Below are 144,179 nucleotides of genomic sequence, written 5' to 3' on the forward strand. Positions count from 1 at the left end.
ACTAGTCTCAGTAACAATTCACAGGGAAAAAAGTAACATTCTGTTTATTTTATGGCCTGCCTTAGTGAAGTATACAAAAATACTCCACAAATGTATTGAAGAACATGAATAGTGATTTTTGCAAAACACCTACATATCTAGAAGTTGCTCCTTATATTTCTGAAAACAAACTCTGTAAAAACCTTCCACACAATTTAGAAACAAATACAACAATCCACTTATTTGTGTTTTCTTATTTATATTGGGATGGAGAAGGAGGATTGTCTATGTTATTTATAGGATGGTAAAAGGAGAATAAAGTATGCCAAAGGAATGGTTACAATTCACAGATTCCTATTAATTCAAATAGCAGTATTATTAGTAGGGAATCTTCCTGTTGTTCAGGGAAACTTTATCCTCAGTCAGGAAACCTTAGCTTTGCCTGAGTTGATGTGTTTGATTCTAGGTTTTTGACGTGCAACTGAGGAAACAATATATTGATATGCTATTTTATTTGTATATTTCTACTTCCCTCCAAACTAAGCCTAAGTCATACTCAAGCAATCTACTTTGCATTCAACATTCCCGGAAACAGTAAATTATCTTTCTATTAAACAACGAGAAATTTTGTAACTGTCCAAATTTCTAAATGAAAATCAGAATGGAAATAGCATTTCATCTTAACCACAGGCTGATGTGTGCTTATGTTTATCTTTAAAAGTCCCCAACATATAATTCTAATAGGTTTATTATCTTTCTTTTTGAATATCTAATAGAACAAAGTACTATTAACTTCTCTCTTCTCAAGGACTTAACCTAATGGACGAGAAAAGTACCTGACCTAGAGCACTATTTATTGGGCATATCCTTTCTCACTGAGGCTGCTGCTGAGCTCCCAAGGCCAAAACGAAAGACCCTTGTTGAGTTTTCATTTGCCCCTTTATGCAGACACAACTTTCATTTACTTTAATGGGAGTTTTGATTGATCTGATTCCCTGACACTTACATGATGTAGAGGAGTGGATTGCAGAGGAGGTGTTAGTAATGGCCTTTAAAACTGTCAAGAGCTGAAAGGACAGTGATGTTGTCTCAGGGAGAGCTTTTGTACAGTAGTCATTTTATTTAATGTTTTGTATATCTGTGAGTACATGAACTCTCTCCAGTCTGCACACATGAGAAACTCCTCAATGGGGTCTATATTTTCCTCCCTTCTGCTCTGCTGTATGCATCTGTTTTCCCACTTTGTGTTTTTGCTCATGATAGGAAACCAGTGATGTTTTCAGATGATTCAAAATGCCTCAGTACAGCAATGTTCTCAGTCCTTTAAGAGGGGACTATTTTCCTTGTGCAGTCCCATAATGCTGACCATATATTCAGATTACAGTTTAGTGGTAAATAATACTCAGAGACATTCAATGATTACAGTCCTTCTTGCCTTCAAGATCTAATTATAAAGTCAAATGGTAGGACAAGTATATACCACAGTGTAGAAAATGCAGCATAGCTCCAGAAAGACACAATTAACAAAGTTACTCATTACTTCTACAAAGAAGACAGACAAATATACTAGTTTTGACAGCATACACTTATTTGACAGCCCTCCCCTAATTATCTATTTTTCTCTTTATACATAGCCTGAAAGAAATAAAATTCATTGTTTGTTCTCCATCCAAACTTCAATTTAATGGTAAAGAAAATAATCAAAGTAGTGGAACAGGTACAGTATTTTATTATCAGTATTTAGCATAACATAAATGAAATATGAGAATGATGAAGAATACATAAAGGTAATTTCTGAAATTTGTTTGTTCAATGATAAGCTAAATGATGCCACACTGTTCTTTCTGGTACAGAAGAGAAGTTGTATGATCCTTTCACACATCTAGTATGCATGATTCTGTGATATTCTTGGACTTCAATACACAGGTACTCCTTGCCACCTAGTTTTTCTAGCACACCAGGAAAGTGGAAGAGAAAGAAGCCATGTGTGAAGTCTCATCCTTAACTTGAACCTTCCCAGCTTTTGCCATCTTCTGTCCTAAACCTCAGAATATTTTAAATTCACTATAAAGATTTGTATGTCAAATGATAGATAGACAGTGCTGCACTTCTAAATATGACTAATTTTATCATGGAGTTCTGGTGACAATGAAAAACCTTACAGGCATCACTTTTGAAGCTGATGCAGTCAGGAGAGCCCTGAGGTAACTTTTTTCCAGTATAAACTTCAGGCTTAAGTTTATCATAACAGATGAGGGGAACATTTCAAAGGAGGGGGAAACTCAGCAATCCATTTCGCTTTCCCTTTACCACACATCTTTTTAAAGAGACATTACTGAATCAAAATTGTGAAACTTTATTTTCTTAAAATATCTTCATTGTTTATTAGATAAAATTGATATGAAATCAAGGACCAACCATATATTAAAGAAGTTACTGAAAGCCTCAAACTTTGTCCTAATTACCTTCAGTAACCATGACTTTATTACATATTCAATATGTGGTGCAATTGCAGAATGATGCCAAAGGCTGAAGTTTTTGACTTGTTCACCATTGCATGGGAAATGTCTTAATATTTTGGACTACGTATAAGTAGCAATTCATGTTGAGAGGGATCTTTAAGGTTCCTAAGGTATTCTATAACTTTATAAACTGATTTTAAAATTATGTAGTTGGGAAAATTTAAAATGTACAAGTTATTAAAAATTCAGTTGTAGCAATAGATTTACCCTATATGGAATGGAAGAAGTCCTGTCAGAGATGGACTGGTGAAGGAAAAGAAGAAAACAGCTCAAATGTTATAGAAACAAAAGTTTTTAATGTTGTTTAAACAGATCTTAAGATGACTTTTCTGTATTTTGCAAAGTCACTCTGTCTCCTTCCCGACACCCCCCTGTAAAGGACTCTTATGCAGGAATGTCCTGGGAAGATATCCTGAGGTCTTCCCACTGGCCTCTGTTCACCTCTTTCTATTGGCTATTAACTCTTTACCTGATTGGGTTTTTCTGTAGTACCCTGTCTTTGTAATTGGTCCCTTTTCAATCCCCCTGAAAGCCATATAAAACCCCATCCCTAATAAACTTCCTCTTTCATCTGTCCCTCAGCCCTGATCTGTGTGTCCTTCTTAGGGGCTCATAGAGCCACATGCTCGAGGGGCAGTTTGGGAGAGCATTACACCTCCAGAGAATGGTTTAACACCCAAGACCTGAAGGTGCCCCCCTCCAAATCAGCCGTCGTATTCAGTAAGGAACTCAAACCCTTGGTTTTGTGTAGAATTTTGTCAGTCTTCGTACAAACACAGTCATATTTGACATCATAAGCAAATGCCAATAAAGTGTTATTCATTTGGCTTTCACTTGTCGTGCCAGAGAAGTCTTACAGTGTCAACAGAGCAGAATTTAAGCTGAAAAAGCTTCATGAATTTAGAACTGAATAAAATTTTAAAACAAAACAATCAACAACCTTGCAAAATATTTTTTTTCAATTTCAAAAACAGGAACTTGGGCTACAAAATGAGACATACTCTAACCATGAGCAGACTTTTTCATGACATGTAGAGCATTGTCTCACTACACTAGTGCCTTGTCAGAATCTGATTAACTCTGATGATTTACCCATTTCCTAGTTTTGGACAGTTGGAAATTAACATGTTTATAACACAGTAAATAGAACGTGATATTTGTAACCAAATAGAATTTGTTATTCCCATGAAGATCCTAACAGTCTAGTACTGACTGAGTACTAGTTAGTAATAATTTATATTTTATACTAGAAAAAAATCAAAAGGCAAGAACTGGTACAGAATATAGACCAGGACATGTACATGAATATAGATGAGCCAAAAGTCACAGAGTTATCAAGTAATTCTAACTAACCTGATACAGGGTAATCCAACAAAAATTAAGAAAAACCAACCATCCACCAAACAAACAAACAAAAAAATAACCATCCTTTCTTTATTATGCTCACAAGGAGAAAAGGAGAAACTATGGAGAAGATTGTGAATATTATCAACATCTATGTGTCAAGGAAAGGAAAACAGCTAATAACTGAGAGAAATAAATTATAAATATTGATGCTAATTATTAATTTAAAAAGGAAATTATACAATAGCTTTAAAAAAAGTAAAAACAACACAACCACCCCCGCCACCAAAACCCAGAAACTTCACAAACCAAAAAAAAACTAAGCATGGTTGAGATAGAATTCTTTCTTTGTAAACAATATATTCTCATACAAAGAAAAGCCTCTTTTGTTTAGAAGAGAAAAAGCAGTTAAGTACTCCAAGCAGTAGTCCATCAGTAGAGAAAGTATAACATGTTATGACATAAAAGGTCTTTCCTTGATCCTATCTCCTCTAAAAATACAGTAGATTCTTTCATCTGTCCTTGTTGTGTTCAAAGCACCTGTATGAATACTGAGAAACTGATGTCTTTTTGATTTTATCTATTTCTTTTTATTTTGTAGGGGGTTTGTTTATTTGTTTTTGTACAAGAACTTTATTAAATGCTTGTGAAAGGTTGTGGTAAAGTTGAGGTATAAGAGTGGGCTCAAATGGCATTGTAAATTACCTGAATTATTTTTGAGCAAATGGCTTAGCATATTTTGCCAACTGAAGTGCTTAAACCTTTTCCCCTTCAGCTTATATTTGTGTTTTCTTTTAAGCATTTTAACCTCTTCATTGTGGGCTGGGAAATCAGTGTTGTCATTGTTCTATCATTCTCCTTTGGACTAAAGCAAATCAAGGAAGTGTATGTAGATTTGCTAAAAGTTGTTTTCTGCAAATGCAAGAAACCTGTATAGCCTGTATGTAAAGCTTCTAGTAAAGTGCTGGAACTGACCATATTTCAAATTTTTAGTTGTTATAATAAAGCTTTAAATTAACAAGATGTAGAGAATTTGCTCTATTGGACTAATTTAATGGTGTTTCTTAAAAAAAAAAAAAAAAAAAAAAAAAAAGGATTATTTTATTATTTAGAAAAAAAAAGACCACATCATTCAAATGGAAATTATTTATATCTTTCAAGTATGATAGTGAAGGAGGCAACAGCATACTAGTAAAAGCAAGCTTTTTCAAAGCTCAGCATGACTGCAGGGATTTTATCTGCTCTGATGTCTGATAATTTGACAGCTGCCTTTAGTATTAGAAAAGGAGACAGTATAACATCTGTAAGTTAAAACTGTCTCTTGGATGAAAACTGAACAGAACATAATCTTATCATAGTTACACTGGAATGAAAAACCTGAAATTTTGTAATCTATTGGCACACTCCACAAGTATATCTGTTTCAATGGCTACTGAAGAGTTTTTTCCAAAATAGAAATTGATTAAAAAAAAAAAAAAAGCCATATTTCCCTTCTTTGATAAAATTAGCAGCCATAAATTACATGGTTTTGGGTACATTAGGCTCTGGATTTGGATTTTATGTTTCCTCCCCCTTGCTTTTGGTCAGGAGGTGATCAGATTGATCACAATTTTTGATTAAACAGCAATATTCATCATGGTACAACATGAGTGTCTTAGTATCTCAGCATTAGGATGTTATTGTGAACAACAAGAAGGGAGGGTGAAAAAGAAGCTTTACTTTGCTATATCTTAGTATGACTCATACAAGGACAACAGGGAACCCAGCATGCCTACTGTGGCTATGAATTCAAGATAATTTTTTGCTTATGTCAAGAATTTGGCACTCCAAATGAAGACTTATAACAAAATCATGGTAGAACTCAGTTTTTAAGGATTGCAGCAAGTATTTATCTCATCAGATCTGTTTTCTCCTAAAATGTAGTTCAGATGAAATTAAAGAATTTTGAAACTTTCTGTGATTCTTGGACTAGTGACATCCTAATTCTTTAATTAATAAATAATTTAGTTATTATTATTTAATTATTTCATTACTATTATTTAATTAATAAATACTTTTCTATGTGCATTGCCAGAGTTCTGAAAGCCTGAAGAAGGAGTATCATTTCCTCAATAAATACATGTTAAACTCATGTTTCCTATAAGTGTCAATCTAACTTGCAGACACAAGGAAAAACACAGCCATATAATATTTTCCAAGAAATTCCAAACAGTGAGAATATATCAGAGCTATGACTGTCCATGTGGATTATCGGCAGAGACCACATGGTAGAAGTCTAGGCAGTTATTGCAGGATTCCACAGAGGAATTTTTAGGTGACCAGGAAAGTGTTACGTACATTAATTAAAATTGTAAGAATATACAATGTCCTTCTTACTTAGTCAAACCAGCAACCCATCCAGCCTACTGTCCTAGTGCCATCAACACTGGCAGCAGGAGGTGTTTAGGGAGAGAACATGAATATGGTTGCTTTTTGCAGTTCAACTCTGCCAATAGCCACAGCTGTCGTTAAATGGAGCTCTGTTGATGAAGCATTTTAGTAAATTAACATCTAATCCTTTTTGAACTTACCGACTCCATCTTCAAAATCCTTGGGCAGAAAGCTCTGTAAATTTATTGCCTACTGTTCTAAGAAGGACTCTCTTTTATCGGTTTGAAAATAACCTCCTTCTAGTTTGAAGAACATTTACTTCTAATATTGCAGTTTGCTAAACAACAGCTTCATATTATTATCCAGGATTACTAATATTCCCACTCAGTGTTCTTCACCCCAAAAGAGATTATTAGCAGACACAGATTTGCAGATTCATTGTCAACTGCTTCTCCAGGTCTCTAAAATGATGAAAAGAAGTGGTTCCAGCTCCTACCCTAGGTACCCATTGAATATTCTTAGCCATTCTACAAAGCAACTGTTAAATCCAGTCCTAGCCTAGCTTAGCCTAGCCTAGCCTAGCCTATCTGTCATTTAACCAACTTTCAGTGCTTAAAGGAAACTTTTTACAAGCCTATAATAATTACTTTTCATTAACAGCTGTTGGTGAACCTTTTTGAAAATCCAAATCCATTGGGTCAACTGTGTCTTGTTTATACTGATGTTTATTGTCATTCTTCCAGAACTGCAGCAGGTCACTGAGGAAGGCTTTTCCTTTACAAGAAGGGATGCTGACTCTTTCCCAAAATCCTCTGTATACTGATATGTTAATAATCTTAGTTTTGTATTGTAGACTCAGCCATCTTACCAGGAATGGAAGTCAGAATTCTTGCTCTTGTAATTCACACAAACCTAGCTAGATGTCTTTTCACAGATAAACAAACTTTACAATCTTCCTGTCCTGTATATGTGGTGGATTCACAAAGAGACATTACACACCACAGTGAATATCATCTTGTCCTGTTGACTTATGAACATCTAGTTTATCTATTTTGTCTAGTATATCCTGTATATTTTTAGAAGTGATTGAATCCACTTGACCTATATGCTACAAAAAGGCTTCAGATGTGGGAATCTATCCACTACCTTCCACAGTAAGGTAGAGTCAAAGAATTCATTGTGCTTACAGTGATAGCCTTATCACACCTGAGTTTTCTTTCAGAATTTTGTCACAGTATGGTCTTACCAATTCCCTATCAGATTTGCTTTTGATGTTAATAATTCCTTATGGTAATTTCCAGGCTCCCATCACAGGTAAGGAAGCACTAATAAGTTTTGCCCCCATTTCACTGATTAATGTTGCATATCTGCATATAAAGTGGTATGCTTACCTTATTCGTTTCCTTCCTCTCTTTAGAGGGGTACACTTAGTATTTGTTTTGATATCACTTCTGCAGACTGTGTCAGCCAAAGGACCTGCTCTACTGCAACAATTGGCTTTCTTTTAACTTCTGATTTAAATAATCTTTTAGGGTATTTTGGTTTGGGGTAACTTTTTTACCATTATGAGTAAGTTGCAGCTGGTTTCTTTCTACTCTGGTCCCTTCCACAGTTCCTAAATAAACCTACTGTTTTTTCAGTCCTCCTGTTGACTGTTCCACCTATCAAAACTCTAGTCTTCTATCTGTATGTAGAATTAAATAGAATTTCAAAGCCAAAGAAGAACTCTCCATCTAAAAACTAAGGGAAAAAGAATGAAGGCAATTGAGGTTGAAAGTGGGCAAAGCAAAAGATTGTCATCTTAGCAAAAATGGAAGTTTCTTGAGGCATTGAACTTCCATAGTGACCTTCAGTGCAGTAAGTATGAGTTAGAGAAATACCCATGACAAACTGATATTATACATAACATGGCAGACCTAATTAGATTATTATAAACCCAAGTTTTAAGAATATCCAGTATGTGAACAATGGTTGTGTATCTTTTCAATAGACAACATTTTTTAGCTTGTTTGTGTTTTTTTTTTATAAATCATTCCTTTGAAGTCCATGTTTACAATCTTTGTTTAGCAATGCCCTCAATTCCCAAACCACGTGATGTGGAAAACATTTTTATGGAAATGCCAAAAAATTATTCTACCAACTTCCCACTTTTTACAGTCACCAGTACATTTTCTTTTCCAACCCTTAAGGGATATAATTTTATGAAACAAGTTTACTTCAAGCCATTCACTGTTTCAAAACTCATTTTTAAAAGGTAATATTAAGTAGAAGATTATAAAAATAAAATAAAATTAAAAAAAATATGAAAACCATAATGAGTTCTTGTTTGTTCTGTGGAAAGATAAAAAGGCAACTGACTTCTCAATATTGCATGGGCGAAGGTAGGAAGGGGAGAAAAAATATATTTTTAGACTTGGGAATGATTTTACTTGATTGACATGTAAAATACAGTCTAAGCACTGAGGAACTTAATAAGCTACAAGTACAAGGAATTGAAGTGATTTCTGTGTTCTGACACATCTCTAGCAAAAATTATATGTTCCTTCTTATATAAGCAGAAATCTGAAGATTTCTTGTCTAAGGAAACTGGAAAAATCCAGTTACTTTATTGCTGTTGTTGGTGATGATGGTTTTATTACCATTTGCAAGTAGAAAGAGAATTCATCATCACACTGTCCCCTTATCAAAGTATACTTAGCAGTTGTTCTTGAGACAGTCAGTATAAATATTGCAGTTGTTTATCATTCCCTCCAAAACTGGGTCAATGCACTGTCTTTTTTTCAGTTACCATCAGTTGCAAATTTGCGATTTGTTTCTTCTCTTTCAAGACAAAAAACATTTACTTTAGTGTACTATAAATTTTATCTTTCACAGGACCACATATTTTGCTAAGTATTTTGTATGTCTATATTAACCCTTGAAACTCTTTTTCCTTGACTCTTTTGAGCCATCTCAGTCTGACTTGTTGCAGAGGAAATAGTAGGTTCCTAAGAAGTTAAGTTCCTAAGAAGTAAAGTAGAATGTGATTATTTAGTAAATAATGCTTTTTATGAAATCGGTTTAGTCCTGGAGCAATCATCACTGCCTTCCTCAAAAATGCTCAAGTAAAAAGGTTCCAGTTAGAACACAGCCCTGCAACAGAAAAGCAAATTTTTGTGGGTGAATATTTACAATTTTTAGTGCAAGTAGTGAATTCTGTATACTTGAACGAACCACCAGGTGCCATCAGGTATGTTCACCACACTCATCCAAAGTACATGTGTCTGACATTCATAGTGATGGAAACTAAGCTTTCAAATGTATTAATATGAAGATGATGGTATTTTATTTTTATTACAAAGGCTTTTTCTGATCTGAGAAAATGGTTTCAAACCATGAAACAAACCGAACTTGAAATCTTATGTGAAGATTGAACTGTTCAGAAAAGATTTCTGTTGCTTTCAAGACAGTACCACAGTGGAATACATATCAGATTGAAAGCCAATGCAGTCCTATCTAAGGAAGAGATATTTAAACACTGGTTTTCTGGCTAGGTTTGAGAGTGTTAAAAAAAGTATAACAGGCTATATGCCATAATTTCATGCGAATATGAATATGAATGATGTCCCAGACAAGGTTTTCAGTCACTGATACTAATCTTTTACTTCTGTAGGCACTTTTGGACTGTCTGCCCACACAAGGAAAACTGCCATGTAAGCTATATCCCCTAACACAGACATTTTCGAACTTTATTGATTTTTTAAAGAAGCAAATAAGTGAGGATGCACCAAAAGTTAATGTGGTTTTCTTTAGCATTTTAAATATGGATTTAGCTTCGGGTAATGCTCATTACACTACCATGTTGTCATCCTGGAGTGTGAAGGGTGCAGAATGGGGCTGACAACTACACTCAAAGGTCTAAGTATGATCCATCAGCCCAACTGAGACAGGAGTTGCAACACACTTTCCTGAATCACAGATAAGAAATCTAGATTTATGAATAAAATAAGAATCACAGATAAGAAATTTGATTTATGAAATCTACATTTAATGGAGTTACCTTTTTGAAAAATACTGGCCCCCAAAATCAAGACATGTAACATCTAGGTGTGATGATCCACCCTTAAGGGGAAGGAAAGAAATTTGGATTTCATTGTTAGTTTTTAAAACTGAGTTTTTCGTGACAACATAAGATGCTTCACAGCCTTGCTCCACTGGGTTCTTTCCTTGACAAAAATAGTATCTCCTCCCAGTCTTCCAGGAGGTTGAGAAAGAACAAAAATGAGATATGTACAGTGATCCACTGATGAAACTCCCATTCAATATTGTCAGTGTTTTCAGTCTAATTCCTTGTCAGACAGAAGAGATGCTAAGAAGTTTTGAGTGTTCCCCTGATAATGACCGCAGATTCTCCCATCCTTATTCAATATTTTACCATAAGCAATATAAGTGACTGTTATTTAACAGGGTAATTCACAGCCAGTGACAGATTATAGCTTTTTTTATTACTTTTCTCATCTCTTACTTGCATAGATTAGTTTCTAGTTCTGACAGATTACAAGCTGACGGGGACCAGTGTGTCTACATGTCACTCAGGTGCAAAGACAGCAAATCAAAGTGCCATTATTACTGCTGTGGTTGTTATTTTATTATTGTTGTGTTTAATTTAAGTCAAAAAAACCACTTGTCATCGCACAGATTCCAATCAACCCATCATTGATTGCTCCCACCATTCATTCTTCTTCAACCAATAAAGGTAAAGAAGCTTTGATTTCATGGTGTCCTTATTTTCACAGGTTGGTATATCCAAATTCTTCAATTTGTTTATTCAGATGCTGTTTCCTTGGAAACAGAAGCCCACATATTTCACACAGTTTCATGTCTGTTCTACAAAATGAGAAAAAAAAATGCAAACAAGCACTATTTAATGATTGGTTGATATTTAGATATATATAATTACTTGAGTAGTTATTTTCTTATTTATGTCCCATCATCTGCATTTTTAAGAACCATTTAAAAGACAAGTATTAAAGAAGAGATATAGTCATCAATCAGGCCAGCTAGGTTTGTTTGCTGAAAATTTATCCCTGAAATCAATATTGTAAGATTCAAATTTACTGCTGAGATCCTGAAGATAGCTTAACACCGAGCGAGTGTGTGGGAGTGCAGGGAACATGAGATGAAGTTTCAGAGCTGTTATCCTTTATTTTGCTCCCAGAAGAGAATTTTTGTCTCAGAAATAATGTTTATATTTAATTTAACTATTAGGTAACATACAGGGTGCCCTAGATGTTGATTCATGTTATAAATTAGGTACAAATACTAGGAGTACCAAACTGCCATGTACACTTTATCTTTTAAGGCTGAGTAAACATCAACTATGCTGTTGGATATTTTTTTGTGCACAAGAAATTTTAAAAAGACATGAACATTAAAAATAACAAGCTCTATTATTTATTCTTCCATGTTTCTATTGTGGTGAGGAGATTGAACTGTTTCTTTCTCATTAGTCTGCTACAAAATAATTTCAATCAGTTTATATGTTATTTTAACTGAATGAGAAAGGTCTTACACTTAATCTATAGTATTTTATTTTAGGATCATTCTCCTATGTCTTTTTGGTTTGGATTATGTGGTCATCCCTCTCCCCTCAAGTACACTTTTTGGTTTTACCCAGAAAAGGTTTTATGAATAAAAATACATATTTCTCCTTTCCCAAAGCTGATTTCCCAAACAATATAGCTGCAAAACAAGGACAACACCGTAGCTCATGATTAGAAATCTGAATCTAGATGTAGGGGAGTAATTCTATGTCACATGTATAATGTGTCTGGACTAAGCAAACAAAAGATAGATTTGCTTTATATGTATAAAGGGTGCTTGCTCAATAAACATGATTTCTTACTATAATATCAAACTTTTTCCTAATGTTTATAAAATCCTTCCTTCCATGTCTTGTCCTACGTGCCTTGAATACTTCCTCTAGAATTTGAAACAGAAGTAACTTCCCCACCAAAAGAAACCTGGTAAAAAACCACTCATCAATTAAAACATCCTCTGCCATATCCTCGACTTGAAACACAGAAAGACAACACAAATCCAATATTTAAGTTCTATTTCTTTCTTTTTTTTTCTTTTTTTCTTTTTTTTTTTTTCCTGGGGTTTTGTTGGCTTTTTGTTGGGGTTTTTTTTCCCCCTTCAGAATAAAGGCTATCTTTTATCTTTCCTCTTAACACTAGAAGGTGTTAATGCAGCAGTAAACCAGACTTTCAGGATCCATGCTGTAAATTTTAGAAATTTGATGACAGCTAAAAGAGAAGGTTGGACTAAAGATAAAAGTAACTCACCCTAGTAATAATGGAATATAGAGCATTTTATTACCCATCATAGGTCACTGTTTCACTTTCAGTCCATGGTAGGAGTGAGTGTCCCCAGACTGTTACTTTGTGAGAGTTGTTTTATGATCTACATAAAATGAGTTGCTAAGCTTACTGCAGTTTCCTGTTGCCAAATATGTGAATACACATTTTGATATAATCTAGCACTACTTTGACAAGTCTTACCTGAGAGTCTAAGAAAAGAATGTAAAATATTGTCCTGTTTTCAGCTGGGATAGAGCTAATTTTCTTCCTAGTAGCTAGTACAAGGCTGTGTTTTGGATTTTGTGTGAGATGTTTTAGTTGTTGCTGTTCAGTGCTTACCTTATGTCAGGGATTTTTTAGTTTTCCCAGCTCTGACAGTGAGCAGGTTCACAAAAAGCCGGGAGGGAGCACATCCAGGACAGCTGACCCAAACTGGGCAGAGAGATATTCCATCCCATAGGGCATCATGCTCAGCACACAAACTAGGGCAGTGGCCAGGAGGGGCCAATCACTGCTGGGGATTGGCTGGGCATCAGTCAGCAAGTGGTGAGCAATGGTATTTTGCATCACTTGATTTCTTTCTTGAGTTTTTCCTTGGGTGAAGAAGAATGTATCTTCCAGGTAAGAGCTGAAGTAAAAAGGTGAAAAGCTGGAATGAGGGGACCTTACACTGATTTTGTTCAGTGATGACTTTACTCTCTAGAACTCTCTAGAAGTCTTGATAGCAAATTTCTCACTGAATTTAATTTAGTTTTACAGTAATTTCAAGAAATTAATTTTTTTTTTCTCAGTAAGTGATTTTATTTTATTGTTTGGGAAGCGGGCAAGTTGGGGTGGGAGATATTGTTAGTCAAATTTTAAACAGATATTTCTCTCCAAGTGAGAAGTCAAGCACCCAGATGATACCCATTTTCTCAGGGTGAAAATTAAGTAGAAGCAGGAAGCAAAATGCTGAATATTTTGCACCTTCAATACTCAAAAGTGAACATCCATTCTTAAGTACATATTGTGCCTGAAATACTCAACAGGGTAATTGAATTCTTAACAATTAATTAAGCATTATTTGTATAATCATACGTGTGGTAATGATGCCAATCTAGGATGATTTCAGAGACAGACAAACTCAAAGCTTTACAGCTGGATCATAATTGTCATAATTATTTTTAACGTTACAGCAATCTTAGGGTTAGTTTTCCAAGCAATATGTAAAGAAAATAAAATCTTGCCCATGAAGAACCTGCATCATTTTTCCTCATTTGAAAGCACATGTGTATAATATTTGAAACAAAAATCCCTGTTAGCACAATTAAATCTAGGCTTGTGTTGAGAAACAGCTCTGCGTTTGCAAACCTGGAAAAGATGCGTATTTTATCACTCAGTTGTGTACTGTTGAGTTGTATTGTGACATGGCAAAAAGAGAAGATTCAACCACACAGAACTATTTTATTTGCTTTGTGGCTGAAAAATAACTGCAGAGAGGCCAAATCCTGAAATATTGTGAAACTCACACAACAGTAAACAACAGTTTAGCTGCACAAGGCTAAAATTACTTAAAATAAAATAAATATGTGACAAAAGAGGAAATATTTGATCCTGTAAATCTCTATATTTTTTAAATTATGGCAGACTCTACATCTAAAATATTTGAGGCTGCAGACAAGGGCCTGAAGCAGCCCCAATATGAAGCAAGGCTGAGAGAACCGGAATTGTTCAGCTTTATAAAAAATATTTTTCTGCTATTTAAACCTTTTTGTTTGGTTGGGGTTTTTTTCTGCAAGGGTCAAACACTGGAACAAGTCAACCTGAGAGGTTATGGAATCTCTGCCCTTGGAGATATTAAAAAATCAACTTGTCATGGCCCTGAATAACGTTCTGTAGCTGACACTGTTTTGAGTAAGAGGAGTTGACTAGGCAACCTCCAGAGACCTCTTCCAACCTCAGTCATTTTGTGGTTCTGTAAATTTTTGTGTGGTAGCTCTAAACACTGCACTAATATACCAAAACAATAAGAGAAGGAAATGGAAAGCATTATCTTTTTTTTTTTTTTCCAGTAGTGATAGATGGAATAATGTAGAAATTGATGTCCTGTGAATTACTTAGCCTTGCTCTACCCTTGCCTCATGTGGCAAAACACATAATCTGACTATACTGAGGTCTGAGTTTAGAGAGCAACCTAGTCTTGTTCTGGAAGAGTACTTGCTCATAAAAACAGAAATAGTGCTTTAGACAACTGGATATTTTCTAGTGAAAGGCAGACATCCATAGTTAGTGTGTATATATGAGTGGAATTCAGAACCTTGCCAAATCCAGGACCTATGCTGTTAAGGCATAGGCACTAAAATTCTGTCTAGATGCTAATTTTCAGTTCTTTTAGGAATCTGATCTTAAGGTACTTGAATGCAGGTTACTTTCAATGTTCCAACTTTTAGGTGTCTCTCATGTACATACTTGCTGCTCTCCTGAGTAACCTAACTGAAGGGCTCTGCCTCTGTTTTTGTGTCCTACTAAATGGGTAGTTCCTACACAGAAGTAAAAGGCAAGTCCTAACTCCCATTATCCTGTTCAAACCCATAAGCAAAAGTTCATAACCTTGCTCTAACTATTACACACACGTGTGACATCAAATATGTGCGTGAACATACACATATATACATGTGCACAGCGTGAATTTAAAATAGCTATAGTAGATAAAAGACAAAAAAAACTTGTGTAGGTGAGTGTGCATGCAAATGTAATTTCTCAGTCACACTTGATAGCAACTTTATATCCCCAGGAAAAAAAAAAATTAAAAAGGGAAAAATGTCCCCCAAATCCTCATTTGTTTACCAAATTTTGTGAAATGCCAGGCTCCTTTAATGAATACTGAATGCCATACTGGGGCAGAAGTGTCAGCTAGCCAGTATAAATGGAAAACAAAATTACACTATTTCATCGTAGGTCTGCCAAGGTCTAACACTGCAAGAATACTTTTATATTTTATGAACACTGGTTCTGCAATGTTTAAGTGTGACAAGTCTAAGTGCATGGTCTAACTTAAATGCAAACATTCTCCCTTTCCATTCCCAGTCCTTTTTCAGCACCCATACCTCTGAATAGTCTGAGAAGGCAAATGAATAGTAACCTGTTAATGGACTGTCCATTCTTTCGGTTTAGGTTTTGGATTTTATGGTTTATTTTTGAAAGACAAAAAAAAATTTTTCGGGAAACTGAAGAAAACCAAAGAGATTGAATGAACACAGGTAGAAGTTTCCTGATATTACCACTTCTAACCCAATGGTAATTGAAAGAAAGTTGCAGAATTTCTGTTTGAAATTGCCAGCTGCAATTTTCTGAACATAAAGCAAGCTGTCCAGACTCACAGGAAAGAGACACGTTGATTTGCCACTTGGAAACAAAACAAACAAACATAAGGGATATTGCTTTAGTATTTTGCCCTTCAAAAGAAAAAAGAGAATATGAATGTTTCAACACAATGATATGGCTGTCACAAATGTAATATCATCAACCTCTTTCGGTAATAGGATCATGAAAAGTACTGGAAAGGCAGAAGAAGGAATAGTAGAAATAAGCCATGCCTTTACTATGAAATATTTTGATCTATGATCAGTTGGGCAGCGTGTTTTCAAAAGGTTGGGGGTTTTGTTTGTTTGTATGCTTTTGTTTTTGTTTTTGTTTCTTTTCTGCTGTCTCTGAATACTCAGAAACTTGCATGACAACCAGATGGCAAGTACAAACTGCAGAGGTAGCTCAAGAAAAGACCAGTGCTAAGCTTACAGGAATGGTGCAGTTTCAATTTGGTTTCAGATTCTGCCAATCCATCTGTTAGAAGATGAAGGAAATAGTAAAAACATCTGTTACTAAACTATCTAAACAGGTCAAAGAAAGAGAGTTATAAATAGCCTAATGCAGGTGAAGATCTGGTGACACTAACTCCAGGTCTGCTAATAGTCCTTTATACTTCATATCTTATTTTGCTCCTCCTCTTCATATTTGATTGCTGTGGTAAACTCATGAAATCATTTTGAATCCAGGGTTTGTAATTTGAAATCTAGTTTTCATCATACTTAAGGATTCCAATGTATATTGTTCAAACATGCAGATTATATTAAGACTAGGTCAGTCTGTGTATCCATCAGAAACAATGAACATTACTACTGCTATTCATTCTCTTATTTTGATGTAATTTGAAGTGTCTGCCTCTGGTTCTAGACTTTTTTAGAGTAATTAAAATGTGCAATCATGAACATGGAAATTCACACAAAATATAGAGACAGTCAAAGATGTCTAGTTAAAAAAAAACCTGACTATTTCTGCATAGTGATACTTCCCATCTGAATATTTGAGATGCTCAATGCCACATTATGTCTAATACTTCTGTGAAATTAAGAAAAGAATCCAACTGATTTCATAAGACTTTGAATTGTATTCCACAAGTGTGTGTAAAAAAATTATTTTTATGTCCCCTGCAATATAACGTAAATAGGCTAGGCTGAATCATACCAACAAGAGAACAGAAAACACTAGTTAAAATATACACCATCAAAAACCCCTTAGTTTCAAACTATTTTTTATTTGAAACATTTCCAGTGATCATATCTTCCCTTGTCTTGCACAGAAGTGTTGATTTACAAAACCGTGTCCTAAGATTTTAGTACTTTATAAATTAAGTCAATTACAATTATAGCTGTGTGATGCACCTTTCCAAACAAAAAATATCTGTTAAGTTTTTCGAAAGTTTCTATATTGCTCCTATGTTGCAACCTATTGTGTAAACACAAACGTGCATTTGTTATCATGAAAGTGACATCTCAGATGCCCCAGTATCTTTGAGATGTCCATGCAAACTGAGTGATATTGTTTAACCAAGGCTTTTTCTTGTGGCTTCTGGGGCTCTGGCTAGATACTCCTCAATTTATTTCCAATAAACCTCAACCACTGGGTGTCCAGGAAACTGAATCAAGCCCATAATATGAATGGAGAGTTTATCTTGGCTGAATTTATACTAGTAATTTAAGTGTGACATGGTCTTTCTCCAGGATGAGATACAAAGTGTCTGTGCTAAGCTAGTATTTTATTTTGCAGTCTCCCACCTTATAAAAAGGTGGAAGAAACACCCAAACTCTGCAGGGAATGGCTAATATCCAGTCTATGTTTGGGACAGAACTACCTACCTTGAGCCAAAATTTTGATAAGAAACACCTTAACGATTCATGGGTACAACAAATTGACTTCCATGTTTGAGTTTACTGTCTGCCCCTCAGTTGAGAGATTCAGGGCACTGCCAATATCAGCAGCTCTCCATGGGCCTCCTAAAGGATTCTTTCCAAGGTAGCAGGGCAGGGACCAACAGCCAGGGCCCATGCCATGACTCCAGCCAGGAACAGGGCAGCCGGTACAGCCCAATCCCAGGCATTGGGCACCTTCCTGGAGGCACAAATGGACCAGGGACAGTATGGATTCTGGGTCCATGGGCTTGGCCGGGCTTGGCAGGGCTCGTGGCTGGGCAGGGTAGGGATATGGGGAGCTACAGATTGGCCCTGCTGTGTGTTGCTGGGGCTGGGACTGATGGCCCTGGGGAGCTGACACTGAGTCCTGAGCTGGAGGCAGGATTGGGAAGTCCCAGGAGAGGTCAGGCAGGGGCAGCCAGGCCTGTCGGGGTCTGACAGCAGCCTCCTTTACAGACTATAGAGGTTCTAGAAGAGTCTCCTGTAGGGTCTGTGACTTCACAGGAACAGTACCAGCTCTCAGTAGTGGGAGATTGCTGAGCAGCTACTTAATAAGGAGGAGAAATAAGTTTACCAAGGCCAAACATGAGTACACAAAATCAAGTCTTTAATGTATATAGGTCTGTTAGAGGGCCTGTACGAGGTATTATACAAGCACTTAAACAGTGTATAGTGTTGAAAGTTGAGAATTCAGCTGATCTGACTTCACAGTGAAGTCTGAATTCAGGACAAGACAGTCCTGGAGGTGAGGACTGATGGCAATCAGCAGAGCTCTTTTAATGTCCCCAAGCTTGCACACAACCCTGCCTTTATACAGTCAGCACTAATTTGCTGTCACTGTCAGAGCCAAAAATATTTGATATACTAATATTAAAAAGAACATTCCACCACACCAGAAAACTATTTGCTTTCAGGGCTAACGCTGATAAATTTACTGTGAAATGTCCCTAACATACTGCTCAGTACAGTATGCTGCTTGGTTTCCAAAGGCCTGCCTAGTGGGGACACGTGCCCCATCTTGCTTTTTACTTTCAACACCCAGCTGTATAGAGGCAGAAATTTAAAATTAAAAATAACCTTTCAGCTGATTCCTTGCATAATTGCTATCCTGTTTTGTTAATACTGTAGCTGAATTATAACTTGCACAAGCCCTGGAGATTTGTGTGCTGGTTTATCAGCCTGAATTTGCATTGACATGCTCTTCAGTCAAGTGAGTAACTGAATCCTGTGGCCTTGAGTGAGCCTGGCAGTATTTGCATAGGAAATTAGAGGGATATTAGGGAGAATGAATATATGCTGTCTCCATAAATAGATGCAATGATGAAAATTTTGTGCATCTCAAAATACTACTGAATTTTATTGAATGACTGTGGCTGACATACCAGCAATGCTTTGAGAAAGCAATTTAATAAAAGTAGGTTCAAGACAGCCAAACCTCTGCTGCAATACCAAGCAGCCTTCCACTGTGGTTATTGGAAGTGCACGTCTCTCTGGGCTATCATTCATGCATGAACACAAGCAGACTAAAGCAGGCATTTCAGCTGAAGAAGTTGCTCATCATTTCCCATTCACAACCTGGCGAAATTAGAACTTTACATTTCTGTGGAATAATACATCTGTATACAGAGTAAACCTCTCCATTTCCCCAGCCTATGTGGTATTTACTAATTTTTTTTTTCCCCTTAAAAAGGAGTAGTTAATTTTTTAATATTTTCATCCAGGTTATCACAAATGCTGCTGATGCCAGAATGCCCTGTTAGTTTTTTTTTTTTTTCTCCTGTTTATTATGAAAGACTAGGAAAAAAACCCTTAAGGTTAAGGATGTATTTATTAATTTCATTGTTAATAATCTTCTGAATGAGGCTTGTCATCACCAGACAGAAATGGATGTGTTCCATATGGTTTCAGCCAATATTCAGTGCTTTACAAGAAACTGCAAGAAGCCTCATAAAGAAGAACTACTGAATTAATTCCCCTTAAGTTAAGTATCTGGTGACAGTTTTAAGCTTTTTTTCCCTCTCATGCTCCAATACGTTAGGTTTTATTGAATCCCTAATTTTGCTTAATGTAACAGAATATTTTGAAGTCTGAGAATCAGTTAAGCAAGTTATATCCATAAATCTGGAACTCCACAATGAATAGGAGCATTGTCCTCAGAGCCCTTGAGTGCTTTTACAATAATATTTCTGTTTAAGTTCTGATTAACCCAACTCTTCATGTTCCTTGAGCTTCTGAGAGCTTCTCTCACTTGAGGAGCAGATGGCTTTGATTAGATCACCCAAGACTTTATCCTTTAATCACCTGCCTCACCCAGTTTGAGGAGGGGTAGGGGGGAAAGGGCAGACATATGAGAAATCTCCTCCTTTCTGCTTCTCTGTCTTTCCAGTTCTCTGCAAGGCATCTGCTAAGACCTCATTCATCACTGTGAAAGCTGCGAACGGATAGCTGTGTAATACCCCAAGGTCTCGTCTGCTGTGGTGGTGTAGTGCCTAACCTCTCCCCTGTAAAAGGAAAGGCTACATGTACTTTTGTCAACCTGTCAGCAACCACTTCTCTCTCAATGCTGTTTGCTGAAACCTCTTCCCCCAACCCGACAATGTCAGCTTTCTGAAAATGTTTCATCATGAAGAAAACCCCAGATGTAGTTCTCATGAGCATGTATCCTTTATTTCATTCTTCAGTGCACAGCCACATGTGAAAGATGTATTTGTCTGCATATGTGTTTGTGTATATATACATATCTGTGTATCTCAAAATGTGAAAAAGGAGTGGATATTGTGGGTCTTTTGGGAATAAAAAATATCAGTGCTGGCCACTAAATTTAATTTTTTTTACCACAGTTTTAAGTGAGCCTGTCAAAAAATCACAACCTTCCCTCTCTGTTTTTACTTCAATGAAAAGTAGTCCACAGAATCCTCCAGAACTAAGATATAATATTCTCCTTGGGCTGCTGAAGAGTGGCAAGTTAATTCTTTCCAGGAGAGTTTTCCAATATTCTACTACTGTTTCCTTCTGGATGTAAATTTAGAATTCTCATACTAACTCACATTCAACATTATCACAGTTTTCCAGGGAAAAAACCCCAAGACTGATGGTTGATTAAAATAGATGTTTGAAAGTTTCTTTAATTTGAGGTCAAATTATGACTCACTTACTTTTTAGCTGTTTTTTATTCAGACAAGTTTCTGTTTAAGCCATGGGATTTCTTTAATTCTGTCAAAACCAGCATTAGTATCATCAGAATTTAGATCAACTGTGAAAGAATCAAATCTGCAAAATTTCAATACTTACATCATGTATTTTATAAATAAGTAAAAATTTTATATGTATCTACAATGTGATCTATTTCATAAGATCAAACAGCAATTTGAATATAAATAGTTTTTAATAATAAATAATTAACCTTAAAATTGCCTAATTATTGCTCAGATATTTACTTGTATTGATTGTAGAGGTTGTATTCAACTTACATTGATGTAGGAGATTTCAAATAGAAATGGTAGAGACATCCAAAACTGAATCCCAAATGCTTCTTAATTTCATGGAAACGTGTGCTGAAACCATGAATCAAACTTTCTGTCTGCATTGTACTGACTTGTTCCAGAATTCATCAGTGTCACTAAATTTGGGAAGAAGAGAATTTGAATTTATAATGTGAGCGTAAAGTGTAAATCCACTTTTTTTTTTTTTTCCTGTAATTTTAAGCACATCTTTAAAGGGAACAAAGTACTGTGGATGCATGACAAAATTATGTTTAATAGCAAAAAGATAAGTGCAATATCTGATTCATATCATGAGAAAGGATACTTCCCTTCAAGATACAGTTTACTTCTCAAGCTATCAGTGAGGCCCTTTTCAGCCCTTATCATGAGTGATACATCTGCCAGAGCGGCTCAGCTTCACCATCTCTTTGTAGACACATTCAGAAGATGACACATTTATACCCCACAGGTATTAATAAAAATATTAGAATCATAGAATGGTTAGGGTTGGAAGGGACATGAAGATCATCTAGTACCAACACTCCTGACATGGGCATCAGACCAGGTTGTTCCAAGCCCCATCCACTTGAACACTTCCAGGGATGGTGCATCCTGGTGGCACATATTAATATTCAGCAGAGTTTCTAAGTGAAACTCTGAAGAACTTCACTAAACTTGTCTGAGAGTTCACAGCCCACAGTTGCTCTGTTACCTGGATATACTGCATATACTTTCCTCATTACCCTCCCTTTGAGGGTATTGAACTTTGAAATTGATTTAAAACTCTTTTATGCTTCAATTGAAAATAACCCCCATGTGCTCCCAGTTCTGTCCTCAGAGCACTTGAGTTTGTTTAATGATTTTGCTTTTACAAGAATTGAATTTTCAAGATATGATGCAAGATGAATACTTCAATATATGTCATGGAGTTTACTTTTGAGTGTCCTGTGCTCTCTGTTTAAATATCTATCATTGGTCAACACTATGGATGGTCAAACTGCTGGGAAAAAATTTAACTGCAAAGTTAAACTGGTAACCAAATTATAAACAGAAATATTTTGTCTTTTTTTTTGTTTGTTTGGTTTGTTTTGTTTTGTTTCCAACAGTTTAGTGGTATTTTGAAGGAAGAAGGAGAAAAATAATCCCTTTTAGTGGACTGAGAAAGGGATTCAGAAAGACTTACCTTTTTTTCCTACCAGTCCTATCAGGTTTCTAGGCAGCTGTGGACGAGTGATTTTAATAATTTTGCCTTAGTATCTCACTCTAAAAAAGAGCTGCTGATTCTAGTAATTCTGCAGCAATTCATAATTAGGTATTATCATAAATAATTTTATTTACATTACAAAGTTAGTAACTATTTTTCATATTCCTGAAAGATGTATGGATGTTATAATATCTCCAAGTACAAATTGAATTAAAATAATAATCTTCTGCCAAAACTTAGCTCTATCCAATATTTGTCTTCACTTTTTCTCCATAGAATGTGTAGGAAATGTGATCTAAATTCACATGAGTATGAAATCCTTATGAGGCTGAATAGGAAAAGAATATTTCAGCTTCTGATGGGTAGGACCAATAAACAGACAAGAAGATGAGCTAAATAATCACCATGCAAGGGAAAGTAAACTTCTCCTTACTGATAAGTGGAGATATGACAGCATCCCACAGGAGAGCTAAAGCAGCAGTCACCAGTGAGATAATAGCATAGAACCTGCAACTTTCCAAACAATTTGAGAGATGACACTGTGTTTATATTTTGTGCAAGCCATCAGATCTCCAGCTACTCAAAACTGATAATATGTGGAATGACTGGGGTGTACCCAGACCCTGAGCTACTTTCCAGAATGTCAGATCTTCCCACCCTGAATCCCACCTGCAAATTTCTTCCTTAGCTTTCATTTATCTGGATGGCTCACAAAGAATGTTGTTCTCTGGATTTGAACTGTAGTGACAGAATCCAGCTTTTGCTCATACATATCTGCAGGGCTGTATGGAAACAGGACTTTCACCGTTTCCATACAGACCTCATCTCTGACAAATAGGTTTTGTATGTTGAAGCAAATCTGACTTCAGTGTTTTTACAGAGCACTAAGAAATATTCAGTGTTGTAAGTGCAAATGAAAACTGCTGCCTATTTCACATCCTTTCCAATGCAAGACCAATGGTGTTGAAAATGACAGTACATATGCTATGACTGAATTTTCAACAGTCTTTGCTTAATTCTACATAATTGGGACTTGCTTTAGATAGAAGCTTGCAAGAATTCTTTATGAGACATAGAAACAGATAAAGAGCTAGTGTAAGAAACAGAAAGCAGATAATTCTAGTAAGAATAAGTATGTCCACTTGGGGGAAGCAGTATTAAGTGTGTCCCACAGGAATTAAGACAGATCTCTACTGCCTTTTATCCATATAAGTGGTCTGGACAGTAGGATCAAATTTAAGTGGTTACATTTGGTGATGCTGATGGGAAAGCAGCAAACATAGATAGCTGCTAGAGGTACACAGTGGGTAGAAAGTACTTTAGCTCTGGGCTGCAGGTTTCTATCAGCCTGATTCTAAACATACTCTGCTTTCACTTTAACACAATGTAACTGACTCATTAGAATTACTTCTAACTTAGCCTCATCTTTTTCTAATACTGACAAGAAAGGCTTGAAAGTTTAGCATGAATTTACATTTTTGTGGAAGGAAAGGAGATAGTCAAATAGACATTCAAAAGGCAAAACAAACACTCTAATTTAGTTTGCTGAAGCTAAGGAATACCTTAACTGACAGCAAGGCTCTGGGACTCAAAGAAACTGTAATATGCCAAACTGGATGTGCTGCCATGCTTTTATTTTCCCATTTGCTCCATATCTATGCAGTCACAGGATCAGGAAGTCTCAGGAGAATAATAGTTTAAGATAGTATCAGGTGCCCTTTGATAAATTACAACCACTAGTATGAGCTCTGCATATATATGGTATCTTATCCTTCAGTAAGTGATTAAGATAAAACAGAGAGTGTTAGAGCTGGCATTTCTTGTGACCTTTGACACCGAATTTCTCCTCGCTGGAACAGAGATTTCTGAATCTGTTATACCAATGGTGGTCCATAAATAAAATTAATTGTATCAGGGTCTTCTACTGAATGGAAAAAAATCCTGGGAAATCCTGGGAAAAAACACCAACAAAACCAAACCAACAGTTAAATGACAAATAGTTTACAGAATGTGAATGGTAGTCAACCCAAAATTTAATTCAGCTCAAAGACAGTATGATACATGCTTTAGTCAGTGTTATAATAGTGGAAGTTACAGAACAGCAGCTAAATTAAGATTTTCTGCCTATAATGGAACAGAAACATCTTTAAGAGATCTGGAAAAGCAAGACTTAGGACTTAAAAAATATTTCTACTGGGTAATGGAAGATTAGTAACTTCCCTAACCTTCCACAAAAAAATGAAGGCAATTACCAGAATATCATTAATCCATGCTATAATATAATTATTTACATTTCATCATTCCTGTACAGACTATCTGAGAACAAAAGTTATCATTATACATCTGGAAAAACACTTCTTGGATTTGCCAAAAAATTACCGGCATAACCAACAAAATTCCAAGATTGCCTTCCTCAAAAACTACTACTACTACTACTACTACTACTACTTCTTCTTCAAACAGCTTTCCAGAAATAATCATAATGGACCAAATGGGAAAAAATCCTTAGCAATCTACCTTTTACTCTGAGGTGTGAAGACTAGACAATCTAAACCAGCAATTTGAGTTTGTACTATTTGTAATGAATGAATGTTTGTGAAGTATATCTGTAACCATATTTAAGATCATTTAATATCTAATATCTAATATTGTGCTCCACAAAGGAAGGACTATAATGCAAATAATTACTGTATAGGAATGTAGACTTAGCCCAAAGAAGAGTGAAGTCAGTATGATCCAAACATAGACTTGTTTTTCCTGTCGGTTAGTTTGTTCTTTTACCTGACCATTTCCTAGAAATCTGAGACTTGAGGCTAAACAAGCTGATTCTAGATAGCTAGTTGTACTGAACGAGGACTTTTCCCCACAATACTTTTACCATTCTGTAATTTTTCTCTACTGTTTAAGCTATTCTTCATTTTTCATTGAAGTGACTATTTCATATTATGATGAAACAGATTGTTTTCTGTTTGGTTTTTAGTTTGTTTTGTTTTGTGTGTTTGCTTTTTGAAATTAGTGGCATTTTTGCTTGGATTGTTTGATATGTATGAAACTGAAATTTGTGTTCTTGGCCTTCTCCATATCACAGATGTGTGCTATTATCATGAAGCTGTTACTTATTCTACTGGGTAATGTTCAGTATTGCTTTATTAAAATATAATTTGTTGGTTCAATGGTCAAGATGTAAGGTTTTAAAACCCTTAATATCTTTAAACATAAGTGCATTCATTGCTTTATTTTCACTCTTCTACAGAGTTTTCTGGTAAAAATTGTCTCTGAAGCATTTTACATGTTGTTTTTCATAAATTTTTTTATTTCCTGTGTTAAACCTAAAAACACTGTGTTCTATCCTGTTCACTCCTAGGGAGAAAAAAACAAAACAACAACATCACTTAGTATATGAACTGGTCCAAAAAATTATCTTTACATAAGATAGTGAATTCATTATTTTTATATCAAAATTTAATATTTCTTTAAGAAAATTTTCCAGAGTAAATAAGCCCTGAGAAATTACTTTTTTTTTAGTATCATGTTTTTCTAACATTATAAAGGTTCTTCATTTCATAAGAATATCAGTAGATTGGAATTGATTTTCTTGTACTGTTTGAACAATGACATTCAGGTGTCTTACTAACCTTTAAACAAATTTCCATATCCAGGTTTAAATTCATGAGGACCTACGGGAAGTTCACAGTTGCACTAATAGTAAACTGGGTATATTCCACTGAGATGTCCAGTGGAAGTACCTATAATTGTCCTAGACTTGATTCCAGAGTTTCTGTAGGAAATATTCATCTCGTAAGTAAACATGGATAACTTGCATTTAATAATGCAGTCACTGCAGCCTTCTCAGACCTCCTGTATTACAATAATAATTTTGTATTCATATAAAAAAGTTTCATACATAACTACTCATAATTGTGATTTTAAATACCTTAAAATAAACATATACTAAATTTGAAGCCAAATCATTTCATCTTCAGTTCACTACGTTAATGGATGACTTTTGAAAATTGAAGTTTCAGGTTTTGTTTGTTTTTGAGAATATGCTGAATTTTGGAAGTTGATTTAGAGCACATGATTCTTCAGAATTTTTCTGTACAGATAAAACTACTTATTCTGTCCTCCTATCCCCCAAAATATTTTGTTATTTTTCTTGATATAGAAGTAAAAATGAATGTGATTATTTCTACTGAGACAAAACTTTTTTCCTCAGGACATGCCTGCATATCTTTCTTAGGAATGTAATTACCTCTTAAGAATTAATGCATTCCTTGGGTATCTTACAGGCACTAAGAGACAAGGCAGGGAGTTTCTCTCTTACTCTGATTAAAATAAATTGTGAGCTATGGTTATAACAGTTTCATAAGGATATGACAGAAAGGAAAATATTGGCTAAGCAACTAAAAAGAGTTTTGCATGGCCTCTGTGAGTAGGAAAGAAGTAAATTTACATATATATGTGGCATAGCAAATATGTCAAGGTGAGGTATCTTACCACATTCGTATAGTCAATTTACAGCACTCCTAATAGTGAGAGTGAATTGTAAACAGATGAGGACACTCCTACTTCCAGCTGACACCAGCACACCATAGAAGAGAGGTGCTTTCATGCATCTCTTCCAAACTCTGTCCCTTGCGTGAACTGTAGCCTGATGCAGACAAGAAATAATTTTCTTCTGTCTTTCCTTAGAGAGTTTCCTTTTTCCCCATTGCTGATTTGTTTACAGTAGCTGTGGAACACAGATCAACTTTTTACATTTGAATGTTTCTTCCTAACTGAAAGAGGAGTGAAAATCTTTTACTTCTTTTTATTCCTCTCCAAACAGTGAAAAATAAAAGACATCTCTAAACACAGAGTTCTAAGACTCTGAAAAGGAAAGGAGAATGATACAAAACCTTGTACTAGGCCATGGATTACACAATCTACCAATACTCCTTTGGAAATTACCACTGCATTTTGCACTTGAAAATCATGTTTCATTTTCACAGTGGATTATGAATTCTGTCACTCAGTATTAGTACTAGTTTTGCATTTGTTGCCTTTGGGAGTACTACATCCTATTAAAGCAGGAAAATATGTCTCAGAAAATAAAAGTCTCCTACTATTTACACCAAGAAACCATAAAATAGTGGAATGAATGAAGAATATGAAGAATATGAAGAATATGAAGAACAGTTATGAAGCCACTAGAAATGAAAAAATTTCAGATTCAGACTATTCTCCAAGAGAAGAGAAAAAAGGCTCTATTTTAAAGCCAACTCCAAGAATTCCTACCCTACTTTTTAAATATAAATCCTTTCAGAGACAATGTAAGCCCTTCTTGAAACTCCCAGTTTAATATTCTAGTGTTATTGTCTGAGATAGCATCAGCAAGGACTTCAGAATTTTACCCACGGAAATCTGAAAACAATATATTCGAAGCATCTTTAAGTCAACACTCATTTTCATGTGAAATATATTGGCTTGAGTAGCTTCTGCTTTCAGGGAAAAATATCTCCCTTATTTTTCCTTATTATACAAATTTTTTTCTTTAATGCTTCTAATACTCAAATATAAGAAGTACTTTGCAGAATATTTAGTAAATATTCAGTAGTAGAAAGCATAGTCAACAGTATAGGTCTGAGAGATAAAAAAAGGAGAGAAGAGGAAAACTAACTTAGGTAGATATCTTTCTTTTGAGAAAGGGTTGGAAACATTGTAATTTCACCTTAACAGCATTAATGTATTTTTTTGCTTTCAGTGTAATGTTGTTTCAGTCTCTTTTGTCCAAAAATAGAATAGCACTTTCCAGCCAAACCATGTAGAACATCTTGAAGCAAAGCAAAAAAAAAAGGAAATAAAAAAGTAAAATAACTTCTGATAAAGCATAAATTACAGTACTATATTAATATTTAATGTTTTGGAGACTGTACAAGAATTCAAAATACTGGATATGTAGATATTACTATGGTAATAGAGTTTTAATTTTTTTTTGTACTTTTTTCTTGATAAGAATTACTTTAATAGTTATTTTCAAACTTAACTGATTCTTTGACCATATGATCTTCCATTACCTTACATTTTTCCTTATATTGGGTTAAATTGCCCAAGGTAAATGCTTCAAAACAGACTCCAAGACTTCTGTGTTTGAAGGCTGGCAAAGACTATATACACACATGCATCCACATATGACTCCGGAGGTTCAAACGTGTTGTCATCTCCCAGACTAACACATTCTGACCTGTCTCTGTGATTTTGTTGTTTGTCCAGGAATGTGTCATTAAAAAAAAAAAAAAAAAAAAAAATCTATAACTGCATTAGAAATCAAGAAGTTTTTTAATATCAAGTAGACTCAATTTTCAAAAAGAATAATTTTATTTTCATAAGGGAAGAACATATTAGCTGTTCTGTTGGATTCTTTTCTCACCAGGTTGCAATTGTTAGTCAAATTGACACATTGCATTTGGTCCCAGAAATTTAGTGAGCCATTTTGAGCATTGCACTTTAACACAAAACACAATTACAAGTTAAGCACAGAGGGTAGGGAGAAGCCTCAGTTTTCATGTCAATAGCTCATTTGTACTGATTATTCCTGACTATATAGCAGAGGTAGGTAGGAGTGGTCTAATTTCTGAAGTGATTTCTGGAGGAAATGTATTCCTGGATTGGAATTAGGTGTTTGTGATTTTGTTTTGCAGTCCAAAAGATTTTAAAGGAAGTTCTGAACCATATATTCCAGTGTGTTCAGGAGCCACAGCTGGCTTCAAAGATCCAAATTTCCATTTGTTTGTATAATAGTAGCTGTAGTTTAAAAGTACAGCAGCTACTGTAAGGAACAGGCTAGGTGAGACCATGTTCATTTGAAAATCTGTTTATGAGTGGGATTACTTTTAAAAATAACCAAGTCTCATATGCTTAGGTTGCCTGCCATTTGTTTAGAAATATTTGGAAAGTGATTTTGAATCTAAGGATTACTTGATGATGTACGTACCAAGTATTATTATTTTGCTGGGCAAGTAGAAACAGAAACACGTATGAAGAATCCAATAGACAAGTATGAATTCCCTTTACACTTCATTAGAAAATCAAGCATACTTAGACATACCGAGCAACAGAATGGACCATATCACATAACTGGAGAACAGAGAATCTATTTAAAAAAAAAAAAATCATAAAGAAAGCATTTGCATCTACCAAAGTAAGCTGACAGAAATCCTTTTTTAGATTCACTTCTGAATTTGAACTGTTTGAAGTCTTTAAAGTCTTGTATTCTACTCACTGTAGGATCCCTTGCTATCAGATACACCTTAGTTTTTCCCTCATTTTAACTTGAAATTAAATGAAAACCAAATTAATTTCAAATGCTTGTTTTATGGCAAATGAAGAAAAACTTTAAATGTAAATTTACAATTTGAGAACTATTACTAAAGTTTTTAAGATTTTATCCTGATAAGTAACAGAATTAGTAAAAAACCCATCTAAATAAGCTTTTTTAATTAGTTGCCAAAGGTCTTAGATATTTACATATGTTTTTGAAAAAAAAGTTTAGATCACGTTTACAATGGAAAATTCTTTCATAAGAAACAGAAGGTAAAAAATTCCCTGTGTACTTTATCACTCAGCCATCCAGTATTGAGCCTTATTTTTCAAAAACTGTGAACACTAAATTTTTAGGTAACATTGAAAAGAAAATATCAAAGTTTTATAAGCTCTATGACTGAGGGGCACAAGGAGTTGTAAATAAAAAAGTTGTCATAAATCAAAGAAGACTTATACATGTGTGTATGGCTAACACATGAAAAATACATGTGCAATATCTGTATGAGATGGTGTTCAAAGAAATTATATGAAATTTTAACACCTGCAAAAGGCAATGAAGATTTAGAACTGGGGTGAGCATATAAATTTGAGCAACAAATTTATATACTCCTATGTGCTACGGTAACTCACAAGTGCTACTGTAGGAGTTAGGAAAGAGAAAATTTCTTGAAGTAGAAGAAACTGAACAAGTTGTTCAAGTCAAATAAAAACAGGGAGGAGGGGGGGAACTCTAGTCTAGTAACTGAATAGGCAATGAGGTGTGTGCATGAGAGTTTAAAGGCTTTCCAAGTGCGGTAAAGTGAAGCCCTGTGATCTTCATGTCTTCATGAAGGGGTTGGATGCAGAACTGGAAAGCATACCAAGCAAGTTTGTAGACACAAAACTGAAAGAAGCTGTTGACTTCCTCAAAGGCAGGGAGGCCCTGCAGAGAGACCTCGACAAATTAGAGGACTAGGCAATCAGCAACTATATGCAGTTCAGCAAGGGAAGTGCTGGATTCTGCACTTGGGATGGGACAACCCTGGATGCACAGACAGACTGAAGAATGAGATGCTGGAAAGCAGTGCTGTGGAAAGGGACCTGGGGGTTCTGGTCAATGGAAGTTGGAATACAGGTCAACAGTGCCCTGGCAGCCAGGAGAGCCAGGAGAGCCAACCGTGTCCTGGGGGGCATCAGGCAAAGCATCGCCAGCCTGTCAGTGGAGGGGATTGTCCCGCTCTGCTCTGCACTGGTGTGGCCTCACTGTGAATACTGGTGAGGCCAGTACTCAAAACACGGCAGTTTTGGACACCACAATATAAGAAACATATTAAGCTATTAGAGAGTGTCCAAAGGAAAGGACTTGAGGGGAAGCTGTATGAAGAGCAACTGAGGCCACTTGGTGTGTTCAGCCTGGAGAAGCAGATACTGAGGGGAGACTTCATTGCAGTCTACAACTTCCTCGTGAGGGAAAGAGGAGAGGCAGGCACTGATCTCTTTTCTGTGGTGACCGGTGACAGAACACAAGGGAATGGGCTGAAGTTGTGTCAGGGGAGGTTTAGTTTGGATATTAGAAAGAGGTTCCTCACCCCGCGGGTGGTTGGGCACCAAAATAGGCTCCCCAGGGAAGTGGTCACAGTATCAAGCCTGACAGAGAAGTGTTTGGATGGTACGCTCAGGCTCATGGTGTGACTCTTGCAGATGGTCCTGTGCAGGGCTAAGAGCTGGACTCGATGACCCTTGTGGGTCCCTTTGAACTCAGTATATACTGTGATTCTGTGTTTACATGTGTTCCCAGACTTTCCTGTAAAAAGCCTTGCATAATTTTAGCATTCTATATTATAAACAAGCAAACAGACAAAAATTCCCTTTTAAACAAAAGTGAAAGAAAAAACTTAGAGGTGTGCCCAAGGAAAAGGGAAACCCGGGCAGTGACATAACATGAATTATGTAAGCTCAAATGCAAGGAATTAATGAAAAGCTAGTATTTCCATTTAAGCCATGGAATACTGAGTCTCCAAAAGAAATCTGAGAAGTCAGAATTAGCCTGGAAAATAACAGTCCAATCTTGCTCTGGGTGCTATGCAAAGGGTTTGCACGGAGATATGTGTCAAGAAATCCCGAGACAGAAAAATTCCATCTGAATTCAGATCCAATGAAATGGCAACAGTGCCTGGGGATATGTTGTCTGGAACATCTGACAGCACTCTGCTGAAAGGTCAAGGGGGGCACTAGGCCAGATGCCATCACAGCTAAGTTCACCACCTAAGGAGACAGAAATTCTTCTCTGTCTGTCATCAGAGAACTGCATCTGTTTCTCTAAATGATATACAAGACCTTATGTGTGTAGCAGGAACCTTTGCCTTGGAAACTGAACATAGCACAAGGGAGTTGGGGAGAACGAGCTGTCCCCAAGAAGCAAGGCCAGCCACACAGGCACAGAGACAGCAGCTGTGATTGACAAGATCAGTTCCATCTGGAGAGAAGATTCAGCTGAAAGTGCTTTTCTGTTCTTGCTTTAATGTTCTTTGTTCCTACACCTTTTTGTGTTTGTATTCAGTCATGTCAGCGCAGAGGATTTTCTTTCCATCTGATTTATGCCCTAACCAGGGTCTGTCTTGCTCTAAGTAGGGTCAAGAAAGTGGAAGAGCAACCATGGATGACTCCTTTCTTATCTCATTTAGAAGACATGCATGCTGGCTTTCAAACATACTATTTAATTCAAAAAGTCTCTCAATAAAAGTTAAAGAAAAAAACACAAAAAAAACCAACAACAAAAAACCAATTAACCAACCAAAACAACAAAACCCCCACAACTTTCTAATTTCTTTCTGGGACAGGAAATGAAATTAAGGTAGATTATGTATCCTTCACTTCTGTGATGATCCTATCTGTGTTTCTCAAACCGATGTACAGATCTCAAACTGATGTACAGTTGTCTTGCTTACGTATAGAAACGATGAATATGAATATTTCTCCCTTTCTTGGTGAATGATAAATCATGAACCATTCTGCCCAGAAAAAAGTTATAAAATTGTTCCCAGCTTTCTTAGGAATATCAACAGAGAAGATCCTCATTAGCAGTTGTTGTGGTTAGGAAGGGAATTCTTCAGTTTAGCAATACCACTAAAACCATGCTGCTGCTCACTTCCCCCTCCCTCTCCAACTGGAAGTACAAAAGGTAAAGATTGTAGATTGAGATAAGAACAGTTTACTGGAAACAGCTATAAGATAAGAAAATTAACAGTAACATCAACAATATTATTAACAAAAGTATGCAAAAAGAAAAATTATTCACATGCAAAAATTCTCACCGCGGACCCAGAAATAAACAAATAAACAAAAACCAGAGAGCTCTCCCCACCACATTTTCCAGACTGGAAGGTGTGCCCCTCTTGGAAGGGGAAGAGTCCCTTTGCCCCACTCCTGGAAATGACCTGAGGTGGTGTCTAACAACATTAGGGTCCTGGCCACACCCCCTCCCATCTATTGCAAAAAATTAACCATGTTGTGGCTAAAACCAGGACGGCAGGATATAATGATGATGATTCACTTCCACACCACTCCCAAACTTTTCCCTTCTCCTATGAAAGCATTCAGTCTTCCAAACTAAGTGGTTTCCTTTTTATTAGATCAAATATAAATAGATTTGTCTCAGTATGGTAAGACTGATTTTTAAATCAAGGTCTTGACTAAAACATTTAGTATTCTCAGAGAAAAGAGAGAAACATGCCTAGAATCTACTCAGCCTGTAGCCACACCTCATGTTTTATATCCTTTTCATATTCTTCTGTGCTATTAGCTGGACAGCCAAACTGTGTTGTGAATCAGTAATCATTTATTTACATCAAATGCTCTAAATAGATAATTTCAATATAAAAAATATTCCAATATTTTAGCTTGTTTTCTAGAGCTATATATGCATTTCACATTGAAGGGACAGACGGGTCTTCAAAATGTCTGAAAATAAATAATTCAATTTCTATTACTTGACACCTGTGTAACCTCACCATGGCATGAGTGGTACAGGCTGATTATAATATGCCATTGATCCTGAACATGTAAGGAAACATGTTGAACTGGAAAAATATTTATTAAATCAAGTAAAAAATGACATTTAAATTCTAGGTCTTGCAAAATAATTTTCCACCCTTTTCACTGTTAAAAGATCTTACAGATTCTTCTCTGGTTTGTAAATATTCACGTTTCCCATGCATAAAAAATCTCCATTTAAAACAATTTCTTGTGTACTTTATATTTTTTCCATAATTCAACTATATAATGAAGTTATATTTTTTCACCTTGACCCTAAATAGTATTTTAACTTTTTAGATATTCTAGATACATATTTTAGTGCTATATTACTTTTATTATTTAATTCACTGGAAACAAATTAAGAGCAGGATCCTAACAGGTGATTCAGTTCCATGCTCTCTCCAACATCTCTCCTTCCCTGGTTCCAAAAAACACACTATTAAAATCTTTATGAAGCATTTTGAAAGCCCCCAGTGCAAAGAGATATATACATGCATGTCTTTAGCAAGACACTGTAATAATTTCATTTTTCCTTTTATAATAACTAAAAGTTATTTGAGCTTTGAGCACAAAATTGTATCTGGTTTATTTCTTTTCCTCTTGTTACTCCACAAAAAGAATCCTACGCATGCCATCGACCTTCCTAATTGCCTTGACTAGATCATATCTTGAATGAATCAACAAATAGTGTCTTTGGACCAGAAAAAATGTAGTTTTCATGTGCTACAGATGAAACATTAGGAGAAAGAAAACTTTGTTCTTCCTAGGCACATGTTCATAAAGTCATTGCAACTTCTTATTGCAGCTAAACAGCTCCCAAACAACCTTGGCATTTATTAGATTATATTAGATTATATCCCAGTAAAAGAGGTTAAATTCTTTCCCAGGCAGACCCCAAGTTCAGAATATGTGTTTAATTTGTGTAATATGGGAGAAAAGTCAAAAAGTCAGATCATGGCTGAATTTGGAAGCATACTACCCGCACAACAAAAACTTCTAACTCAACTGGTGCTCTGCTGGATGTGAATCTGGTAACATCATGCAACTTGTCTACAGAAACCAGAAATGCTTTGATCAAGACTGGTCACATAAAAGCTTTCAAAATATCCACGTGTAAGAGAGAATACATAGTTTTACTGACAAAACTGCTTACTTTTGCACTGATGTTTGCAAAGTCCTGCACCATTTAACTGTGTGCCACAATGACCAAATAATTCAGTCAACGTGTAGCTCAACAATACTGTTGCCTATCACAAGAAGCACATACCAGATTGCAATGGTGATGAGAAATTCCCCCTTAAAGTGATAAAGACTATGCAAACTCTATGACCCTAACTGAGATGAGTTAGTTGCCTGCTTTAGTATAAGAAATTTCATATGAAAGATATCTTTGTCACCACTGAAACCAAGTGGGTTCTTAAAACAAGTGGGTTTCAGTAAGAGAGACAGATAGCACAGAGAATATGCCTTGCAAGAGACACAAGGATTAATTTATGGTTTTGTTTTACTTTATGAAAAAAAATCACATTTAAACATTCAGTAGTCAAATTATATATAGGAGTAAGGTCGACACTTAGTGTCTAAAAATGCTTATATCCTAATACATGATGTATTTCATATTCATGCAAGCTACTCCGTTTTAGTATGCTACGTCGTCATGTAATATTGTGCAAGAACTTTCAATTTTACTGCAGTTTTAGTACAGAGCACTCAGTATTCATGTTCAAATAAAATTGATTTGGGAGTGATGAGTGTTTAAAGTTTGTAGTAAAAATGTTTTCCCCTTGTTTATAAATCATCTTAAATTAGGCTGGTTTTATTTAGCTATAGAACATACAGACTACAACAACATCAATGTACTGACTGGAAAGCATGTACAGCTTATGGTCATTGTATGTGAATAAAGAACTTTTTGACAGTTAACTGAAATTCCAGAAATTTCAACATTCAAAATTTTAAAACACAACAATATATTCTTTCTCTCTTCTTTGAACTACTGGCAACTGCTTTTCTGCACTTTATTTCCTGTTAATAATGTTATTTCATCTTTCTGTGTTAAAGGATTGTACTTGGGAAGGTGAATAATTAGCCTGTCATTGGCTTTGAACGGCCCCATGAATTTCACAGGAATCACAGAATACATTATGCTGGAAAAGACTTCTGAGATCAACATATGAGTCCAACTTCACGAGTCCAACATATGACTGAATATCACCATGTCAACTAGACCATGGCATGAAGTGCCAAATCCAGTCATTTCTTGAAAACTCCAAGGGTGGTGTTGCCACCACCTCCCTGGACAGTCCATTCCATTTATTCACTCCCTATTCACTCATGCCACTATCTGGGACAGGATAACATGAGAAGCTGTGTTTTAGGTAACATTGATTGGCTTTATGACATTTAAAATAACATATGAATCTTCAAACACACAGAGATGTCTTCTTTCTGACCCTCCTAGTTTTTTTCAGTCATTTATGTTTTATTTATTGTCTGTATGCTAAGAAAGAAATAAATAATATGAATGAATTATATAACAGTACTTTGCTAAAGATTGCAGGAACATAAAAGGATGTTATAAAGAAGAAAGAGATTAATTATACTTCTTTGTCAAGGAAGACAGAAAAATAAATAATTGCCTCAAGCTTCAGTGGAAAAAATGGAGGCTAAATATTAGGACGAAAGATTTACTGCTGAAAGAATACTTAAATAATAGACTAAGCTGTCAAGGAAAGTTTTGTAACTACCATAATTGGTATTATTAATGGCTAAAACAGATGCCCAATTAGCAAAGATAGGTTACTGATAACAACATACAGTTCAGTCATGATGTATATTGATCTTACTGTCTAACAGATAGATTGTGTAGCTGAAACACTGGCCCTCGCTGGGTGAAGTGGCTCTCTTCTTCCCAGGATTTGGAACGTGTGAAATTTCACACAGAGAAGTTCAGTACATGAATAAATGAATGAGTCAGCTAGTTAAAGGTTTGGTTGCTCAAGTTCCTGACAGTGTTTTCTAAACATCTATATTTTCTTTATTCAGTGACACACATTTGTGCCTATACCATTTGTAGACTCTCTATTGCGACAGTGTTTACATCATGGTAGTTGTGAAAATTTACAAGAGCTAAGTACATAACTCTGTAGCCACCAAACATAACAGAAAATGCCTCAGACAAGTATATAGACTCAAAGCAATTTTATTTTCCTTGAATGTACTGCAAAATATTTCTTGTCTTTTTATTTATAGTAGAAGAGCAGTTGATAGCATTTGTTTTCAAGTGTTTTCTTTGGGGGTTTTCTACAAAATATTTGGAAGCAACCTAAGTCAGGAATTTGGTGGCTAAAACCTCAGTTATTCATGTGTTCCAAGCTAGTTAGTATTTTATATTCTTTATGTCCCGCAAAAAAATATGAAGGAATAAATTAATGGTACTGAATTTATTAGAAAATTGTTTTCAGGCATAGAACACCAATTGTAATATCAAATCACCAATTATGTTTTCAAACCATTGTCAATAATGTCACCGAATTGCATGTAGGAGTATTAAATTCAATCCAAATGGTGAAATGTGCATTTGAGATTGATTAGTTTCTTATGTAAATGCATTAGCTAGTTACTTAAAATTGATTAGCAAGGTGTCAGTTCAGTGAAGGAAATTGCTACATTAATCCCAGCACTTCTCTCTTTATTCTCCAATGACATAAAATACAATACATGCATTGCAACTGGCGAAAAAAAAACAAACAAACAAACATATAGGTCTTCTTCAGAAATTCTACACATAAATCACAAGAGGCCAAGGACAGAATGCTTCATGAAGAAGTTTGGCTCTGTGGCTTACAGTACATAAACATGCTGGGAACTCATAACAAAGTCCATCATTTGTAGCAACTCTTTGGTGTGACATCCAAAGAACTGGAGCAGAATGGTGAATTTTAGTTGCTCACCTTGAAAAACATGATTTTTACAAAAAACCCTGTTTACTCTTGGAAAGCAGTTGAATGTCACAGGCTTTGTATTTTAAATTCCCAAGGTGTTCATCTCTGTGTGTTTCAGCATGTGTAGAAGTGCCTCTGATTTTTCAGGCTGAGCAAATTTCATTTAAATAATTGCTCAGCCTGATCAAGGTAAAGAAACCAGGTATTACTTCAGTGGGGAATCTGTAATCTGGTGGATCTTAACATACACTCTTAGCATACAGGTCTCCATAAAGTAACAGCAGTATCTGATATTTCCCCTTAAAACATGACTGTGTTGACTGTTGGTGCTTGTGCACACATTTTAATGAACTAGTTTGAGGTGCCTGAAGAAATTGTCCAAAGTTCAAAAGTCTGTGTTCTCCTCAGCCTGAACTGATGCAATTTTGACATGAAGAAGAACTAATAAGGGAAATGGGAGAGACTCTGTAAACTAATAACCACTTATCATGTTGAAGTCCTGCATTTCCATGCTTCCTCCTAGCTGTTTCTGTCATTGGTTTTGCTCTATTTTCAGCAATCACTACAAGAAATATGTGCTGCAACCAGCTATCTTTCTGGAAACATTTTAAGAAAGAGAAATGAACTTTACTTCACTCTTTTAAAATGAAAGTGGGTCTTTACATTTAGGAGAGAATTCTGGATCTCAAATAGGATGTCCCTCCAAACTTAAGCTTCTCACAGAAACAGTATTTCAGTTTTGTTCTATTTTCGTATTCTTTAATGGTTTCTTGCCCACCAGCAAGTTTTAGATCCCATTGCACCAAACATTCCCACATACTTTCTAGTAAATGTGATGTTTTCTGTTGCTCTTGGGATGTTAAATTCTATTTGAATTATTTGAATTCTATTTGAATTCTATTTGAATACTATTCAAACATCAAAAAATTTGAAATGTTTAACTAATTAATCTAATTCAAAATTTAGAACTGTTTGAAAATCTCAAAATTAATTTTTGGTGGAGGTAGGACAAACTTCTCTGGCCACTTCACTTATGTAGACTGATATAGGAAATATCTGAACTTAACTGTTTTTAACTGGTTTCTAAAATTCCTCTTAAAAACTGTTCATGGACTTCAAGCATCCACTGATCACATCACATATCTGTTGAGATTAGTCTCTCAAAACAAAATTATGACATCCCCACTTCCTATTTGTTTCCTGGTATACACCTAGTTATTATACTAGATGCATGAACATTTATAATACCTAGAAAAATGTTTAGAAATAACTTTGGTTAATAGGCTGCTATTAATATTCCTATTAAGGATCTACAAATCTATTTACATTTTTTTAATCTTGTCATTCTTGTGTTATATCAAACAGAGATGTTAGGGAATTTTATGGAAGAAACAACAGTCCTAACTATAGGTATCCCTGAAAATCTACCACACATATATAAAACCAGCAATCACTTTGATGCTCAACTCCTTGTGGTACATTCACATCAGAAGTGCCTTGAATAAAGGTTTGCAAATACAAAGGAAGGTAGTGGATCTATTGGTGTTTGATCTGGTTAGGGTTGGGGCTTTTTAAGATTTAGGAAATTAGACAAAAGGACCTAGTCAAGTGCTGGTTTTCCCTTTTGGAAGAACAACTGATTTGAAAAATATTCCTCATAAATACTTCTTGCAGTTCTTAAACAATTATTCTAATTTTCTTTGCTTAGGAATACTCCAGAAAATAAGTCTGTTGCCTGAAGTATTTTCGTTAATAAATCTTTGGAATGCATGCTGCAAACTAGTAAGAGAAAACAAATTTGGATTAATTTGATCCATTGTCATCAACAGAAGTATTTATGAACAGCCTGGTTTCAGTAGTCTTACTCATTTAAGAAAGATCAAGAGATAATATCATATCTTAGTCTGCTATTAGAGTAGTGTAAATTTTAAATGCCTGTAATTAATTTTTCATCATTTAGCAACTTGGAAATAACAATTCATTAATCCAATCCAAGAAAAGATGGAGTTTTTTAATGGTTACAAATAATTAAATCAACTCACAGCCAAACAAAAACAGTATCAACATAAATGAGAAAAAATTATTGAATAAATTTTAACTTACAAAGCATTTATCATCAGCAGGTCAGAGTTCATTAACCTTTGCAGAACCAGAGGAAGCAAGGCACAGCAAACTGAATTACTTGGATTTGCCAACTATTTTTGGTGGAAAAAGATTTGAAAACACTTGGTAAATATTCTCATAAGAGTGCTTGGGCAATGTTGAAATTTTGTACGTATTTTTAATTTTATTTTTAAATGGAAAGAAACCAACTAGCTCTGTTGGAAGGTGAAAAAGCTTAAAACAACCAATTTCATCAGTATGGTTGTAAGACATGTTTTTATTGATCTACTCCACCTCTCAAAAAAATGAATTCTCCTTAGATTCCTTTTGAGTGTTTTGCTCTTTAAAAATATGGGAAGATGGGTGAAAAGAGAGTTGATGTCCATATAATCGTGTTGCTCTTCTAAATTATTTAAAATTACTTCTAATACTTTGTATTTTTGTGTGTTACACTTGCTTTGTTTTTCAATGTATCGCTGTCTGTTCTCCAGTGTATTGTCAGCTCTTCTGAATAAGTTACATTTTTACTGAGTTTCAACAGATTACCAGAGTGAATCACAGAAAATAAGCACAAACAAAACTTTCTGGACTTTTTAAAATGTGGAAATATCACCATTAAAATAATGAGTAACTTATTCAAAAAAGACTAAAAACAAAGATTTGGTACTTTCTAATAGATACATATTTATTGCTGATTCTTTACTAGTTTCCTACACTTAATTTTTAGGAATATAATTGATGAACTAGCTGTTTCAAACTGGTTTAGAAATCCTGTATTATCTAGATGTTTTTGCCAGTTAATGCTAATTAATAATTTCTATTCAATGGACTTAAAAACTGATCATCTTCAGTTTTCATTAGGAGACACAACTTTGTAAGCTGTTATTGTTAGACTGCATTCACAGGCAAACTCGTGGACACTAATGACTGTTTATTTTGCAATGCACACAGCAGAATTTCGAACGATGCTGGCTCATGAATATAAAGGAGGTAACTGAGATCCCTTTCAGACTCCGTTTGTCTTCTTCCACCTTTAGACTATGTACTTGTACTGCAGCTCACAATTCAGAATATTCTCTAAATTTTATTAGATCATATTTGGCCAAGCAGAGAAAATCACTGTATGAGGATCTTGGTTTTGAGTATGATAGCTGCAATTAATACATATATATATGAAAGTCATAATTCAGTCAGGATAAACCCTTAAAGAAGTTATTCGTGTTACAATTCATTTGTACTTGGAATTCAATTCCTTGATTAATCCCAGTGTTACCTTAATACTTGTGAATGGTAAATAATGCAACCTAACAACTAACTTGACACTATTATACACAAAAAATGTATGCGTAAATACAAACACAAATACATGCACATGCTTTATATGTTTATAGAAATAAATATGTGTCTTAGGAATTTTAAAAGTGCTGTTTGTTATCATGTTTTTCTTAGTTAACCAAGTATGTTAGCAAAATGTAGTCTTAGATTCTCTATAACACACTCATAAAAATCTTACTATTGAGTTCACCAAGGCGTCATGAAAATTTTTGTAGGATTATTGATGGTGATGTGTGGCATGGGATGAATCCATTTTATCCTTCCTTTTCACCATGCCATCCATGAAATACTACTGCAAATCTTGCAAATTAACTAGATTGCTTTCAGTTTTATTTGACCAAGATTAATTTTTCCTTTTCTTTTGATTATTTTTGTGTTTCATGATCATATGTTTAATTTATAGAGCCACAGTAAATATATTACAAATAGATCATTAAATCAGCCCCGATGGAGTTGCATGGTGCTGAATCTATGCTCTTTTGCAGAACCAACTTAGTTAATTTTGTTCGAAGACAACTCAAATGTCCTTACACTGAATGATGCTTAGTCAGTTTGTCCACAAAATCTGGTGTCCTACATAGCCTAAAGTAAAGTTCTAATTTTAAAACATCTTTCACGGTGAAAAAAATAATTTACTTTTTGTTTTAATTCCTATAAATTAATTCCTAGCCATTCTAATAATTAAACACATTCTCTTCTTTCAGCTTTCTGTGATTTGTCAATGTTCTTTTTAATAATAAGCCCCAAAAATAAGACACAAGTTATAGTAACAACTCTACAGGACTTCAATGATACAATAAGCATAATCATCCCACTTGTACTCAAAAATCCATTATTTATCTGTGGGGATCACATGGACCACTTGACTAGAATACTATATTGGAACTTTCATTCTGCTGCTGACCAGCTTTTTCTAAAATGATAACCTTCCACTTTTTACTGCAAGGATAAAAAAAATTGATACTTATCACAGGGATATGAATATATCCTGTCAAAACACAGAATAACTTAATTATTATTTAGTTCTCAGGACTGAAAGAAGCTTATCTCCAAATGCTATGTGATCAAACCAATCAAAGGAACTTTTTTAATATATTTTTTTTTGTTGTTATGTGATTTTAAAAGTAGATTTTAAGTTATTCCTGTTGATTACATACAAAATCATGCAAAGGCTGAGGTTAGTAGGGGCCTCCTGAGACCAACTACATATGAGAGAATATACATATCTTTTCTGGTGTTTTATTACTTACCTTATCTATAGTCTCTAGCATCCAGGCTAAGTATTTCTTTATTAGCTATTGACAGCTCTCCCTGCCTTCCATTCCCCTGTGTGTGTTTGTGTCTGTCTGTATCTGTGTTATGACTACATATGGTGTGTCTAGTTCTCTGCTCTAACCTAGCTGAGATTTTGTTATCAATTCTTTTCTTCCTTTCTCTATTTCAAACAATAAACAAATTCACCACTCCTCCAAGTGAAACAAGGCAGTCTGTATGTGTGTCTTTATGTCTGTTTTGTCAATAATGAGACTGTGGCTTCTTCTGGACTTTCAGAAGCTATCCATTCTGAATTTAAAACATTTATCCATGATTTGTTTTGTTTTTCTGATTTTTTTTTGTTTGTTTATGAATTTAGGCCTTTTAAAATGTGCACCTAGAAACATTTCTACCTTCATCCTGTGTCCTAATATGGTATATTTTGCTGTTCATCAATCAATACCATTTGGCTTTTGCAATTAACACACCTGATTAGCTTTAAGAAAATTTGCCATGAACTTGGATTCTTAGGAGTCTAAAATATAAGGATCAAATTTTTCTGAAAAAATCAATTGGCAGGTGAAAATGCTCCCTATAAACTTTTTGTGAGGTATATCCTTTAACATTCCTAAATCACCCTGATCTGCTGTTTTTTAATTGTAAGGAAAGGGTCAGTGTAGTGTTTTCACTTTTGATCTTGCTTTAAAAATATGATTCAAAATTTTAACCAAATCTGATTTGAATGTTTTTGCTTATTAGGTATTTATATAATTCGCAGAGATTTCAGTGATCACTAATATTTTTCTTGGTGAAAGAATAAATAAGTTTGCTTTGATTGAATGTTTTAAAATATCCTAACTAATATCTCATGTTATATCTTCATTTTAAGTATGAACATGAAGAAGGAAAGTGTAAAGAAATTCTACCTAAGATGGTTAATGCAAGTCTGCAAATGTTGGTATTTGTAAAGTTAGATTGTTTAAGTTATAATATGTCATATCAATGGTATCTAGACAATATGCTGAGGTTCTTGAGATTTTGAAGTGGAATTGAAAACAATGAAAGACAATGAAGTGGATCCTCTTTGAATTTTAAAAGTAGCATAATATTCCCTGTGTATCCAAAACATGAAAAAAGAGAAAAAAGAGACAACAGAAAAAGAAGGTTGAATGTTTATCAGGTTGAATACACATATGAGATGAAACATGTAAGCTTTCACAAGAATTAGTAAGGGGCTGGATATTATCACCTAGGTCTTATCAGTTAAAGTTTTGTGAGTTTCACTGATGTTTTAAATCCAATATAAATAAATCTTCACATTTCAAAATCAGTATCACAAATAGTATTATGCTTCATTTTTTGAATAGCTGATAATGTTATCAGGGAATGACAAATGACAATAATGATGTTCACAGAACCGGAACTTGCTTTGTACCACCAAAATGTTGTCCGAAAGACATTGTCAGTGTTTCCAAATATTGTTGAAAAACTTTCCTTTACTCTGATTTTGTTTTATCTGTTCTTTTCTGTGGTAATCTTAATTATCAGTTCAGTGCTTTTCACAATTACCATATTTAATTTAGAAAAAGAGAGGAATACTTCTAGGACATGTTGAAAAGAATGACTCTAAGTTTTTAACTGGATGCAAAAATTGAAAACCAAGCCACAGTAGTCTTACAGCAGAGAAAAGGAAGGTTAGAATAAAGAGCCCTACAGAGTATATCAATTTTACTACCTCAGTTTAGGTAAATAAATGAGAAAGCTCTTTCTAAATTGTGAAAGACATGAATATTTTAAATAAACACATGAATGTAATGCTGTTAAAGAGAAGGAGAGGCAGTTTGCCAAGAAAATGAAAAGCTTGAACTACTCACTGTACAAAAGCAATGTGGGTTTTAATTTCTTCACACATAAATTAAGACACATGTTGTCACTTGTAACTCACACTATACCTGTTGAAGGCATCCTTTATCTGTCTGCTTTTTAAAGTACAATGTGGTCTTGGGCAATCTCTAATGTTACCTTTACAGCACAAGAAAGCATTATAGCTGGCTAAAGGAAAGTAAAACCCAAGGGTTTAGTTTATTCTATGACCACATTTGTTTGATGCTATTCAAGCTGAAAAGTCCCTTATGCTGAAATTAATCTCACTAGAACCCCAAGATGAAATCTTGTCTGCTTTGAAATCAGTGATAAAACTGCTGGATTTTAATGAAAGGTGAATTTCAAGAGTCTGAGGCATTTCGAGCAAAAAGAAAGAAGGCTTAAAAGCATAATGGATAATGTTGATTTCATGATAAGTGAAATTCTGATTGCTGTTTTTAAATTCTCTCCAATTACTTCTCCTTTTAAAATGTTAGTTTTAAAATTAATACCCTTGCAATTTTAGACAGATAGTATCTAAAGGATTCCCAGCTGTATGCTCAAAAGGCTATTGGTACAGGCAATATCAGATACCTATTTCTATAACTGATCTTTCCATAACACATTGTAATCTGTATTAACTCCAGCTTTGAACATTTATCAAGATGCAACTCCAGTGTGACCCTAACATCTTTTCTTACTATTTTCTGCACAAAGCACAGGGAAACAAATAAGAAGAGGAATTTAAATTTGTAATGAAGCACCTATACTTTCTCTAAGGGAGGTATGCTCTCTAGACACTTCTGTAGCACATGAAATTATTTTCCAAAGGCAGTAAACAGTGATTAACATGTTGGTCAAAACGTAAAGGAGAAATCTTACCTTTTTTTTTTTTTTTTTTTTAATTAGAAAATGCTCAACACAACAGGTCTTAACATTTTGAATTATATCCAGACGATTTTGGCTTCTTGGCAGGAAGAAATTTTTTTGGGAAAACTGACAATTGAACTCTGGTTTTATGTGGCTGTTCACACATGGTAAAATAACATGGCTCACCCTGTCTCCATTATGAAATTGAACATGCTTTGCCGCAATTGAGTCGGGTTCAGCCAATTACACCAATGAACTTTGTCTGTATGCTTAGCAAATAGTGAGGTATCACTAGAACAAAGTGGATTGGAATGTTGTTTATACAAGGACGTTTCTCCAGATTTGAGCTACCCTTGGAGGAAAACAGGCTGTGCCAACATAGCTTCCTCAAAAGAGTGATTTTAACTATTTAAATGTTGTTATTTCAGAAACTCTAAACAGTAAGACATAGGAGCATGGCAAAGACAGAATTGGTTTGTTTGAGAAGTTAAAGGTTGCAGAATGAGTACTTTGCCTCTCCAGGTTAGTTTTACACATATATTTAAATGAGGCATCTTTCACAAAAATCTTCTGGAATCAAATAGAGAAACAATATGGTAGATGATCAACCTAAAAAATTAGTATTCTCCAAATACAAAAGCAACTGTCAAGAAAAAAAGAAATAAAGAATAGTGTGAAAGGTGAGGAAATTAATAGTGTATTTACTTTCTAGTTAACACCAGTTAAAGACTAGTATAATGTTGTGCTTTCATATAGGTACTTAAACCACACAGTATACACTTCTGTAAACATCTAGCCAACTATTTACACTAAAACATTTAATTTGAACTGGAGTTGTAGAGGATATATTATGTCTCAGAACTTATTCAGCCCTACTTCACTTTGTTGAATCAGCCAATAATTATGCTATGAGAAGCAGTATTTTTTTGTTTCCAGAGCAATAGAAATAAAGCAGAGTGTTTAATAAGAGATAAATATAGTTACATCACCATCTGAGACCATGATAGAAAGCAAGAACTTGAGACATAGAATTTAGAAAGGTGTCAGTGGTATCAGTGTGACCCACAAAATATATAAAAAATAGTTCATACCTTTGATCTGATCTTTTTTCCATTAAGGCAATAGGAAGACCATTATTATTTTCAGGAAATTATGAAAAAATAATAATATCTGTCTTCAGAAAGTTAGTGGAATCCATGCAGCTACAAAACAAAGTCCCAAAATTTCAGTGGAGTTAGTACTTCTGGTAATAAGAAGCCATTCTAATAACCGAAAATCAACAGAATTGAATTCTCTTCCAAAGAAAAATTGTTGCATTTAATTGCTTGTCCCATTCTTTAAAAAATTAGCAGTAAAGGGCTTAAAACACAATCATGTTTGAAATAATGTATCTGAGCATCTGGTGTCATATACTTTTTAGTCCATTTGCCTCCTTCCTGTGTATCAGAATTTAAATCATAGTGCAATGATGTAACATTAATTGTAGAGACAGAAGTTACCAATGATGACAATGTATGTGTAAACACAATATTATGATATTCCAAGCTAAAAGCTTGGATTAATATACTATATATATGTATATTTTACATTAGATATGTACTCCAGTACTTTAGTATGTGAAATAAACCTATTGGATAACTCCTGAATAACACTTTATGAATTCGCAGTTCCATCTAGAGATGATAAACATAACTAACTAGCTAGCTAACTAACTAACTGACTAACTAACTAACTAACTATCAGTATAAAACCATCCTTCCAAGCCATAATGTGAGGGTAAATCCTAGTAAGGTTCTGTATTAACACGAGAATTTTTTACTAGCCTAAATGATAGAACTATTTGTTGATTCCTTACAGAGGTAAGAAAGAGCTGATAATATATGATCCAAAGGCTGAGGTATATGCACAGTTCCCTTCATCTCAGAGATGGTTTAAGAAATGGGCTATCAGAGAATATATCTGAACAATCCACTGAAAACAGAAAGCCAGGTAATCAACATAAACATACCAACTCCACAGACTAGTAGCTTAGACATGACTAACTATAGTTTAGTTATGACTTTTCTATGACTATAGCATGTAATCCTCCATGAGAAAACTTTGTTCACTGAAAAACACCATAACGTCATAAAGACCTAACAGTGCGATATTTCTAAACCAGAAACATATATTTGCCAGACTAGGGAAAATCTATTTACTATTTTTATATTGGCAAGTCAGATGCTATCTTAACCATGTTTACCATGCATTCATAGGAAGAGAGATTCAATCACCTGTTTCCAATTAAATAAACTGTCTTTTAGAAATATGGATGCCCTCATTTTAGTAAATGCCATAATGACAGAACTATCCATTCTGCATGGTTATCATCACTATATGCAAGCTTTTACTGAGGTTTTTTTTTTCAACTTTATTGATATTTTAGTATGCTAGTAATAAGAAAAAAATAGCCTGGGATTAAAGGAATTTTTGTTTCTTTCTGCTATAGCATCACTTCAGATAGTTTTTAGTTTTTTCCGTATGAGCCTCATTAAAGTGAATCAGTATCTGTGTTCAAACTCCTGGAAGCAGAACATTTAATGACCTGAGTGAGACAAAAAGTATTACATGCATTTTCACTAGGGAACCCCATGGCACTAAGGAACACTATGATGAGCTAGGGAAAATAATCATGAAATATAATACTGTTTTCTTTTTCCAGGTCTCTGTTAAATTATTATCTTCTTGCACCGCATAAGGTATGTTTTACTGAGGTGAAGTCAATGAACACAGTAGAGCAGATGAGGTCCATTTCTCACTGTCTTTTCATCTTCCCTTATCTTCTTCCCCTTAATTTTAAAGGAAAATCCCACTGACATTCAAATGACTATATGTATTTACAAATTTTGAATCTAATAGAAAGTTTGATTTTACTCTATAAATTTTTACATTCTCCCATATTTTATAACACTATAAAATGAAGATTATTTCTGTTTGTTTGTTTAAATTATGTAAAATAATCACCAGAGCTTCTGCAAAGGAGGTATTGCGTACTGGGAACAGGACAACAAGTAGTATGGCAAAACTTGTAAACATTCCACTTGATATTAAGTCTCAGTTAACAATTCAATGATAAATGGATATTTTACAGTGAGTGACCTATGTTCCAATTTTGTTCTGATGTTTCCACAAAGGACTGTTGAGCAGATTAATTTTTTTTTTTTTCCCTAATGAAGCTTCTCTGGTTGAATTAAGAGGATAACAGATTTTCTGGGAGCTAAAGGACCTTTACAAGTTTTTAAAACAAGCTTTTGAGAATAAGATGAAAATATAAAAAATAAGGATCTCAGGCAAAATATTTCCCAGATGATTAAAAAAATGAACAGAGTTACCACATTGATAGTGTTATAAGAAAGAGCATCTAGATCATAAAGAAGACAGATGGGCCTGAAACATGGAATAAGAAACAGATGGAGATAAAGATTTGCACATGCAACTGAAGGAGACTTTTCTTTCTTTAATGTTTAGTCAGAACAAGGGTCTCTATTAACAAGTTTTTATGGGGTGAAAGGACTGTGAGATTTTAAAAAAAAAACAAACAAAACCAAAAAACCAAAACAAAACAAAAACCACAAAACAAAACAAAACAAAACCCCAAACACACACACACAAAACCAAAAACCACACACCCAAAAATGTAGTGGTAAAGAGAATGTCCAACTTTTAACTGATTGTCTGCCTCTTTTAGTGACATCAACCCCAGTGTTTTAAGCCTAATGTCTTCATGATACTTGTTTCCCAGGGTGAATTTAGAGATGGGAACTGATAGCCTGAGAGATGGAAATATTCTATTTAGACTGAAGAAAGTGTGGGCAAAGTTGTGCGAGAGTCCACTGACTTTTGTTATGTTTTTACCAAGAGTGACAGCAAATAAAGTCCTAAAACAATGAGTGGGGATTTCAGTTTTCATGGCCCACACATTCACTTTGGAAATTGACAGATAGTTCCCATTATGAAGGCAACCTTTAAGATTCAAACACCTCTTTATTATATTTGTGTTCTAAATATTGGCACTGAGCTATCTGACATCAGAACTACTAACTACCTCCCTTGGTAGGGATGAAGACTCAGATGTGTTTTAGTAAATCTGCTACAGGATTTGAACTCATCTGGCATGGAAAGGTGAATCTCCTTTTAATCCAGTCTTCAAATGCAGGGCTTTTTTTATAATTTTTAATAAAACACAAGGAAACATATACATAAAAAAAGACAGTAGTAAAGTGGTATAAATAGTACCTTTTCCAATAGGGATTAGCAATCCCACTGTCACAGATTAAGCAATAGAAAGGAATCACTGGGTCTAGCCTTGAAATGGCTGGCATGAGTTATAACTCATGTTTCAAAACAGAAACAGAGAACATAACACTCAATTGCTATCAAAGAATTGTGCTTTGACGTAGTTATTAAAATGAATTTTAGCAGGATCACTATGACTCTGGCACTTATTCTCACAAAAAAAAAAAGGTATGATTTTCACAATGCACTGCATATAGTGGATTACCTTGAATTAGATATATTCTTCAAAAAAGTCTGGAAATAACTTCAGAAATCTTCAACAAGTTGTTATAAACTCTTGAAGCTAAGTACAAACTTTCAAGAGAAGAAATACCTGAATGCCTCATTACCAAAAAGACTAGTCAAAGAGGCAGAACACAGACAGTTTGCAAACACTGATCCAAACATTGCTTAAATTAAGATGATCTGAATGCCAAAGGCTCATCACAGCCAGAGCATCCAGAATTCAGTGCTCTGACCTGGAGGACCATGACTGGGAGAATGATCTACTCCCAGTCAATACTGAAACTCTGCAGGATCTGCTGCTCCAGATGGATACCCAGAAAGTCTATGGGTCTAATGGGATTCATCCCAGAATCCTCAAAGAGAGCTGGCTGATGTTATCGCAAAACCTCTCTTGATGATTTTTGAGTGATCTTGGGAATCTGGAGTGGTCCCAGCTGACTGGAAGCTGGACAATGTTGTCCCAGTTTACAAGAAGGGCAAGGAAGAGGACCCCAGAAACTACAGGCCTCTAAGTCTCATTTCAACGCCTAGTAAAGTTATGGAAAAGATTATTCTGGGAGGTATTGAAAAACACCTGAAAGACAACACAATCACTGGTCACAGCCAGCACAGCTTCATGAGAGGAAGCTTATCCAACCTGATTTCCTTTTATGACAAGGTAACCCACTTAGCTGATCAAGAGAAGCCAGTTGATGTAATCTTTTTTAGATTTCAGTAAAGCTTTTGATCCTGTCTCTCACAGGATCCTTCTGGACAAGGCTATCCATCGCACAGTTGGACAAACACATCATGTGGTAGGTGAACAATTGGCTCACTGGCTGAGCACAGAGGGTAATAGTGAATGCAGATGAAAAAAAATTTGAAGGAGCTGCTCACTCCCTTGAAGGCAGGATGGCCCTGCAGAGAGACCTCGACAAATGACAGGGCTGGGTAATCACTGACCATATGAAGTTTAACAAGGGGAAGTGCTGTATTCTCCATTGGGATGGTGCAACCTCAGATGTATGTACAGACTGGGGAATGAGATGCTGGAAAGCAGTGCCACGGAAAGGGACCTGGAGGTCCTGGTCAGGGGCAAGTTGAATATGAGTCAGCAGTGCCCTGGCAGCCAGGAGGGCCAACTGTGTCCTGGGGGGTATCGGGCAAAGCATCACCAGCTGATCGAGGGAGGGGATTTTCCTGCTCTGCTGTGCCCTGGTGTGGCCTCACCTTGAATATTGTGTGCAGTTTTGGGCACCAAAATTTAAGAAAGATATTTAGCTGTTAGAGATTGTCCAAAGGAGGGCAATGAAGATGGTGAAGTGTCTGGAGGGGAAGCCGTATGAGGAGCAGCTGAGGTCACTTGGTCTGTTCAGCCTGGAGGAGACTGAGGGGAGACCTCATTACACTCTACAGCTTCCTTGTGAAGGGAAGAGGAGGGGCAGGTACTAATCTCTTCTCTGTGGTGACAAGTAACTGAACCTGAGGGAATGGCCTGAAGTTGTGTCATGGGACATTTAGTTTGGATATTAGAAAGAGGTTCCTCACCTAGAGCATGGTTAGGCACATTTATGCAGACAAAAGCATTTGTGGGAGCAAATCCCATTTTCTTAGTAGTCTTATAGCAATCTGACATGTAAAAGTCTTTGATTTTAAAGGTAGTGTATGAATGTTCAAAATGCAAGTTTTTCTATTCTATTTGTATTGGGATTTGAAATTAGATTTTTTTACAATAATATTTACAAAGTCTCAGCTCTCTGTATGCTCAGCTACATTTGGAGATACCTAAAAAACTTTTTGGTGTATGGAAATACCCAGAGATGATGGTGATTAGTGTGTGTTACTGCTATAAAACATTTTTAATCCTATAACTTAAAGGCATCAGAAAAGTATTTTGTCATTGTGTTGCAACTCTTGAGGATCAGAATGAAAAACATAAACTTATAAATATATATATATCTACCTACTCTAGAGACTGTTGCTGGCATATAAAATATGTTTATCTAAAAGATGAATACATTACTTCATCTTCAACACATCTTCGTTACAATCTTTTGGATAGAAACTTTCTGGATTCATAGTAAATATTTGCATGAAGGACTGTATGCCTGCTAATCTTGAGGGAGTACATATTCAAAGGAGAGAACAATACATCTACATTCAAAATAATTTTTGTTTAAAAAATCATATAGAAAAGTGTCTTGATTTTTTCCTAAACTGCTCCTATGTATCTCTGAATGATGAGAAGATCAAATTATCAAGAGAAGAGAGAAGAGAGGATATAGGGACACAGATACATGCACACACTGAAGGAAATGTGGATGAGGTATTTATCTTCCCAAAGACTTCTTCTTCCCCAAAGAGAGGAAAACAAGCTTAGTTTATAAGCTCAGGCTATATAAAAGTGCTAAATGTTACCATTTCCCATTTAATCTTTTTTCCCTACTTAGGATTTTCTCCAGACCCCAACAAAAATGAAGTCTTCAGTTGCCATGTGCTACTGTGAAATCATACCAGTGTACCAGCAAACACTGTAGAGGATTGTTCTCCATATATCCTGGTAGATATCTGTTTAAGCACAGATTGAATGAATTGTATTCATTACAATTTTTTCTTTTTTATGGCTAAATTAGTGATGGTAATATGCAAATAGCACACAAAACAAAACTCTGACTCCATGAACTAAAGTTTCAAAATCAAAGCAGAAATCTTCAGCTATTGAAAATTTCTACCATATCAGTTAATTTTCTTACTAAGTCAGCAGAACAACTGGACATTTATTTTGAAAAACAATCATCCACCATTTTGCTCTGGGGAGTGGCAGACTTTTAAACCAGTGTTCATACGAAGAAAATATATTTCCTGAAAAATAAACAGAATAATAAACCCTCAACAATCAAAGTATGGATTCCCTTCTATAAGAAAGACGCTTATCTTTTTAACACAGAATGATGCAATTCCTCTTTTCATCCTGATTTTTAAATTTCAACCAGAAAAAAGTGACAGTACAATCATTTGAATATACGTTTATAGTTGGGTCAAGGGAAAAAGAATGAATGTTATCTGTAGTAAGATGAACCTCCCTGTCCTGATAAAAGACAAGGACAATCAATGACAGAATCAGACCAACAGAACGCTGGTGAAGGAAAAGAATACTGGTTTGATCATACTGGGTTTGTGTGACAAGGTTGTGGTAGAGGGGGAGCTGGGGTGGCTCCTGTGAGAAGCTGCCAGAAGCTTCACACATGCCCAACAGAGCCAATGCCAGTCAACTCCAGGACAGACTCACCGCTGGTCAAGGCTAAGCCTTGTGACATGTGACAGTCACGAGTCTTGTGACTTGTGATCAGTTGCAGTGGCAGCACCTCTGGTATGACACATTTTAGACATTGTGCAGAAGCAAATTGCAGCCAGAGGAGACAGGAATGAACATATGTGAGAAACAGCTCTGCAGAAGCCAAGGTCAGTGGAGTAGGAGGGGGAGGAGGCACTGCAGGCACAAAAGCTGAGATTCCTCTGCAGTTCCTGTTGAAGACCATGGTGAGGAAGTTGTTCCTCTGCAGCCCATGGAGGTAGATGAGGTATATCCATCTACAGTCCATGGAGGATCTCTGCTGGAGCAGGTGGATGCTCAAAGGTTTCTGTGATCCTATGAGAATCCCACACTGAGCAGGCTCCTGGCAGGACTTGTGGCCCCATAGAGAGAGAAACCCATGCTGGAGCAGGTTTGCTAGCAGGACTTGTAGCCCCATGGGGGAACCAGGATGGAGTAATCTATTCCTGAAGGACTGCATCCCATGGAAGGGACTTGTGCTGGGACAGTATGTGAAGAACTGTAGCTCATGGGAAGGGCTCATGTTGGAATTCAAGGAGGACTGTCTCTGTGGGAGAGACCCCATGCTGGAGCAGGGGAAGAGGGTAATGAGTGTTTCCTGTGAGGAGAAAGGAGTGGCAGAAATCATGTGTGATGAACTGACAGCAGCTGCTGTTCCCCCTCCACTGTGTCACAGTGCAGGAAGATGTAGAGAATTAAGAACCAAGTTACTCCCAGGAAGGAGGCATGGGTAGGTGGAAGGTGCTTTTAAGATTTGGGTTTATTTCTCATTATCTCACTCTGATTTGACTGGTAATAAAGGCAATTACTTTTCCCAAGTCAAGTCTGTTTTGTCCATGATGGTAACACATAAATGATCTCTCCCTTATTTTGACCCACAAGATTTTCCTTGTATTTTCTCTCCTCTGTCCAGCTGAGGAAGGGAATTATAGAGCAGCTTTGGTGGACAGCTTGTGTCCCACCAAGGTCAAAACACCACGTTGATGTAAGTTGTTTAAATTAATAAATTAATAAATGAAATAGACAATACTTTTTTTTTTTTTTATGAGTATTGTTCTGTTTTCCAGCTCTGGGAAGGTGTAGGTAAAGTGATCACTACACATTGCAAAAAACAACATTAACTTAGTAAGGTGTAGTGATTAAATTCCTTTCAACTATTTTCATACCCAGAAAATTAATATCATTTTCAGATCACCTTCAGATAGAAAGTCTCATAAGCTACCCTTGTCTATGCTACTAATTAGTAGCTGAAATTAAAGACATAAATATGTGATGTCAGAAAACTTGGTTCTCTAACATTTTCTGAACTTGATTCTTTGGGAATCAGCACAAGAACAGTGGGACAGTTGCCAGGAAATTTATTTGCCTGAGATGCAGCTTAAAAAACATCACAGACAAGGTGTGTGATTGTCAAAGAAGGTCTTCTGGACCTGAAGTCAATTCTTTCAAGATGTTTGTACTTAGGAGATTGTTAAATATTGGAATATTATAACATTAAGGTCAATCTAAGAATAAACACAGTCAAAATGTTTATGAGTCAAGCTGAATTCAACATTTGGAGACATCAGTGACAGTTTTTTTCTCACAACTATTTCCACATAAGAGGCTGAGAATCATTTGCAAAGCTCTATTACCAGTATACATGAAAGAATTGTCATCATACTTATGCAAAGGAAATGGCTGTCAATTAAGCAACTGAGAGGTCCAACAATTGATGACGTTACCCGGTAATCATTTACAGTTACTATATTTATTCTGATTTCAGGAGTTAGAGAGGACTCTGCATATTACAGAAAACATTATTAAAGTTTGAATATTTTCTTTATACACATTATCTGAATATAGAATAAAGAGCAAATATAAGGAGGGAACCATTTGTTACTCTGAAACTAACTCAGAAGTTTTATTGTGTGAAAAAAGACATGAAAACTGGTTTAGGGTAAAGCTATGTTGTTTTGTGGGGTTTTTTTTCTTTCCTAAGGATTCATTATTCTGTCAGATACAGACTTAGCCTTTAAGAAATTACTTCATAATCTTAATTAAACACATTAATCCTTTAAAAGACAAATTAATGTTCTAAGTGATTGGTACAGCCGAGAGAGTTGAACTATAAATTCTGCTAAGCAGGTATGTTCCATCTTTTTTTTCTTCTTCATTTAATTATCTTGCTTTGATTCATGTTTTCTATATAATTTAAAATACAGGGAATGTAGATTAATTGGGAAAACTAGCTTTGATTATAGATTCTTGGGTTTACAATAAAAGAATCTATTTTTGAAACAACTATAATCATGTGACACATTTGAAATATTAGTTGCTTCATTTAGTCATCTTTTCATTACAAAATAGGATAGACAGTGGAAAGGCCAGAATACTTTCATTTTAAGAAGGTGTATTTGAAAAATCTCAGCTGGGATTCAGTTTCATTCTAACTTTAAAAGAGAGATAAAGAAAAAGAGAGAGTGAGAAAAAGAGAGGAAGAGAGAGAAGGAGGGAGAGGAAGGAATGAAAAGAAATGAAAGATAGTCAAAGGAAGCAAGCAAGCAAAAGAAAGCCAGAAAGGAAAGCAAACAAGCAAGCAAGAAGGAAAAGAAAGTTGTGTACAAAACTATATGACAAATCTAAGACAAACAGGAAGAATGATTTGAAAAAGCAATGATATGCAATTGCACGGCATTACAAGAAATTAGCATTTCTAGTGAGACTAAATGGTTAGATAAATGTGTATTGTTTTAGATTGCAAGCATCCTTTACAGTGATGACTACCTTAAGCAAGTTGTTTTAATTTTTCAAGATCTTCAAATTCAGCCATCTAAATACTAAGAAAGAAATATAAAAATCCACAGACTCAAAAGATTTTGAAATATGGTCCGCCTTTGCGTGGAAAAATCCAAAAAAATTGGCTGCAACCATGGGATTAATTATCTGTTTAGCCTGATGAGCCATCTGGGATTACTGAAATTCCACTATTCTCTGCAACATTCAGCTTTTCGTGTCTCTATTTTCTGTATGGATTGAAACCTAAATTTTCAACTAATAAAGAAAATGCAATGTGAGTATCATCTACAGTATATTAGAAATATTTGTAGGAGCACGTTGTCTAGATGTCCTATTGTACTAATCAAAATTGGCACAACAGTGAAGAAACTATGGTGTTTTTGTTGACAACAGATTATTATCCACATAAATGAATCTGTTATTGCAGACCACATAGTAAGAGGAAATTATATTGCAAGTTTGATTTTTTAATCAAATTAACTTCAGGTGAAATTTCTAAAATTAATCTTTTAATGTTTTGGAAAATTTTCAAAATTAGAAGACTAAAATAAGTGGTTTTAATTTTTAACACATTTCCAACTTCAAACCCTAAAAACCCCACCCTAAAGCAGGTCTTGAAAATTGTGATATTAAACAATAGTAAAAACAGTCAAATAGATCCTTCAGGATATCCTGAAACCATGAAGTATACAAACTAGGATTTAAAAGCAGAATAAAAGAGTTTAAACGTTTCTCAAATTCTTTATGTATATGTGAAACGTGACTCACTTCTAATTTAACAAATACTGGTAGAAAGAACAATTGAAGGTGATGTCACTAATGTTTTACATCATGGCCTAGTGGTCAGAGTACTTATCTGAGAGCTTGATTCAGATTCTGAGTCTTTTGTGAACATACTCATATGTCTCAAGGAACAATCTCAAGGAAAATCTGTGGGAAACACTTTGAAGGGATCACGGCAGTTAAGTCATAGAACCAAAGTAGGAACAAGAATGAATATAATTCTGTAACTATCCAGTGACTCTGCTCCACAGAAAGTGGTAGATATGAAATGTCATGAAATGTCTTATAAAGTAATTTTTATGCCTATTTATGATCATTTGAATGCAGAAACACACACAGGTATATGTCCATGAACAAGTTCATACTTCTACAGCTTTTAGATGCAGATAGGCCAATAAGAAAACTTAACAACAAACAAACAAACAAACAAAAAACCACCACCACTACAAAATCCCCTGTCTTTAAAAAGGTTTTATTTGTTATGAGGTATTTCCATTTTCCCTGAGGGTAGAGATTTAAAGGAAGTTTGCATTTTTCCCTCAGCCTCTATCAATAAACATAGTAGTACAAATGCTTTAACATCTCAATAATTGCCCCGCTAAATTAACAGGGTGATAGTGTTTTGATTTATGATTTGGAGGCCCTTTCTCTGTGCTAGCTTTCAGGAAGACTGAGTTGTCTCCCATGTTCCCTGAAAATGAGTCAATGACTGTTTATTCATTCCCTTGATTAGAAGGCTGCCCTGAAGCCAAACACAAGAGGCTGCTATAATAAATGCAAGACTCATATGGTTTGTTTTGCTTTCTGAATTTAGTGCTGAACATTAAAAGGAATTGGAGATTGATTTTTGTGCATGGAGAAGTGCCAGATAAAACAGCAAGCAAGTGAATGGCCTTCTTCATAGAAACAGGGTCTTTTAGTATGAGATGTCAGAGACATAGCTGAGGTTTAACTACTACCATTGAGCTTCTTGGAGTTTTTTTGTTGGGTCTTTTTTTAATGGCTCATCAACTGTTGAGTTGACACCTACTCACCTGAGTAACCATTTTGGTAGAAAACAGTGAATGGTAAATTACCTTTCTGCAAGTAATAATTATATTCTCTTTTTCAGACACTGAGAAAAGAACACCTGAACATCCAGTGGTATTTGGCTCTTGTGCCACCATCACCAGGTGTTAAGGGAGCTTCCCAGTCTGACCATTCACAAGACTGTCTGGTAACCACACTCCACACACCACAGACTGTCACTACTGGGATTGAAGCCCCTTCCCAATGGGTGGCTGCAGTGACCAAGGTCTGCACTCTGCACACCCCATTAACACCAGACCAGGTTTCCTTACCAGTTTGACTCCTGGTTTCCCATGGTAGAGTCTCAGATGTCTCATTCCATAAAGCAATTTGTTCACAGAACAGTAGCACAGGAACAGCCCGAACTGATGCCTCCAAGGAGGGCCCCGAACAAAAGGCCCTTGGGCTTTTATCCCTTCACAGTCCAAGACTCTCAAGTCTCACTTACTCTTCCTCCCAAGTCTTCAACTCCTGCTGTGTCTCCCGGTGTTCATTCACCTAGCTGGTTCTCATGCCCTTTGTTACACAAGGGTTAGCAGTTCATGGCCTCATCTCGGGCAATCTGCATCTCGCACTGCAGCTTGCAAACTTGAGCTACCTACAACAGATGCACTGCTCAATAAAGGGACACACATGCACATTCAAGTGAGTGGGAGAATGAAAGATAAATAACTTGTTAATATATTAATGCTTTAATTACTTTCTTCCTGTTCCTTCCTTGTCTCACAGCATGATGCTATAAAGATACATCACGAACTGATTTCTCGCAGCTTACCTCCTCCCTCTACTCCTGTTGTGGCATGCTTTCTTTGTCTGTCAAGCAAGCAAGTGGTTTCAGCAGCAGCTGACAAATTGGCCAATAATGTGGGTAATAAATGCAGTCAGTAGTCATTTCTCTGTGCTACAATTTACATGACAAGCATGAAAAGACTTCTTCTGTGTTCAGGGACTTAGAAACACATCAAATAACTTTTACTAATGGAGTATCTGCTAAAATGAAGCCAAAGCTGATAGATCAATAGATAAGCAAAACTATTGCCTTATGGATATTAGTTTGAAGAGGATGCTTACAGTTTTTGAACCTGTACAAAGAAATTGTTCTCTATAATAAAGGATTGAACCCTCACCAAAAATTGTCTAGCATGGTATGTTCAGGATAACTCATTCTGCTGAAGTAACTAGGATACCTGAAGGCTTACTGACAGGATGGCTTTGAGAGTTACAAGCCTTGCAAAATAAGGACAGATGCCAACCAGATGAAATGAAGACTTTTTTTTTTTTTAAGTGAGAAAAAAAACCAGTTAATGAAAAGCAGTTTGGGAATGGTAGTGCTTTGAGGAAGGGAAAAGCAGGACTGCTTTGCACTAAACTTTGAAAAGTAAGCACATGTCATTTGCAAATTGCCAGCATGCAGTTACAAATCAGGTCTGTGTTCCCTATGTACGTGCATGCAGAGATCCCACTTGGTTCTTGGAGTTTACATGGTCAGTAGTGAAAATCTGGTATAACTCATTCAGATAAAATCTCTTTGATCAGTCCTTTAAGAAGACATAATTCTTTCTGAAATCAGATTTCCACAATTGTATTTATTCTTTTACTTATTGATATGGCACTATTAAGCTGTTGACCTCTTTCTTTAAACACTCCCCATACAACAGACTATTTCTTTCTCAGATTTTCTAAATCAAATGGCCTTCTTATTTTTATTTTAATATATAAATGCACTGACTGGCAGTTGTCATGGATGGAAAGACTTACTCTGTTACTTCTTCTTCCTTCTTGGACTGTAAGCACAGCATTTCTTAGAAAGTCATGGATCTAAAAGGAACTCATCACATCCATTATATCAGATGTATAAAGAAAGTCAAGAAATTAGGACTTCAAATTAATATTTTACAGAAACTAATCTAACAGAATATTTTGAGGATTATATTTCCATGTCTAACTATTAAAATACTGCCCACTTCACACAAAGATTACAGAATTAAAGATTTTCAATGCACTTGGAAATCAAAAAATGTCGACAATAAAAGCTGATTTTTCATTCAAGTCAACTACTCCCCACTTTGTTTAGACAGAGAGATCCATAAGTTTTGATCTTGCTTTCTTTAACTCGCTGCAATGTTTCTGGATTAATGTTAGTGTTAGCTAAAATAAATTAATAGCAGTATTCTTGAGTAACAACTTTGTGGTCAGAAGTTCAGTCATAACATAGCAAGGGCTGAATGAGAAAGTATTAATTGCAATTTTTTGTTATTTGTGCCTATCATTGTACCCAGAGTACATGGCCATCTTCTTTACAAAGTAGACTGGAATCATTATAGTGCAAGGGTATGCCATTGAATGCTTGATGTATTTCTTACCAGTTTCTGGAAAGTACTACCTTCAATGAAAGCACACTTTTTTGGAGCATTTTTTTAGTTTGTTTTAACTTTTCAGAGGACAGTTACTGCAGGGAACCTAGGACACATGTCAAAGAGAGATTAAAGAGCTGATGCTGGACCACAGTTGTGGGTGTACATGTGGAAGTGAAAGGAAATGGGATGGATAGTAAGAATTGAGAAGTAGAATAGAGTATGTTTTTGAGACAGTTTTCAAAGGTGAGGGACCACCTGTGTGCTGGGACTTAGTGCTCCTTCTGTTAAATGTTTTATCATCTGATAAAACTACATGTGGAGTTTCCATTTTCAGCCTACCATTTTTGATAACTGAAATAAATTAATGTGAACATTTTGTAGTATACACAATAATGGTTTGATTAATTGTTAGAAAATTGTAGGTTCATTCTATCCTAGATTTGGTCTGCAATGACTTAGATCACGTGCCTTACAGTATAAAGTTTCGTAAATCATGTCTTTTCTCTCATGAACTTAGAGCAGTTTATCAGGATCAGCTCTCTAGCTGAACAGGGCCATACCTGACTTTCTGAAGTGTTTTCTCTTTTTTCCTGCCTAGAAAACTATATTTCTTTAAAATGTCAGTATTTCTTTAAAATCTTTTCCTGTAACAGAGGAAATATGAATACTGTTGCAGGCTATGAGATTATCACTATTCCTTCAGAGAAAAGTAACTTTCAAGTTCATGAGATATTGTTGACATGTTTGCTTACTGGTTCATTAAGCTCTTGGCCTCTAAGTTAAAAATAGAACAGGACTAGCAATTTGAAACAATTTATGATTTAGTTTCACCACTAATATTATTTTTCCCTGCTCTATTTCAACAAAGGAAAAGAATTTCAATAATTTTCCACTTACACATAAGCAATTCTATAAAAGCACCAAATGCCAAAGAATATATCATAACTGTTTACTGGTGTTGTCAGGAAGACTTCAGAGATTCGTAGTCTTTTCCTGACTTCATAGGAAATTGATGATAAAACTAAGTTTCATGAATGGAGCAGTATTAGATAATTTTTTTTTTTTTTTGCTGCTGTTCATTGAAGGAACTTTGTTCCCACAGTTGATTTAACACCATTCATGCTCATTAAATACAAGAACCCTATATGCAGGAACTCATCATTATTTTAATCACTATTAAGTTCAAGCCAATAAAAAAACCTGCAAAAGATTATTTTGCTACCTTTTCAAACCCATCTCAAGAAAACACCATCTCACAATGCTTCTTGATGATTCTTTTGAAGGGAATAAATATGTGTCTTCATATCCTTGTTTAAACAGCTGCTGATAACAAGATAAAAATTTGGTAAATTGCTAAAGAGAGGGGAAAAGGAAATAGGAGTCAAAGCCTTTGACCCTTAAGATACTGCTTCAAATTCAGCCTCTGACTGAAAGTCATTATCTCCTAATGAGCATTCAGCTTATGTAAACTTGGTTGGATGCATCTCACTCCAAGTTCCTGGTAAGTAAACACCCGCAGCAGAATTAAACCCCAATGCATCTTCTACAAAGGTCAAATGTATAACAAATCATGGAGATAAAGATCCACTGTCAACCATAAAACCACTTTTTTAAGGCCATGATTTGAAATAATGCTGAAGAAAATAGGGCAAAACAAAACAGGAAGGATAAAACATGGCCTGTAGTAAAAGAGGTTATAGTAAAAATAACACCACTAATTCAGTTTCTAGCTCACCAGTGCAGTATCTTACATCAACATCATTAAGATTTTTTATATTTGAAAGAACTAATGAGTTATTTACATCAGCTTCTCTTCCCTTATATTTGTATGAGACAAATCACTCCCAGCATATCTTCACGTAGGATAAGTAGGCAGTTTTTCAAATCTGTTACTTAAAAAAACTGTACCAAATAATCTTCTGTATTTCTGATAGAGAATTTTTTTACCCTCTTCTATTCCTATTCAGTAAAACCCTTTTTTTTTTTCATCATTGACACTAAACTTGGTGTAAGCCCCTCTTAACCATCCCTTAATCAAGGTTTTCAAACCATGTGATGACAAATATGAAATTTCAGGTGGCTACGTCTAAAAAAATCAAGCTGTTCAGTCAAGGTGAGAAGGACTAAGTCCATAGTACTTTTTGCCTTCAGATATCAACTGATATCTGGACTTCAGAACCATAACTAACTATTTGGCTCTCTAAGAAAAGCTGAAGGTAACAGTTATAGAGCCAAAATGATGATATTCTGTTCTCTCCTGCAATTATGTGTTTACTGTCCTATTTGTATCTAAAAGTTATGCTGAACAGTGGGGAAGAAAACATAAACTTAGTCATGTTAAATCTCACAATTCTTCAGTAAACCCGAAGTGTAAATCCTATTCAGCCCTTCAAAAACTTTATAGAGTAAGTAGCTTTTATATCTTTGATGATCACCAGTGAAAGTTACGGCATGATTTCCTGAGTGTTCTTTTATGTTTTTCTTTTTTTTTTTAACTTTTTTTTTCTTTCTTTTTTTCTTTTTCTTTTTTTCTTTCTCGGTTTTTATTCTTCTTTTTTTAATTTTTCTATTTAATTTTTAATTTCCTTTTTTATTTTTTTATTTTTCTTTATTTTTATTTTTTATTTTTCTTCTTTCTATTTTTCTTTTTTATTTTTATATTTCTTTTTATTTTTTCTTTTTTCTTTTTTATTTTTACTTTTTTCCCTCTTTTTTAATTTTTCCTTTTTATTTTTATTCTTTATTTTCCTTTATTTTTCTTTTTCTTTATTTTTTATTATTTTCTTATTTTTTCTTTTTATTTTTCTTTTTTATTTTCCTTTTTTATTTTTCTTTTTTCATCTTTTTATGTTTTCTTTTTTTATTATTTTTCTTTTTTCTTTTTATTTTCTTTTTCTTTTTCCTTTTTATTTTTTATTTTTCTTTTTTATTTTCTTTTTTATTTTCTTTTTTCTTTTTATTTTTATTTTTTTCTTTATTTTTTATTTTTCTTTTTCCTTTTTTATTTTCTTTTTCTTTTTCTTTTTCTTTTTTATTTTTTATTTTTCTTTTTTCTTTTTTCTTTTTCTTTTTTATTTTTCTTTTTTTTAATTTCCTTTTTTACTTTTTTCCTTTTTTTCTTATTTTTCCTTTCCTTTAATTCTCTTTTTTATTTTTTTTAATTTTCTTTTTTTCCTTTTTTTCTTATTTTTCCTTTCCTTTTTTATTTTCCTTTTTTATTTTTTATTTTTTATTTTCTTTGTTTTATTTTATTTTTTATTTTTAATTTTGTTTTTTCTTTTTTCTTTTTTCTTTTTCCTTTTTTCTTTTTCTTTTTTATTTTTTATTTTCCTTTTTTATTTTTCTTTTTTCTTTTTTAGTTTTTCTTTTTTATTTTTATTTTTTCCTTTTTTTTATTTTTCCTCCTCTCCTCCCCTTCCCTCTCCCTCCTCTCCCCTCCCCTCCCCCCCCTTTCCTTCTCTTTTCTTCTCTTTTCTCTTTTCCTTTCTTTTCTTTTGTTCCTTAATTATTATTCATAAGCCTTGTCAAGACACATATTAACTTAGATACCATGTTCTTTTCTGGGAAGAAGGAGACAGGAGACAATGCTCCCTACGGTTAGGACACTTAGCTCATCTGCTGCACTGGGGACATTTCAAATGTTTCATCAATGTTTCATGATGTTTCTTGTTTCTCTAAATACTCACATATTTCTTGTTTTTTTTTCTTCACTTCCTCCCTACCACATCCTTTGGAAATACCTGTTCAACTGTATAACACATATTTTCTGTAGGGTATCACACCATCTCCCTAAACAGCTGAGCTATGGATGACATAAATAAAGAAAAATGATGATTGTATATTCTAGTTTCAGAATAGTTCAGGGGTCTGAGCATCTCAGAAGGAGAGAGAGGTATGAGCTAACACGTCTGTCCCTATGTTTTCACTTTGTATTGCTAAAAACACTGATAAGCTTGGGAATGCAGGAGTTGACAATCTCTGCTAAATGCCAGGAAGGAATCCACAGGAGACAGTACAGAGAGTAGTGCTGGCTATGCAGTTAGTACTTAAGAAACACAAGATCCAATGATTCACAATTTGGAATCAGTGGCTCAAAGCCAGAGGGTGCTTGACACCAGGATTCATTTGGGAGATTGATACCAGGGGTATCAGGTATAAACATCAGGGATGTTTTTGTGTCCTTGCACTATTTTTTTCCTCATAAAATGTCCATTTTACAAAGCAGACAAATGTTCAGAGGTATTTCAAAAAGTTCATGGGACAAAAAGCTGTTTGATGATGATCAACAGGAAAATGACATCTGACACATTGAAGAAACGAGGCAAAAGCAGGATTTGGAAGGGTAAAAAGTTCATGCTCTTGCAGAATCCCAAGTTCATGGTTTCCATTACATTTTTATTATTATAATTTTTGCATGACTGTAGCTGGACCTCTCATTTTGAAAGCTGAAGGAAAAGTTGCTAGCTACAGTCAGACAGGAAACCCTCCTCCCCCAAGTTCAACAATGCCTCATAAAAATATCAGGTCACAGATTAAAACAGAATGACTTGAAAGTTCAAAAATAACAAGGTTTGCCTCAGTATGTCTGGTTTTAAAAATAGCTTTTAACCTGCTTAAGATGGAAAGATAATATTATTCCTATTCTCAAGTTATTACTCTTTCTCTTTTTGATCTAAAGTAGAAAATTGATTTTAAGTATTTGTTAGAGACAACCAAACTGTGTCTAATGGACTTTTGTGGCTAGTCACACTAATTTGTAATAACTTTGTATATATGACTGATACGAAGTCCAAAGAATAATTCACATTTTAATTCCGATTGGTGACATTTCTAATATTTCTCATTTTGTCATGTGATACTTGCATACCTCCTCACAAAATCTAGATACCATCTTGGATTTTCATCCAAGTTTTCTTCTAGGCTGCACTTGAACGAGGTTTACAAGAAGACTTTGAGGTCACTGGGCCTGAACATGTGGTTGAACATAGACTGCCACTTTTACAGAAATGAGAAGTGTAATTTTCATGCAAAAAGCCACCCCCAAAAAAATCCAAGTTCAGATTGTTAACTGAAAAATTTTACCTAGTAGAGAAGGTGAGTCACTGACACTAGAGAATGTATTTTCTAGTCTCCCTTTCTAATCCAGTTGTCCATTTTCCTAAATATGTCTATGGTTCAAGAACTGATGTTTCCTGTAATCCACCTTTCAAATTGTGATAGTTATAATTCAGTATCTCAGCACTATAGCTTTCCCTCAAAGCCTCATACCTATTTTTTGATACCTTATTCAACCATATCTTTTTTCTATTACGTGATGTTACTGGTTACAAAACCGGTGGGAAAAAAAAGTTACAACAATGAATGTTCATACCATTAAGGCATCTGAAGGGTTAGGCTTGCCATCTTTGTTTCTCTTTGTTCCTGGGGCGGGGGAGAGGTCAATGGTTGGTGGATTCCTATTTTGCGTGTAAACAATTTCTCCTGTATTTTTGTAGTTACTGCTGTTTTCTTTTTAGTAAATTGTTATTTTCTCACTTATAGCTCCTTGCATTTTTGTCTCTCTATATTGAGGGGAATAAAAGGGAGGGACATCTTTTTACTGGAGTTCAGACCTCCCAATATTTTTGCCAAGACACATAAAAATATTTCATTGAATCTCTCTTTCCTGGAATAGGTTTTTGCTCTTGCAGCAAATGAATAGGTGCAAAGCAGATGCAGTTCCAGTGGAATCTGAGTAAAGAGATGACTGCCTCTGTCTTCAATCTTGCTCATGTCACAAATGTAGGGTGGTACCTCAAACCCTATTATCTGGGTGTCATGATAGTCACCCAAACTACTATTACTTCATCCCTGAGTATGGGATATGGCAATGGTGCATTCCGACACTCATCTTCTCTTGCCTCAAAAAGTATTTTGTTTTGTTTTGTCCTTCTGCAATGATTTTCAGTATCCTTTTACCACTACTAAAAATAATCATTATTCGAGTCAATTCTGAAAGATCTGAAATTTCTGAAAGAAATTAGGAATATACAACAAGATTCTGAGAGCTGCCAATGCTGCAATACATTACAGAGATCCTCTGGACTCCCATCATGCCCAGTGTAGGAGTGTAGCTTTATACATCTGACTGTCAGCCAGAAAGGACTGAAAACACACCTGGTTGGAAATTCATTTCAAAATCTCCCAAACAATTGCTCTATTACCTCAACCCCTGATTCTTCTTCCTGTTGCTAAATGCTACTAACACCAATATATATATGACTTTCCTATTCACTCTATTCTCCTCAGAAAGAGGATGTCACCAACCATTTCAGAAGGGACAATAAGATAAATCTCATTCCCTTGACTTTAAATAGGGAGACTTGGAGTAGAATTTTCAAGCAGAACCATACCTAGGCAGTTGAGTAAAAAGCCTTCCTTTTTCAAGATAGAGTCTGAGTCCCTATATCCCAGCACTTCAGGCAGAGAAAATGTTAATTGGGTGGGAGTGACCAGACCCCTGTGAAATTGTTTTGAGTTCTCCTACGCTAACCAATTCGAAGATTAAAGAAGACCACAGAGAGCTGTGATGCTCTGGTAGAGTTGAAAATGTGTAGGCTTTACTGTTTTCAACATTAGGGAGCTATTCAGTGAACTCAAGACTTAACTCCTTGCATTTATTTTCATAAAATTCCTTCTGATAATAATTATTATTTTTCACATGCTGGTAAAATAAGTATTTCAGATAACTAACAAAAATTCCAGTTCTCTCTTAGGTTGAATAACTCTTTCAAATGGTTGGGTAAGGGGGATAGAATTTAAGTTGATTCATTTTAGATGATGCATAAGGTGTACAGTGACAAGGACACATTAAGTAGGAGGCAGTTCTTTCAAATGTGTCACTCCAAAGAGATGACTCAGATACTCAGTTAAGTTGCTCTTTAACTGCCTTGTTAAGCCGCAGTCTAAAATCACATCAGGCATAGTTACAACCTTTACACCTTAACATACTGACAGGAACCTGACAGCTTCCTTTCTGAACAGTTTAACATCTTTTCCACCTCCTGGTAAAAACAGTATTAAAGAAAAATGGGAAAAAAAAAAAAAAGATACACAAATATGAGAAACTTCACTTGGACAAGACTTTGGACTACAAAAAATTTTCACAGTGGAGAAGTATATATGGCTTTCAGAGGAAACCAAAATTCTTATTTTGTTCGATTAACACTTGATCACTGTGCCTCCTTCTATAAATAAATGTAGTTTTGTCAAACAGGGCTGCCTTCAGTAGGGCCTGATTTATTTTCATCTCAAAAAGAAAAAAATGGTTTTTTACTTGCAGTTCATCATAACACGGGCCAGTTATAACTACTGAGACTGGATCCACAACTCTGACTCAATTACTAGCCCTAAGCTTTCCCACCATTTTGGTGCACTAGAAGGTTTTCATATCTTATCATTGTGCTGAATCACTTACTGCCTTACAGTTTGATTTCAGCAACAGGTCTCAGAATGGTTGCTTCCCACTATTTATGAGCATGAATAAACATTCTTGGCAAAGTGGTATGAGGTAGGAATAACCCTTATGTCACAAGCCATATTATTTTCTACCTTAACTTGGTCACAGATTGCCTTTCATACAGTAGGAGGTGCAGTAGAGTTGTGTTATCTTTTCTGTAAATCAGAGTGAGTCTCTGAACAGAACTTTACAACCTCTGTCCTGTACAGAGCCTTCCATAGCACAGACCAGTGCGCATCATCAGGCTGTCAATGTTCTGGGCTTCCATTCCCTCTCTTATAAAGCAGATCCAAAGTAGATGGTTGCTGTGAATCTGAATTTGTTAAATATTTCTTTCCTGCTTTAAATCTGAGAAACTTATTACACTGTCATTTATTTATTATCCTTGCTAGAAATTGGTGCACTGTTTTCCAGTAGCCATGCCCTTATGCTCTGTGTAGACATATGTAGTGGAAAAACAAACCAGCTGTGCTTCATCCGCTTCCAAACACCTTGCTGGAGAAATCAGCAATAAAACCTCTGTAATGAATCTTCCTCTACTCTCCATTTCCAAGTCAGTGAGAATTTAAGGCTTACTTGGGAGAATTCTATTTGTCTATCAAGTATCCTAGAACCTGATTATTTATTTTTTGTAAATCAAATAACTCCCCTTTTAACCTTGGACATTCCCCAGTCCTGAAACAGATAGTCTTACAAAATAGGCCAGTCAATCATGTTCTACTTCTCATTGCATAGAGTGGTAGTGGGAGAACAGAAAAACCTTCGGTCACTAAATCCTTTCCACCCACAGGCAAAAAATCTTCACCCAATTAACTAACACCAGGTGCACACTTGAATGCATCAGAGGTATGTGGTATACTTACTGGCTCTGTTCCTGACTTGGCAGGCAGACATGAAACCTGCCTCTGATTAGCCTATTTATGAGAGCTGTAGCGAAGGGTATCTCCCCTCTCAAGAAAAAATCTTAGGTGTTTTTGTGTAACTAATGACTGCCTTGACCATGCCAGACCCAGCAGACACTGCACACTGAAAGGACTATCCTTTTTATGTACTGATTTGTCCAGATGAATCAGTGACAGCAGTTCACTGCAAAACAAAAAGCATTATGTGTGCCTGACCAGGATTTTGTGCAAATGCTGCATAGTAGAGAGTATCAGAGTCCATCTCTATGGTGGTGTTCCTACCTTTATGGGTACAGAGACACTCCAGACCATCAGGTTCCCTCCAGGTCTGCCTTCTCCCCATATATTTTTGCTTTGACAATTTTAACTATCAGAGAAAATATTTTAAGTTTCTGTGGCCTAAAGGAGTCCAGGAGCATACACATTCCAACCTCTGACTACAACTGATGTGACTCTTAGGGAACCTGAAAATCCATCAATTCACCTTTTCTTAGAGCTTTTTGAAGAACCAGACATTCCTGAAAATCAGATAGTAATATTTGTAAACTTAGCCTAAGTACAAAGAAACAGAGATATCCAGGATTAACAAAAGACCATAAATATTTTCTCCTGAATGTTCTTGTTCTTTATTAATATTCCATAAGGGAGGTGAAAGCTGACAACATTTGTAAAGTCTGATCTATGTGATAGCCAAATTCTTTCCTGTAAAGCTATTGGTTTATTTTCTTGTAGTAAAGCAATTTAATCCGTAACTGCTGCAATAAGCCATATTCAAAACCTTACAGTTACCACATATGACTAAACCACTTAAAGAGGTAAAATCTTGTGATTCAGGGTTTCTATCTAATATTGATAAAATGAACTTTCTTTTAAGGCACTTAAATGCATAGGTGATCAATACATAGACTAGAATATGAATAGTAGCTACTGAATGTAGTCAACAGAATCAGATTTTTAAGGGATAAATTTGTAACAGCTGTGAATTTTCTCTAAGTTGCCCCATTCCACAGATACAAAATTATTAAACTATTATTAAGTTATTCTTGGAACTATTATCTCTGCTACTTTATGGTACCTCAGATCACCAAAGACAAAACACAAGCCAAAATACTTATTTTTAATTTAGCCACTTGAGAGGGACATGAATCTGTGCTTGCCAATAACCTGAGCACGTCCTTCCTACAGGTCTATTATCTCCCTTAAATCAACAGTTTCCCCTTTTCTTTCTAATTTAATATTGAGGACTATACATTAAAATCTGAAAGACTTAAATACACATATAACCATGTTTAAAAAATGTCTCTCAGATAAGTTGATTCTGATACAACCCAGTCTACTGTGCTGTCTGAAATTAAAATACAAACCACATTGCATGTATATCCATCCTCCTGAAGATTCTCCTAAAGAGCTGCCTTTAGAAGAGAAGAACACAGGATTGTCTCAAAGATCAATTCAGTCTAGAACACTGTTGTCCACTGGATCTAGGCCTGTGGGCCTAGATGAAAGGAAAGATGTCAAAAATAGGGTAGAGAACAGTGTAATGCTTCCATGGACTAAACTCCCTGTAGAGGTTTAATTTTAGAGAGTTGCTCTATAGGAAAGTTGCAACTAGATCATTCTATTTAATATAGCTAAGGATGGGACCGTCTTTAATGAATTTATCCAAATTAAAATTATTATTTTTTTGTAATACAAGAAATCCACAACCTTCTCTCAATGAGTTCCACAGTTTAGCTATGTATGTATGTGAAAGAACTGTTCCTTTGTTTTATGTTACATTGTGTCAAGAAATGTCAGTTTGTGCTCCCTGCTTTTCCTATTGTGAGTGAATAATTTTCCTTGTTCATCTTATCTACACCCTTCTCTTTCTATATGTCTCTATCATATTGTTCTTCTTCTATTTGAGAGTGATAAATCTCAATCAGTTTAGTCTCTCCTTATCTGTAGTGTTACCCTTCAATGTGTCTGCTAATTCTTCCCCAGCCATTTTGAGATGCAGTTGAATTTGGCTTATTTTCCTTATAACTGAACTGAAAATTCTTCACAATACAAAATAATAAATTTTGTATCCAAGCATATAAAGTCATATGTACTAAGCTTTTTGTTTATCAACTAGAATGTTTCCATGTTTCCATGCACTAAGAGAATTCCATTTATTGTCTGACAGATATGAAGAAACACTCTTGCACAGCCATAGAATAGCTTTAATTTTTTTGTAACCACAGATTTTAAAGGGACATACCTTCCTTACCTATATTTGAAAGTGTGGCTATTCCTTTTAATTTTTACCTATCTTTCCTACACTAATCCTATACTGGAATTTTTCCCAATGTTAATATGTACTTCTGGCCAACAATCAATTTTTGAATCACCACTGGTATATCTAAAAATCACCACTAACATCAGACTTTCTAATATATGTATCAATTTTTTAAAAAAAGGAATTGTTATGTGTAAATAGTTGTAAATGCATGATAGAGGTTAGGAAAAAACACAAACCAGATTTTCTCTGATGTATAGTTGGCATAGTTATTGTATCAATCTCAACACTCAACAATTCTAGTTTTTCTCTTTGCAGTGGCACAGTCTGAGAGCCATTAAACAGCTAATGACAACAAGCAAGTGCAGAGAATGAATGTTCCAATTCAATTTATGTTCTAAGGCAGCAAAAGTTATATCCCTAAATAATTATTTAAGAATTTTACACAAGGATTAGTTATTCAAGAACTGGATAACATGTCAGAAAATAAAAGTATTTTTTTCAGTGACCCACCTTGTAGTGATTTTGGTGGAGGAGGAGGTGATCATACAGACCAGATAAATGCCAAGTAAAAAGCAATAATAAAATTTTGGGCCACATAACTACTGGTACATGTAGTCTTATTTCAGTAGACCCAGACTAGTTTGCATTAAGAATTATTAGGAATTCATAGGGATACCAAACTCTTCCACCCCCCCTACAAAAACGTCCATACAACTTTCTACATATTGTTGCAAATTCAGATCACTGAGGAATTTCATGCAGTGCTTTTATCCTCTCACCTAACAAATCATCTACAAAACTAAGTACCCTTCACATGGTATTTGTATTGAGGGGTCATCTACTGTTTTCACAGACAGCTATTTGTTATTGGCATGTTTAGATTCTGAATATAAATAGCACAGATTTATAATCAAATATTTGTTTACAAAGTCAAAACATTTAGAAGAACTGGATGAAAAAGTGACTGGAGGCAAGTCTTTGCCATCTACTTTCCCACTTCTCCATTGCCTCTTCTATATGGTAGCAGGTCATCTATAGATTTCTAGGAATTAAGTACACATCTACCCTGCTCACAGGGCAGATAAATCAGAGTTTATGCAGTGTTTTTATATGCTTATTAGTAGATGTAGAGGAAACAGAGTGGGAGGGAAGGGATAAAAGCCTGCTGACTCTGCAGGTTTCATCCTGTAAGTTCAGGCAGTTTGCCTGACCCCTCACCCCCTCCACTACTATATGTCAAAGGTGACATCTTGGCAATAGTGAAGAGTACTTCTTTTCTGTGTCTTGTAAAAAACATTAGAGCAGATGAATGAGTGAACGAGTCAGGGAAAAGATAATTTGATATTTGCCTCTTAAAATGGATAATAGAAGATATTTTTGTAAGACTATAAAAACAGAATAAGCCTCTACCAATTCTTCCCACAGTGTTACACCAGATGCCAGCAATCTGTGGTTAAAGGACTCTAAGAGTAAAGTGCAGTTTCATTTTTAATTCAGTCGCTCTCCTTTAATTCTACCACTTTAACCAATGATGTTTAGAATCCCTATTATTTTTTTTTCCCAAACCTCCTAAGACAAAATGTTCCACTTTTAGCCACATGTGGTATAAAGAAAAATCTCCTTTGGCTGGTTTCTGAGCATGATCTAGGAAACACACGTGAGCAGAGCAGATTTATCACCTAAAGCCCAAACCTCTTGAGAATTCAAATGCTTATCTTCTTCAGAATGCTAAAGGAAGTAAACTCAGAAAAGAACTTCAGAGTCTATGCTGCCATTGAATGCTGCTAATTTTCAATCAGTGGAAGTCTTAACAAATATTTCACCCTACTACATCTAAAAGCTCTTTTTATTTTTTACTTAGTAAACTTTACATCAAAGCATCAAGGCAAAGATATTAAGCTTGTTCAGCAGCTTTCTTTGATTTCATTTCTCTGGATTAGAGAATGACTTAAAGGTCACCATTAAGGGTCATGGAAAACAAAAAGAGATAGAAAGGTTTCACATACAGATTTGGAACCACTTTGTATAACAACAATCTTCTTTCAGGTTGAGCTTTTCTGCTTTAGTTTATGCAACATACCACTTCTTTTGTGAGGTCCATGGAGAGAGCACAGCACAAGTGTGTTTTGTGAGGTGCCTCTCACAAAAAACACTGTACTATTGCTTTTCATAAGTAGAGAGGAAGGTCTAGGACCAAGAGGGAATTCAATGTTTTCTGAGGAGTTCAGAAGTTGACAGAATAGATGTGCCCTAGGAATCTGGAGGTCAGGGAGGATGATCTTCATTGTCAGTGGTGCCAGAGTACAGGACTCTGACCAGATTCCCTTAGATGTTCCACACGTGGGGTCATAATGTGTAATACAGAATTTACTTATTTTAAGTTATTTTAAGTTACATGGAATTTCGATTTAACAGAGAGATACAGGAACAGATTTGTAAGTGTAGATGAATGAAATATCTAAAGGCTTTGGATGGTTTGGCTGAGCTGGTAGCTCTATATTCCTGTGAGAAAATAACTTCCTTCTTTGTGTGAGTCCTACTCCTCTGCTACACGCCAGTAAGTTAATAAGAACTCTTTGTTATTCTCAAGTATATTCTCATTAGCAATAATTTCAAAATAATCAGATTTTGCTTAGTTGAAAATAAACTTTTTTTAAAATTTTACCTAATGTCTTAGGTTTACAGAAATCTGACAATATTCATGTGAGAATAAAAGAAAGTTAAAGTGAAGAGGAGGGGCTTTGTTTGTTTGGTAATGGTTTTCCCCCTTCCCTGCCTCTAAAAGATTTAACTTGATATTTGGATTACACTTCACAGTGGGGTAAGGTGAGCATGAGGGGCTATTTTCATATGAAGGTTGATTTCCCCATTTCAGCTCAATAACATTTTTAAATCTTTGCCATTTGCCTAGCAGCTGTGTTATCTCGTACACAAGAATTTTCACTAAGGGATGTCAGCCTCAGCAAAACTATAACAAACAAACAATTTAAACGAAGTTTGATTAGTGCATAAAAAAAGGATCTGCACAATTTACCCGTCTACCCTAACAGACCTTCATCTTTTGTAAGCCTCAATTGCTTCATGCAGTGATTGCCTACTGTTTAACAACAAAAATGAAGTGTTGTGATTGTCAGTCTCTTAAGGTAAAGTCCTTCACTTAAGGCACTTTAAAAAGTTAGACAAAGGGACAGTATGAAACTCATCAGGATATTCACACACCGTCACCATTGTTTGGCCCAGGTGCATTAGAGCCTACCAGTTATTTGTTCATGTTTTGATTTGCATTTCTCCCTCCTCCTCCTCCCTCTCCTCCATGTGGCTAAGTTCTATAATATTTGAAAAATTAATTTAGAAATGGCAGTCTGTCAAAACAGTTCACAGTTCTAAACAAACATGGTTTCAATTTAGAGTAAATGTTTAGGCTGAGAGACAAAAGAACAGACTGGTTTAGCAGTCAAGATGTTGGTGTATAGTTACAATATACTGATTTCATGTTTTACTTTTTCATATCTCTCTTCAAAATTCTATACTATGCTTCCTTAAAATGCCTATTTGCATTGCAAGACTAACAGGATAGAAATTGATTTTATGTGTATATAGTGACTAATATGATGGGGTTCTGAAATTGAAATCTTGAGATGTTATCATAATGAAATCTATAAAGGTAAGAAATCTATACTGCTGAAAAAAAACTTGTGGGTCACTTAAATCCTTACTTTAACTTTGGAAAACAAAATAAAAAAGAGAAATAATTTATCACATATTTTGTCTTCTTAGGAAGAGAATGAGACTCTTTACTATGCAGACAACTCTCAAAATAGCTTTTACTGCCTTTGGAACTCGGATGTCACAGAACACAGTTTTCTCAACTCAATATCACATCACATATCCAGCTTCCTAACAATTTTTATCTGACACTGAACACACTCAGAAACACTCAAAACAACTCTATACCTCTGTTAATTTCTGATAACTCACAGTCCAGCTGAGTTGTAAGGGAAGAAATATTTCATGATCACCAAAAAGAGGATGACAGAAGTGCTCTAGTGGGAATTCAAAAAGTTTTCAAGCAGAATTACAGTTACCAGTACTACAAGCAAGATTTTTTTGCCTTATTTTAGCGTAACTGGTCTGTATTTAAGCATAATATCAATGAGAGCACCCTAAGCATTTGAATGTTATTGCCTTGAAAAAAATATTTGGATAGTAAATTTTCATATTTCATTAAAATACATTGCACACTTTCCTCTTCTCCCTCAGGGGTTACATTTGATGATGTCTGATGTAAGAACCAGACTTAAAAGGACTTTTCTGAGTAGGAAAAAGGTATAGATTCAGATGTTTTAAAAATAATCTCTAAATATAAGAATTCTTGTCAAAATATCTTATCTAAACCTCCTCTCTCCATTAACCCACAAAGCTTAAAACAGGAATGTGAGTCATAAGTAACAAAGTGGATCAGTCAGTTAAGCACTATTTTTTCCTATTTGTTTCTTATTCAAGAACATGATCCAAGTTCTGTAAAGGTACCTTTTTTACCTTAATAGCCATAAACAATTTCAAATTTAAATAATTTTCAAATAATTGTCATCCAATGGATGATTCCTTCACTACAGTCTGTTTTTCTAGTCACAGTGAATAGATGGGCAGATAAATTACATGGAACTGTTTTTATTTTGGCTGATTGGTTAATCTTTCTTAATCGAGAGCAAAATATGGTTAAAAAAAGTGCCATATCTACTATCACTTGGTTAGTCACTTCTCAATATATTTTATGAACAAAAATCAACTCTGACCTCTGTCCAGAAAGATCCACTGAAGAAAGGTAAACAGAGATGAAGATAAAACATCAAATTTCTTGGAATTTAAATGAGGGTTGTTTTTACTGCATTCAATCAGAAAGAGACAGATTTACAAAGTGTTCCTACATTTCCTGGTCATCAAGGACTAATCTGTCAGATTCATTCTTAATTTGGTGAGACTTCCAAAGGGGTTGTGCAGTCTCCATGGGGAGCATTTAACAAACAGGAAGCCTGACCAAAACCTTTTACATATACTAAACTGAGGTAAACTCTAAGGTGGAGGAAATCTGTCATCAGTCATGCAAAGGTATTAGATGACATCTGTTAAAATATTCCACCTACACAAAACCAAGGGCCTTCAGTTTTGCAGCCCTTTATAGCTACAGTATGATAAATAAAAGACAAAACAGTGAGTAATTAGGATGTTAAAGTGGCCATTCTAGGCCTTGTGCTGTAATCCTTGCATGTAAAACTTGCATTTTAACAGGTTAGATAAAGGTTGTTTTCTGTCTCTCTATAGGCATATGCTATAAATTGTTTCATTTTTTAAAGTACAATCTATTGTACTTTAATAAAAAAAATATAATTGAATTAGTTATATATTTCACAGTGAATTCCTTTTCAGGATATGGTTATGCTCTCTTTTTTTAGGTTATTCAATTTTCTTAAGGTCTAGTACCAGATTAGCAAACGTGAATCAACTCTTTTAATTAGCTTTTCTCTATACTGACTTAGACTCTAAATCTTTTCCCAGTAAGTCATATTTTCCACCTCTAACTTATATCCTTTCTGAATTTCGAAAAGAATTCCCTGCAACAAGATTTTCCACATCTTTAGCAGATTTTCTAAATTTTCTAACTGATAAAATGACTATGTAGTCTATTTTTATTTTCCATAGATTTCACCCCCTTTTAAACTTATGGAATGTCATTTCCAATTCAGATAAATAACTCTGTCTAAGACTTTTGATATATCTAGGAAGGAGACTTTCAAAGACATAAACAGGAGCCAGGCACCTACATTCCACTGATAGCTAATAGACATCAGGCACCTGTGCCTTTGAAATTCTCCCCCCAGTCAATCATGTTTGACAATTATTCATCAACTTTTCCTACTGTTGTACTGGGAAAAAAATGTGAGCTGTCACTTTCAAGACTGTTCCTGTACACTAGAGAAGCCAAATCCATATCGATCAAAGTGACATGTTTGTAGTGCAAAATAAACTGAAACATCTATATAATTTATGGCTTGTTGTGTTTGGTGATAAACAGATGCTTTAATTAAGTTTGAGATTCAGAGCCTTTTAAACCTAGTGCTGAATTTTATCACCTATAAATAAAGAGGTCTTTTGAAAGAGGAATAGATAAGCATGAGTATTGATTTTGGTTACAGATGTGGACGTAAGTCCCAGCAGCTACAGCAAATAACATGATGCCTGCTCCTTTAAACAACTACCTGCAGAATATAGTCTGTTATGTTCAGTTTCAGATAACAGGAGGAATGAAAACTTGCCACAGCACATTTCAGCAGGAGAGAAGCAACTTCAAAGACACAGGGTTTCCAAACATCATCTGGATACAGCAGCAACCTTTAACCTTGTTGTCATCTATGGGCATCCCAGGCCCTGTTTATTAGAAATTTGGTAATTAGATTCTGAAGTACAGAACTATAAACTTCAGGTTATATCACAGGGCAGATTCTGAAATAGAGAGGCACCTCTGTTCCTCTTTCACAAAGAAAGGCTAAAGGCTTTGGAATCCATAGTGCACTTTTATATTGGCACTTCCACATATTTCTGCAGTGAATACTAAGCTTGCTTGTGCTTAATTTCGCTCCTTTTAGACACATGAAAATAGAGTCACTATAAGCTTCTGGATAGAATTAGGCCTGAAGTTGTGTCAGGGGAGGTTTAGACTGAATAATATGAAAAGGTTCTCCACCCAGAGGATGGTTGGGCACTGGAGCAGGCTCCCCAGGGAAGTGATCACAGTATCAAGCCTGACAGAGTTCAAGAAGTGTTTGGATGATACTTTCAGGCTCATGGGATGGTCCTGTGCAGGGCCAGGAGTTGGACTCCATGATCCTTGTGGGTCTCTTCCAACTCAGCATATTTTGTGATAACTTTTGAGTGGCTGATCAATTTAAGTTTATTCTACACTTAAGACAGAAAACTAGGAAACAGCAGTGAGGATTTCATGATACATATGAGTACATGTACTTCAAAGAAGTTTAATGAATTGTCTTTAGGATGCGCCTGTATATCTCTACTGACTACAAAGAAAAGCTACAAATTCACTTGGACTAGAAGTTAATTCCTAAAAATTTATTACCTAAAATTTGTTGAGGGAGACTGTAACCAAAAAAGCTTTTCTAACTCTTACAGTGATTTATTGGCACTGGACAGAGAATCAAAAATTCCTGATCAGATTTTTTATAACTTTGGTTTTTATGATTTTGTTTTTCCTTACTGTCTCTGGTCCACGCATTAATAAAGTCTCTAGTGATTATATTATTGTTATTTTAAAGAGCTTTGTAGGTTTCAGGGAATGAGGTATGTGAAGCGTCTATTTGCTGTAACTGGAACAATTGGAACAAATCTCAGATTAAGATAATGGTTAAGATGAGAGAAAGATGTAAGGATAGAAGATTTGTGATGAATTATTTCAGGGACTGATTTTTCAGTCTCATAAAGAGATCAAACCTTACATCAATTTAAGGCAAAGGTTGTCTTTAGTTTTGGCTGTTGGAGGTATCTAACTTTCAGACTTTTGCTCTTATTCAGGCCTGGAACTTAACAATAAATTAAAAAATAATAAAATATCTTTAAGTTGAAAAAATGTTACTAAGTATTATCATCAAAAAAACAAGCTTGAAGTCCCTCTAATTCCATCTCATCATTCCCTCTACTTAATCCTCAGACATCTTGTTTACTGTGGTATATTTTATATTGTCTTTCTTTCCTTTAAGAGGTGTAGTTTATATTATGTCCCAAGCTAACCACCTCTCCTATAAATAAGATATTGCTGAGCAGAGAGCACAATCATTACAAGAAACAGTCCAGTAAAGAAGGTATAAGTAATGGCTCTGTTTGGAATCTGTTTATTGGCTTTCTACTTGCAAACTTTGCCACAAAGACATCATACCTCCAGTTTAAAAACAGTATAGTTTGCTGCTAGTATACAAAACCTGATGACACTCATTTGAAGAAAATCCCACCCTGTTCTTTAGTTGAGGGAAAAGAAAGAATCCTTCCCAGAGTGACTTGATATCAGTGTTATAAAATTTTGAACTTTCTATGTCCACTTTTAAATTGTCAATATTTTGAAATGTTAATGTGCCAAATCTTAAGTCATTCATCTCAGTTTTGATATAGCATCTGTTTCTGAGACTGTAGGGCTGAGGAACTACCTTAAGAGTATCAGCCAGCATGAACATGTTTGTCAAAGCTGATAGCAAAAAGAACTCTGGTTTATTAACTTTGGCCTGTCATACAAAACACTCAAACATTCATCATGCTTTTAGGTAATTTTATTATTGCTCTCCAGATATTGATTAAAAACAAGGTGAACATCTCTCACTATTGTGACAATCTGAGGAAAAAAATACCAGGTTCACTGTGCGAGTTAAATAAAAATTCTGCTCAGCACACAACACTGAGTTGTAAGGGAAGACCAAAAAGAAGGAATATTAATGATCAGGGAAAGACTGTGAAAACCTTGATTTTTTGTGTATTTTTTTTCAGTTTTATAAACATATGGCAGGTTATTATATCCAATTAGCATGTCTCTTTGTTATATGTTACAATGAAAGAAAGAAGCAGTTAGATTTTTGAACATCTGTTAGAAAAACCATGTGAAACACAAGTTTTCAATGATACATGTAAATGATAAATTTTGTTTATTTAAAAGTGTAATTAACTAAGGTAGAGAAAGAATCTTTGAAGAGTCCAAAGAATATAAATAATCTTCCTATTTACTTTCAAGTTGTTTTTCAAACAATGACTAAAGAACCTGTGGAATTCATTTCCACATGACATTATACTGACAGTGGGATTCATAGTATTAAATCAGAATCCATAAACATCCAGTTTACAAGGAATAATTTTCCTTATGTCATATTTAAGGTATCTTTTAAAAAAATAGATTCTCAATTACCATAAAATTCACCTCCAAAAATTAGGAGAAGTTGTCTGAACTGAAGATGGAAGAACTGGAAGTAGTAAACTTTTATCTATGCCCTAGGTAGGTATGGCCATAGGAGTGTAGCCTAAAATACTCAGTGTTAGTGGTTGATTTAGAGCTCTTCAGCAGCAGAACTCTGTGGGTCAGCTGTGAGGGTTTAACAAATAAAGTGCTCTCAGTGCAGAGGGCAATGAAGAAGGAAGACATTTTTAAGTGTGAACTCTCTATTGTTTGCATTATTTTTATTGCTAAGTTGACACATATCACCTCTGAAACAGTGGGTGATACAGATGATAGTAAAGGCCTAATATGACACAAGAACTTAAAAGCTAAAAAATTGTGGATACATTTTTCTTGAAGATAGTTCCAAGCTTGTTTCAATGTAGAGAACATTTTACCAAGGGTGATATTTAGTCTGGAGGATATTAACTGCTGATTTTTCATCTTTGATTTTCCTTCCCTTTTTTTTTTTTTTTTTTTAATACAATAGGCTGAAGGCTGAAAAAAGGTAGACACATAATGTTTTTGACAAGGATGACATTCTAATTAGTCTGAAGAGTTAGACTAGTTATCTCAAAGGATTTTAGACCTTCTCTACCCAAGAACCAGTGTGTTTGTTTCTATAGATATGTGTACCTCTTTCAAGACAGAACTCTTCAATGTGACTGTGAGAAAATGAAGAATCTTCCTGTTACCTAAATCCACTTATCTTAAGTATAAAGTGCTAATTTTTCAATACTCAAGAATAGTATTCTATCTTGAGAAAACTGCTATGCACTAAGGCACTTATGATCAAAAGAATCACTAGAAATGTTTTGTTTGTTGGTTTGTGTTTGATTTGGGTTCTTTTGTGTTTTTTTCCTTTCTTTCTTTTTTTGTTAAGAACTATCATGAAGGTGACTATCAAGAAGCTAACTGGCACATAGAATGTGGTCATTGATTTCAAAATATATGCATCTTTTATATGCTTTATTAAACTAATTACCTCTCAGTAGAACAATATGGATAGTATGGTAAAAAATATCAATCAACCAACTAAACAGCAGTGCCCTTTTCTGGCTTTGCAGTACCTGTCATATCTTTGTCTGCACTTCACAGAATCACAGAATGTGCCAAATTGGAAGGGACCTATCCAACTCTTAGCCCTGAACAGTACCACCCCCAAGAATCTCACCATGAGCCTGAGAGCACGGCACAAACACTTCTTGAACTCTGGTAGGCTTGGTGCTGTGACCACTTCTCCTGGGGGATCTGTTCCAGTTCCCAACCACCCTCTGGGTGAAGAACCTCTTTCTAATATCTAACGTAACCCTCCTCTGACAAAACTTCAGGTCATTCCCTTGGGTCCTTTCACTGGTCACTAAAGAGAAAAGATCAATATCTTTCCCTCTTCTTTGCCTTATGACTGCAATGAAGTCTCCCCTCAGTCACCTCTTCTCCAGGCTGAACAGACCAAGTGGCCTCAGTTGCTCCTCATACGGCTTCCCCTCAAGCCCCTTCACCATCTTTGCTGCCCTCCTTTGGACACTTGCTAAGAGATGAATATCTTTCTTATATTGTGGTGGCCAAAACTACACACAATATTCAAGGTGAAGCCACACCAGTGCAGAGAGAAGCCAGACGATTCCCTCCATCAACCGGCTGCTGATGCTTCGCCTGATGCCCCCCAGGACACGGTTGGCCCTTCTAGCTGCCAGGGCACTGCTGACTCAGATTTAACTTGCTATCAGTTATTAACAGCCAAGTCACATGTTTAAATCAGTAACACCTTACCAGTAACATATCACTAACTTCCATCTATTTTGAGTGTAAATAATAAATGAGATGAAGAGTAGAATAACAATTCTTAGAGATCTAACTTGCATGGTATATTAAGAAAAAAATAAACCCCACTGTTTGAATTAATTATATATTTCACAGTGAATTCACACTATTGCATAATACAAATGGAATGTCCTCTCCACCTGCTACATTTTCCTCTCATTTGATAGCATGTATACTCATTTGATAGTACTTGACTAAATCTTTGCAAAAAGCAGAGTAAAGCAGACTTTGAATCAGTTTTAACACCTCTGATGTTACTTTCATGATCCATTTTTATTTGACAAAAAAATTTAGCATAGTTGATAGTATAAAACAGTTGTCCTACCACACATCCACAAGCATGACAAATTTGTTAATGTTGAAGGATATGTATGTAATTAAAAGTTCATAATGCTTTAAGTCTGATTTCTTCTTTTGCCCCTATGTCATTGAAGAATGGCAGGACCCAAAGTTGCTCAGTGGTACCAAATTACTTTTTCTGTGTATATTACGGATCCTTAGCACATTATGCATGAAAAGAGATCTTAGGAACTGTGTAGTTAAATCCATTAGCCTATGGTTAAATTGAATCTCTTAAATGTCACACCTTTTGAGTCTTTTAAGTCATATAAATTGCTTCAAGGGTTTCAAAATGCATTCAAGTAGTTGCTGTGCACTGTTTGCATTAACAATATCAGTTCAAACATGCTCATCTCTTCTAAATTTATACATCCACTCTTTGTATTATCCATATATATCCATATTGCATATTTATATAAGAAAAGAATAGTGTGGATAAATGTGATAGGCCCCAACTTTCTAACTGTTTGGAAGTCACAGCTCGTGTTGGGATACGCAGCAGCTAAACTGTGGAAGAAAAAATTCACCTTTAGAAATTTTTATTTTTTATTCTTACACAATATTACTTATACATAAGTTGATATATATAAAGTGTGAATACACCTCAATTTAGTCTTGATTTTATTTTAATTATTTAGAATTCTTCATTAGTGGCTGATTGGAAACATTAGTCATGGTTTAGGAAGAGATCTTCCTTTAGAAAAACTGTGCTATGCACTGTAAAGGCAAGGATAGAAACAACAGTAAAAAGCTTTAGAAGAAAAAACCAAAGCACGTACTGTGACTTTGCAGAAGATGTAGGAATTTCACATTCCATATCAATTTTTAAAATGTACACATGCTGTTGTGAAAGGTAAAAGTACTTTAAAGCACTATTGAAACTCAGTCATGATTCTCATTTGTCACCAATTAGTGTAAATGAATCAAAGGAAATTTAACAAAAAATCTATATTACGAACACATAGAAACACAATTTTTATATATACTGTAGACACAAGATTGTTTTTGCTGCATTTCCTTTGCTCTGTCTATCCACTCTGTATACTGAGGAAAAGCAGTACTCAAAACAGAAATAGTGTAGTAGGGTGTTTGAAAGCAAAATCTAGATTTTAATTTAAAATGTCTTGCTTAACAGCATTGCTTTTCAAAGCTGAGAGTAATAAACTACAGAAAGATGTGTTTAGTATCTCACAGAACAATAATATTAGCCTTGGAAAATACAAAACTAAAGCATTTCATCTTTAAATTTCTAATTTTTACTATGTATACCTTGGAGTTTTGATGTTTTGATTTTTTTAATTTTTGTAGATCTTAGAAGTAGTTATGTAGTAAATGTAGATTTTAGAGTAGCAGCATATTATCCCTTTACCCTTTAACACACCAGCTCAAACCCCTGTTACCCATTCCCATATCAATTCCCATAAATTCCACTAGCCTGTTTTGTCTCTTTTTCAAGGTAGAATTATAGAGAACATCCTAACCCTATGGAAGAAGATACAGCCATAGACTCAACAACCTTTGGGCCTAGAATTCTGGAAGACGTCCAAGGACATTACGTGCTCTGAGGACGATGAAGAAGAGGGGGTACCAAAATGCCCCCAGACCCAATTCCCAAGAGGCGTGGTGGGGGCAGAACCTGGGTGGTGGCAGGACAGGGACTGAGTGAAAATCATTATAAAAACTGTGAACATCTGTATTCCAGGGCATGCACGGGGGGTATTCCAGAAAGCCTGGGGCTCATTAAAACCTTTGTATCGAGTCTTTTTTTCCCCACAGCCATTTAGGCAACAATGAATCAGAATATATAACCTGCTTTGAATCATGGTTTGATCTGATTATCGCAATGATCACTGACTGATACTGAAGATAGACTAGGCATGATGTTGTGGGAAAGCAATTAGAGAGAGAGAGAATTTAAACAGTGACAAACTATCAATTTCTCTTTAGATAAAGGTGTGAGAAACCAAAATGCTGACTTCCAGAGCTCTCTACACACCTCCAGGTATATTGCTTTTAGATAGTTTGGAAAGTTTAGGGTTTTATTTTCATAGAAACCAAATTATTTGCTTTCTTAAATAATAGTGGGCTATTCATCAACTATTAAAATTTTCTTGAGCATGTCTGATGAGAATGAAAAAAACATTGAGTAGTTTTGTGAATGTAGAAAGAACAGTCACTTATCATATGGAGCTCATATGACTTGGTTTACCTATTTCAAAAGAAAAATTGATTATAATGGAGTTTTCTTTTGAGGCTTAGAACTGATTATTCAGTGAAACTCAGTACATATGTATAAAACTGAGCAGAATGGAGACTAGAGTTGCTGGGCTGAACATTTTATTGCTTTATCCTATGCCTAAATCAACAATAATTTATGTATTTCTCAGTTGAAAGTGTTTTCAAAAGAGGGTAAAGGGAAACTGGAGTGGAGATCCACAGTGGGATGAGTACTGGTTTCATTTACTTGATTTGTCAGTTAGAAGTAAGCAGACATGAATGTTTTATTGTTCATAGTGCCTAAGTGCAGATGTACCAGCTTGATCTTCTAGCATACCACAGTTTGAGACCTTATTGTAAAGAAAGCAAATAACCTTGGACAGATCAACTGTGCTGTAAACTGGAAGAATAAAGTTCTTCAAAGAAAACATTTTTTTTTTTCCCCCCAAATAACACGACCATTCATCTGCATCATTAGATAGATTACAGTGGCAAGTAAACCACACATGAATAAGACTAAAATAACCAAGAAGGCATAAAGAGATGAAGTTTCTAGTTTCTCTGGTTTCGAATGCCACTGGTGTAAATAAGAGATAAATTATTAGCTATTGAATAATAACATAACTATACATAAGCAAAGAGTAATGAAAATTCTGTAAGGTGGTGCTAAACGTAAGGGAGCCTTATCTTTATACTGGGAAAAAAATTAATGAAAATTCACTCTAAAATAGTATTTTTAAGGGATTAATGAACCTTAGGCATCTGAAATTAGTAAGTGAACATCAAAGTGAGATTTTTAAAAAATTTCATAAATACTTTTCAGAATTTCATTTTCAGTCATATATCAATTTTATATTCTTCTTTATTTATGAATTGGGAAACAACTGTCCCATTTAACAGAGAAAAAATATTTCCCAAAGGTATCTTCTTGTGTTGTATATCCAGAATAGCTTTAGAAATCACCTCTCTGTCTACATCTATATATTATAGCAAAGCTCAAGGGGAAAAAAAAATCAAACTGTGGCTCCATCATTATAAATAAAATCTGATAGTCAGTAATGGGTTTATATCTCTGAAGACAGCTTCCCACTCCATTAAACAAGTTCAGGTTTGATTACAATTTTTTGCCAATTGTATAGACTCCTTCTACAGGACTTTAGTATGAAAAAAGATTCATAAAAATGCTTTATACAGAGTGTTATGTTGTCTTTAAATTCTTTACAGTTTAGAGAAACAATCAATTAGATGTTTAGATGAAAAGCTAATGAATAAAATACAGACCAAATATATTATTTGCTAGTTTTGCATTTTATATGTCGATAAATTTGGTTGGCTACACATGTAGAGTGGAAAAACAAGGAGTTGGAAAAATATGTGATTAATTTACAAAAACCTCAAATTAAAAATGTAAAAACAGCCACAGTAAGAGCATCAATAAAAGGTAGAAGAGGAAAATCATTTGTTGTTGTTTTTTGTTTGTTTGGGGTTTTGTTGGTTTTTGTTGTTGTTGGTTTTGTGTTTTTAATCTTGTTGATTCAGTTCATCCAGAAAACAAATCTAATTAAAGTTTTTGATCATTTACAGTGACGATTAAGACTCAGATTATATGCCTCCGGTCAGGTCCAGAGCATAATATTTAATATCCTTTAGGATTTCAAGTTTTCATTGGAATAATGTAGTAAAACAAAAAATATGTGGTCACTGAAAATGTGCTGAAGATGTGCAAGTCAAAACTACTGGAACAATCATTAAAAATTAAATATTAAAAATCAATGAGATCAAAATACAACCAAAGACTGGTTTATATGACATAAATTTTAACACATCAGCCATTGAACATCTACATGCACTCTTTTCACTTGTATCATTAAATGATTTAGAAACATCATTAGCCTTTCTTGCTTTTTGAGGAAGTTTTCTGTGTTATTAGTTCCAAGTGGAGGGTGGAAACTTCTGAAGTCCAGCATCCTGTGTCTCAGCATGTTTCAGATTCTTCATGAATACAGAGTTTAGACAGTACCACCTGGTTGGAATCTCATTCCAGTGTACCTTGTACAGACAGCTAAAGAAGCTACCAGACAAGCAGAGTTTCCAAATGGCAATGGAGTAGCCAGACTTAGTACTCATATTAGCTAATAAATCTAGCCAAAATTTATTCTTATTTCCACAAAATGGAAGGAAGGAAGGAAGGAAGGGAACAAGAAATACACAGTTCAGTCAATGAGATAATCCAAGAGCGAAACAGGGACAACAACAGAGAGGAATCTTAATGTATATGTACCCCAAGCATGTCAGATTATGCTGTTCCTTTTCAGGTCTAAGTCTTTTAAGCAATGTCACAGTGTATACATATGTCAGTGTACAAATATCTACGTAATCTGAATTTACATATTAAACATTAAGTACAACTACAATCAGAGGAAGAATCATTTTTAAGTAAGCAGGCCTAATCCAAATCTCTTCTGCTTAAAGGTATAGATTTATATCTGTATTTCACAGTTCACTCTGATTTTATCATAACTCAGAAAGCTTCATAGTTCTACCTATTGTGGGCCTTCTTTTCTATTTTTAATACCAGAAAAATCCATTTATATACTTAATATCTACTGATAACAACACATAAAATAGTTGGTCCCTGCTAGCACAAAATTATCAGGCTAAACCATTAATCAGGTTCAGGTAAATAAGTGCTTTGAGAAGAGGATTCCTTAAGTACCCATAGTCACTTAAAAAAAAAAAATTGTCCAACTGTATGGTACTACAAGAAGAATTATATTAAAGAGCATTGTTTTCAATCAATCACCTACTGTTTGTTTCATACTTAAGACAAAGGATTTGTTTCTGCTGCCTTGACTACCAGCACAACTGTCAGAGGAGATGCTTCTGAAACTGAAGGAATTACTGCTACTAAAAACTGAGCAGGATCAAGCCCATCTTCTTTATTTAAACACTTAGTTAAAGAATTCATTCTAGACTGAAGAATACGTTATATGAACTACAACTGGACCTGTCAAAGAAGTAACCTGCTTCAAGTTGGATATAAAACATTTTGCAGCTATCTGAATCATTTGATCTCATAAGAGAAATACCAGGTCCCTCCACAAACATATGACGGAGTGTGCTGAGCCTTCACTGTCTAGCAAGACAACACATAAAAGGCATATTTGCACTTTCTTCCTGGATGTCTGTCTTCTCATGCCTCTAGCATGTTTTGATGTTTTTCTTCTGCAAGTCAGTTACTAAATCTTCCAAAAGGCTTTCATTGTTCTTCCCAAGTGGAATGTGCTGAAGGAAGCAATGTGAGCAGTGCACTCTCAACCCCTTCAGTTTCCTGTTGCCCCCAGCTGTCCTGCACATTGTTAGCACATGTAAATAATGCAGACAAACCAAGCAATACAAACCTATCTCTGCCCTCCACACTGCTCGACAGATACATTTTAAATGGTACCTTTTGCACTCTTGTGTCCTGCACTTAAACCTCAAGTTCTACAATGAAGGAAGAAATAAGAATAATGTGATGATATCAGGATGCTGCAAGTTTTAATCGTATTTTTGCTCCCTTTCCTTATGTGCAGGAAAAGGAAGATATGATAACTCTTTAGTATGTCATCTGTGGCTTTTTTGAAAACAACAATATAGATTTCTAGGACATCAGATATATATTTGAAAAAGTAAGCCTAGAAAGTATGGATTTATAATTGTAAAATCAGGATCCAATCTTTATGTTTATGAACTCCTGATTCTCATTTAGCTAAAATAAAGATTTTAGGACAGCAAAGACTAAATTGAATGCTACTCACCTGCACTGTGGGGCTTACCATCCTCTCCTCAATCCATCCAGCTGTGAGTGCACCCTATACTATGAGTTGACGCTCATTCTAAAATGTTATCCTGTTTTTTGAAAGAGCCATCAAAGAGCCAAGCAAAGTGTTCGTAACAAAAAAATAAAGTTTATAGTAGACCATAGTTAGAATGGAGTCCAATTTAAATGTCTAACAGAGTATATAATGCAGCCAAACATAAGTCTTTTGATCATAAAGATACCAGTTCAAGTATAGCAGAAGAAGTTTTAATGGAATTTTTTTGACATAGAGTAATGTGGAAGAATGTCATGACAGGAACACTTTTATAAATAGATTTAATTTACTAATTATATGTGCACAGAATTGATTTAGGTTATGTTACTTTGCCAGCCTGTAAAACCTTCATATGATCAATTTGTCATAATTTTTTTTCAAAGAGCTCTATGTACCAAGCAAAGCAGACAGTAACAGAGAGCATCCAGAATATTGAGAACATATGTTGTCTGCTTTGGGATGTTCAGCCCAGATTTACAAAACAGAGTTTAAACCACAGTCTCAGGTTCCCTGGGAGTTTCTGAAGCAGCTGTTAAAATAATAAATAAATAAGCTTGCCCAAAATCAGATCAATGGACTAGAGAGTCCTTTGGCTTTACATGTTAGATATGTAGGATTCACAAGCTTACAACTTCAGGAAAAAAGACAAAATGAAAACAAAACAGAGCAAAGCCACCGTGCTTCCTAACAGACTCCTAATCTAGACCATACAGGCCTTTAGCATGCAGTTTTCCTCTTATACCATGGCTTTTTTTTTTTTTTGTGCAGGGTGGTCTGTGTTTTTGGGTTTATTTCAAGTTGGACGATTAGCAAGTTTCTGTTCACTGCTGCACCGGACACTTTTTAGCACAAACAGCAAACATTTTCACTAGAGGTTCCCATTTTCTTTTATATTCAAAAATGAAAAAAACTTTGACTACAACCAAGTAGACATGCAACACAAATACACCAATGAAGTCTCAAAATTATACAGTCTCACAGATGATCAGATCTTCTTCTTTATTCTTTATGTATTCTCCCCTCAAAAGATAGCCAAAGGGTATACAGAATCATGTTTACTACCAACATGTCTAAATATTAAACTTTCTACTAGCACATTTATAGCATTGTTTCTCAGACTTACATCATCTGCCAACAAACTAAATATGGTTTTCATATAGTAGTCTTTTACTTGTAAGGAAAAATAATGCACTTTAAAACACATTCCAGGTCTTGTCTTGTACACAGCAAATGTGACCATACCAAAAGTCCATGTTACTGAGTCCTGTGTGGCAAATTGTGTATGCTTAGAGAAGAGCATATATAAGAAAGTATATATCTATGCTTTACATATTTGTTCCTCATTCTACTGCCCGGCAACTTGCCCTTTGACATCCTAAAACAGAAATCATACCATTTTATTTAAAACTGCTCTATGATTTTTTTCTTCTATGAGTTTATCAGTTCGTTTTTAAAACTTTTTTTTATCCTTTAGTTTAACAACTGGTAAGAGAAATGATACCACTTTCTTTGAATCAAGCTTGCTTTTTGATGCTTCTCACTTTACATGTTAGAAGAGAGCAGACAATTATTCTCTTTTCACCTCTCCTTTACCTTCATGCTATATAAACTAAACTTGAAGGGTGAAACCACACAATATGTAACTCAAAGCCTTGAAAATTTCATCCATAAAATATTGTTCATGGTCACACTGATGCATGAACAGATCGATTTAAGTTCATTCTACAGTGCATTGTAACACAGTTTGCACTCTCCAGAGAGCTTCACAGCAACTTCATACTTTTTTGTCTACTGCCAAGGATCATATATTCCCATTTGTCTTAGCTCACAGAAATTTGGCAGAAAAAAAAAAATAAAGTGATGAGCTCTTATAAGTTTCAGGAAATTTAGGAAGATTTGAAGACCTTCTATTGTGTCAAACTTCATCATTAAAATAGCATAAAATAAATCCAACCTGCAAGGAAGGAAGTGTGTTAGAGGCCGAACGCCAAAACCAGAAGTAACATAATAACTACTGGATCTTGCTCACACACAAACACAAGTTTAACTACTTCAATAACTCAAAATTACTTAATATTGTTTAATTCTTGTGTGTGTGGTTTGGCAGTCTTGTAACATTCCATATTTTGGACCAATTAGGTGCAACAACTATTCAGTCTAAGAACACCATAACAGAAACAGTTAACAAACACTGAAGGGGATTAAAATATAAAATAACCTCTAACTGTTTCTTTAAGAAACTAGTAATAACAAAATAAAACCAATGAGCAACTATGAAATGTCCATTGATTGGGGAAACACAGTCTTTATTTCAGGGGAAAGTAAGTTAAAGTATATACAGACAGCCTCCTATTAGCAAATATTTACCTCAAAGTTGATCTCAGACTTTATAAATCTTTATAAACTATATATAATCTATTTAAATCTTTCAGATTTATCATCTCTTAATAATGAATTAGGGTTTTTTAAAAGTAAGAACTAGTAAGTAAATACCATTACTGCAAATGTGGTTTAGGTTGAAGAAGGGTACATTTATCTATATTCAAAAGTTTTGGATAGTCTGAAATAGCTGAAGTTAATTTTTTTCTTTTCTCTCTGTTCCTATAAATTTTATTAAATTTCTTCCAACTCTCTTCATAATTGTCTGTAAAATTTTTTCCTGGTGATTCCTATCATTCTCACTTTTGCAAAAAGAATGCATCACAATGCTGAGATTTAATTCAAAAGCACTCTGAAAGCCTCACCTTAACAAAAAAGAAATTATTCTCTTAACAATTACTACTTCCAAGCACTGGATGTTTTTTCAGAGGTTGTATCTATTTTCAAAGAAAATATATTAATGTTAAATTCAATATAAAAGGTCAAGACCTCCTTCCTCATTAACAGAAAACCCTTTTGAATCAGCAGGTGACAAGATCAAAGCACACATTATTTTCAGCTGAAAGGCTGCATCAGGTTAGTTAATGTTCATCTGTGGCAGCTGTGTGACTTTGGCAAATTGCTTACGACTTTTAACACAGTTTTGAAAAAGCAACATGACATGAGAGTTGTTTAATTGCAAACATTGTCACTTTCTGTAAGGGACTGCATTACAGCAGTGCAATTCTCTATATGATCATGATGTTATTTTCCAAATTTAATGCCTAGTGCTAAACTTGAACTTCAATTCCAATGGCATAAGATTTGTTACCTCTGCTAATCTCAGCTCTGGAGATATTTCTGTCTGGAAGCCTTTTATGAAGGTTATGACACCTCTCAGCCTAATCAGGCAAACCACCTGCCAGTATTTCTGCAATCAATGTGCAGATTGCCTAAACCAGCCCATGTAGTTAAGAAGTGAGTAGAGCTGTAAACATATCAATGCTCAACTGCTCCCACAGCTACCCTTTTAAGAATGGTATAGTAACAGCTACTAAATGTGTTATAATAGCCATGATCAACTGAATTCTCTGTTTGGTAGGTGTTGTTGAGATAATACACATTTAATATAATTAGTATTGGTATGATTTTCTAAAGGAATGACTTCTGATTTGCCAGGAAAAAAAATCAAGTGTTATTCAGGGACCTTTGAAAAGTAAAATTTAGTGTGCCAATGTACCAATGCCTGAATAAGACTTGTAAATCTGTTGTGATTAATTCATGTCTCAAATCATATTCCACACAGGAATGCCACAATGCAACATTCAAACCAGTTTGCTTTGATTTGAGGATAGGAAAGGGAGTAAGAATTGAAAAGCTAAAGAACTCAATCCTTTTCTCACTGAGTATGAATCATGGGTGGCTATGTTTATTTTCTTTCATCCTAAACAACTTCATTATATCTGAGAAGCTGAGTTCTGGAAAGTCTGAAAGCATTTTATTAAAAAGGTTAGGAGTAATTGGATATGATAAGATTTATACCTCTTTGGAAATGCTTCTTGAAAACCTATTAAAAAGGTTGTATATCCAGACTGAATGGGGAACTTCCTTTATCATTGTCCCTAGTCTTTCAAAGGCTAGTTGACTATAATTTAAAGGGACACAGCACTAGTTTGAACCGTTCATTTCTTTTTCCCTGGATGATGAGAAACAGAAATGGACCACAGTGTCAACTCTAATAATCTTTTATTCTATTGTTTTATTAATTGAAAATTTAAAATAATTAATTAATGAGAATATAATTTAGGGGTATTATTTTCCCAGGTTTCTTTCTGTTACTTTCCTTTTAGTAGCTTGGTGGTTGTTGAAGAATTTTGTTAATCTATCAATGTGAATTCACCTCTATTTTAAATGGAAATACATTTTCATATTCAGAAACCAATATGGAAGTTTTAATGTAGCTGCTGCGAATTTTGCAGGCCTAGGCACTCACTGCTCTTTATTGAGAAATTACTTAGGTGGAGCAGAAGTAGTCATCACAATATAGTAGTCATCACAAGAAAAGACCTTACGCAGCAGCTAAAGAACTAGGTTTAAGGCAGGTTCATTAATGGCACACAGAACAAATTCAGGACCCCAGCATTGGTTCAGGTGCTGTATGTCTGTAGTCAAAGCAGAAAAAGAATTGAGGAGCCTAAACACAGAAGGAGAAGTCTGAGCAACAGAGGCTAGAGAAAGGAAAAAAATGAGCTAGAGCATGAAGCTCAGAGAAAAGCACTGGTTATATTAAGGCTTAGATATGGCTACTATTACTATTTTTGGGGTTTATTGCTTTTTATTTATATGTTTTATGTTGTGAAAGTGATAAGGATTTTGAAGAAAACTTTTCAGAGTATCTATTTCTTACTCCATCAGTAATAGTTCTATAATAAGTCCACAAATTTTAGTTGTAGTTTTTACCACTGTCATCATAACTATTTGTTGCATTTGTTCACATTTTACTCAAAACTTTTGTTTCGTTCTTAAGGGCTTTCTCATATGCTGATATTTTTGTAAATAATTCACCTTAATATTTGATTGTAACATATTAAAGTCCACAAAAAACCATATTCTAGCATGCATTACAGAATCACAGAATATGCTGAGTTCCAAGGAACACACAATGATCATCAAGTCCAGTTCTTAGCCCTGCACAGGACCACTCCCAAGAGTCTCACCGTGCGCCTGAGAGTATCATCCAAACACTACTTGAACTCTGTCAGGCTTGGTGCTGTGACCACTTCCCTGGGGAGCCTGTTCCAGTGCCCAACCACCCTCTGGATGAAGAACATCTTTCTAACATCCAACCTAAACCTCCCTGACACAACTTCAGGCCATTCCCCTGGGTTCTGTCACTAAAGAGAAGAGATCAGTGCCTGGCCCTCCTCTTCCCCTCACAGGGAAGTTGTAGACTGCAGTGAGGTCTCTCTCAGTCTCCTCCAGGCTGAACACAATAAGTGGCTTCCCCTCAAGGCCTTTCACCATCTTTGTTGCCCTCCTTTGGACAATCTCTTAGAGCTTTATATCTTTCTTATATTGTGGTGCCCAGAACTGCACACAATATTCAAGGCGAGGCCACACCAGGGCACAGCAGAGCAGGAAAATCCCCTCCCTTGCCCAGCTGTCGATGCTTTTCCTGATGCCCCCCAAGGACACGGTTGGCCCTCCTGGCTGCCAGGGCACCGCTGACTCATATTCAACTTGCCCTTGACCAGGACCCCTAGGTCCCTTTCCACAGCACTGCATTCCAGTATTTCTTTACATTCTTTTAAACAGATCTCAATATAAAATACAGAGTTCTCCTGTATTGTGCAAATGTCAGGTTCAGGGCTTCAAGTCTTTGACAACTATAAAAAATATACCTGTCCAAATAAAGTGGAAGAGAGCTAGTAAGGTAGAATTATGAACTGCAGAGTCATTTCAGGTGACAGACCCTTGTCTTGCAAGGTTCCCTTTACACAGCACTGAAGTCTCAGCATCTATTACAAGATTATTTCTTTAAAAATTCAGTCATTTCTGTTGTCACACATCTGCCTAGTGAAAAACAGTAAAGGTCTAAAATATGATATTTATCATCTGTCAGGGTACATTCAGGGCTAACTTAACTAAACTAAAGGATTAGAAGGCTTTCAGACTGTTTATACCACATAGTATGGTATAGGCATAGCATTATGCTAAAACAGCTCTAATGTTCAAGAGTGTACTAATATTTCTGAATAGCATTATTGGTGCTATGCCTGCCTCCTCACAGCTACCTCGGAGATATATGTCTAGTGATGCAGTCACTCTAACAACATGTAAATTATTAACTGTTAAACATGGTATAATATAGCATAAAATTTCATTTAAGTAGGCATACATTGTGAAATCTGCACTAGAAGTAATTTCATTCACCTTTGCTTCCTGTTACTAGTGACTGACCCCAACAGGCTTTTTTTCCTCCATACAGATTTTAATTCCACTTCAAAATGGGCCTTTCTGCATTAAATTGAACTGTACTGAAGTAACCTCCAAATGGTGTTTGTTATACTTCTTTTACTTTACTATGTAGGAGCGCTTCTATTTTGAATAATGAAAAAAAAAAAAAAAAAAGCCAAAAAAAGCGCCAAAAACCCACAAACAAACAAAAACAAACAAACAAACCCCATCAAACACAAAACCAAACAAAATCAACTCAAAAATAGAACCAATCAAATAAAAACAAACAGGAAAGCCAAACCCCCAACACACCTCCCCCCAAAAGAAACCAAACCAACAAACAAAAACCAAATCAAAAACCAGGACTTCCTTTCTTTCAGGAGGGATACTTTCAAGACATTGTGGAAGATTGTAAGGAAAACCTATAACTATCCTAATATACAAACTGTACTGCTGAGGGAATAGGGAATTGTCCAACAAAGAGGAAAAAAATTACAGATCTGTGGTTACCTTAATTTTATTATTACTAAATTATGCTTTACAAATGAATGCTGAACTGCAACTAACTAGTTCTAAGGTGCATTTACTGACTGAAACATGAACCATGAAGCCGCTCAGCAGTTGAGTGCCTCAGATGAGAAACAGGCCAAGCTTATTCTTGGAAAGCAAAAACAGTTCCAAATCTGTTGGTGCACTGGGTGTGCCTGTTCTTGGTTTGTTTTTTTTTTTTTTTTTTCTTGAATGATAAATGGAGATGCACTGACAGTAGTGCAGTACCCCAGACCAAAGTTATCTTGCTAATGGGTCAGTGGCAGAAAGATGAGGTGTGAAATTGGATTTAAAATAAAAATAATGGAGTTTAGAACAAGGTATAGATAACAGTTTCTTAGCTAACTTAACACTTCAAAGTCACAGAGGTCAGTTTGTCATGTATGGGAACTAGGAAGATATGGCTAAATCTTGTTTGGACTTCTTTCTTCCTTTTGTTAAACTTTGTCTGATGACTGTGTCTGCCTGGTTTTAGTCTGTAAATCATCTGTGGCAAGGACCTAGGGCATATAAGGGTAATCTTGCCACATATCATCTTGCAAGTAGTATCCACCACATTGTAAATATGATATGGAAAATAGTTACAGCTTTCAAATCCCAGTTCTTAGATAGTTTTTCTGTGTATGCTACCTATTTGGCTTCCCTTGTGAAGTTCAAAAAGAGTTAGATCTCTAGTGTATGGATCTCTAGTGTATGGTTTGTCCAAGATTTCTGTTTAAAAAAAAAACAAAACCAAAAAAACAAAACCAAAAAAACAATGCCACATTTCCCCCCTGAAAAAAACCAACTTGACTCTTAATAAGGCTAGCTGTTGTGCAGATCTATAAAGAAGGAAAGAAGCAGTGACACCATCTACAACCTCACTCTGCCCCATTTCTGTAGAATCTCACTGAGACTCTACATGCGATGCAGGACATTCAGTTATTTACTCCATTAATGCTATTAGGGATGTGATTTAACCAAAGCTTGTGGTCTAAATTTTTATTTCTCTTCTTTCTATAACAAATTTCATGCCCCTATAAAGCTATTTTTACTCCTTTAATCCCACCCATATCAACCCAGCTTAGTGCCTAAATCATTCCTGTTGGGTGCTCCTGAGTCACTTCCTCTCATCTCATCCGTAGACTTCAACATGACTGTGCACTACCTCTCATGTACTAGCATAGCCTGAATTTTACTTAACCTAACTGAAGAGGAACATTCTTAATCCATAAATGTGTGCATATCAGGGCAGATTCATGTGTTAAACCAGTAACTGTAAAATGTTACTGAAGTTAATGGAAGAAATATCAGCATAGGACTGATGTGTGTTGAGGTAAGAAGGGCAGACTGAAGGAAGCAGACTGAGAGGGGAAAATATAGCTCCCTTTCATCTGCTAACTACCTGTTCTGTACTCTTTCCAGTTACAGTAAAAGTTCTTTTTATTTTTCCCTTTTTGTTTTATCTAGCTTCTATATTAATTAAACAAACTATTTGTATAGAGTGTTCCATAATATTTAGCTATATGTGATTGTCATAAAGTTATCGGTACCCAGAAACAACTCCTCATGTATTAGGTCCAGATGAGGAGATACTCTGCAATTGACTGCAGCTTTACTATGGAGAGGAAGTTACTTCATCCTTTGTAATAACACTTATGGGCTAAATGCCTGATATGAGGAACTCTTCTCAGAGTTCAAGCAACTGCACTAGACTGGAAACTTGGATCATTATGCAATTTTATTGGGACCATTGCATAACTTTTTTCTCCTACAGTTTACTTGGTACAAAGTCTTGATAAGAAATAAAACCTTGCATTGGCATGAGTCTTTCCAGTAAAATCTGGTTAGTTATGCTCCAGTCCCTTCAGGCTTCTAAATTCCTGCTAAGGAAGAGTTAAACATTGAATGAAAAAAGCAGGAAACCAGCTGCTGAAATGTATCATTACTTTGGAGCTGATTCAGGATCTAACTGCTGTTTCCCCTGCACATGCTCCACAATAGCAAGTTCAAGTGGGCAAAGAGCGGCTGCCAACATTGTACCTGCCCAAGCTCAGAGGGAGCACTTATTTTCACCAGTAATTTGAAGCAGTAAGCTGAGTAGACATGCATTTATTATGTTACAACTTTAGTCCAAGTACATTACAAGATAAGCTCAATGCACAACTTATATGAAAACAATTCAATTTTTCTATAGAATGCACATTCTAGTAGTAGTATAGTCAAAAATACTGTAACAACTGACAACAGGATTTCTTAAGTCCTACATAGTTCATATGCTTAACTTAATTGTGGACAGAAAAGACAGTTGTAAAGCAGAATATTTTTTACAAGACAAATGCATTCACCCCTGACATAGAGCAGACTGTACTACTGAAATATGCTTTAACATTTATTCTAATTTGTCTCAGGACAATTAGCTGGATAATGAATTATAGATGAGATATTTAATGAAGTAGTTCAATACAAACACTTTCAGAACTCTTGTTTCTGAGAAGCTGAAGTATTTTTGCTACTAACTTTAAGTTCAAAATGATAAAAGATAACAGGAGAAGCCAGATATGAAACATAGTTCAGTAGATTTTCAAAATAAACATGGATCCACTTTGCTGTCCTTTCCATTAGTTGAGAAAAGTCTCACAAGGTTGGTGAAGAACTCGTCAGCACAGTTGGATTTTTATTCTAAGGAAAATGCCTTGGCATTTAGTTTGAGGTAGTGGAAGGACATGTCTGCTCCTTATGTAGCAACCTCATTAAATTAATTTGTTATCAAACTACCTTTTTCAAACTTTAAACTTACTCTATTTAAAACACAATACTTTAAGCTATTGGTTAAGAAACTACCATGTGAAAAAATCTTGTTCAGTGCCCACTGCTGGACCAGCAGTTCTGGTCTGACTGTCATGGGTATACATTAAACATATCAATTATGTGCAAAAATTGTCTTCACAGCAGCAGTAGCTAGACACAACTTTCAGACATTCATTTGCATATGCTACATGAATGTAGAAATATCATTAGTTACAGTGTGCTGAAAATAAAATCAAACAAGGACAAAGTGTTTTAACACCACCTGAGGAGGGTCAGTTCCAATTGGAAAACAGTTACTGAACAAAAATATCTGTCACTATTGTCCTAGAAGACTCTAAAAGGCAACAGCCAGTCTTTGTGACAGTGACACAGATTATGCTTATGCTGCAAGTTTGTGTTGTTTGCTCTAATTATTGTAAAACATTTGACTGGGGTCATGAAACCAGACAATGTCAATTAGTGCTCTGCATGCAATTCAAGTGGATTAAGCCCCAAGGTGGAATGCTGAAGAGATTTAAGGGTTGCATTATTGTATTACAGAACTGCAAAGTATATAAGCCAAATAGCAATTTCAGTGTATGAGATGTCTCACCAGACTAAGTTATCTCAAGGTCCTACAGTAAAATGTACACAAATTTAAGTAAACTAAAAATGGCAAACAAATGTTAACAGTAAAAATTTAATATATACGTGCATAATATATAGATGTGTCTATGTGTAGAATTATATGCTATGTGCACAATTATATGCTTATACATGTACAAGCAGCAGAAGATATAAATTTCTCTTTTAATTCAGCCAACTGGCAATGTTTTTTGCTTATTCTGACAGGGGTTAATGGGCAGAATACACAAGCATTGACAAACTAAGATAGTATTGAAGCATTAAACAGGAGCATCCAAGTGTTCATGGAAGCAGATGTTATCACCTCTTCTCATAGTTTGAGCTAACTGTTTAGCTCAGAATATTTGACTGATACTAGCACTTGAGACTTTGTTCTCTGTCTTTCTAGAAAAGACAAGCTGAGCTCCTTCTCATATGAGGAAAGTCATGAAAATGTCAGGTGAATACTTCGAAATGAAATCTAGAGCTCCTCTTTCTGCAATTTCTCAAGTGCTTTTGCCATGGCTGCTTTTAAAGTACAGCTGAAAGAATGGTCTGGAGACAAGTGAAGCCTCTACTATGATTCAAAATTGTACAATAAATTATGGAGCACCTAATAGATACATTTTAGCATCTGTGTTACTTCCGCTGTAAAGATTTCATGAAGATTAATACTGATGTACAAAATGCTCAATGCTTTTGTGGAATGTGCATATTCTGCCATATCTTTGTCTGATAGATGCATTGAAAATGGTCTTTTTAATCAACCTGCGCAGTGAGGCATTGACAAATCAGCATAGAACCAAGTAACACTGACTCTGGCATGTGTTCCAGTACATAGAAACATCCTATAGCAATCAGTAGGAATTCTGTTCTCACTATGACTAATTGGATATTGAGCAGAAAATGATGTTTGCTGCCACATGCACCTTAATAAAGAATGGGTGGAGCTAACGGTATATCAGAGCATCAAAGAATCTTCCAGGTTAGAAAAGACCAGTAAGGTCTTCAAGTCTAACCTTTGACCGATCACCACCATGTTAACTAGAAAAAGAAATATAATCACTTGTGATATTTAATTGCTGTAGCATAGCAGGAAGATGTACAGGCATTGGGATTACCTTTAGAGAAAGAAAAGGCTGGGCAATATAATATTGTAAACTGGAAATATAGTATTGTGGTTTTTACAGGAAATGGAAAATTAATTAACATCTCTACTTAAGTGCCTGTACATATGCTTCCCCAATTGCAACAGTTTTGCTAGAGAAAGCTATTGCAACCAACTTACAGCTGTATGGAAAGGAAAGACAAGTAAACATATTCACATGAAAAAATATAATATATGAAGTGTGAATATTTTTTAGAATGCCTTGGGTTCCCTACACTTACCTCGCTTATGTACTTCATCTCCCACCAACACTGACTCAGAAAAATGTATCCTTCCCCCAACACAGATGTTATAATACATTGAGTTTTACATAAGAAAAATATTTCTCCACATTATAAAAAACCCAACCCTGATAAACCTAATATCTAATCATCCACAGCTGTAAATCATGATTGATAACATATTACAAGTTATATTTGATGTAAAGACCTTGTATGTCCTTGAGCAGATATTTCATGCCAAAACCTAGATCAGAAAGCTATAGCCAAAACATAGCCTCCATAGGAGGGCACACCATATGTTTCCCTGACTAATTTAAGATACTTCTTAACAGAATGGTTGTTGTCTTAGGTTACTCTGGAAAAAATTCTTTCAGGAAAACCAGAAGCATGCCTACTTAATGGCTACGTACAACAATAGTGTTTATAAATGGTTTGTTTCCATACTATTTCTTTACTATTTTCAGTGCGAATAAGCAGACAACCATGACAAGCAGAAACTCTGTTTACATGCAGAAAGGGTGTAATGGTGGAAACCAGACACCAGAATACAATGGAAAGGTGTGAAGCTGGGACTTATTTCTCTAGCATTCAATTATTCAGTTTAACCATACAATTTTTAAAGCTTTTTTTTTTCTTTCCCTCATCTTTGGTAAATTTAGTAAGAGATTTAATTACCTCACAGCTTCATTTTGGTGTGGAACAACTTTTCCCCTGTAGAAGCTTTCCCATAAATTCCCATGACTTTTATCACATCTTTTCTTTTTCTGACCAGTGAGGAAACACCTCCATAGTTCTCCTTTCTTCAGTATCTCATTTCTTAGCATCTCTTCTCAGACCTAAAATGAAAGAAAGACTTCCATTTCTGCCAATGATTTTTATTCACAATTATCTATTATCTTCTGTCTATGCAGTAAGGGCAGACCAGGTAGGTTTGAAATAGGCCAGAGAAAAGCTTTGAACTCTTCTAAATGATGGAACTTACCTTATGAAAGAGGAACATCTGTTGTGGAAGTGTTGTGGCTGTTGTTGTCTGATTCTGGTAGCTGTTTTCCCCTCACTGTACTGCTATCTTATATTTGAAAGTCATGGAAAACTGATATTTTTATTATAAAATAATAATAAATCTCACAAAATCATTCAGACAAGTTTGAAATTTTTGCAACTTTTTATCCTGTGTGTTTTTCAAACCAGATCACAGAATTGTCATGCAAACTATGGTAACCTAAGAAACAGATCATAGTCACATATTTTACTGTATCGGATTATTATGAATGCTGAATGTATAAAAATTTAACCAAGAACAACACTTCTTTTATAGCTTCTCCCTTTATACCTTTCTCAATATATTTAAATCTGTTCCTGGCAGGTCTAATGAGTCGACAGATTCTTTATAAATTCAAGCCAAGGGGTTGTAGTTTAATATGTGCAGGACTTAGAGTTGCTTCTCCCTTTGGAAGAGCAGAAGACCTTAAATGAGATTGAGTATTTGAAGGAGGAAAAGTGCTTAAAGTAAAGAACCTGTGAAGAGAAAACTGCCAAGAAGAGGGAGATAAACTTAGTAGTGTGTTTTATCTTGCTTTCATGCAGCCATGAGGAGTAATTGCATGGGGAGTATACACAAGGTATGGGATAGGAATACACATTTTCTCAAGTTGCCACATCATTTGGAGTTTCCATAATAATTATGGCTACAAAAAGGTGAATCTTTTGTAATGAAACTCCCAGCTGGGTTGCTGAAGTTAAATTGTGGAGCTTCATCACAATTCTGAATTTTATGGGTAACTGTTACAGATATTTTGGCATATTTGGGACTGAATCTAAACATTGTCCAAAGTGTAGTAAGCTCTTCTCTGAGAGCTGTAAAAATTGCTTGGGAGTGAGTGACTTATGGATTTCATTTACCTCATCTAAAAGAAGACAGAGATGTTATTGTATTGTATTCTAGAAGTATCTCGGTGCTACTTATTTATTAAAATATCAGATAAAAAAGGGACCTTTAATCTGGAAAAGAAAACCGTGAAAGGAAATGAATGATTTGAAAATGGCCTGGATGAATGCAAGACCCTTCATAACTGAGAATGGCAGTAAGAATGAAATTTTAAACAAATTATTCTATTTATGGTTTAACCTCCAAATCAAAATTTGACTGCTGGTTTTTATGTCCTTTTTTTTTCAAAGGGGTAAGTAAACAAAATTCAGAATGATACATGCAGCTTGCAGAGAATTAGATCCTCATGTTAATAGAGTTGAGTGAGACTAAAAAACTGCATAAACAGTGTGTATAAGTAAAGTAGTAAATTATGGAAGTTGGCAAATAACTGAGTAAATAAAAATTCAGCCCAATAGGATTAGTTGAGGGAACTCTGGATCAGATCTGCAATTGCAAAACTGTTCAAATGACCAGGAAGTTGTATAAAAAATGGATTGCATGTCTGAGAACAAGCATTTTGTGTGAGAAACTGGATAATAGAAGTCTGAATTTACAAGGGTGAAGAGAATTGGAAAGACTCCCAGGACAGAAAAAGCTCTTCTAAATTGTTCCAGGACAACTTTTTTAAATCCATATATGAGTTTCTAAACTCTCATACTTCAAGAAAGCTGAAAAAAGAGTTAGGTTATCTTTCTGGTGTGTAAAATGTACTTTATTTTTTGGTGGCTTAAGGCTACGCAAGTCAGTTGGAAGACCTAAACTGAGTTAAGGTTCCATGGTATTCATGGATATTTATATATTGTGATTATATTTTGTCACTGTTTTGGCTTGAGATTTTTTTAAAGAACTTTTCTGACAGGTACAATTCTACTACCCTCTAATCATGGCTGAACTCTTATATTCCTGTTATAGGGTGATCAAGATTATTTAAGATAGAAGAGGTCACCATGAAAAGCATAAGGTATAAAAAAAAAAAGATTAATTATTTAAGCTCTTCATTTGTATGATTTAAAAATACACAATTTAAGTTCTATCAAGTTATGTGAAGATCTTTCTTAATTTTTGAAGAAGCCTGTTTTGGTTAGAAATGTCTGTACAGCTTTTCAACAAGAATTTATGTATGCTGAAATGCTATAGGCGTGAACACATAATCTAACTAGATTAATTCAAATAAATTTTGTAATAAAACTTTATTTTTATTACAGGAAGGTGTCCCACATGTATGACAAGCAAACTTCAAATTTCCATGTTAGCTAGCATTTAAGCATACATTCAAACCTGGAGGTGGTACTTTCATTTTAAACACCTTCAAAACACAATCTAATGCAATCTGAACTAATCTCCATAGCTTTTGCTTTTGGGTCTTGATTCCAAACACTCTTAATTTCTAATTTTCTACCACTAGTAAAGGAAATTTCCATTTGTTTTAATAAGACAACTGAATCTAAACCAAGGTTTTTTGTGTGACATGGTAAACACTAGCTCCAGCTTTGAGGTTCATGCCCTATTCAGGTTCTGAGTACATATAAAATTGGGTACATATTGTCTTGTGTATCTCCATGTTATCTCAAGGGAGATACAGGATACTGCTACTGTATTGATAGCTGAGGAATTAGAATCGCAAAGGCACCTCAGAATGCATACATCCCATAATATGTATTTGCCTGTTGTCTGGTATGTATATTGATCTTTACTGGTCTAGAATTCTGTTCATATTCAAAAACTGGAGAGAAAACAGAAGTATTTGCTTGAAGTACAGTTTTAGAACACACCCACTCAATTTAGATGCTAAAATTCACTCATAAGCTAAATGCTGTTAAGAAGTTAGAAGCCATCAAATATTGCAATGTTTATAGCATATATGACGTGGTATATCCTGTAGATTTGAGCAGAACCCTGATCTAAACAGGAATTAGTTTGTAAGCCTTTGAGGGAGTGGGGAGTGGGGAAGAGGGAAGGGTTGAGTTTCTGGTTCTGATCTGTGGTCCCAGAACTGATTATACAATTCAGAGTAAAGTTTATGGAATCAACTGGATCCAGTCTTTAGATCACCATAGGAAAGTATCAAACCTCATGTAAAATGCCTAAACCTCCAAGCTAAGGAATCACAGCTCTCCTGTGGTCTCTTCTAAATCTTGCATTCCTGTCTGCACAATAGCTAAGGGTCTTGGAAAAGATGACTTTGAAAAATACACTACAAGTTCCAAGCATTTTCCCCACTGAAAACAAAGTTGTAATTGGAGTCACTGGGGTTACGTAAGGGGTGATTTCAGCCTGTTCTCATATAGATAAGCGTTTTTGCACCTTGTATGACCTTGACTGTCTGACAGCTGAATAGATACTGCAGTAAGTTTCTGTTCATTTGAAACAATTATGTACAGATGTTTTCAAAGGATAAGAAAGCTGATCAGAAGGTACTTGAAATCCAGGAAAAGATAAATATAATATATGAAATAAACAAGTGCAACTGACACGACTTGGACCTTTAATTGATGTATTGTGCTGACAGCAGTGCTGAACATTTAAATGTTTTCCTCAAGACTGTGGAAACTTTAACCTCTGGGAAGTTTAGCCATGGAATTTACTGGACAGGTTTTCTCATGGCAATTTTTGTTTCAAAACAATATTAAAAGTGAATGGAGTAATTCAAAAGAAATACAATCCAGCCATAAGCTGTGCCTAGATTTTGATCTGAACCTTTCTTTGGGTTCAGACAAGCAGATATAGTGTTTACAAAAGTTTTTGTCATTTCTGGTCTGTTCTCTGAAGGAAGTGAGATCACAGTTTTTTCCTTTGTATCTGTATCTGTCAACTCCCACCTCTATATGACACTGTCTGTTGGCCAGATGGACAACTTTGACAGAGATACTGGTGTTTCAAATATTTATTTCACAGAAATTACAAGCAAAATAATAATAAAAAAAATGTTTAAGACAGACCACCTTGATTTGCTTTGTGATTAGCTCAAAATTAATGAAATAGTACAGAGTTTAAAATGGGAAACATCACCTGGAGTGTTGATGGAAGAATGGAATAAACATCAAATGGAGCTTGTGCAATATCATGTACTACTATAATTCAAACACAAGATACCAGTCTTTAAAGATTCTACTGCTTATGGTACTATTTGTTACATTTCTGGTTACTGCACAGGTAGGAAATTCCTCCCTATGACTTCATATTAATTTTCATTTAAACTTCTTGCCCTCTTGAAAGTGAGATTAGTCTCTTTTACTGCTGTTCAGTCTTACTTCTCTATATATCCTTACTGTATCCTAGTTCTCAAAGTTTGCCTCACAGTTTTCTTGAGACATCCCTTGCCCTTGCTTTCTCCAAGAGCATAGTTAATTAAATAGGTTATCCATGAAAAATTCTAGACATGCACTGCTCTTTCAAATGTTCCCTTCATTTCTCTGTAGTGTCAACAACTGGACCACACCTTTTAAAACAGTTTGTGCTTTCCTGAGCATTCAGCTTTCTTCAATCTTTATTTCAGACTGAAAACTTTTCAAGACATGTCCATTCTCTTTTTACAAATTTTCAGGCCTGAGAGGCTCTCAACAAGTTACAAATATTAATATTTAACACAAATATACTGAAAGGATTGTGACATTAGTGCATATTTGTTAAATTTTAATGACCTAAATTTGGTTCTTTACAAGGCTATTTGTCTTCAAGCTGTATTATATGCAACTATACACATTATGGTTTCAATAAAAGTAATTTTGCGTGCATATCTATAATACATATAAAAAATATATTTTTCTCTAGGAAAATGGAATTTATTTAGGTTTACAGAAGTCCTATGTGTCAAGTTTCAAAAGCAACAGTTCAAACAAACAGTTGCAAGGGTAGACATCTGTTTACTGAAAGGAAAAAGAAACAAAGAAAACACATCTTGATCTGAGGGCTGAGTTCTCTTTGAAGAAAATAACATTTTTTCTACTTTTTTTCTTTTCCAAGGTCTAAACTAGGAAATCTACAACTACTGTAGTGATGGTGTAATATTTTTTCCTTTTTTTTCCTTTTTTGGTGGGGAGGGAGCGTTAGAAGAATAGGAAGGGTGTTTATACATTCTGTTTTCTGCCACTTCCCTCTTCATCAGATCTTCAAAAACTCCAACAGAGACCAGTCAGTCAGCCAGCAGAACACTATCCTAGTTGGATTGAGCACAATATTACACAAACAAACAAAACCCCAGGAATGATGAAAAATAATTGAGACCAGAAGTATCAATATCAGACAAGGAATTTGGAGTTAAAAAGGATACTTCAGACATTTAAATGCTTCTCCATCACTATAGACATTGCAATTATGAACTGAAAGGTAATTTATTGTATCCATTGTTTTAGGCCCGTTAGCTTTTAAAAAAAACTATAAAAATAATTAAAGTTTCCTGGTCACGAGGCTTGTTTCCTGATCCATTGTCTATAACTAGCCAGGAAATCACTTGGCAGTAGTCACTGAAAGGGCCATAGGTAATTGCGCCAGCTTTATCACTTCCTGAGCTAATGCTTGTAGGAAGCGGACATGAAAACAATAAAATTTTCAGTTAGAGTTTATCTGCCATTTAAAAATAGAAAACTAGCAGGAGTTTAACACTTGACTGCTACTTTAGTCTTGAAATTCACTACAGGAAGGGGAAATTGGTAACCGGAGATATTGACATTACTAATTTGTTTAGAGAATTGTATACAAGCTAATTACCCCGAGTACCAACTTTGAAAACCTCTCTTTTATTCCTAACCATATATTGTAATTAGCATATATCAGTAAAATTTTCATCACTAAACTTTTTGACAAAGTAAACAGATTGCAGCTGTCAGACTGCAGCTTCACATATAATCCAAATATAATTAAATATCCTTACTCATAAATAATAATTTTCCATTGTATGAAAAAATTTAAAACTTACCCTAATCTTTCCATTATTTCAATATAGCTCAACTACAGATTTAGACTATTGTTTTATTAGCAACAGTATTTGATATTGAACATAAGTGATAAAGATATATGACCGAATCTGGAATTTAAATAACCAATTATCCTTTACAAGCAAAGCAGTCACTACTTTTGCCCTTTCCAGATGAAAATACTGTGTCTTTATTTATCCTTTGCTCCTATTCCATTTTAAACTCCTGAATGAAAGACTCTTATTCAATATAGCAATCACTCACTGAAAACTGTTCTTTGTTTCATCCATGTTTTGTTTTACACTCAAAATGCACATGTGTACATGTTTATACTTTGAGCAATTTATGTTCCTGAAAGGAATATAGAAACTTTCTTAAGCAGATCCTTTACAGATTCAGAGGAAATAACTAATCTACTGAATGCATTATTAAGTATGTACTGACAGTTTATGAAGTAGAATATATATGCAGTGCAAAGTGTATTGTATTTGCTTTATTTTTATAGATATAAATATAGTGTTAAGTAACACTATAGTGTAACTTAACCAACACAGTTTTTGAATTAACATTTGAAGTGTGAAGTTAAGCATTTGAAATTCATTAGAAAGTACAAAAATTAGGCCACCTTGATGACTTGTGTTCTTTTCTGTGGTCTAATTTCACATCAGTGAAAAACTTCAAATCATACCAAAAATGTATTTTTATTGTCATTGACAAAAATTAGCTACTTTACTTCATCAGTCTTGTTTCTACAAGCCATAGTGTACATTCTTTTGCAAGATGATGTTTTATTTCAGAGACATGGACATGTCTCTGACACTTGAGTTAAGGTTCTATCAGTTACAGACATTAACAACATGAATTTATAAGACATTTTGGGGAAATTAATAAGCTGACACACTAGTCAGAATGTAACCATTAAAAATTGTTTTAAAGCATTGAAGGATTAAAATAGTTTAGCATTTAATGTGGCATTGAATGTTCCACGTCAGTTATCATACTAGCCTTTGTGCAGGGGTCTAATATCCCTCATTGAACAAAACGATTAACCTACTTAATTCTATTATTTTCCAACACAGAAAAAATTGCCCCAGATAGACTTTTCTGCTCCTGTCTGTGCCTTAGAGAGTTAGTATAGGCTTCCCAAACACACTAAGAACTTATAAATACTGTAGTTAAAATTCACACTTTTAAAACACTCAACTTTCTGAAAACCAGATCTTTTACTTGGTCCTGAATAAGAAGTTTCCAATTCCTTCTTGTTCCTAAGTAAGATATTTGCAATTCTTTCTCGTTCACAAAGTTACATAGTCTCTTCCCTTGATGAAGATTAACAATTTTAACACTGATTAGCATTGAGTGGGCAAAAGAAATATAATGCCTTTACTTCTGTTGATTCCTTTTTAAAATTTTAATCCCTCTGAAAAGACTTTTCAATTTCTTTAATTCCATTCTAGAGAAACTGAGCTATAATAGAAACTGAAGCCTACAAAAGAGTTTTAGGCTAAGGGATTAAAGTAAACCTAGAAGATTTTTCATTTAAATTCTGAAAATTCCTACTTTTAGCTGGACTTAAGACAGACTTGAAATCAGATGCACTGTGGCTCCTGCTATGCAAGTCTGTAATGTTTTTGAAAATTTCTGTGTTAAGAAACTATCTGACTCAAAAGTGTAGGGGATGTTCAGTGTATCTATGTAAAAATTAGATAAAATTCCAGCCATCTAGTTTTAAAGGAATCAGTTGAGAGGGGTTTTTTTTAGCTCTAATAATTACATTTTACTACAGAGTATATGTACAAATGATCATTACTAGCATCTAAAACTCTTTGTGCCCTTGTTCTCTGTTTTACATTTGTAATAGCTGTATTAACTAGTTTATGAAAAAGGCACTGTGAGGACTTGCTTCTATGGTCAGTACAGTCTTAGGCTCCAGATAGAGGGGATTTACAAATTTACAAATAGTGAAGATTTGTGAGTAACTTCTGTCAATCCTCTCATGTAATTAATAAAAATGAATGAAATGCTGCCCTTTTCAAATTTATCTAGAAGCAGAAAACTGGATTAGGATGAAAGGAGATCATGGAGTCAGTGTGGTAATAAAGGAGCTCCTGATCTTGGAAAAATCACACAAATGGTCATTCTTCTGCTATTCCAAGAAGGCACTGGTGGGGGATGAAGGGAGGGCACAGGGGAGAGAATGATACTGTGTCTTTCAGGTCTTCCTAATCACCTTCTTGACCCAAAACTCCTTCTTCTCCGATTTCAGGTCAAGGCCCCTAATTTGCTGCTAAGCATGCTGTGTTGGCTTTACAAAGCTAGCAGGAAGGATAAGACTAAGAGGCTGGGAAATAAACGGAGACCTTTTGAATTTGGTGTAAGGTGAGAATCAAATGCAATAATACTGCATTTGATCATACTGCAAGCTTCTTCAGCTTCTGACCAAAGTAAATTATTGGCATTGAAGCTCAGTATCTCTTTCATCTCCAATTCAAAAAACAAACATTTATACTTTATACAAAACATACTGTAAGAAGCAAATCTGAGCCCTTTCTTTCAATGTCCATGGTAATTCCACAAAATATTGTGCAGGGTTTTCTGTAGAAGAAAGTGTTTTATAGAGTGTGAAAAGGAGGAAGAGAATATAGATTGTGATAATTATCACCATTCTCAGGATGTTCATAAATGCATACTTAAACATTTATATAAGAAGATAACCTTTGAAAATACAGCAGTATAAAATTATTTTCCAGACGCATTAAAGAAAATTATAAAGGAAAACAACTGTTCCTTGATAAGCTGACAGAAATAATTTCAGTTTAACACTGGAGAACAAAAACTGAAAGCAAATGTTCCAGCTATAGGGGTTCTGCCTACCTAACAATGCCACATAATTAAAAGTAAGCTTCAGTATAAGGGAAAGTAATTTTTCATACTTGTGTAAAATTATGACTCAATCTTTTATTGCATGGAATTTCTGAAAGGAAGGTGCAGAGTAAAATCTTGCATAGTAATGTTGCAAGCTATCTAGTGGTGTTTAGATTACATCTTGCTGATTGTATTTGTTTGATGTGATTCACTAGAACTAAAAGACAGAATGTAGCCAAACTTTGAAATGATAAAACACAGACAAAAGATAGGACTTTATATACATTTCGATTTTTTCTTCTGAAACACTTAAAATCACGGATACACTTTAAAAGGGGGGGAAATTATTTTTGTAATATATATTAAAGTTTGTAAAACCACATCAAAGTGAATACACTGAACATGACAAGCTCATGGATCTGCATATGTTGCCTTCATATTAATCTGCTCTTCTTTCTACAACTCTCAACCTCAGTCACAAATCCTAGGAAGGATCTTCAGTATTTCACCATCAAGGTCATCACATTTCACTAAGAACAGTGTTACTATTGTTGTGAAATGTAACCACCAGAGCCTTGCAACCATAGGATTATGCTTCCACTGACATATTAAGACCACTTAACACTTGTACACTTCAACAGCTGAAAGCACTCAGCACCTCAATCCTCTTGCTTCCTCCCATGTAAAGTTTCTCAGTTCACTGTTTTCTATGTTGTTCTCCTTTCTGAACAAATTTTTGGGTTTGTATTTTTGTTTCTGTGGCTATCTAAACATCACCAGATATATCTCCAAGCTAATGAAACTGGTGTGCATGTGTACACTTTGCATTGACCAGAGTTATGATATGATTCATAATTCAAATGGAAGTTAGTCACCATATTTATAGATGGACATTTTCATAAATCCTCAACAATTAAAATCAATAATTAGGCCACCTGAAAGAGGAACTCCAATGTATTTGTTGTTCCATTAAACTTCATTGCACCTAGATGAAATAAAAAGTAGGCACACCTTGGGTTCAAATATTTGACACATTCCAACATATCATGTGCTTCTTAATTTCTCACATCCTTCCCTCTACTTCCCACCTCACTTCTCATTTTTGTCAGAGGCTAATTAGGATGATCACAAGAGGAAATTACATGAATTTCCAAAGTGATCGCTTTTCCTTTCTCTTTTATATGAGGCTTCATATTTCCATCAGATAAGTTAGTTAATTGGGCATCACTCCCCTAACTATCCTTACTTACTAAAAAGCCCTCACCGTAAATAAACAGTCACAATCCTTCATTTTAGATTGAAGACTTGAAGCTCATAATTGGCCCCTGATTCTGTTTTTATGAGCATTTTCTTATCTGGAGATCAAACTGCATGTAATGCAATCTTCTTCTACATGAACTAGAATGTTGTCAAAATAAACCTGCTCTGCTGTCCCTCTCCTTCCCCACTTTCCCTGCCATAGTGCTAATTAAAATAATATATTATTTTGAAAGCAGATGAGAGGGAAGCCCTCAATCAGATTGAGCAAGACTGAAAGGGAATTTTATACTCATGTGGTATTTTAACTTCAATGTTAAAATGTTATTGAATCCTGCATTCAATTGCATTGTAATTGTGCTATTAATAATCCCCTATATAAATACATAATAACGTACTAGCAGTGAAGTATAAAAGTGGTTATAAAGAAGTCACACTGTTTAAAAAAAACAAATATGATGTAGCTGAGGGCATTTTAGAACTGGTTGCCCATCTAGCTTAACATTCTATATTTTGACTTAAGCCTCTCCTTCAAGTATCCTATTTCTTAGTTAGTCAAAACTCCCAATGACAAAAATCACCTAAAATAAAAATAAAATAAGGTCTAAGTAACTAAATATCCAATGGTTTTATGTTGGGGCATCATACAACTGTGATATATATACTTTATTTACTTAGAGACACTACACATTCTCACATACACTTTTATATGTATTTTCTTTTTCTCTGTGCATGCTAGTAGGTCTGCTATGCAGGAGTATTCCATAAGTTGTGAAAATAGCATTTTCCTAACTGTGAACAAGGCAAATACATGACAGTATTGTGAAGCACGAGCACTGCACAAGAGTGCTATTCCTCTCCATAACAATGGGGTAGGTGCCAGATGTCTCCTAGGTCTGGAGTTGACCTTTGAGACTGAAAGAAAACAGATAACTTAAGAACAGCTGTTCTGGGGGGGAAAGCAGCTCCTTTAAAAAGTATCTTAAAGCTATGATAACATTACAAATTAAGTCTGTTTATTGTAGTGATCTGCTTTAAAATTACTATCAAGTTTTACATCTCAGAGTAAGAAGCCTATTAAACACAAAATGAAGAGTTTTCAGTGGTCAAGCAGGCACGCAGTTCCAAGCTCTTTGTTAATAATAATGATTGAAATATGTCCGGGAATCTTTTCACTCATCACTGAAACAGAACTGAGTCCAAAATCAAACGTGGCAGCTGTTTAGCAGCACATGACAATAATAAACAAATGTTTAGACAAGGAGGAATGAAAACTATACCAAAAATTACACTTTGATGGGATTTATTTACAGAAAGCAATGAAGGAAGAACTGTTTCTAAATGTTTAACATGTTTTTCAGATGTAGGCTTTGGCTCCTGAAATATGCCATCATTTCAGTGGTTATTAATATTGTGTACTTCAGTGTTTTGGTATATTGCTCATAAAACTACATCCTTAACTTATCAATACAAAACAGAGAAATTTTTCTGAACCAAATATATCATATCTATAAGGATTGTCTCCAAAGGCCTTACACCAGTGATAAATGTTTTCCACTGTGTTCACAATATAAGGTTTCTCATTGCAGTCAACTGCTGTTTTGCCATTAGTTTGAACAGAAAGCAAGCAAAAGTGTTGTAGTGGTCTGCAGCTATTTCAGCAATTATATTTGTGGGTATCACAGACTATGCCTTTGAAATATCAAAAAGTATGGATTTAAGAAGGAATTGGAACACAATGTTGTTTGTTATTGTACTTGTGGTTGTTGCTCTCAAGAAATGAAAAAGGAAAGAAGGGAGGAGAAAAATAAAATAAATTAATTTTATGTTTTAGAGTGTAAAATGACCTGTATTGAGATCAGGAAGGAATGTTTTTGATGGCTTTTAACTGACAAGGTGTTGTAGGCAGTGTATTTAGAGAAAGAGTGGGCAAATGATATCCTTACTTGGATCTAGCTAGATCTAGATTTGTTCAGTAATTCAAGATGTTTATTTAATTGCCAATAAAGTATATAGAGTGTTAAGATATTGATACTGTATTGCCAGAGAGACTGTAGGAGAATGAAAATACATTTAAGAAATAAATGTAAACCAGTGAAGGATGAAGGTTTTAATAGAATCAAGAACTGAGAAGTAGAAATCCTGGGGAAGGAACGTGTATGAGTAAACCTCAGCACAGCACTGCCCTCTTCATGTTTAGTCATGTATGTCTTTCATTTACTTTTGACAAAGTGAGAAAGTAAGGACAAAAATTTTTTTTTACATAGGCAAACACAAGCAAATGATAACTTGAATATTTATATAGTGGAATCAGACAATAACAATTAATTTCAATTAAAATTTTAAACATTCCAGTTGTTTAATGATATAGGATGTGATGTTAAAGCAGCCAGAGAAAAATATTAATGAGGAAGCAGAACATAAAGTAAAAAGATGGTTCTAGTGACCTATATGACAAGTAATAGTCAGTCTTGGCTAATCTCTTTCCTAAGACTCAAAGGACACCCCCAGTGCATGAAAGTGGTATTAGTTTGCTGATGTCCCTGACTGTGGTTTGTTAAAAATGAAAGAAAGAGCTTCTAAATTGTTTCTCAAAAGAGATTAAGAAAGGCTCAGATTCTGAAAGAATTAGTTCTGCTGTTGAGCACTTTACAGCTGTACATTCTGTTGTCATGTTGGCCTTAAGTACGATTTTTTGCATGGGTTATGCCTAATTGATTATACTGTGCCCAAGTTGAAGTTTTTCTCTGCAACAAAGAATGATCTCTTAGGTCTAAGAATAGCTGTTTTCTATAGTCAGAAGGAAGACAGAATTGCAGATTGGTTTGAAATCAAGAAAATCGTGAAAGTTTCCTTGGTGATCTGACCAGAGTTTTTGACTAAGGCACTCAAGAAAGTCGACCTTATTTCAAATATCTTTATCTTTTGTTTTGTTGCAGAGCTGAATGTCGGCATTGTGGCTTTTGAATCTGAACTGCTTCACTGCATTTGGATATTTTGGGATGTGGCAGTCTGGCTGAAGTCCACATCTGCCCTACAGAGATTTTTATTTTGCCCTACCAAACATCAGAGCTGGTTTTCTTGCAGTTGCAAAGGTTTTCATAACAACAACAACAAAAAAAAATGCAGTTCTCTTTTATTGTAATTGGAAACTGAGACAAATTGACAATGCTTAAGCTGTAAGTTTGATTAAACTTGACTCTCAGTTCTGTACCTTAACTATAAGAGCATTTTCCCCCAATAGAGCAATAAAATCCAGTACTGAACATAGAGGGAATGCTGCAGGAGAACAGATATTATATAAATCAGCAAGATAAATGCATAGATTTATATGATGCAGAGAAATGTAAGGATCACTGTGTTATTTTTATTGCTAGAAAGGACAGATAAAAGAAAAAATAGAAGCCTTTACTGGGTTTGTGATTCTTATACCAAATGGATGGACACTCTTGGATAAACCCTGTTTCTAGAAGATATGACATTCTGAGAAAGATGTTTATCATTCTTGCATTAAAACTGACTTCTAAATCTACTGAATGCAATTTCCTAAATATATCCAAGAGGGTTGGAAATAAAACATTTTTCTGTTCATCGTGTAAATATATCAATATTATATACTGTGCACATATATACACATATAGGGTATATATATAATATGTATTAATAAACTCATTTTTTCATGTGGAAAAGGCTGCATTCTATGTTTTGGGGAGGAAAGTATAAAAAAATTGCAGAATCACAGAGTCTTGGTAGAAAACCTTTTGCCTTATGGTAAAGTTACATACACCACATAAACACAGTCATTGACTTGTAAGGATCCTGTCATGGATCCTTAGCATTGCTCATAGCTGCTCATCCCACCAAATATGAACATCTGCCTTTGAACCCTGTTCCTGGATGCTTCAGCCCCTTCCTGGAATTCATGCTGCTCCATTTGGGCCTTTTACAAAAGTGAAAAAGCCTGACATTCTCAACCAATTATAATGTGAAGATTTAAGCTGAAAGTTGGTTTCACTCAGGCCTTTTCCCCAATGAGAAGGCAAAATCATCACATCTTCTGTTCCATTTTCTATAGTGTGTGTGTACGTAGACCAACACACACAAATTTTAAAAATATGGATCTTCATTAGATCCCACTGATTTTCCATCTCAACAGACTGTACTGAGCTGTCATTTGACCAGAATCTAAGTAAGAGAGGGAGCAGGTGAAGGTATGTATAGAAAGAAGAGCATTTATCAACAAGGCAAGCACACAGAATATTTTTAAGAGTTTAAAAACATAAACAGCCTTTCCATCAGTGATTGAATAATTTCTGAACATTATCCTGTCAGTGTTTCTGTCTCACACATATATACACACAGGATACAAAGACATGGGAGTAATAAGAAAAACTTCTCTTGTGAGAGATGATCCTGATGAGCATTAAATACCTACAAATCTAGTTATCTGCAAATCTTTGTCTTGGCAAGAGTTAATGTTTTGTTATCCTACTAAAAGCAATAATAGTTGTATTCAAAATACAGCCGGTCTTCTCAACATGCATGGAGAAAGGAAGAGCAAATTTTGAAAGGTTATACATTTAATTTACCTCCATAATCCTTTTCAATGCAGGAACTGTAAAAGAGGGGAAATGTGCAGTTTCATAATTTGTAATGGGTACAAGGCTTTCCAAAATAAATTAAAGTATTACAGCTGTGACCCTTAATAAGATATTCTAATTTACAGAATTTGACCTCTGGGGACTCCAGAGCTGGCAAAGCACAAACGTTAATTAATGTTTTTCTGCCACCCCATTGCATTGACTGCTGTGGTGTTTTAAGTGAGGAAGTATAGCTAAACTACTTCTGACTTTATTTTGCCAATACAACCTCTTGACCACACAAGAATAACTCATTCCAGCATCTTTTAGCAAAATCACTTCAAAATATTGCAGAAACCCTTATAAAATACATTTAAACTGTCTCAAAATTTCTCTACCCCTTCCAAAAGTTGCAAGATATTCTCTAATTTTTATACATTTTGATACAGGAAGAGCATTGCTTCTGTGAATGTTTTGAACACCAGGGTAGTAGATTACTTGAAGATGGATATATCTAGTAAATTCATGACATACTATTCTGTGGTGTGCTTCTGAACAGTGAAAAACACCCCTTTTGAGGCAGACAATTCAGCTGTAAGCCATCTTGAATAGATAAAAATAGTAAAAAGTAAATTCTCACATACTGTATACATTATTTTATTGAAATGATCTTTAAACAAGTTTGCAATAGATGTGCTATGATTAATTATTCTATATCACATTGGACTACTCCTTAAATCTTCCATAAGGTTATTATCAGTTTAATCTGTTTGCATTGCTAAGACATCAAAAGATGTTACTTTGTAAAATAATTCTGGAAAATGAAAATGAGAACACGTCAACTATGCTAAAATAAAACAAGTCTATGTGGATGAAATAATTTTAATTTATTCTTTCACTACAACTTGCAAATACATCCCATGATACCACAACATTTTAATATCAATGTTATCATTTTGCCTAGACAAGAAAAAAACCAAAAAGATTCATGTTAATGGCAGCAATTATTAATGAAATAAGCATATGCCAACAGTATACAGTCTTTGGTTTTACTCGGATACATGTCAGAAAAGCAGGGGATTTAGTATGAACTTATAGTGAGATGAGTACTACTCATCTGCTGTTTGCCTACATTTTTCAAGGCAGCTCCGATTATGTGTTTGTGAAAAACTATTCTATGGTGTGCATTTTAGTCTTCTTGAGAAAATGCTGTCCATGGCAAATGATGCTTAAGAATAACTTAGGTGTAATATATACTCAGTAGGTCTGGTATATGATTGATTCTACTGAGTATTTAAGGATTGTGGTTTCTATCTGGAGCAATGCATGAGAGACCTTTAGGAGAGTTGTAACTTGACTTGAGTGCCTGGACAGAGATAAGACTGTAACTGAATCACCTTGTCAGTATAGTAGGATCTGAAAGTTGTATCTTCTCCAACAGTGTAATTCTTCCAACCATTGCTAACTCTGAGTGACATGGTAAGCGTGGAGCAAATCGCAGGACAGATAAGTTAGTTCCTGGCCTCTAGTTTGGTTTGTTTGTTGGTGTTTTTTTCCAGTTTGTATTTTTTTTGGAAACTTGAATTTTCTCTCCCATCCTAAAAACATTATTACATGGCCAAAACATACATAACCAGTCTAGCATAATGAGGAATTCATGCTAGTAATTTAATAAAAGGAGGTGTGCTTGATAAATCAAATATTCACATATCCATATGACTGATAAGTGTAATAAAGAGAAACTAACATGGTTGTGTTAAAGATGGCAGGATTTGTTCTGGTCTCAAAAGCTGTGCAATAACTACTTACAGGTCGGGCACAGACAGAAACATTTGCCAGTAGTCTGCAAACATAAGGATGTGCTTCTTAGGCTAGTTAATATGACAGTTGCAGGCAGACGGTGTTTCAGAACAATGGTAAGACATGACTGGTTTACTATCAAAAGAACTATTTACTACTATAAGTATCTGGCTTTCTGAGCAGAACACACATTTGGTGTTAAAGAACACAACAGTTAGTTTCCGAAGTTTGCTGCCCCATAAGCCACCAGAGGAAGCATGTCATCCAGCTTCAAAACATGTACATCATTACTGAAAATTAACCTTAAATTAACCCTTTCTCCTCTCATCTCCTTATTTGAGCTTTTAGATGTAGTTAAAATTGCTACAGTTCTAATCTTTTTTTCTATTCATTTTTTAAAGCAAAATAGAAGCCACAACATTTTTGTGAAAGGAAAACGTTGCTGCTGCCCAGTCTTCATTAGTCTTGAATGTCTTTCAAACTATAAATATTTTAAAATAGATTCCTTTACAGAAGGATAAATCTTTGTTGACTATCTAAACCGCTATCACATGAGAAGGGGCAATTTTGAGTGAATTGTTTAATTTTCTTCATGGTAAGGCCTTATTTATTCACAGTATCAGTTTCCACTGCCTAAATTATTTTTTCCTCTTTCTTTTAGGTGAAAAGATTACGGTTTTGAAGGTACTTAATTTACAATCTATAGAATTAAAGTCAACATATATGCATTATAGATGTAGAACCAAAGTAGAGATACTAATTGGCTTTCCAAGCTCACACAGAGTTTGGGCAGAATTGCTCAAGTGCAAGACTAATTCTCTGCTTACCACAGGTGTTCTGAGCTTTGACAAAGCATTTAACTGAGGGAAGCTGTCCAGCTATGAGATGGACAGTAGGTGAAAGGAAAAAGAAAAGTATGTCCAGATGAGAAAATGTGAGGCTGATAAATTTTGTATTACTAAAATTTGAAATATTTAAGTCAATATTCTCGTACTAACCTCCACCTACACTATATGTTTGAAATAGATACAATGAAGAATGTATGTAGTGGCTTCCATTGGACCAGACTACATTTATAAGCCTCATGAAACTTTAGCTGCTAAAATCTTTGTAAAGACTTGGTATGTATGAAAAAATTTGGGATCCTGCAGTATTCCAACCTTAAAAGAACATATAAAGAAGATAAAGGGCTGTGATCAATTGATCAGAGTGGTATTACAATGGTTTCATTTTTAATAACATCGATTTCATTAAAGAAATCTGAAAATTTACATAAATATGATTCATTTAGAGTTCCACTTTATTAGAAAAAAAAAAGAAAAGAAATCATCTTATAAAAAACTATTACTCTTCCTCTATAAAGAAGCAAAAAGCTAGTTTAGCTACATAAAGATGCAAATCCCAAAATCATGTAAGAAAAGAGCTTAAGGAAAACACAACCATAGCAAATAGCCACTACTTTCATACTGTTCACCTGCCAGAGGGTCTGGAAAGGCTAACAACAAAGCAGTTTTAAACCTTCAAATACACTTGTTCCTTAAATATACTTATGATGCTGTATCCAAGGACCAAGCATCTAATCAGGGTAGTAGATAGTTGTTATTTCTATTACTTTTCTTTAAATTGTAGAAAGTAATTTCTTTTTGGAGAAGAAAATGTCTCAGCTGGAACTGAGAATGATTAAATCACAGTTCTATACCTGGAGTTAGGTAATGATGTGATCACTGGGGTGAAGAAATGACAACAAGATCGCAGAGATCCCAACAATGCAAATCATCCAAAAGCCACAAAAGTGAAAAGTTTGAGAATATACTTTTTTTTTTGCCACCCTTTGCACTGCTTAGTCTTGTCCTTTTATTCCCAGTCATTGTGCACTACTAAATAAACATCTCTGCCTGGACTGATTTCTTCTTTAAACAAGAAATGTGAAAGCGCTTTGCACAAACCTGTATTTCTCCTTCCCTTACAATCCACACTTTAATTATGTAGAGAAGATTGAAAAATATAACTTGGAATTATTCATGAAAGCAAAATATATCTAGAAAGGAAAATTCCTTGAACAATTTTTGTGATTTTCTTATAGATACCTCATCTTTCTTTTTCTATCACACAGAATTTCTTTTACTACACACCATATAAGGCAAGGATAAACCGGATTCTACCATCATTCTGTCATCATCAACAAAAGAATAATTTGCATTCTAATTGCAAGCACTTTATTATTCATGACCAATCAGAAAGAACACTCACTATTTTCAAAACCTCAATTTCCAGGCTCAAAATGTGAAAGGGGTGGGTGTAAGAGTGTGAAACTGTCAAGATTTGTCCCTGAAAACCATGAGCAAATTTGATAGCAAAGAGACAGAAAGAACCCCCACAGGGCCATTTTATAAAGCATTTTTCCAGATTCTTTTGTGCTGTCAGTCTTTGGATTAGAGAGAGAAATAACCTTACTGCCCTCTATCACAAATACATCTCAGATCAAAGCTGAATGAAAAGTTAACTTTTAATGGCAACTTCAAGCAATGTTAGTACAAGCCACATTGTCTTAGTAGGTATGACTTCTTATCACATATTCCTCGTGATTTGCAGCACACATCACATGTAGATTCAAATATATGCATGTATAAACATTTCTTTGTCTTTGAAGGGAGAGATGTCTAACCCTTTTTCTTTCTGGGATTTCCACTGACTGATGTGGTACCTTTAGCAGGGGTAAAACTGGTCAACCTGAAAGATCCCTGCTGAACTCAGTCAACAGGCTGAACATGACCTTGGCAGCTGTTTCTGTTTTCAAGGTCACTACAAACCTTATGAACTGTTTTCCTTTCCATCCCTCATAGGATTAAACAGCAATATGGTAAAAAATAACTAACTTAAATATAAATCTCAAGAGAAAGTCAAAAAACAATAAATACATCGAATGAGGAGATAGAAGGTGCAGAAAAAGGTCAATTCAAGCTTATATCCAAGGACTATGTCTCCTATTTTGCTGCAGTTTCCTATGTTTCGCACTGAAGGCAGGCTGTAACATTACACATTTAGAATATCTACACCATTGACCTTTGCATTTCTTTTTGGTTGAACATGCTTCTTATAGGATTATATTAATAAGACAGGAAGAAGTCCTTATGCCATTACTGTTCTGAACTACAGATACTCAGCTTGCAGCCTAGACACTACAAATTAGGACTGTGAGAGAGAAAAGATTTATTCCTCTCTTCCACCACAAGTTTAAAAACCCCAGTCTGAACATGATGAATAGCTATGAAGAAATGCTTTTTTCTCTGGTCACTCAGGGTACACTAGAAATTGAGATAAGAAAAGTAGAAACTGTGACTCAAGTGTAAGTTTTTCCCTACCTAGGCACAAGCAAATTGGGAATTATTTTGTTGTGTAGAAGTTATGGGGAGGGAATCTCTGGAAATAAGTGAAGCAAAATGTGCCATCTTTTCACTTTCCACAACCATTTAACCTCCTGTAGTCAGGTAAAGAGAGCTGTAACGTGTAAGTAGGCTGATATTCAGGGCTACCACAAAGAAAGGAATCACTAACAGTAATTTATGAGAGGTTTCTTCCTACTTTAACCATGTGTACAGTACAAGTCAAACCAAGCTGCTGAGGGAACCTTTCCTAAGGACCTACTTCTAGCCCTTGATTTCAAACCAGCATTTATGGAAGTAAACATGGACAAACTGACTGTTCAGTGTATAACATGATTTAAATATATCCAGGCATTTCTCTACCAGCACTTCCCTCATACTTTCAGCTGATAGGATACAGAGTATGTTCTAATATTCATGGTCATTAAGATAGTGTTTGGGTATTTTCACTTTTTTCCTGGCTCAGTCTCCTTATGGAGAAATAAACAGAAGTGTCAAAAACCTTACAAAAGAACTGTTCTCTTCAAATTGCTAGATTAGTTTTGAAGGCTCAAATTTTCCTTCCTCCTAACAGGATGGAAGTGTTGATTTTACAATTGCTTTGAACTGCCAGAATGGCCTTAAGCAGTCATAGAAAGGCTAAGAATGTGGACCAAAACGTTTGGAACGGCTTCAGAAAATCATCCCAAATTTCCTATGCTGTACCAGCTCATGTTGCCAAAGGAATAACATCCGCTGCTTTGGTGCTGTGCAGCGCAGCTGTGTGACTATTCACATTGTACATTGGAAAACTGCAATATCAGCAGGCTTCATTTGCATGCTGTTGTGGATTCTCAAGTAGGTCTAATTTAGAAAATACCCCACAGGAATAGGAAAGACTACGAACATATTGACATAATTGAGAAAATTCAGGAAAAAAATGCAGGGACTCATTATATACGCTTATCATTATTTCTGTCACTTATTCCAATATGATATGGTTTTGCCTGCTTTTGTTTAACTGTTCTTTTTTCCTTCTTATATTTTTCTCTCTACTCTATCAACCAATGAAACAATTTTTTAGGAGATACAATTAGAAAAGAACACATCAAATTTATTTTAATACAAGAATTTTGTATTGTTATTGTATTTTTGTGGTATTTGCAATTACACAATAGGATAAAGACCATAAAGATTATGAATCTCCCTATTTTAAAATTATTGTCATCTGCTGTTAGGAAAAGTTTTCTATCTATAGAGAATATTATATAGCTTATTTAGGTACATAAAAATAGTTTCATGCCTCTGTCTGAAACATTGAGTTAGATATTTATTTATTCATTTATTCATCAATTCATTCCATTTCAGTAATACTTCAGAAGGACAATCAGGGGAACTATTGTGCAAGGCACTGAACAAATGAAATCCAAAAACTCCTTGATTCAGAATATTTACAATGAATGATGCAACTGTAGAATTAAATATTCTCTTTCCATTTGGTGTCCAAACAGACAATTAACCTTTGCCTAGAATGGTAATTCTGGAGACTTGCCTAAGGCCAGTGAAGTAATAGTAAAGGAAAAGATGAAGTACAACAATAAGATCAACCTGTAAATTGATGGAATTCTTTTCCCAATTGCTTCTAAACTTCTTACAGTAACAATGAAAGAAATATGATCCCTACATAGTCACCTAGTAGTTGATTGTATGCTCTACTCAGCATTTCATGTTAAGTAATATAGTGATAGCTCAAACTGTTATTTCTGGTGCCTGTTACCTGTGGAGCAGGATGTCTGTTGAGTGGTCATGCAATACTATTGGTCACACATATTCAAGCAATATCCAATCCTGCGCAGAAAACAGGGTTGCTTTACATACTTACATATAAAAATATTCTTTAAATTCTCTTTGAATCCTATTATACTCAGAAGTGATCTGACTAGCTCTGTCTTCTCACTTCTTGGGTGCATTCTGTTAGTTGACATTGTGATCCAAACCAATTCTGCATATTCTCTGAAGAAGAGCCTAAGGTTTCATATCACAGGGAGTCCACAGACTAGCTTCTTTAGGGCTCTATTTGCATATCATGCTTGGAGATGTTGAGACAGAAGGAGCCACTACTGTACGTAAGTGAAAATTCCTAGATCTCCTAAACCCATAGAAACCCCTGGAATATGTCTAGTAGTCTCATTGTTGCATTAATTTCCATTTAGGAAAAAAAAAATCTCTCCTAGATTTAATAAAAAATGTATTTTTGCATAGCTATACTACAACATAGCTCTCTGTCTATATCTTTTGCTTCCATGTTTCTCCTGTCTTTGCATACTTTTTCTTTAGATAATGCTGTCCTCCCTCAGAAGTTCATATCTTTCCAAGATTCTTAATTAAGAATTATTGTTCTACATTTTAACAGATGACTCTAAAGCACACAAAAAAGTGGAACAGGAACATGGACATAATGAGTTAAGGGCTGGAGGGGGAGAAGAGATAGGAAGAAAAATGTGTTTCTCCTACTCAGCAGAAAGTCTTTTGGTTTCTTGTGGTCTTTCTTTTAAAGCCTTAGTCTACAATAATTGTATACTATACAGAAAGCAGAAAAAAAGTAAATAAAGGACATGCATTCATGTATAAGATATAAGCAAAGACACAGTACATCAGTGTGGGTTGTTTTTTTGTTGGGTTTGTGTGTGTGTGAGTGCATGTGTAGTTTTGGAGGGGTTTTTTGGTTTTGTTTTTATTTTTTTTGTTCTTTTTTCCTGGCTGAAAGCTGTTGCCTGGGTCCATTTCCAAAGAGCTAAACATATAATTATATAACATGTAATTGCTCAGCTTTCCAATTATATACAGCAGGGTCAGAAATTCCCTGCATTTGCATGAAAGGACTAATGAAATGGGTCTCAACACCTGGTCCTTGCATGAGGAAAATAAATTTATGGAATAAAATCCAAGGGTAAAAAAACTAGCATTAATGTTTTGTATTCCCTTTTTTACCAACTATTTTTCTTTCTTAATAAAAATGAGGAAGCTGCAGTAGAATTAGGCTGGAAGTCTCAAAAATCCTGAGTCCCTTGATCCTCCTAAAGACAGGTAAGATACTTAAGGAAGCAAAGTATTAGAATTACTTTTTTAATTCTCCCAAGCCACCAATACAGCCTAGTGTACCTCATTATGGAAGCCCATGAGAGGTTATATACCAAACAGAAAAATAGATGGCCTTTTCCTCAAGGAAGATTATTTATATTCTGAAGAAGTGTATTAGAGTCTACATTTGTTTCACCAAATAATAGGTAAGAGTCCATCAGAAATTCTGGAACAAAGACAGATCTTTCAGATTCCTTTGTCAAAAAGATTAATAGAATTCTTAAGTATTATCAATATGCCAATGTTTTCACCCAATGTCTTTCCCAACTCTCATCAACCAAGTCTCATGAATTTTTATGAGATTAAAAAAAAAAAAAAAAAAAGGCCATTCATTCCTTAGAAAACACTGTGACATTTTCCTATGGAGCAGCCAGTTATCATTTTTTTCATGTGGAATGCCATCCACAGCTATTTAATCCATTGCCAACCTCTACCAGAAAAAAATGCATCACTTAAAGGCAAAAAATCCTTTGTTCTTTTGTTGACCAGTAATATGAGTCAGTAATTCCACAAATTCAAAGCCGTGTGTTGAAGATGGGGCAAAAAGCTGATTCCAGATTTTCTGAAGGCATTAGCCATATTTATGCTGAATCCTTCAGGGTGTAAAGTTAAAGTCTAGCATTCATAGTGAAATTTGCAATGCTTAGGAAGGTAGTTAAGGTCACTTTATGTCCAAAGACAAATGCTCAGAATGAAACTCAGAACACTGGGAAATATCTACAAATTTAAGAGACATGATTCTAGCTGATACCTACCCTTTCTTTGAAATTTGATTGCCTACTTGCTGTAAGAGACCAGATTCATATCTCACTGGGGTATTTATTAATAGAGTCAAATCAACCAAATTCTGCCTATTGGTTGTGTCCCCTCTCCTTGGACGGGGCCAGGCCTCCAGTGTTGGATGTCACATGTTCTGCAGCTCTCTGGTCAGCTTAGAAGGGACATGGCACAGGAGCCATGTGGCAAGGGCCTGTCAGTCAAAAAGGACCACCTGGCAGCCCGCCCACACCATGCTTCCTGGAGCCTCAGGTTGGCCCACTCACCCCTCAGTCCAGGCCAGGAGGGCACCGAGTGGTCAGTGAACTTGTTGTCCCAGTGGGGAGGAGCAGCCACAGTGTCCTGGACATATAAATACAGGGCCATGGAGACTTCTTTTTGTTTTGCCCTTCTCTCCTGGGACTGCCACTGTGTGACTCCTGGTGGTAAATATTTTTCTCTCTTTTTCTTTACTCCTTTCTTCTCTTGATCTCTTTTCTTCCTTTACTCTTTGTTTCCTCCTGTAGGTAATTTAAAACATATGGATTATACTTTCATTTAGCTGTGGGTTGGGGTTTGCTGGGTGCTTTGTGAAATGCTTCTCCTTGGTTGTCTGTTACTCCTGTGAACCTGTTGCCAAAATGCTTATTTTCTCACTAAATTAAAAGAAGTCTCTTGGGAAATGCTTGTGATGTATTCTCTTTATTAGAATTCAAGGTATTAAAGAACTTAAAGGCTCTGCAAAATTTCAGTGGGTGAACTCTTAGAGTCTAAATAAAAGCAATAATCCCAATAAAGCTTGAGGCTTTGGGACTGGGGTGTTACACTTTCACTCTTGACTTGAGTGATTGCAAGGAACAATTTAGCAGTGAACGTGGTAGTGGTGCTAGGTTGATATTTATACTTAATAATCCTATAGGTCTTTTCCAACCTTAACAATTCTATGATTCTATGTTTCAACCTCCTTCATCTGCAACTGATAAAGTTTGGGATGCTTTCTCCAATTGTCTAACTGATGAGGGGCTCACAAGTAGCTTCTCTACCCAATAGACTGCTTTGAGCCACTCCTTCCTCTCAGTTACATAAATACACTTTATTTTAGTGCGTTTTCATATGTTTAGATTAAAAACAACTTACATGTAGGGATATTCCAGTTTAACATCTGTTTCTTCTGTGATCATAGTTACATTAGGATTGTTAGACTAGTTTAGATGAATCTAAATTTTCTCTACCGCAAAATTTGATAGGATTGAAAACCAGTCTTAGATTTGCTGTTTATCCATTTCAAAGTTAAATAACCCTTTCCTTATATTCCCTATAGCAGAATGATGGAACTACTTAGAAACTCTTCATTTATCTTATTCACTTCTCTCACAGTATATACTACTTGTACTTTACTTCATGCATTTTCCATTTAGTAATTGCCATTTACCTGTCTTTCTAATCAAAGAGTGATCCAAAGATCACTTTGTTGTAAGAGACATCAAGTAATCACTAATAATTTGATCATACCTTGAAAAGGTATTAAAGTGATTAAAGATTGAAAATTATTAATTTTCAGTACTTTCCTTATAATAATTGAATAAAATATGTAAGCTAAAGCAGAATTTGTAAATTTTGTGGGGTTTTGGGTGAGAATTAAAAAGTACTCATCATCTAAACCAGAGGAAATATGGAATCATTTCACATTGTTACAGCAACTTCCTCAAGCCAGTGTTTTCCTAATAATAATCATGTAGAGTCTTGATGCTTTTATAGCCAAAAAGGAAAAGAAATAACCATAGATCTAATAACATTTTTGAAACTTATAAGCTGTTTGTGTTCTCAGTGTCATTATAGTCCAAAAACCAACTGTGTTTGTCTCAGCCTTTTGAAAAAATCTGCTAAGATTACTTATTTCACTTATCTCTCAAAGCTAGTATACACCTAAATAGTTTTGTCAGAAAGAAAACAGGTTTTCCAAATGCTTCAGGAGGTCTGTGGGACTTTGAAGACATGAATTCAAAATTTATCTTAAAAAGGTAGTCACACTTTTTTTTTTTTTCCTAAGCTCATATCCCCATTAAAAGTCTTGAGGGAAGACAGGAAAAAGAGAAAGAAGAATGTTTTGGACTTTTAAAAAAATTTTTCCTAACTCCATTTATGACAGAACCAAATTCAATATATGTTATATAGCAGAGACCTGCCAAATTTTGGAAAAATTACTTTTACTGAAAAGAAAATGGAAAAAAAAAAAGAAGAAGAAAGAGAAAAAAATTGTAAACAATAACACATGAGGGACCCAGTGTCATCTAATGTATTTAAAAATGTCCACATCTTAATGCATTAGTCTTGCAAAGATCTCTACTGCCTTAAAGTGATTGCTTTTATGCAAAGATACAAAAAACCTCTATAGAGACAAGATAATCACCTTCAATATTATCATGCTCTGAATCACAGAAAACAAACTGAAGTACCCATAAGTTTATACAAACTCAGGTTTCTGTGGAGTGTAGCACTAGAAAATTATTATAATTTTTAACAAAGAATTTTCATTACTTTAATGGAAAGAAGAAACTTCATGATGCTTCTAGTGGGTAGGTACTTATTTATCTCTACGTACTTCAGTAGTACTGTCTGAATCTAGAAGTAGATGTCTCTTCTTTTTCTTTTTCTTTGTATTTTTTGCATTGAGCTAAATTGAGAATAGTGGCTCAGGTCTCTGTAGATCAAATTAAAAAGAAAATATAGTATCTGCACTTTTAAGAACATTCATACCTTTGACAATTTAATGGAGACTCATCCTCCTCTCCCCTCTTCTGCAAGCAATGGTGTGATAATCACCTAATAACTGTCTTCAGTCATAGAGTTGTAATTACAGAAATAACCTAATAATACCCAATAGCTTGCTATTTTTTATTATCAGCATAAAGTATCTTTTTAGATGACTACAGAATAACTATAGGTATTAGTCTTTAAGTTTCAAAACTAGGTTGGTGAAGGAAATATAACACAAAATAAAAAGTATAATTACCCTTTACTTCTGTGTAATAAAAACAAACACACAACAAACAAAAAACCAAAACAAAAAACCCCCACAAAACTTAGAAGAGTAGGAAAAGTTTTCCTTTTCTATTTTTCTTGAAAACTTAAGCTGGTTTACAACCAACAATTACATTTTAAGGATGAGACAGACAGGAGAGAGGAAAATCAATTTCCATTTGGAAGATATTTAAATAGCTTTGTCATGGTCTGCTCTGAGCTGCTATTTCAAAACATATCTGAAGTGACTTATAATTTTATTTTCTTGCCATCTAACATTTATCTACTTCCAATCTGATTATAATTCTTACAGGACTCCACCATCCAAAGACAATGGCTAGCATGTAGAAATTCCTAGTCAGTGAGGGTACCTGGCCTCATATCACCCAGGTGCTTCAGCCAGAGATTTTACTCTAGTCACTGTTTTCTAAAAGATTGCAGTGTAACTTTAGTGTTTTAGCACTGGCTGTTTCAATCATGTCATAATCCACATTGCTTAGGAGCTGTGTTTAAGAACTCTGTTCAGAGGCTGCTCTCCTGCAAGCACAGGTCAAAGTTTCTACTTGGCACCAAACATTCTCAGCTAGTGTTGTTTAAGAAAGAGAGAAATCAAATATTCACAGTCCCTTTCCTCCTTGTAAAATAATTCTGAAGTTGTTACACATTAAGTGGCAACATCTGGATCCATGGATAAAAGAACACAGCTGTCTTATATGATTTATGATTCCATTTTCCTGTCTTTACCCGGGGCCAATTTCAGTCTTTTTTTACTTTCACCCCGCATCCTTTAACTCATATAACTGTCATTTTTAAAGTATTTTAAGATGGTTCTCACTGTCTGACTGTCCCAATAAATCCACCTTGAATTTCTTATGCTTGTTACCACAGTATCTGTTCAAGTGATGGATAAATTAATCTCTGAATAGACACATGCCAAACAGACCTTCTTTTTAATAAAAAGAACAAAGGAATGATTCTTAAGATTGAATAAAAGTTTTACTTTTTCATTTTAAGATTTTGCACTGAAATGTTTCATGCTTCTGCCAATTCAGCTGAGTAACATCAAAAAGAAAAATCAATCTATTTTTATCCTATTGGAAACTATGTCTCCTAATGATTCACAATTACAGTTGGATTTGCTAATCTAAATGGTCTTTTCCAATCTAAATGATACTATGAAATAATTCTATGATAATATTTAGATAAGTAATATGAAAAGTTACTTCTGTTAGCATTTTTCCTTTTTTCTTTACAAAGCGTAAACTAATTGCATTCTCCTTGGAAATTATTTACCGTGGGTTCTTTAGCATATTACTAACAGATGTGAGAAAAGTCATTCAGAAGGCAAGTTTCTGACATTTTCTATCTGAACTCAGGTACATTGAAATTCATGTTATTTTAATACCATTTGAATTCTGTCTGAGCATTGTAAACAAAACATTTCTGCTATGGTAAAACACAGGCCAGAATATAGCTTCTTCATCTGAGGACATTTCAAAACAATTCGAAATCAGCAGAATGCAGTTTATATTAGAAATTTCATCAGTGTAACTGTATAGCACCTGTATATAACACTGGGACAAAAAAAGATGTCTGATCTTAAGATCAGACATTGATAATAGGATAAAGATGGCTTAAATATCTTCAAGTCTTTGAGCCATGAGCTTAAATCTAGGCTGTACTTGAAAGGTATTATAGGTTATAGCAGCCTCCTCTGAGCTATTCAGCATCAAGATACCTGCACAGAATCATTCTCTATAAGGACAGCAGTGCATTTAAATTCACCAGGACATTTCCATTATTTGCAACATGCATAAGGAGAAATGTGTTATGCCCAGAGTTAATTTGTGCTCACATTATTTTGTAGGAATAGAATAACTGATTTAAGTAAATTAGACCATTCTTGATATGCAGCTAGGGAAAAAATGAACCCAGAAGTGTTTATTCGAAAAGCTGGAAAACTTGGTTAACTTTTAAAGACATATAGTCATGAGTGTTTCTATAGGAATTTCTTGGGCTTTACTATGAATATTTATTTGTAAATCAATATACCACTACATCAAAATACCACACATTCTATAGATTCGTGATTCAAAGAAAAAATAAAAATCCAATGAAAGAGAAATTGCAAAGAATTCTAAAAGTACTTCAGTAAATGTTCTTTTAAGAACATTTAAGTAACCAAATATTAATCATAACAGGAAAAATTCTTTACTCAGGTTAATTTAAGCTAAAATATTTTACTTAAATTTTTAAAAAATTCATACCTAGGATACAGGATGGTTGGATCTAAACTTCTAATCTTGTGGGACAGGACAAATCTCTACATTAAAAAAAAATAAAAAAAAAATAAGCTTTCAAAATTTGCTTCCTTTTTTGTTCTCACTTTTTGAGTGAAAATTCAATTTTTTAAAAATTATTGCATATTTTTCGTAATAGAATAAGCAACTCTAGTGTTTTTATAAAATGACAGGAAAAAAAGGTCTTGTGGCCAAAATAGGGCTAGATAGAGGATGGCAGTGATATGATGATAGATTAGGTCTTATTGCACTTAATGAGAGATTTGAAGATCTTCAAATTGCGGCTCTGTTGTTCAAAAGGCAGTGAACAGGTTTAAGAACTACCACTACTGACATTTGATTTGCTTTTAAAAGGTGATATTTTCATTCTCTGTCCTACTGCACAAAACAGCGGGATCAGCCCTGTAAGGAACTGATTGCTCCTCAGAACATTATTCCAAGGAAATGGTACAAATACTCCAAAGCAGTTACAGAAAAAGCTAAAAAAGCATGTTTCTCATTTCAAGTGATATCAAATACTTAGCTCATAATGTTGTAACATTACTGTTACCAAACTGTTTGGTTTTTTTTAAGCCAAAACCTGTTCGAAGGTTTTCACGTTACCCTTCCCTCGGTTAAAAATGTAGGCAGACCTTACTTAATCTCCTCAAAAAGGCTGCTTCACACATGCTTTCAGTCAGATATTTTTCTGATGTAAAACTGACAGCCCCAGTATTAGAGGTCTGTTAAAAGAAATGCCCTACGTATATGAGTTTTCTTTTAATAAGAATGATCATTACTTAAATTAAATGCAAGAGATCTACCCTATCTGACTTTCAAAAATATTTAATAAAGTGTCACCTGGTATATTATTAATACAACTAAGAAAGCTCTGCACGGTACCTAAGACTGAGATCTCCCTGAGACGGCACTAGTAACACAGAATTCTCAGCAATCTCTTTGTGATAAAATGGTTTGTTCAAGTTCAATCTTAGTCCTGCTTAGTTCACCACTGAGGTATTACATAGCCGTTCATGAGAAACCAGTTGCCTCTTTTGAGTAACTTAGTTTGAACAGATCAGTTAACAACAAGTAAAGGCCTTCTTGATTTCAAGAGTGAATTTCTTGATTTAAATTTACAGGGTAAACTGCATTTAAATCCCATTTTCTCTGAATAGTTGCAATGTATCAAACAATGGCTTCAGATGGTTCCATATAAGTACTACAGTGTATAAAAATATTTACTACTGCCTCAATCTTTGAATTTATCAGCTTTTCTTTTAACTTCAACTCCCAGGTCACTGGTAAAAATACTGAATAGTGTCAACATTATTATTGTTGTTTCTATTATAGCCCTGTTAAACTATTCCCACTCATTTATGATTTTTCTATGGCATTTATGTTTTAAGATCCCTTAACTGGACAGCACAAATTCTGTGGAATATGTGCTTTATCCTTGCAGACAAAGGAGTTCACCAGATATGATGTTAAATGCATGTCTTTTCTTTTATCAAAATATGAAACAAATTCATACTTTTAAAATTGAATGATTTATACCCAAGACATATCTAAGTATTGTACTATGACTAATAAGAACTATTTCTTCCATTTCCTAATTATTTAAGGGCAGAAACCTGTGTGAGCTTGACATCTGTCCATTCAGACTACATTACTTAGGTCATCTTGACTGCCCATTTGGAAAACTATGATAACAAGTACTTGTTTAGATTCCTAGAATGTCTTTGGTACTTTAGAACACATTGACAGTTATCATCGATGGACTAGACATTTATTTAGTCAGCTGTCTGTTCATGAAGACCAATTTTTATTCTTTCAAAATAAAGATGAAAGAATTTTACTAAAAGATAGCATTTTAATTTTTACTAAGAACATTTTATCTTTTCCATCTGCTGCTGGCCAGCACTGTTGCTAATAATTTTCCACCCAATATGCTTAAAAATGTCCTTTTTCTTGGGCCTTGAGCCTGTTGACTTCTAGAAAATCTATTTGCATTATAATATGTGAAGTGCTACTGATTATCTGTTTTATCCATTTATAAACCATTGCTTTTTCAAAAGCAGTTTTTATTTTGCCCTTGAAATTTTGTGAAAATTTAATCAAAACTGCCCAACTCCATGATGAAGAGCCTGCTAAGCAGAAATAGATGAGAAGATCTTTTTATGTTGCACAAAGGGCAGAACAGAAAACTCTCCTTACAAGGAAACTTTTTAAATATTGTGATTATGACAAAAGAAAAACTCTTAATCTTCTAATCTTGCAAAGCCCAAAACCTATGGACATCATCAAACATTTACGAAGAGATAAAACTATCAAGATAACATGAAATTTGTAAAAATCATAACTAGTTTTTATAAATACTACTGTAGGAAAATTACTTTTTCTTACTAGATTTGAACCTGGTTTCCAATAAATCAGTGATAAAACTTCTAGGATTCCACACAATCCATGAGTTGGTTTCTCATGGGAATTTTCTATTTCATAACAACAGAAAAAAATTTGCTTTCTTAATCTTATGGTAGATGAGAGGAAAGTGCTTTTGTCTGCTTTCATGTCCAGGGAAGAGAGCTTAATTTTGTCTTTTTTGTTGCCTCTATATGGAACACTTATCTGAAGTTTCCAAAGCAGTAGGTACTTGGCTCAAGACAACATGGTTAATTTTTAATATGTTGTTTACGTCCTTTGTCTGACTACTATGATCTTCCATCTCTCCACGTAAAAGCTCCTTGCCTTTTGAACCTCTCAAAATTCTGAAGGTGATTTAGTGATCTTAAAAGTCAGAAAACAGTAAATTGTATTTTTCCTCCAACAAAGGGATGGGATTTGCTTTATTCACGAAGACCTAAAAGTGTACCTTGGAATGAGAGCTATCAAAGAGCTCTTCCAGAGTTCAAGACAGGAAAGTTCATTCTCAACAGCCTACAGAATTTTCCACTTCTCAAAGAAGATTACAAAAAATACTTGGCAAACATTTTTATCTGTGTAACAGAGATTGCAAAACTACTACCAAATTTTAGTCAATAAGCATCCAATCTGAAGATGATTAAGGTATTATAGCCCTTCACTTTCTATTTTGCATTCATTTTCCTTACTTCTTGCATTGTCAAGAGGGCTTGTGTCTTTGCTTGTTGACTTTTAATGAGAGTCAGCATAATTCAAAAACTGTATTGACAAAACAAAGATCCTCTTTGAAAAAAATGGTAATTCTGCTTAACAAAGATCCTGTGCTTTAACATAGAAAAAAAATTGTCAGAGGTAAATAGTCAATTTATCAGCTTGTGTTTTGAGTATATGCAGGCTACGAGTACAGTATAATTAATTGCTAAAACAGATCATAAGGGTTTAGGTTCCTGTACTGGTTAACATTATCAGTGGCCTGCTATATTTTATAATGTCAATCTGTTTCTTTTTATTTCCTTGAACTAATTGGCAGAATGACCCAAGTGTTATAAACAGAGTTGAATTTGATGCCTTTACCATTGCTTAAGTGAGAGAAGTCAAAATACAGATGGAAAAATCAAGTGGTGCAATGGTGTTTCTGTTATAATTAAGTTTTATGCAGGCAACACACTCTTTTGACATTTAGCAAATAGTCAAAAATGGCCTGTAAGTGTGAATTTAAAAGAATTTTTTTTCTTACGATACCTGTAGAAGATAGATTTAAATTTATGCTCAGTTTGCAGGGAGAAGAGAACACATGTTTTTCTTCCCCATTAAAGTAAATAAGTTTTAGATTAACTAGAGCAAGATACATTAAAGAGAGGAACATATATGGGAACCAATATCGGAATGAAAGAATTTTCTCTGCTTCCAAAGGTACAAAGTAGTAATGTGCAAAGTGGTTCAGGTAAGTCTGAAATCTACTTCCCTCGTTATACTACCAAGTCCTTCATTATTCACTACGTCAAAAAGCTTCACCAAAAGGTAAATCAATTTAAAGAGGTTACAACACACTTACTAAATAATCAGTTTAACTATTTTTAATTTTTTCTTTTTCACAATTTTTCTACTTAGCTGTAGTAAGTAGCTGGGAAGTAATAAAATGCAAGCAAAAACATTACAAATATTGTGGATGCTCTGTCAGAGGGTGCCAATAATCCCAGTAACAAATACAGATCAGCAGGATACTTGCCATATTCCAGAAGGCTCAGTTTATACACAAGACTCGCACTGTTATGACTATTTCAAAAGACTGAATGTAGTGCAATTCCTTAAGTGTGTCTATGATTGCTGCATAATGGTTTGAAATTACTCACTAGTAAAGTTTATTTTTTTTCCAGGAACTAGAACTGATATAACTAAGCAGATAATTGTACATATCTCAGTTTAAAGGCAAAAAAGAAAATCTTAGCTAAGTGCATTTTACCAGTTAAAAAACTATGTTTAGACTAGACTTTAACTTCCAACTACAACATTTTCATATGTTATTTCCTTAAAAAACACAGTATTTGATTTCTACTCTAACCAAAGCTCCAGTACAAAGTAGGCAGTTTATTACAGTATTTTAATTTTTTTAACTGCTCAAACCTGTTACTATAGCTTAGCTGTCTGCAAGAGGAAGCACTGATAATTCTCCCATGCTACCAAAACAGGATATGATTTTTATTCTCTTTACTGCTGTTAGTAGCAGTTAGTATGGCAGATTGGTAGCTCCTGGGAAGAAGAGAGTCCTCAAAAACATTGTGAAGTTGACTCCCCATTTTGTTTCCACCAGGCAAGAGAAAAACTCTGCTTATATGGAGAAATAAAAAAGGGAAGAGAACTTGTATGAATATTGTTTCATAAAGACATGATCTGGATATAGGCTAGTAATGAGGAAATTACTTCCTTCAAATTCTTTCACTTATTCAAATAATAAACTTTGGCACATACGTTTTATATGATTTTGTCTGGTGATATTGATCAGATTAAGTACCCAAGACACATTTTGCTGCTTTTTACATGAGGATTGGACTGACCTGCGTATTGCTAGTGTTCTGCCTTACATCCTTTAGGTGATTCCTATTATCAGTCAGCCAGTGCAAAGAATGAGTCTGTCAGGAAAAAGGAAGTGAGCTGATGAATTCCTCTACATGTTATAAGTGTGTTAAATTTGTATGTATGCCAAAGTTTAAGTTACTGTCTTGTATTCACAGATATATTTATGTTTATGTGAATAGTTTAATGTATTTATTCTGGAACAGATACATGCATTTATGTTTGTTGTGGTGGAAAGGTATGAGGATGTGTTATGGGGTGTTTATAGACGTCACCTAATGGGAAAATTGAAATATTATATATTTTGATTGAATTCTTCATCTATTAATTCTTTCATTTTCAAAATTAGGATATTTTACTGAAAGTGTTTTACTTTGAGTGTTCTATTATGCAAGGCGATCTTTCAGGTACATATTTATTTCACTGATTACTCTTTCTGACACAGTAACAGACAGAAAGAGAAAAGCTAAAAACACTGGGTTTTCTTCCCCTCTTAAAACATCTGTTATGACGCTTTTTTTTTTTTTTTTTTTTAGTTCCCAGTCAGAATGGAAACAAATGTCATACACTGAGAGTTTTCATGCACTGAATCGTTGTTCTCCAGACAGTAACAACTGTGGTGTGAGTGTATCATGTAAATAAAGCACAAAGGGAATGAGATATTACTTTAAATGCCTTTACCCTTACAAAGGCTTAATAAAGAAAAAACACACGTCGTAAAAAATAAGACACTGGATGAGGACATCCACATTTGACATAAAAATGAGAAAGATACAAACCAACCCCAAACATCCAGGTGCAGGGAATCAACCCAATGTTGTCTTGCATTCCAGCCACATCTTTTATTGCATATAAAATATAAAAGACATATTTCTCTAACACTTTGCAGCACATGGCTGGTCATTATTTATTCTTCTGGTATTCATTGTAGGGTGATAACAATCTTGATGACCTAACTTGGTTTTACACGTGGGATTATTTACTATTCTGACAAGGCCTGCACATTGAATTCAGAATTATGCAGTAGCATTGGCAGCATTATGTTCTGTGCTAAAGGGGTTTTGTGGTAACTCAATCATAGAACAGTGCTCTGGCTGTTTCTTTGCATGGTAGAAGAGCATTCAGTGGGGTATAAATGGGGTTTGGGGTTCAGGGCTTTCTCTCAGTCTCTGAGACTTGTATAGGCACCAAACCTCTATGACTGCTGAGGTTTCTGCCAAATGTCTCTGTACCAGAGAAAGCCAGGCTTGGTACTATTTGTGCAAAGAACATAAACCATTTACAGAGACAGGCATCATCTGAATTGCCCAGGGGTGTCATGGGCACTTCCAGTGTCATTATCCACCTGACCATGGCTATCACCAAGAAGTGTGTGGGCCTTTACTAATTCTTGAGTCATGTCATTCAGGAATAATTTAAGGCTGAAGCTTCTGGTCATTAACCATTCAGAATGCTCTGTAATATTGAGAAAATCAGCCTCTATAGTCAACTGTTTGCAAATTATGAAGGAAAAGTATTTATAATAGAAAATTTAAAAATATTTGAAAAGTCAAGTCAAAGTTCCTTTGGTTGTTTTCTAACAGGACTATCAAAGTTTCTTTAAAAGCTGGAGCAAAGAAGCATTGGGATTTGGACTCAATAATCATTATGGGTCCCTTCCAACTTGAGATACTCTATGATTCTGTGAATTATCCTTATGTGATAAATTTAACATAACGACATGCTCATTTGTAAATGGAGAACAAGAATTTATTTATGTTTTCATCTGAAGTTTGATGAAGTTTAGCTGCAACTTGAGTATGCATGTTCACACAAGCATTGAAGTGTAGAAATTTGGATCAAAGAACTTGGTGCAAATATGAAGTAATTCTGGTGCGGCATGTTTCTGCCTGAGGCTTTTGTGTAATAAAAGACATCAAACGTCTTCTGTGCCCTCAGTACTTTTTTCTTTTTATTTTTCCCCCTTCAAGGCTCAAAAAGGACAATATATCACAGAAGGGCTATAAACTTCTGTGAAGTAACACAGTCTTGGTTTGGTCAAATAACCTTGAACAATTTTCTCTAGTTTAGACCTGAGGGTGTGGTTTTTGAAAGACCTATATGGATTCTTAAAAAACTAGAGGTCTAATCCTAACCAGCAGCCTGGAAGCTGGCAGTCAAAATTCTTGAAGTCATCAGCAGGATCAGCATGTGGGTTTCTCATTGAAGTCTCTCTGTTTTGCTGTTGTGAAAGGGTTCATATTTTATTTTCTTTATACAGCATAATTATTTTTTTGCATCCACAAACAGAGAAATTAACATCGACAGAATGGTCTTAGTAAACACGTCTGGATCCTGCTGCACTGTAAGTGGAAAACCATAGAATCACATTTTAATGTTTATTTATGAAAGGATTCTGTAATCCATGATACATTCAAAGCTCTGCTTGGTTCTAAAGAAACCCAGCAGAGATAAGGTGAGTAAAAATTCCATTCTATTTTAGAGAATAATTATACAAGTAATACCTTGTCTTAAGTATTCCCAAGAGAATTGTATCACCTAATAATGTGCATGACTGACACGAAAAATTTGAGGAAATTCAGTTTTTACCATTGAAACTCTAAAACCTATCTGCTTCAAATAAGACATGACAAAATCTATTTTACTTATTAAAAGCTTTTATAAAAGGCTTAAGAGTTATAAAGACTTTGGGGGGCAACCAACACTAATTATTGATTCTAATTTGCACATATTTAAAGAAGGAAACATTTTCAGTGCATATGAGCAGACATACTGTTTTAGCACTATAACAAATGCAGTTCAGAAACCCTTGCAGGCTTGACAAAATTTGTTGTGTTTGTTTTTTGTTTTTGTTTTTCCCCACTGTGCAAGCACAGTGGCAGTAGTTCATTAATTCAAGCAAAAAATAAAGTTTACCTTTTAGACTTACAGAGATGATGGTAGGCCTTTGCCTACCAAGGACTTTTTCCCAGGTATACTTTTTTCTCTCTGGTAACAGGGAATGTATGGAGCAAATAAAGGTTGTTCAGAAATATAATAATTCTCTCTAAACCACATATTTCTGCACTAACATCAGCAGAGGTATATTTGAAAGGGTAGAGTAAGAAAGAAATGGAAATATTACAGCAGTTCCGCCAAACATCTGCAAGATTTTTTGTGAGAGAACTTTGAAAAATCACAAATTGAACGTTATGGAGATTTTTGAAAATTAGCTCTAGATTAGGACTTTGTCAAAGAACCTTCATAAATGGTGAAAGCAGATGCAGCAAAACTAGACATTTTTACTGGGGAATGTAGCTGAGTTGATAGCAGTCAATGGAAGCAGTTGCAGAATCATCTACCTTTAGCTTTAAGATCTATCATAACATTAATAGGTGATGTCTCTTTAGCATATTCTACATAACACAAAAAATCTGTAAGGAGGGGCTAAGTGGTTTCTGTAACATGGAAACAAGCAAAGGTATTGTATCATATGTGAACCAAACTTTGAATTTCTAACTAAATTCCTTATTTGTTATCAATAACAAAAACAATCCCTTTTAAAAATAAAGCATAATTTAGGCAATATGTTACCCGTGGAATTTACATACCAGATGAACCTATTTTTGTTACCTTATCACCTATTTCCCCTTCTAGCCTATGTTTGCTTATGTTTGCACTTAGGTGTAGACCCTGCAGGTGGATATAAATTGAAGAACCTGGGGGCAGCAATTTGTTTTAGGCAAAAATTTCAAGATTCATAATTGTAATCTGTGTGAGGGAAGTGTCCATTATAATAATAATTATTATTATTACTTGATTCCAGTAACTCAGAACCCATATTAGTAGATGTTTTTAATACTGGTATCACTGGGGTTTTGCCCATTTTGGGCCTGACAGCACTGACACGTAGCAAACACTTCCTAACAGTTACCATTTCACAGATTTCACAGAATACTTTGAGTTGGAAGAGACCCACAAGGATTATCAAGTCCAGCTCTTAAGTGAATGGCCCATACAAGGATCAAACCCACAATGCTGGTGTTATTAGCACCATGCTCTAAATAACTGAGCTAAGTCAAGGTCCATAATGTGTTAAAGATAAACAAATATTGGTAGCAAACTCTTTTTTCTAGAGTTCAGTGCTAAAGTTAAAAGCTGAATCAAGTATATTTCCTTACTGAATAATCTTTACACTAAAAATGTCAGATTAATGGTCTGAAATTCTGGAAAACTTGTGTGGATTTTTCGAGTTTGTTCACACCAACTCTGTACTTACATGTATTTTGTACAGCATCATAATATATTTGAGGAACATGCTTCCATATTATGAAACTGGGTCTAAGAACATGGGACTCGAAAAAATTTTCATTTTTACAGTAAGAAATGACACAAACTTATATTATGAAGGATTTTCTTCTTAAACCAGTAAACAGATAGTCTTATAACTGCCTAATTGGGGCCTAGATCAATATCTTAATAATATTACTAAGAAAGTTATCAATATTAATAATCTCAAAATATTCCTAATCCATTATGAGTGTGTAATCTGAATTACCAATACAAACACCTTACTGCCATTCTTATCTATTTGTTATTAAACACTGATGCAAACATAATGCGAGAAGAACCCCTGACAACATAGCTGGGTGATGTGTCAATTGATTTAAGTCCACCTGTATCAGCTGAGTTAGACTGTTTTACCTCAAATGAAACTTTATCCTATGGTTCATATATCAGACAATAAAAAAGTTTGTCTTAGCAAATTATTTTATCAAATTATCTTATATGAATTTTCAAATATGAAAAGAAACATTGGACTTTTTTAGAAAAAGAATCATAGAAACACCAGCTACATTCATACATGCAATAAAAAGAGTAGTTAGGTAATCAGCAAAGGAACAATTCTTTCCAAAGAGTAAGTAAGAAATGCATACTATTTTCTGAAACATTGCTTACTTCCTTTCCTTTATCTTGCACTGGCTGCATAATCCTCAGTATATGATGCTGTTAAATACTATATATCTCCATTCATTTGAGGCATCTGTAGATGCCTTTGCATGAGTGAAAATTATCACAAAGGAAACAGCATATACTTGAAATTCTCACAGGAAAGCCCATAGTAGTTGCCTAACACCAGTCTCTCATTATAATGAGATGTTTTATGCAATTATCCGTTCTTTCCCTTTCTCAGTATGACATACAAACCACAAAATCACTACTTATCAAATATAACAGCAAGTACAAGTTTCTGTACAACTGACTTTGAGTACTTTCACAATGCTAGCAATTATTTTAGAATAATTTCAGGAAAAAACCACTGGGTTCTTTAAACCTCTTAAATGAAAACTGTTATCTATTAAAATGCCTTACTATCCATATTGCATCTTAAAAAATACTCTGCTGTGTTCCTAAACCAAACTCCAAATAACACATTTTCCAAGGTTCAACCAACCAAGGGAAAACTAGGCAAACATTCTATGAAGGATGATGAAAAAAAAGCACTTTTGTGCTTTTCTAAACCTATATCATAAATGTCCCTCACTAATAAAATGAGCATCAGGAAGATACTGTTTGCTTACCCACCCCCTGAAGTTTCTTAAACTACTTAAGCTGAAGTTAATGGATAAGGGATTTAAAATTTCAATCTCCTAGTGAATTCTAGGGCTACACAGCACCTTCATCCAGTTGTGGACAACATGTTTTGCAAAAAGAGAACAGAAGCAAAAGATGAAAGTCAACCCAAGTTCATCCATAAAACTTCAAGTATAGTTAGGTTTATGCATGTTCTAAGTATTATAATCAACTATAACTCAAAGTTACATAATGCTTTTAGATGCTTCTTTTATATGAAATTACTTCATATTGAATATCAAAATAATTTTGGTCACTAAAAATCTTTATCTATTGGAAATGTTCGAAGATGTAATTACATACTGCTGAGCACTACATTTGTCAATATCCAATAACCAGCCTGTATCAAGTAGTTTCATTGGCTCTCCTTGAATTAAAATCTTGACTGCAGAAATATAAAATAGCAACCAAAACTAAGAAAGCCATTTCAGTAGAGTATCTCCTTATTATTAAACTGCCTCTCCTTTCAAGTCACTATACAGGTTCAAATGAAGGAACTAATGAGGCCACTAGACATTGCACAGTCTTAGATCATCAGTAGTCAGATTTTATTTAATAGCTTCTTTCCAGTCAACTAAGTAGGGGACAGATGGCAGCTGATAGCTAATTTCTGTGGATTATTATAAGAGTGAGTCACTTAAAATGGGATTTCAAAAATCTCTTATAAGAGTTGCATATGGTCCAACAGGACTGATGTCCTTGTGTGGAAGTCAGCAATACCTTCTCTTTGCCTCCAGGACACTGCTCTACTCTTCACTTAATCCAAATAAGAGTTGTGTGGCAAAAGCCATAAATACACTCTTTTAAGTATATGACCTTGAAAAAGTAACCCAATTAAATCAATTTGATATATATTCAGCTCTGACATGCTTGTAGCATCATTTGCTATATGAGCCTTTCAGACTTATCAGCCAACTTAATTCATTTCATTCTAATGTTTTTCTGCTGTCTTTATTTCCATACATCTTCATTACCAGCATTCCAGTTCAAGCTGCTGCTGAAGGGTTAAGCAGGAGATATTTATTAAATGTAAACTCAAACAAATGTTAGCACAGAGCTACTGAAAGCACAGAGATAAAAGGCCATTTTCTGGCTTAATTAAAATTAATCAGAAATAATGGACTGCCTTGAGAAGGAATAGTATAAACATGTAACACTAATCTCACAAGCTCAACTTATACGATAATATGAGACTCCAAGTCTTGTTGACTTAATACAATATTTAGGAATAGAGGAAGGTTTAGAAGAGATTAGAATAAGTTCTCTTACATGATAAAATTCATAACTTTCTACTTCAAAGTCCTATTATAATATTTTAAAACAATTCATTAGTAAGAGTTTCCTTCTGACGTTGATTACAGTCAGAAAGGCTTTTGTAATGTGATCTTAATAGGCTATTAATACCAGGACAAGATTAAGGGATTTGTTCTATCCTTCGGTAGTACATGTAGCTGCTTCTGAGTGGAAATTATCTATTTGTATTGATTCCTGTAGGACATGTTCTTAGAGGTTCACTCCCATCTTTACATTCACTATTTTGGCAAAAACTAACTGCCTACTGACAACATTTAACTTTTCTACTCTTTTTTCTCAAAATACCTGGTTTTCATTTTGTGACTGTCCTTGAACTTAGTGTGCCTTTTCCACTCTATTTTCTACCTCAGTTTTCAAATAGTTATATTAAAAGAAGTGATAGGAAAAAACAAAGCAAACCATGATTTTGCTAGAATATTGCTACCCTGTCTACCTTGCCTTTGGTGAAATATTTGGTTCCACATGCTGAGTACAGTATGGGTGCTGAAAATTTAGTTGTTACAAATCTTGCAAAGCACATTCAGTTCTTAGGCTTTTTACATCAGTGTAATTCAGAAAATTAATCCCAATTAACTAGATTATATTTAACTTATTATATGGCTGTGCAAACTCCCCAGAAATAAAATAATCTTTGTTCATTTTATTTTAGTTTACCTTGGAAGTAGATTATGTTAAATCAGATTTAGATCCTTTTAATGTTAGGGGAGTGTTCAGATAATTGTTTATGTGGTTTACTAATGCAATTTAAATTCACACCTTTAGACCATTTAATTAATTTTCTCCTGTGTCCTCACATCAGACAGACCCTTCTCCTTCTTTAAAGGTTGTTCCTTTCAAAGTTGTGTCTGTTGTACACCCATAGGATTAGGCAGATTTCATTACATTTCTGCTAGGTTATTTTATAAACCTCTCTGTTTCTGTTTTCTCCTATGCAACAGATAACTGATATAAAGACAACATCTCTCTTCCTTCTGGATTATTTCTGTTCCTTTAGGAAGACTCACTCTCTCTAGAGCATTTGTAAGGAATTATTACAGCCCTTAGGATACTACAGGCTGGCAGAAGGTGTCATGTTCTTCTAACTTAAGAGCTTGAACCTATCTAAGATCGTCCAAAAGAAAATTTGTTGCCGATATTATAAATTTGTCCTTGGTCTCTTAATGAAATTCTAACACAAATATTTGCTTACAGCTGTTACGCTAATTTGGGAATACTGTACTTTTGTTATTAACACAGGTCAGACACTGAGGTACTGGCCAAAATATGCCACCTTTAATGAAGAACATAGGCAGGGATCTCTCATATTGTCATGTTCACCCCTGACAGGCATTAAAGTCAGATGGGCTGTTTGTTCCCACCATACCTCGTAGGAGACTGTTACTCTGATTGATGGATTCCTTCTAATATCCAATGAAAGATACTGATGAACAGATAATGTACTTTTGTTTTATTCTGCAAGTACTATAGATCTCTTTAGCCTAAGATAATTCATGAACAATCATCCCCAATTAACCTACATTTTGACTGGTTATTTCAAAAATATTGTGCCTACCCTGTTTTTATGATCAGCTAGCTCTATGATCAGTATGTCCCATTTTTTTATATTTTTATAGGCACAAACCCCTTTACAAAAGAAGCTAAAGCTGTTTTTATCTTAAATTCAGTAGGTCTGTGATGGCTTAGTGCTCTATCCAAACAAAAACACAAAAGAAATTAAGAAACTTCTTTATTTGCTAACTGCGTAGCTATTGATTACAGTCCAATCCTAAGTATTTCCTAAATTCAAATCAGGCATGGAACAATCTCCAAGTATTTCTATTGCTCTCAGTGCAAGATGTAACATATTAGTCAGTCTAGCAGTGAAAAATGGAAAAGAATTAGTTTGATCCCTTTTTCCCATGCATTTTTGGTTACTGATATGTAAATATAGAAGTCTGGAAAAATAATACAGTGATCTATTCAAAGAAGAGTTATGAAAAGAATTCACATTGAACACTTATTTCAAAAGTAGTTATCTTATTTAAAACTTTCTATGTAATAAAACAGCAGTAAGTGTACATTACTATCCCATACTAAGAAAAGTTACCTGCAATATCTTTTAATTCTTAATTTTAAGAAACACTGCAAAAGCTGGAAGGTCTGAAATTTTAGGTAAATATACTGCTAGCTCCATTTAAACCTTTTACATACATACAAACAGAATTAATATTCGATGAAGGATAAGTCTGATGTTCTTTCTTGGGAGAAAAAGCAAATAAAATAATTACATAATAAAAGTCACAAACTTACACTGCTGTTCAGTGGTGCATTAATAAAGAACCTTAGCATCACCTCCACAAGTAACACAGTATATAAAAACTGTATAATGTGCATCTTGAGAATGAAAAGTTTCATAAAGGGCACAAGCTTAAGCCAACAATACAAAGTCAAGTATTTGCTGAGCTCTCACAAAAATACGGAGCCTAATATGGAAATATTAGCATGCCCAAAAGATAAGCAAGATTCAAGATTAAAAAGCTAATTAAAAAAAAAAGAAAAACAAACACCTAAATATGTGACGAAGGCAGTGATGCCTGAGACAGGTTCTAGAATGATATTCAGAATCACTAATTTACAACAGAAGATGAACTCCTTTTCTACAGAGTAGAAAGAAATATATGTCCACTCCTGAATATCTCAGGATGCCATTAGAGTCTAGTATCTCTTGTTGTTGCCTAAGAGTAATGTCATGAAACTATGAGCAATAATTATTATTCAGTTTTAGTTTTGAACTGTTCTGTCCACTAATAAGAAAACCTTCCTTTCTCCTCAAG

The sequence above is a fragment of the Myiozetetes cayanensis genome, unplaced genomic scaffold (assembly GCF_022539395.1).
Source record: "Myiozetetes cayanensis isolate MyiCay16 unplaced genomic scaffold, myiCay2020 scf6-25, whole genome shotgun sequence".
In the NCBI taxonomy this organism is placed as follows: domain Eukaryota; kingdom Metazoa; phylum Chordata; class Aves; order Passeriformes; family Tyrannidae; genus Myiozetetes; species Myiozetetes cayanensis.